This window comes from Mirounga leonina, unplaced genomic scaffold, assembly GCF_011800145.1.
Source record: "Mirounga leonina isolate KUSES-001 unplaced genomic scaffold, KU_Mleo_1.0 Mir_114, whole genome shotgun sequence".
NCBI classification, from domain to species: domain Eukaryota; kingdom Metazoa; phylum Chordata; class Mammalia; order Carnivora; family Phocidae; genus Mirounga; species Mirounga leonina.
In genome coordinates, this window is record NW_023270265.1 from 2,153,083 (window position 1) to 2,290,918 (window position 137,836).

Consider the following 137,836-nt stretch of genomic DNA (forward strand, 5'->3'; position numbering starts at 1 on the left):
TGTATGTTTTTTAAAAATCCTACAACTATTAGCTACAATATTGTTAGTCATTAAATGGGATAATAATTACTCCAGGAATTGTATTCTTTCAACAGGCTGGGGGCATTCTGAGTGCAGAGATCATCAGGCTCTGGCAGAGATCTGCATCTAAACGAAGCCACTGTATAAAAATGGTTAACTAATAACATCTGACATCTACTGAGTGATTGTTACGGTGCCAGGCAGTCTATGTGACTTGTCTAATTCCATCCTCTCAACAAGCTATTATTAGAAGGGTATTTAGTATTCTCTCCCATTTTACAGATGAAAGAAACTAAGGCAGAGATAGGTTCCCAAGCTGGTGAGCTGCAGAGCCAGAACTTGAACACATGAAGTCTGAAAGCAAAGTTAGTACCCTTTACTATAATAAGTTCCGTAATCTCATAACCAGCAAAAGTCATAGGTGAAAGCAACTTCGTCGACGGAAATCAATGGGGTCAGGGGTCAGCAGGAAGTGTCTACAGGACTCTAGCTCAGAGGTCACTAATGTGTCATAAGAGGATTGTGGGGGCGTTACTAAAGATAGTTTGACCTAGTCTTCTCGATCGCATCTCAGTTAGTGGGACCGTAAAGTGACCAGAACATCTGGGGGAAAATAAAAGGCGGAAATGCATAAGAATCTGCGGAGCCTCCCAGGGCTCAGCCATAATGGGAGGAAGCAGTGGCGCATGCGCGGCATCCGGGTTCTTGAAGTCACGTCTACGGCAGACGTGGCAGAAGGAGTGTCCCGCCCCGGAGCGTGGGGGAGGGACTTCCGGGGACGACACGCCGGCCCCCCTCGGAACCGGAAGTTGGGCCTGGGAGCCTTGACGTTAGGAACGAAGCCGAACCTGGATCTGGAGCCGGGTGAGGAGTGGCATCGGGAGGTTGGTGGGTAGGAAAGCAGGGGAGAGGCCGAGGTATCACTGGCCTGATCGGGGTCCGGTCTGAAAAGGAAGGGAGGAGCCTGGGGGCGGGGCACGGGGAGAGACCCTCACCTCACGCATCCACAGTCCTGAATCAGTTCTAGACCCTCCCTTCTCTCCTCCCGGCCCAGATTCCGGCTCCCGCTTCCTGCGCCAAGCCTGTTGAAGGGCGCAAGACGCTCGATCTCCATGCTTAATGGACCAGCCCTCTCGTCGTGGCTGGAGAAGCTAGTTTGGCTTCTTGGTCTTGATCCCCGGCGCTCCCAGCCTCCACAAGCTCGACTACTTTCAGAGTTCTAGGAAGCTTGCCCCGCCCCCTGGGTTGTCACCCTCGGCTGTCTACCCAGAATGGAGTCCAGACTTGAGCCTTACTCCAAACTCTTGGGTGTGAGATTATTTCCTGGCGAAGAAGCTCCTTTCCTCCGACCCCCGCCCCCACACTGACTTTAGGAAGATACAGGGGAAGGGTCATCTGTCAAGCTTAGTGTTGTGACCTGTGCAAGGTTTAGGATTTGGAAGAACAGTTCCTGGGATGGCTGTAAGATTAAAGAATTCTAGTCCAGAAGCAGTTCGGCTTTTCAAGATGACCCTCTCTAGCAAATGGGAGAGGCCCATTGTTCTACTGCAGCAGCTGTGAACTCTCCTGCTTCCTGTGCCCCATCTGTCTATAGAGTAGCTGGAATGATCGGGCTGTTTAGATGTGATTAGATAGTGTTGTTCTTGGAAGGACCCGGGAAAGGCCCTCTAATTCATTCCTCTGTTGCTGGTCAAGATTGTAATAACTTCAGTGGTGGCCTAGATTCATGACAGGCATATAAGGAAAGCAGAAACAGAATAGTTGGAGAAGTTCATGGGATTTGGAATACTCCTAGTTCCTCTGCTTGAAGGTTAGATGAATGATCTTTTTACATGAAACCTAACTTTGTCAATGATCCTTGGGCTGTTTTCCTAGGTTATTGTGAGAAGTTTTGGGGCCTGGCCTGCACTTGATAAAGTCTGGTACCTTGCTGGAGTTTTTGGGTGTCCTTTACATTTAATGATTTTAATGCTTCAGTTCTCAAATCCATACATTCTTTTGGTGGGAAGACTGGGAATGGAGTAACATTTGAATTATTGCAGTTCAGCCAAAGAATTTCATTTCTCTAATCGGTTACTCTAAAATTTGTCTTTTGACAAGGAAGGAATTTAGCTGATCTGTTTTATATGTGTAGCCTGAGTGATTAAAAATGACTAGCACATTAGAGAGTATTCAGTGTTTGTTGAATGAATCCATGCTAGAGTGAATGAATGGGAAGTGAAACATTGTTTCATTTACTTATAATATCACAGTAGTTCATCAGTGGCAGGACTCCTTGTGTGAGTAGACACTAGAAATCATTACCCCTGGGGAATGGAGGCTGTTTCCCCATTCCATTGGGCCTGTCTAAAGTTGAAATTTATACCCTCTTGGCAGTGACAAAACATGGGGTTCACAGTAACAAATTTTTACTTTGAAGAGGTAATCTGGCTACTGTCTGGGGCAGAAACTGCCTGATAAGGTCAGTCCTTTTTTATGTCTATTTCCTACCCTGTATAGTTTATCTGTCTTTAGAAAGTTGATTTTGATTAATTTCTCTCTTCTCTTTCATCTTTTAGGTGAGACCAAGTTGGGGATGCACTCATAATGAACGTCAACCAGTCAGCTCCACCTGTGCCGCCATTTGGGCAGCCCCAGCCTGTCTACACAGGGTATCATCAATCCAGCTATGGTGGGCAACCAGGGTCCACAGCCCCACCAACTCCCTATGGCGCCTACAATGGCCCAGTACCAGGCTATCAGCAAACACCTCTCCCAGGTATGTTTCCAAGTTTCCTTTGAGCTAAGGAGAGGAATCAGTAGTGTTCAGGTTGGGTGGTATTGCCCTACCTAAGCTGCCTAGAGAGTTGGAGTGGCTGGGATTGAGGAACATGACTCTGGCTCTCAGTCACTGAGAACTTTGTGGGCAGTCTGCCTTTCCCTGTTTTTACATAAGTTCTGCCTTAAGACATCTAGTGGAAGCACATCTTCCAGTTTCAGTGGCAGTTCATTTCTTGTGAATGTCACCCTATACAGCCTCAACTGCCTGCTTTGTTCACAGCTGGATGGAAAGGTTGTGGTCAAAGCTCCTCCAGAGCCTGTGACCAGGATTAAATATTTCCTATTGACCTAAAGTCTCCCTGAAATCACTTGTTCCTCATATATATTGCTAATACCTCTCATTGGATTAATGGTTCTATCTATAAATGACCCTGTGACAGGGAAATTAATTCATGGGTAAAAAGTGTGGTGTTTGTGTGCTTCTCCATTCTTTCTGCTCATATCATTCTTTGCCTTTGCTTGAGTTTCATCTGCTGCTTAGATGCTCTGTAGTATCGGGGCAATAAGAGAAGACTAATCTGGTGCTCCCTTAGGATCAGTGTTTGGCTTTTACATTACTTTTTCAAGAAGAGCAGCTGGTACTCTACAGCTTCTCTGTATGGCTTTTTGGAAAATGGCTAACAGTAGATCTTTGGTTAGGCTAGCTGAAGACTTAGGGTACGCCAAACATTTAATGCTTTTTAGGATAGTAAATTCTATACAGGGATATGGGGAAAACAGGGCACCAAGGAGGCATAAGTAAGATTTGGGAAATGAATGAAGTATTACCATTTTAATTATAATTTTGAGAAAAAAATTTGTAAAGTGGTGAGATTAGGTCTCAGGTCTTTGGAAGAGCCTTATTCTGGATTTGGACTTTGGCTGGACAGAGTCCACCTCTGATCTCTCAAGTCCTGGCTTATCAGGACGGAGTTTGGCATTGCCCCAAGAGGAAGCTTTGTTATTGAATGGAAAACGTATCTGGTTCTGTGATAGCTAGTGAGTAGGTTCAGATTAATTAACCTGTAGGCAGGTTCTAAATTGTCTGATCTCTACTGAGGAACAGAGCAAAAGAAAAACAACTGTTTGAACAGGGGTCAGCAACATTTCCAAAGTGATGTGCCAACTTACTAATTCCCTGCATTTCATGTGGAAAGGATGGTTGGGGATGGTATGCAGAAAGGATGGTTGGGGAGTTAGTAGAAATAGCTTTGATGCATCTCTGATGGGCAAAACGATGGAGTACAGCTTTTGTGAAGATAAAGGTGGCAGCACTAATGGGAGGGCAAATCAGTTGTCTTGACTGAACCACTGGGCAGAATCTCCAAACTGTGAGAACACTTTCCTGAGCCATGTGATATTGGGAGCATCAACACTTAGAAGTGGATAAAAAGAAGATGGTTAAGATAATTAGAATATATGAAAAAGAGGCTGACCGAATGGTCTCCCCAGGAGGAGCCTTTCTTTATAATCTAGTTTGTTGTATTACTTGATCATCTTCTGCATCAACTTTCTCATATGCTCTAAGTTTCTGAGTTCTGGAGTTGGATCTTTTCCTTAAAAGAGTTGGCTTTTTGGGGTGCCTGGCTGGCTAAGTTGGTGGAGCATGTGACTCTTGATCTTGGGGTTGTGAGTTTGAACCCCATGTTGGGTGTAGAGATTACTTAAAAATAAAATCTTTTTTTTTTTTAAGAGTTGACTTTTTGTCTAGGATAAGAATATTAGACTGACCTGGATTGAGTGGGAGTGTATGTTGATCACAGGAAGCCTCTACATTCTTGTAGCTCTGGTTACAGCTTCATCTGTAGTATATCTGTCTAGGAGAGTGGAGACACTCTGACTAGTCATCCATGTTTAGAATCTGTAACTAGAATTGCAGGTTCCTGGTATCCTTTTGATTGCAAAGCTGTAATATTGGGCCAGCGAAGGTCTGAGCTTATTTATCCTTGCTTTACATTCCTTGCTCAGGGTGGAGAAGAACGTTATTTCTCAATCATTTAGTTTCTGTCCTTTACCCTCAGGTGTGTCGAGAGCCCCACCTTCTTCAGAGGCACCTCCAGCCTCAACAGCACAGGCCCCTTGTGGCCAGGTTGCATATGGCCAGTTTGGCCAAGGAGATGTACAGAATGGGCCAAGCTCCACTGTTCAGATGCAGAGGTATGTACTTGGGTCAACCTAAAATTGGTCTGATGAAGCTAGAAGAATCAGGAATGGATGAGGGCGTGTTTCCTCTTCTTTTTTCTTTGCCTTTCCCTTAGATCCTCTTTTCTCTTTCCTCCACTTTTTAAATTTTGTTTGCATTTTTCCAGGTTACACGTGCTGCTGTTGTCCACTCTGTAGATCATTAACCCATTAAGTTCTTTTGTGTATTCTTTCTTTTTCTGTAAACTTGAGTTTTTTCTTGACTAGACATATATCTTCAATAATAGTTGCAATCCTACCGAATCTATCCTCAGGGGGAAACAGGAAAAAGGGATCTCAGATTTATGTCTCTTCTGACTTCTTCCTTTCCTCTCAATCAGCAGTTAGTAGGACTTCTTGGTTAAGTTTGGGTGTGACCAGTTCTGAAAGGAAAGATACTCAAAGAAAAACCACATAAATGATAAAAACTTTTGTGGTTCATGATCCAATAAACACCTGTCTTTGTATGGAAGTCCATTAAAGGAAGTCAGTCATCTCTGTTGGATGGTTGTTTATTTCTTGGTAAACAAAGAATAAAGTATAACTGTGAGTAGGTTGTGTGGTAATGGCATTTTTATTAAGTGTCCAGAATATACATATTTAGCATAGAACAATAGCCTGGAGAAAGAGCCTGGGAAGTGCTCCCTAACTTTGTATGTTGGTATAGGGAATTCATTCATTCATTCATCCACTCAAAAATATTTATTTTGTATTATTGTGTGTTGGCTCTTGTTCTAGTGGTTGGAGATAAAAGCAGTAAACAAAACAGACCAGATCTCTGCCCTGATGGAACTTATAATCTAGTGGAGTAGACAAATAGAGATAAGAAAACAGAGTAAGGATACACAGAATGCCTGGTGAGGAGGTAGGGAGCTGTTTTAAATGCATTGCTCAAGGAAAGCCTCTCTGAAGTGATATTTGAAACCTCAGTGAAATGATGAAGGGAGCTATCTGAAGAAGGGAGAAGAGTGTCTTGGGTAGAGGGAACAACAAGTGTAAAGGCCCTGATGGAGAAATTAATTTGGCAGATGTGAGGAAGAGCAAGAAGGCCAGTGTGGCTAGAGCAGACTGGAGAGTGGAGGAGATAAGATAGGAATATAGGCAAGAGCCATATCATGTAGTGCTTTGTAAGCCATAGTAAGAAGTGTAAATTTGGGTGCCTGGGTGGCTCAGTTGGTTAAGCGACTGCCTTTGGCTCAGGTCATGATTCTGGAGTCTGGGATTGAGTCCCGCGTCAGACTCCCTACTCAGTGGGGAGTCGGCTTCTTCCTCTGACCCTCCCCCCCTCTCCTGCTTTCCTCTCTCATTCTCTCTCTCTCAAGTAAATAAATAAAACCTTGAAAAAAAGAAGATTTAAGAAGTGTAAATTTGATTTTAGTTGCAGTGAGAAGCCTTTGGATTTATGTGTTCGTTCATTTATGCAACGATTCTTTTCATTGTAATATAAAACACACACAAAAACCATACAGAACAAATGTATGGCTTCATAAATTATCATAAAGGGAACCCCCTTGTAACTACAACCCAGATGAAGAAATAGAACTCTGCCACGCACCCCAAAAGAGGCCCCTTCTGCATGCCTCAATTCAGTCATAACTCTCTCCTTATCCCCTTAAGTAATGATTATCCTAACTTATAGTAACCACTTTCTTGTGTTTTTAAAAACAGTTTACACCCAGGGCGCCTGGGTGGCCCAGTTGGTTAAGCAACTGCCTTCGGCTCAGGTCATGATCCTGGAGTCCCAGGATCGAGTCCCAGGATCGAGTCCCGCATTGGGCTCCCTGTTCCGTGGGGAGTCTACTTTTCCCTCTGACCCTCCCCCCTCTCATGCTCTTTCTCTCTCTCATTCTCTCTCTCAAATAAATAAATAAAATCTTTAAAAGAAAAAAATATAGTTTACACCCAAATGTACATCCCTAGACACCACAGTTTAATTTTGCCTATTTAAAAAATAACAACAACAAGAACAACTTGACATGTCTTTTAAGTCTATAGGTTCCCTCTCTCTTTTTTTTTTCTGTTTATCTGTTGAAGAATTGAAGCCGATTGACCTGAAGAGTTCCCCACAGTCTGGAATCTCCTGGTTGCAAATTCATGTTACAGTTCAATATGTTCCTCTTTCTCTGTATTCTCTGCCACTTGGCAGCCAGATCCAGAGACTTGTTATCTTAATATCGTGTGGGGTTTTTGTGTGTGTGTGTGGGGGGGTGGGTAGTAGTTTTGTGTTAGCAGTTGTTTTTGCTTACTAATACATATATATATGAATTCCTTGGGTTTACAAAATGGGGGATACTTTTTAATTCTTTTTTCATTTATTTATTTGTTTGAATACCATTATTGACATTTCTCCTCATGTGTTATTTGGTTACCAATTGTGCAATTCATTTACCTTTGTTTACCAGATTATAAGGGAATGAATTGGTCCTCTCTTATCTACTGAAGATGACCAGTTCTCCCTTTTTTTTGTTAAAGATTTATTTATCTATTTCAGAGTGTGTGGGTGAGTGAGGGGGAGGGGCAGAGGTAGAGAATCCCCAAGCAGACCCCCTGCTGAGCACAGAGCCTGACACCTGGAAATCATGACCTGAGCCGAAACCAAGAGCCAGATACTCACCCGACTAAGCCACCCAGGCACCCCTGGCTCTTCTTTTCTTGAGGCCATGGGGATGATAGAATACTGAAATATGCCATAATTTCTCATTTATTTTATCTCTTATATACAACAGTGTCAGTATAATAGTACTAACACTATCACAAATGTGATTACTAAAAACAGTATCTTTTTAAAAATTTGTATATACTGCCTCATTCTCTAATAATTTTTAAAAAAATATTTATTTTTTAAAAAGAGGTGAGTGATGGATTTAAGAGTGGAAGTAGGGAATCCTATTAGGAGGTTGTTGTAGTAGTTCAGGTTTAGGATGGTAGTGGTAGAGGTGCTGAGAAAGAAATTTTGGATAGGTAGAGTCAATAGGATTGGATGTGAGATAAGAGAGGAAGAATAAGTCTGGATATTTTTTAACCTGCTGGCTTAAGCCAACTGGATAAATTGTAGTGCTGTTTACTGAGGTGAGGTATATTTGAGGAGCAGATTTTGGGGTGAATTGGAGGGTTTTATTTTGTACATTAGAAGTTTAAGAAGCTACTAGCTACCAAGTAGAGATATTGAATAGGTAGTTGTATATACAAATCTGCAGGTGAGGAATGATGCCAGGACTAGAGATAAAAATTTGGGAGTCTTCAGCATAGAGATGTTATTTAATGGCATAGGACTGATTAGATGAAATCATTTAGAAAGTGATCACTGGGGGCGCCTGGGTGGCCCAGTCGTTGGGCGTCTGCCTTCTGCTTGGGTCACGATCCCAGGGTCCTGGGATCGAGCCTCGCATTGGGCTCCCTGCTCAGTGGGAAGCCTGCTTCTCCCTCTCCCGCTCCCCTTGTTTATGTTCCCTCTCTCTTTCTGTCAAACAAATAAATAAAATATTAAAAAAAAAAAAGAAAGAAAGTGATCGCTGACAGTAAAGAACAGAATTGAGGGGACGCCTGGGTGGCTCAGTTGGTTGAGCATCTGCCTTCAGCTCAGGTCATGATCCCAGGGTCCTGGGATCGAGTCCTGCATCGGGCTCCTTGCTCAGCGGGGAGCCTGCTTCTCCCTCTGCCTGCCACTCCCCCTGCTTGTGTGCTCTCTCTCTCTGACAAGTAAATAAGTAAAATCTTAAAAAAAAAAAAAAAAGAGAGAGAATTGAGAACTGAGCCTTGGAGCTTACCAGCATTTTAAAAGGAGATCCGAGGAGGGGCCATCAAAAAACATTGAGAAAGAGCAGTAGTGAGATTGGAGATTAGCCAGGAGAGTGTGGCATCCTGAAACTAGGTGAAGAAAGTATTTCAGGAAGGCAAGAGAGTAGTAATCACCTGTGTTATTTGCTGCTGAAAGGTAAGATGAGGACTGAGAATTGGTCATTGTGTTGGGTGAGGTTCGGCATCATTAACAAATATGGTTTCAGTGAGATATCAAGACAGCCATCTAGTTGGAGTGAGTCAAACAGTTTCAATTGGGTAGTAGATTAATATAACCTGAAAACCCTTCTGCTACAAATATCTAGAAAGGAGAAGGGAAATAGAAGCAAAAAATGTTTTTCAAGCACATAATCAAGCTTAAAAAGAAAGAAAGTGAAATCCTCAAGTGCCAGAGACCAAGTGGGAACTGAAAATCAGAGTGGTAAGTAGACACCATGGCTGCCTTTGGAGAGGGTGGGAATGATCGTTTTGAGAACTTGGGGACTTCAGTTTAAGGAGGTACTGGGGATGGGGGGGATGAGTCTTTGGGCTTTTCTGAGCTGAGGTTTGGTCTGGAGACCTTATTTATGAAGTCTGGACCTGGGCTGCACCTTCAGTGAACAGGTAGACTAGGAAAAAAAATATGCACACTGGCACTGGGGGATATTAAGGAATCTTATTTCTTGTGGGTTGACTGTGGGTAAGTGGTGGGAAAAATGTCTTAGGACTGCAAATGGACACAAGGGATCTTGGGGAATGAAAATGTGCTAAAATTAGATTCTGGTGATGGTTGCAGAACTCTATAAATTTACTAAAAATCATTGAATTGTACACTTAAAAGGAATGGATCTAACGGTATGGAAATTGTATTTCAAAGCTTTTTAAAAAAATGTCATCTTGGGTGGCAATACCGTTGGAGTATCTTACAGAAGCAAATGTGAAACAACCACACTCCGTCAACTCAGGCTGTAAAGGATTCTCAGAGAGAAAAAAAAAACTGATTAGACTAACTAGAGACTATTAGAGGAGAGCAGATCGTGGACTAGTACCTGAAAGCATTAAGGGAATACAATTGTCAATGTAGAATTATGTACCTAGCTGAGAGAAAGCACAAATAAAGACATTTACAGACAGACTCAGAGTTTACCATGTATGTATAGACCTTGGTTGAGAAAATTATTAAGGGATAGACTAAAGAAAAAAAGGAAAATAAACCCAGAAAGAAGGATCTTTAAAAAGAAAGGGAAATAGGAACTAAAGACGTATTGGTAGAGCATAGACCATTCTTTTGTAATGTTTAGCTAAAGGAGGAGCAAAAGCTTGAGGGTGGTATGAGGTTTTAGGGCAGTTTTATTTGGCTGGATTTTTATTTATTTTTTTTAAAGATTTTATTTATTTATTTGAGAGAGCGTGTGAGAGAGAGAGCACAAGCAGGGGGGAGGGTTAGAGGGAGAAGCAGACTCCTTGCTGAGCAGGGAACCCAATGCGGGACTCAAACCCAGGACCCTGGGATCATGACCTGAGCTGAAGGCAGACGCTTCACCAATTGGGCCACCCAGATTCCCAGGCTGGATTTTTAGAAACAACTTAAATGAGATATAACTTACATCCCATTCAGTTCGCCCATTTAAAGTGTACAATTCAATGGTTTTTAGTATATTCACAGATATGTGCAACCATCACCACAGTTTGAGAACATTTTCATCACCTCAAGAAGAAACACCATATCCTTTAGCTCAGTAGCTACTATTATTTAGCTAGTCCTTCAATCCCCCTCAGCCCTAAGCAACCACTATAGTAATTTCCCTTTCCGCAATCCGTAAGCAGATGATCCTCCTTCTGATGTACTATCAGAGGGTCAGTAGTAACTTCCTCACAAAGCCTTCATCATTCACTCCCTTTGTCTCATCACGTAGGCATTTTATCATCTCATTATCAGGAGAAGAAGGGTGAGTATAGTACAATAAGATAGAACATATTAAAAAGCTATTCAACTTCATAAATAATGAGAAAAGTACAAGTCAAAAAGCATAACAAGGGGCGCCTGGGTGGCTCAATTGTTAAGTGTCTGCCTTTGGCTCAGGTCATGATCTTAGGGTCCTGGGATCGAGCCCCACATCGAGCTTCCTGCTCGGAAGGAAGCCTGCTTCTCCCTCTCCCACTCCCCCTGCTTGTGTTCCTGCTCTCGCTATCACTCTCTCTCTCTCTCTGTCAAATAAATAAATAAAATCTTTAAAAAAAAAATAACAAGATTCTACTATGTATCCATCAAAGTGGCAAAATTAAAAAGTCTGATAGTCCCAAGTATTGCTGAGGAAAAGGAGTAGTAGGAACTCTTATCCGCTGGTGGTCAGATGCAAATTAGAACAACTACTTCAGGGAAATAATTTGGAATTATCTGTTAAAATCAAAGGTATACATACCTTTTGATCTGGCAATTCACTCATAGATATATGCCTTAGAAAAATTCATGTATATATAAACAAGTATATGAGTGTTCATAGCAACGTCGTCTATAATATTAAAAAATTAGAAAAACTTAAATATCCATCTACATTAAAATACTTAAGTAAATTATAACATTTATTTAGTGGAATAACATTTAGTGATGAAAGGCAATGCAAGTATAGATGAATTTCATAATTGTGGTTGAACAAAAGAAGCCAAACCCAAGGAGTATGTATGATGTGATTCTATTTACAAAAGTTTAAAAAAGTGACAGAACTGAACTATGGTTTGTTGTTGTTGTTGTTTTAGAGAGGGAGGAGGGAGGGACAGAGGGAGAGAGAGAATCTCTCTGCCCTGAGCAGGGCCTGACCCTGGGGCTCCATCTCAAAACCCTAAGATCATGACCTGAGCAGAAATCAAGAGTCAGACGCTTAACCAAGTGAGCCACCCAGTTCAGCCGCCCCTGAACTATGTTGTTTTAAAGACAAGGAAATGATTATTAGGACGTTAAGAAAGTAGTTACCTCTGGGAGAAGAAAGAGGGCTGTGATGGAGGAGAGGCACACAAGGCCTTTGGGTGCTAGTGTGTTCTATTTCTTGACTTGGTTTTTAGTTACATTGGTGTTTGTATAATTATTGAATACATATCTGTTTTATGTATTATTTCTGTTTCCATTATATTTTACAATTAAAAAGTAAAGTACCTTGAACTAAGATCAAGTTTGGGCTCTAGTTCTAGCTTGGTTTTCTACTTACACTCTTCATGTCTTACTTTTCTATCTGCTCTGCCCTCATTTTGCTGTGAGGATTAAATTAAAGCACTTAGAGATGCTTTGTAAGCTGTAAGGCTATTTACAGACAATATTACTAGGGCATGTGGTGGAGTAACAGTGGGTAGTTGGTAGTATTATCCATATTAATGGAGTAGTAACCATGGAATATAATTATTCTGACAAGGGTTTGTGAGCATTGGCCATGGAGCTAATAGTATGTTAGGTGGTGTGGAGAACAAAAAATGCAAAGCCCAACAAAGAGCTTAGGGAGGTGTAAGGTTCACTAGCATAACACTCAGAAAATAGTAGTTGAATGAATGAATGAGTGAAAAGTGTTAAACTGCAACACTGATAGGAACTAACCAAATATAATAAAGTACAAGTTATTTAATAGAGACAAAATAAGCAGAAAGGATAAATCAGAATTTCAGTGTAACTGACTGTTGTGAAGATTTTGATTCATTCATGAAATCCCATGTGGAGCTTGTTATGTATAATAATCTATGTTGTAGATTTCTACAGTAATATCACCATAGAACACCAGTGCAGTTACTTGCTGTTATGTAATGATACTGGAATGATTTTGTATTTATATTTTAATGTGCCATCTAATACCATGGGAATGTCCAGTGTAGCTATCCAAGTAATGAGGCTTTTGCTAGATAAACCCAGCTAGAAGGCTATCTGGTTTATGTCCTATTTCTCTAGTCCCTTTCTGGTAGAGTTGGCATCATCTTTCTGACTAGTACAGAATGTCAAACTCAGCTGACCTACTCTGCTCTTAACACCTTTGCCAGGATAAAATAGTCAAGTACTTTGGTTTAAAAGTTAAACAATCAAACTACATTTGTTTGATCCCACATTTGTTAAGTGCCTGTTGTATTAATGCTTCTGCACGCTTTCCCTTTCAACTTCTTCAGGGCTTCTACTTAGAATACTGAGATGTTTTGTTTGTTTGTTTATTGAGGTGGTTTTTCAACAAAGGATTAAGTCAGAGGAGGTGATAATCTAGTACATATTTGAGGGTGCTTGGCATATGTTTGTGGAGTGAACTTAATGGAAAACAAGATTTGCCATGAATAATCATAGTGTAGATCATCAGGAACATAATATATCTACAAGTATACAAAAGTACAAAGCCATAAAAGAGCCCAGGCTGACAGTAAGATGCTGTAGAACAGTACAGTTTTTTTTTTTTTTTTAAAGATTTTATTTATTTATATGACAGAGAGAGACAGCGAGAACAGGAACACAAGCAGGGGGGTGGGAGAGGGAGAAGCAGGCTTCCCGCTGAGCAGAGAGCCCGATGTGGGGCTTGATCCCAGGACCCTGGGATCATGACCTGAGCTGAAGGCAGACGCTTAACGACTGAGCCACCCAGGCGCCCTAACAGTACAGTTTCTTGTATGATGTGGAGCTCCTGCCAGCTTTGAAGAGTGTCCCAGCCTGCTTGTCACCTCCACCTTCCTTGTCTTCACAGGTTTCCTGGGTCTCAGCCTTTTGGGTCAGTCCCACTGGCCCCTGTGGTCAGCCAGCCAACTGTGCTTCAGCCCTATGGCCCTCCCCCGACAAGTGCACAGGTGACTGCTCAGCTGGCCGGAATGCAGATCAGTGGTGCTGTGGCCCCAGCCCTTACGCCTGTGGGGCTGGGCTATGGTGAGTAGCTATGATCACAGGAATGTTACTATCCCCTTCTTTTTAGAAGCATCAGACTCTGGGGTATACCTGCATCCCTCTTATGTCTTGTGCTTCTGAGTGCCAGCAGATGGGACAATCATTCCTGCCCCTCGTGTGGAAAAGGAGTGATTTATTGAATAAGAAGGCAGAATGACTAGGGATCTGACTCTACCTCTTCTAATTCTCAGGCCCACCAACATCGCTGGCCTCAGCCTCAGGAAGTTTCCCCAACTCTGGTCTGTATGGCTCCTATCCTCAGGGCCAGACTCCCCCCCTTAGCCAGGCCCAGGGTCATCTTGGGACCCAGCCTCCCCAGCGATCAGCCCCACCACAGGCCTCCAGCTTCACATCTCCAGCATCAGGGGGTCCTCGGATGCCTTCGATGACTGGTCCACTCCTGCCTGGACAGGGTTTTGGGGGGCCCTCAGTGAGCCAGCCCAACCATGTGTCCTCACCTCCTCCTCAAGCTCTGCCTCCTGGTACCCAAATGACTGGGCCCCCAGGACCACCACCACCTATGCACTCCTCCCAGCAGCCAGGCTATCAGCTGCAACCAAATGGTGAGTTTTTCCCGAAGTCTGACTAGGAGCCAAAGGCTTCAGCTATTCAGGTGTTTTTGTTTGTTTGCTTGCTTTTAGTATTGCTTGCTAAGTGATGAACTAGATGGACAACTTTAGGGTATTATTACTAGGATGTAGGGTTTATAAGACATTCTTTTTTCTTTTAGTTCAGATAGTGTGGTCTTTCTCTGAATGGTTATTACCTCGTAATTCTACACTTACAGGAGTCTAGTCATTTTCCTGGGGCCTTAAGAGATAGGGAGGGGATTTTGAATTTATCAACCTTGTGCCCTTGTCTCTCAGGTTCCTTTGGACCAGCCCGGGGCCCTCAGCCCAATTATGGAAGTCCCTACCCAGGAGCACCCACCTTTGGCAGTCAGCCTGGGCCTCCTCAACCACTGCCTCCTAAGCGCCTGGATCCTGATGCCATCCCAAGCCCTGTAAGTAGATACTTATGTGGTCCTAGGGAAGGAGTTTGTGGCTGCCAGATAAGTGAGTTAACCTAGATGAGATGTTTGCCTAGCATTTTCTGATTATTTTCCCTTTTCATTCATCCTGTAGGTGTAGAACCTAGATGTAATTTTTGACGCTTTGAACTGGAACTTGAGGCCCCAGAAATCTTTTGGGGGCACTTTTACTCCATAGCTGGGCAGGGAAGGAAGGGAAGCCAAGAGTGTTCAGTAGTGTCGGTAGAGCTTGGGGTTGAGTGCTGTGTTCTGTCACTATTGGACATAGCATGGTAACCTCTGCCCTTGGAGTAGGAGCTGGGTCCAGGTCTTGTCCTCTTAGATTTGGTAGGATGGCAGTCTTTTTAATGGGTAGAGCTGGTGGGAATTCTCTGAGGGTAGGTGTTAAGAGAAGGAAAGTCTCACTGGTTTCTCTCTGCCCCTAGTTGGACAGTGTTTTGGGAGGAAACCTCCAGTACTTTGGTTGGCTAGAATCCTGCTGTGTAGATGAGGAAAAGTGATCTACAGTTTTTAGGGGCAATGTGGGGAAGCTGCTTTTCCCAGGAAGAGAGTGAATCTCAGCCTTGGGGCCATCATCAGAACCCTCAGGCCTTCCTTATCCTAGTTGGAATAGAAGTTGGGACTGTACTCCTAAGTGGGGGCTACTTTATAGTTCTGTCTACATTTGCTATGTCAGTTACCTCACCATGCTTAGCCATTGTCATATTCCATTCTGTTCTCTTCCCTCTTCCTTTGGGGAATTACCATGGTGAAGGACTCTGTTAGCTAAGAGGAACCCTAGAGGATTAAGCAGACTCTCCTTCAGGGAAAAGGAGAGTCTGGTCCGATGTGAAGAAAGGCTTCCTTAAGCATAAGCACAGTCCTTAGATGGGAGGTTTGGCCTTTTGGAGGGAACATCCCTCTTCCTCCTCCTTAAGATTTCTCCCATTCAGCCCCTCCCTGTAAAACTCCTGCTTGCTTCCTGTTTTCCCCCTTATCTTTCTACGTCATAGTCTGAGCCATTAAAGCCTCTGTGTTGGGCCAGAGAGACTTGGAATTTCTGACCTAGAGAGGGCCTGATTTCAGCAATATGAGCTGGGCTCCAGCTATTCATGTCTAACTCATCAGGGTCGAGAGAAGTAACATCTGCTTCTTGTTCTTTTGTCTCCCTCCCCGTATTCCCCTGCTGCCTTTATTATTAAAACACTAAAAGCAACTCAATGAGCTGCCTCCTCAGCAGAAAACCAGGCACAGAATAGACCCTGATGCCATTCCTAGTCCAGTAAGTGCAGGGGGTGGTGTGTGTATGCGTGTCTTCCCTGTGTTAATGCCACCCATGCATGCCTGTGACCTCATCTTCACCTCATCCACCATGTTCATCCCTCTCCATCCTCTTCCCTTAGTCCTTCTAGATCCTCGCTTTTACAAACCAGAAGGATGTGCATGTCTCAAGTCACCATGTAATGAAATGACAAGCTGTTAGCAGTGCCTTGAGTATGGGGTGGTAGATCAGGCTCTAAGGGTGGGGTCAGGTGGCATGTTAAGCTTTGGTTTTAGTCCTGCTGGGTCCTCCAGGAGTCTGCATGTGACATTTGATAGAACAGGACAAAGTGGAGTGGTAGGTTCTTCCCCTTTGGGATTGATTTGTCTATAGCTTGTGGAGAAACTTTGGGTAGGTGACTACTGATGTACAAGTTTGGGGTACTGGCATTTCTCACAGGGGAAGAGACTGCTGCTTTGGGAAAGTGTGAACCACTCTTTCATCAGGAGAGTCTGTTTGACTCTGATATATTTTAAGCTTCAACTCTTTCTACTATGGGATATGGAGTCTTATTCTCCCTTTACGTTTTCTGGTTTTACCAAACCATCTTAAAGTAACTGACCAAATGTCATCAGCCTACACAAAGATCTGATTACCAACTTTGCAAATTTTTTTTTTCTGCCTTTGCTGGGTCTGTCAGAATTGTGGGGGATTGAGGATTGGGCTTGTAAGGATCAGGTACTTAATCCTCTTCTCCCATATTGACACACTGATGCTTACCTGAAAATAAGGTAGCATCTGCTTCCTCACCTTACCTGGTCATTTCTGTTTAATCCTCTCCTCACCCTGTCCCTTCTACTTTCATTGAGTGTAGAGTCATTCCAGGTAGATTCATTTTTACATGGTTACTGTTGTCTGTTTACCTGCTCTCACTCAGAATGTGTCTTGGTGAGAGGACGGGGAGGGGAGGCTTGCTGGGGGAGGGAAGCGGAATCTGATCATGTTGGAAGGTTTGTGATGAGACCTGGAGCTTTCCTGGAGTGGGGGGAATAAGGGGTGGTCACCACAGATTGAGGGTCAGGGCAGTTCATAAAGAAGCCCATTCTCAGTGTTGCCTGTCCAGAGTTTTGCTGCTGACTATAGAGTGAAAGATTGGCATTGTAGCATCTTATGTGGTCTCCAGAAGGAGGGCAGACCTGGTGCATGAGGTATTCTTGGCAAATTACTAGTTTCCATGCTGTAGCTCTAGCCTTTCTTTCTCCAGGCTCTCTAGGACTTGGTACTTCCCTTTCTTCTGTCACCTCACTCATTTCACTTCTTCTCTACAGATTCAGGTTATTGAGGATGACAGGAACAACCGGGGTTCAGAGCCATTTGTTACTGGAGTACGGGGACAGGTGCCACCCTTAGTCACCACCAACTTCCTGGTGAAAGACCAAGGTAAGAAGAGTATTAATTCCTCCCTGGAGGGCTTTTTCTCCTTATGGATAAGCTTTTGTCAGTCTTTTTTTTTTAAGATTTATTTTATTTATTTGACAGAGAGAAGTGGGGGGAGTGCGCACAGGGGGAGGGGCAGAGGGAGAGGGAGAGAATCTCAAGCAGACTTCGCCCAACATGGAGCCCAACGTGGGGCTTGACTGTGAGATCATGACCTGCGCTGAAATCAAGAGTTGGATGCTTAACCAACTGAGCCACCCAGGCACCCTACTTTTGTCAGTCTTTAATTAGAGACCAGTCCCTCCTTGGTCTCTAGGGGAGAAGCCGCCATCAGCTCTAGTATTTGTTGGGGTGGTGGGGTGGATCAGCAATGGAGAGCTGGTGTCTGGAGGGATTCTTTGATCTGACTCCGGTTTTCTACCTCCTCTAGGGAATGCAAGTCCCCGATACATCCGATGCACATCCTATAATATCCCTTGCACATCTGACATGGCTAAGCAGGCTCAGGTGCCCCTGGCAGCTGTCATCAAACCACTGGCAAGGCTGCCTCCAGAGGAGGTAAGTCAGGAAGGGACTAGAGTATAATGAAAGGGAGGAAGAGAGAGGGAGTAAGACTTCTTCCTAGAAATGATTCTGGCAGTCCTAATGGAAGAAGTCTTGGTTGGGCGGGAAGGGAGAGTATCTTCAATAGCTTTCTACCCCAGGGCCCATGCCTGATGGGCATGGTTGGGATGAAGGGAAAAGCCCAAGAAATTGTTGGATGGGAGCAGGGTCCATATGGGAAACAAACTATGAAAAGAGGTAGGGCCAACTTATAGGGGAGGAGACGGCCGGATGCAGAAGCGTCTTGTAGCATGGTCATCTCCAGATGATTACAGATACATTATCCTGTTTTTCTTCTGTACTGTCTATCATCCCAGGTAAGTTAGGGAATGTTAGGACAGCATATAAGAAAAAAAGGTAGATTAGGGTCCAATAGTCCATCTCTTACCTGACTTGGGCCCTGATTTATCACCTCAATACCTGAAATCAGCATGCAAAGAGAGAGCGAGCTTGTCAGCTGCTCTTCCAGGCTTTGGCACGTTTATGCCTAGCTTACTGAATTTAGGGTGGATTTCTCTATAACTGGAAGCTCAAGACTCAGTTTACATCCTGCCTCTCTCTGTCTTGCTCTGTGTTTTTCTCTCTCTGGGTCTCAGTGGGGATGGTTAGACACTTGGCTTCTGATCTCTTATATGTAGGATGACATCTACTTGGGACATTGGTAGGTGTCACAGAAACCCAGGGATGGGGGAGGATCAGTGTTATAGATACTTGGCTGGGGAAGGAAGCAGAGTTAAGATCCCTAGGGTAAGATAAGAGTGAAGAGGATTGAAGATAGGGCCAGAAATGAGAATCCTAGGTAATCTTTGGCTTTCTCCTTTTATGTCTATGGCAGCCCCTGATTTGGTAGGGCCACTTACATCGTTCTTTTCTTTCGAAAAAGTGGAATTCTGGAGACAAGGAGTAAGGAGAGGGAACTATAGAATTTGGACTCTTAGGGACATTCCTGTGACCAGTACCCTCATCATTTATCTTCATTCCCCTTCACTGTCCTACCCCCTCTGGCAAAATATCTTAGCCATGCCCTCCTCCCTCCAGGTTGTTGCTCTTCATCTATTGCCACATGTCTCAACCCACTGTAGCTTTCCTCTGTCTGAGCCCCTCCCCTTTGCTCCTTAGGCTTCACCGTATGTTGTGGACCATGGGGAATCTGGCCCTTTGCGCTGCAATCGCTGCAAAGCATATATGTGTCCCTTCATGCAGTTCGTTGAGGGAGGGAGGCGCTTCCAGTGCTGCTTTTGCAGTTGTATCAATGATGGTATGTTCACTGTGGCTGGGATTGGGGGGATGTTCTTCTGTATTGCATCTTCATTGTTCTCTTTCTAGTGAGATAGGTGAGGTTCCCTTATTCAGGAACTGGGGAAGTAGGGCACAGATGGGGATGTGGGGCAGTAGAGTGAGCTCAGCCAGAGCCAGACTTACTAAGATTGAGAGTGGACGTTCGAGTAATACTCTGTCATGCTCCCCACAGTTCCCCCCCAGTATTTTCAACATCTGGATCATACTGGCAAACGTGTGGATGCCTATGACCGTCCGGAGTTATCCCTGGGCTCGTATGAATTCTTGGCCACTGTAGATTACTGCAAGGTAAGGGAAAGTAGCATGGGGAGGAGTGGTGGGTATCTTTTCATTGTCTCCTCTTTCACTGTCCCCTTTGATGTTGACTTCTCTCTAGTCATTTAGCCTGCTTACCAATACCCCTCTCTCCCCCAACGTTTCCTTCCTTTGCAGAACAATAAGTTCCCCAGCCCTCCTGCCTTCATCTTCATGATTGATGTCTCCTACAATGCCGTCAGGAGTGGTCTTGTTAGGCTCCTCTGTGAGGAGCTCAAGTCACTGTTAGACTTTCTACCTAGGTGAGACCTACGGAGACAAGGTGCTTCCCTTGGATAATCGCTGGGGTGGGGGTGGTTCTGGGTTGTTGACTCAATAGGTAGAGCTTGAGGTCATGAAGCTGGCTGGTGGAGAAGGGGGCAAGTATGGGTAATGATGTTACCTTCTACAGGGAGGGCGGAGCAGAAGAGTCAGCAATCCGAGTTGGCTTTGTCACCTATAATAAGGTGCTCCACTTCTACAATGTGAAGAGCTCCTTGGCCCAGCCACAGATGATGGTTGTATCTGATGTGGCCGACATGTTTGTGCCACTGCTGGATGGCTTCCTTGTCAATGTCAGTGAGTCTCGGGCAGTCATCACCAGGTAAGAGCCAGCCAGATTATAGAGGTAAAGTGGGAGTGGGGCAGAAACCATCACAGAAAGCCAGACAGTTGAGCAGAGGGGTCAGCAGATGGACAGGGACTGTGCCTCAGGAGTTTTCAATCTAGGGGGCCACATGATTCTTCGGAGAATTAAGGCCTGAGGAATCGAGTCTGGATAGCAGTTTTGATTGCTTCCCATCACCTGTCTCTTCAGCTTATTGGATCAGATTCCTGAAATGTTTGCAGACACGAGGGAGACAGAGACAGTATTTGCCCCAGTTATCCAGGCTGGGATGGAGGCTCTAAAGGTACGGCTAGAACCCTGACAACTTCCTCTGCCTCGCTTTCCTCTGACCGTCTTGTACCCTGGGATAGAACTCCTGTTTCTTTAGTGATTGAAGACTGTCCAGTGAGTCAGCATATCTGACATAACTGGCACTGAATAAATGACGAGGGAAGGGATGAATGAATAATAGCTGAATAAAGGAAAGAATGAACAAGTAGTCCTCTCTTTCCTAGGCTGCTGAGTGTGCAGGGAAGCTGTTTCTGTTCCATACCTCCCTGCCCATTGCAGAGGCCCCAGGGAAACTGAAGAACAGAGACGACAGGAAGTTGATCAACACAGACAAGGAGAAGGTGTGGGTTTGGGAGATGGGGGGAGGACTTTCCATGACAGAGGAAGGTGCTCATTCTTGCAATGCAATGCAATACTCTTAACTTGCTTGAAGAGGTACTGGAACTAGACACTCTGCTCTTTCACATGTCAAGTCCATGACTGCCAACTTTCTTCAGTGCTCCCACACATCTCTACCCCATTTCATCCCAAAGCCCAGGACAGATTTTTTTTTTTTTAGAGAATGTTCTACTACTGTTGGAAATACCTATGAAGTAGATCTGAAGTCTTACATATATTTGAATATCCCATATTAAATATATAGTTCTCGGGGTGCCTGGGTGGCTCAGTTGGTTAAGCGACTGCCTTCGGCTCAGGTCATGATCCTGGAGTCCCAGAATCAAGTCCCACATCGGGCTTCCTGCTCGGCAGGAAATCTGCTTCTCCCCCTGACCCTTTCCCCTCTCATGCTCCCTCTCACTCTCTCTCTCTCAAATGGATAAATAAAATCTTAAAAAAAATATATATATATATATATATATATAGTTCTCAAGTAGGGTGGAGCTGAGATATTTGAATGTTTTATTCTGTTCCTCCCCAGACTCTGTTCCAGCCTCAGACAGGTGCCTATCAGACTCTGGCCAAAGAGTGTGTGGCCCAAGGCTGCTGTGTAGATCTCTTCCTCTTCCCTAACCAGTATGTGGATGTGGCCACGCTCTCTGTTGTACCCCAGCTCACTGGTGGCTCTGTCTACAAATATGCTTGCTTTCAGGTAGGGCATGGGACTCTGGGTGGCAGGTGGAAGCAGGACTAGAATGTCTGCCTACATGCAGAGCAGCTCTTTAGCTGCTGACTCATTAATAGGAATCCTGGTGGGGGAGAAAACCCTATAAGATAAAGAAGAGAGCCATAAGTGTAGTGGTTAGGAGCATGGGGCTTGTAATCAGTTTTGGGTTGTTATTCTGGCCCTCCCAGAATACTAGCAGTATGACCTAGGAGAAATTAATTATTGCTTCTTTGTTTCTTCATCTGTAAAATGGGAATTTAATATTTCTTAAGTAAGATTTGTCATCAGGATCAAGTTGTTATATGTAAAGTACTTAATGTGGTACTTGGCACATAGTAAATGCTTAAAAACTATCATTGTCATTATCATCATTATTGTCATCTTCACTGTTATTGTTACTATGATTCAGCAGCTTGTAGAATGGAGGGGATGCAGGGAGATAGTCTCCAGGTTGTTATGTAGTCAGTGATGTGACTCTGGGCCTGGGGGGCTGCAGGTGGAGAATGACCAGGAACGGTTCCTGAGTGACCTGCGTCGGGATGTCCAGAAGGTTGTTGGCTTTGATGCTGTGATGCGTGTTCGGACAAGCACTGGTCAGTCCTGGTTGGAGAGGAGCAGGTTGGGGACTAAACCCGGGAGGGAGGCAAGTGGCACCTATAATATCTGTAGCCCTGACCTTATCTATGTGGCCTCAGGTATCCGTGCTGTCGATTTCTTCGGGGCTTTCTACATGAGCAACACAACAGATGTGGAGCTGGCTGGGCTGGATGGGGACAAGACAGTGACTGTGGAGTTCAAGCATGACGATCGGCTCAATGAAGAGAGTGGAGCCCTCCTGCAGGTAGCAGGCGGGAGGCAGGGGCTGGGGAGGAAGTGTCAAATATCATTGTACTGGATATAAATAGGCTGCAGGGAAGAGGGAGGGTAGGAGGTGGGTGGAGAGGACTGGAAGAGGCCAGGGAAGGGATGGCTCCTGTCTTTCTTCTAGCTTAATAATACAGCAAAGGAGCAGTTTTTCAGAGGGCTTTGGTGAGGGAGGGGTATGAGTTCTCCCTTGCTCCTTTCCCCTAGTGTGCCCTGCTCTACACCAGCTGTGCAGGGCAGCGACGGCTCCGTATCCACAATCTGGCCCTGAACTGCTGCACCCAGCTGGCTGATCTGTATCGAAACTGTGAGACTGACACGCTCATCAACTACATGGCCAAGTTTGGTGAGGGTAGAGGCAGGGAGGGCGAAGTGGGATTGGGGCTGAAAGGTGGTTGTCAGTGATTCCGCATTCCCAGGTAGGTGTGGTGGCAGCAAAGCAGGTGCAATGGGGTGGCCAGCCAGTGACTGTGCTATCTCCCTTTCCCATCCAGCATACCGGGGGGTGCTTAATAGCCCCGTGAAGACTGTCCGTGATACTCTCATCACTCAGTGTGCCCAGATCCTGGCCTGTTACAGAAAGAACTGTGCCAGCCCCTCCTCTGCGGGACAGGTGGGCAAACACTGGAGGAATTGTTGGGACACATGTTCGCATTTGGGAGAGATTGCCCATGATCATTCACTTTATTTTGGTAACCCCTGCAGTTGATCCTTCCTGAGTGCATGAAGCTACTCCCAGTTTACCTGAACTGTGTGTTGAAGAGTGACGTCCTGCAGCCTGGAGCTGAGGTTACTACTGATGACCGTGCCTATGTCCGACAGCTGGTTACTTCCATGGATGTGGCTGAGACCAATGTCTTCTTTTATCCTCGGCTTCTACCATTGGTGCGACTGAGGGCTGGATGAGACATTGTGTGCTGAGAAAAGGGTATCATAGGAGGAAGGGAAGGGTTAATATTATCTGTGTCTGACCCTAGTGAATTTGTTTTTAACCTGCATTATCTGATGTAATTTTCACACTGAAAAAGTTACTGAGAGATTGAGCTCTCTGAAATTTCGTTGGGGTGGGGGTGCAAATGTGTCTTACAGTCTTTGGTAAATAACCTTTGCCCCCTTCCTTTTGTCTAGACAAAGTCTCCCATTGAGAGTGCCACTGAACCACCAGCAGTTCGAGCATCTGAAGAACGTCTAAGCAATGGGGATATATATTTGCTGGAGAATGGGCTCAACCTTTTCCTGTGGGTGGGAGCAAGTGTCCAACAGGGTGTTGTCCAGAGCCTCTTCAGTGTCTCCTCCTTCAGTCAGATCACCAGTGGCTTGGTGAGGGCAGGGAGTCAAGGGGAATTTGGGTGTGGAAATGCATTTTGTGATATGAGTGGGAACCAGTAAAGTTTGTGTGCTAGTCCCCTTTAATAGCAGGGAACATTTGGAGAGGAGGGAGGGTGCTGTCATTATTCCCAGGCTTATTTCAGATGATGAATAAATCTGTGCTGGCCCATTTTTTTACTGGACTCAGAGTATCTTACCATAAGGATAAATGAATTTTGTGTTGCAGAGTGTTCTGCCAGTTCTGGATAATCCGCTGTCCAAGAAGGTGCGAGGCCTCATTGATAGCTTGAGGGCACAGAGATCACGGTATATGAAGGTAACACTGATCTAAACCCTGGATTTCTTACCTTGTCCTCTCCTGGAAAAGGGGGGTGAGAATAAGTGGATAATGGGATTTTAGGGCATGTTTAATTCCTTTTGGCCCTGCCTCATGACCCTGTTTTCTGGCTATAGCTTATCGTGGTGAAACAGGAGGACAAGCTGGAGATGCTGTTCAAACACTTCCTGGTGGAAGACAAGAGCTTGAGCGGGGGAGCATCCTATGTGGACTTTCTGTGTCACATGCACAAGGAAATCCGGCAGCTACTGAGCTAGAGCAAGTGGGTAAATGGCATAGGGTGCCAGGCCAGCTTCCAGAAAGTACCCCAGGATGGCAGAGAAATTGGAACAGTTCCATATCTAAGTCATATTAGCTGACCTCAGTCTCTTTGGGGGGAGGGGGAGGTATAAGGAGACACCTTTCTGGGATCAAGTATCCTACCACTCTGTCATGTCCTGCTGATGAAAGGTGCCCCTATCCCCTCACATTACCCTCCTTTTCCTGCTAATCCTGTCGTAATGAATGTAGTTTCTCAGTTCACTGTATATGATTCGGTGTTGGGGGATTTGAAGGCACCCAGACTCTGGCAATATTATGTGTCCCCTTGGACCAGCCTCCAAGAAGAGAGGGGCAGGCAGGAAGGAATGGGAATCCCAGGGTTACCATGGGGGGGAGGGGCTAATTCAGCTCAGTGTCATCAACAACTTCCTATATTAGGGATAAAACATACAGGTGCACAAGAGCTGGGGTATAGACCATAGATGGTGGAGAGAGAAGTGGTTAGTCAGTCCTTCTTGGGCCTGGAAGTCAGCAACCAAGTCAAAGTTAGGGAGAGTGGTTGATTAGCTTTTCTCTCTCTCCTGCAATGATCAGTGATCACTCAATGGATAGAGGCACATTATCAGAGATGAATGAGCCTGGGAAATGAGTTGCAAAGAATATTAAGACCTGGGAGAGGTACCAGCCTCTTTTCCAGCTGGAGAGGCTCCAACACTGGATGGTTCTGTAGGGAGCCTGATCATCAACTTGCAATACCTCACAGAGCCAGCCCCTATCCCACTCTGAGCTCCCACTGGAAACACTGCTTCTCCAAGGTGGGAGTTGTTGGGGAGAGAGGCAGAGGCGGCTGGAGCTCTGTTCTCTCCTGCTGGGACACCACTCGAGCTTTGGTATTGACAGAGTGGCTGACAGTTATCTTCCAACCTGAACTGGCTGGGGCAGGACAAGGGCTAGGCTTGATGGTGGCCAGGCTTGTCTGCTCCCAGCCTGGGATTCCCCTGCTCTGGACCTCTCATTTATCTTCATTGGTTTATTTTTCAATGCATCTTTAATTTGTAAAGAAATAAAATAAATTAAGATGTAACAATTAGCCTCATTTTTACTTGTGATTTACCGTTGTCCCCTGCATTCATTCCTGCTAGGCCTAGCACTTCCCAGGAAGGGGCCGGCTGAGCAGAACTGCGCATGCGTCACACGCACCGCGGGCGTAGGACCTCGTCCGTCCCGACTCACCGCAGGGCGGGGTCTGGTGCTGCCGGGAGGAGTTGGGGGCGGGGGGGAAGGGGGCAGCTGCCAGTGGACATGGCGGCGGGCCGCAGCAGGGCTGTGTTTGCCGTCTTTGGCGTGCTTAGTGTTTGTGCGGTCAGCGGCTCTGGGCCCGTGGCTGAGGGGGACACGGGCGGGGAGGCGGAGTGGACGGAGCCTTGGGATGGTGCGGTTTTCCGGCCGCCCTCAGCGCTGGGCGCGGTGGGGGTGGCGCGCAGTCCGGGGACCCCCCGGCCAGGGAGGGAGGAGGCGGTGGACTTGCCCGTGCTGCTGTGGTGGAGCCCAGGGCTATTTCCCCACTTCCCTGGCGACTCGGAGCGCATCGAGTGCGCGCGCGGTGCGTGCGTGGCGTCCCGGGACCGACGGGTGCGGGGGCACTCGCGGACGCGCGCGCTGCTCTTCTACGGCACTGACTTTCGCGCGTCGGAGGCGCCGCTGCCGCGCCTGGCACATCAGAGCTGGGCGCTCCTGCACGAGGAGTCGCCCCTCAACAACTTCGTGCTGAGTCACGGTCCGGGCATCCGCCTCTTCAATCTCACTGCCACCTTCAGCCGCCATTCTGACTACCCGCTGCCGCTGCAGTGGCTGCCCGGGACCGCCTACCTGCGCCGCGCCGCGCCTCCGCTACAGGAGCGCGCGGAGTGGCGCCGTCGCGGCTACGCGCCGCTGCTCTATCTGCAGTCCCACTGCGACGTGCCTGCGGACCGGGACCGCTACGTGCGCGAGCTGATGCGTTTCATCCCGGTGGGTGGGGCCGGGCCGGGGCTGGGGTGGGGGGGCGAGGGGGCGCGTGCGGCTGAGGCCAGGACTTCTGGCGTCCAGGCCGACATGCAGCACCCACTTGACGGCCGTACTCTACCCCGCTCAGGTGGACTCCTATGGGAAATGCCTGCAAAATCGGGAGCTGCCCACTCCGCGGTTACAGGACACAGCCACAGCTACCACCGAGGATCCAGAGCTCTTGGCCTTCTTGTCTCGCTACAAGTTCCACTTGGCCCTCGAAAATGCCATCTGTGATGACTACATGACAGAAAAACTGTGGCGCCCCATGCATCTCGGGGCTGTGCCTGTGTATCGCGGCTCTCCCTCTGTGAGGGACTGGATGCCCAACAATCACTCCATCATCCTCATTGATGACTTTGAGTCACCTCAGAAGTTGGCAGAATTTATTGACTTTCTGGACAAGAATGATGAGGAATACATGAAATACTTGGCATATAAGCAACCTGGGGGCATCACCAACCAGTTCCTTCTGGATAGTCTGAAGCATCGGGAGTGGGGAGTGAATGATCCTTTGCTGCCTAACTACCTCAATGGTTTTGAGTGTTTCGTCTGTGACCATGAACTGGCTCGGCTGGAGGCCGAGAAAGCCCACGCAGCCTCTCCTGGGGACATCCCTGGCCCTGAACCTCACATTGCCCAGCCCTCACACATGGACTGCCCGGTGCCCACACCTGGCTTTGGCAGTGTGGAAGAGATTCCTGAGAATGACAGGTAAGGATAGCCGGGGTCCCTGTGGCCATCAAATCAAATGATTGACTTGCTTGCTGTGGGCAGTGAACTAGTACTAGGTGCTGAAGGGATTGTGTATGAGGAAATGATGACATGGGCTTACCCTGCCTTAAGGTGTCAAGAGTCTAGTTGGGGAGATAAGACAAACTGAAAAAGCTCAGGAAAAGATGCAAAATATAATTCAAGGCAACAACATGAAGATCAGCTTATGTGAGCAGTGTTTGCAGTAGTGATTCAGAAAAGGCTTTAACCAGAGCAGAGGGGCCTGTTCAGAGGAAGTGATGAGAGACAAAGTTGGGCAGATAAACTGGGGCCAGGCTATACATAGCCTGAATACCAGGCTCAGGAGTTGGACTCTCCTGAAAATCAACTCAGGTGTTTTATTTAGCACCTTCTAAAGGGTGGGGTGGGGAAGAGCAATACAAAGATGGATATTTTGAGAGAGGTTTGTCTGCAGTAGGGTTTACATCTGTTAACTTGGCATAATTATTAATAGTACCTCCTTTCACTCTCAAAAGTACCCTGGTTTGGATGATAAATTATATACGTTCGCTTTAAACAAGATAGGACTGCTTTCAATAGATAATAGTGAACAATGGTGGGCAGTGTGAATTGGAAGAGAAGTGAGGAAGCTACTGCAGTAAGTGGCAAAAGGTGGTGCACTGGGAAACAAGGTCAGCATGGGAGGTGAGAAAATGTTGAAGACACTTGGCAGCAAACCACATCTTTTCAGGGAGAGGTGATAAAAAGATTATTAAGCTTAAGAAAGCAAAGACTGCTAGAATGGCCTGCAGAGACCGACTTGCACAGTGGATGGCAGCAGAGGGCTGTTTATATACACTGCTGACACAGTTTGGTTCTGGGAATGGAGTCCTCCATCAAGTAATTTGTATCTAGTTTATGCTGAACATAGTATTACGAATTAGTAGAAGAAAAGTGTAAAACATTAAAAAAAGAATATATGTTTTATCTAGACATAGGACAGCACTGCACCTTCATTTTGATTATTGAAATAGAGGTGCAACTTATAAGGTAACCATCTAAAGAGGCTCCCTGGCCTTTCTTTTTTTTTTTTTGAGATTTTATTTATTTATTTGACAGAGAAAGACACAACGAGAGAGGGAACACAAATGGGGAGTGGGAGAGGGAGAAGCAGACTCCCTGCCGAGCAGGGAGCCCGATGCGGGACTCGATCCTGGCACTCCAGGATCATGACCTGAGCCGAAGGCAGTCGCTTAACCAACTGAGCTACCCAGGCGCCCAGCTCCGTGGCTTTTCTTACAGACTTCTGGTTCCATAGTCTGGCCCTTGCCCTGCCTTCCTCTGAACTCCTTCCACATTTGGGAATCCGGAGTGGGCAAGACAGGAAGTGTAACTCATTGGGGGTGGGCTGTGTGATAGATACCATGTTTGCAGCTTACTGTCACTTGTACTACTACTAGATTTATTTCACATTTCCTTCCCTTCTAAGGAGAGCCCTGTCCCAGAGACTACTGTATCTGCTTAAGATTTCTTTGACCCCATTCAGAGAAGGCAGGACTCATAGCTGTGCAGAGGTTCCATAATCCAACTCCCATTTTGATGTTTCAGCTGGAAGGAGATGTGGCTGCAAGATTACTGGCAAGGTCTGGACCAGGGGGAAGCTCTCACTGCCATGATCCACAACAATGAGACAAAGCAGATGAAATTTTGGGATTACCTACATGAGATCTTCATGAAAAGGAACCAAAATCTCTAATTACCCTTGCAAGAGCCTTTAACTTGGTAGAGCTAAGGAGATGGAAGTCCTTATTCTACTATGGGACATGAGGGGCACCTGCTGCACAACCTTAATGAACACTGTCTTATCATGAGTTCAAGGAATTCCAGTTTCAGCCACTGATATTTTATTTTAATGATGTGTATCCAGTGTCTCAGCTTGTGGTAATAGGGCCTGTCCTCAAGGAGAGATGGAAGCCTCCAGTTCTTGGGATTAGTGGGAAGCAAAAGCCTGAAACACCCACTTGTTTCAAAGTGCTGATTGAACAGAATTTTAAAAGATCTGCATCTTTTTCTAGCCATTCCATCCTCTCAACTGTGATTGGAACAACTCCTTGGTACTTGTCTAAGAATGAGGTAAGATGGGTCAGGTTTACGGTCTTAAAACTTTGATGCTATTCCTTAAATTCTTCATTATTCAGTACCTTTCCTAATCTCTTTTCCTCATCTCCTGCTTTATAAACTGTTATGTTGGTGGTGAAGCAAAACTCCTGGTGGGTTGTATTCTGGTTCTTGGAGTTGTATTTTTTATATCATTTACTTGCCTTTGATGTCAAACTTTTTATTTTAAATGGATTTTTCTTTCCTGGTTGTCCACTGTATCTGATGAAGATGCAGTAGCCTTGCCACCATCCCCACATTCATTCTCCCCTGCATTAAACCGGCTATAGGTCTGACAGCTTTTTTTTACTGCTGGTTTGCTTTTTTTTTTTTTTTAAGAGCGTATCTGGAATTCCTTCTCATGAACAGAAAGACTCAATGGCTAATATATGCCATGTCAATTTAATGAATTGTCCTATTTTAGGTTAGAGATAGAGACTAAGGCTGGAAATGATGACAGAGTATATATATATCATTCATGTATATATATATATATATATATATATATATATATATATACATGAATGATATTTAAATGATTTTGAAATGTTAAAATAGACCAGTGCAAATCAAACTGCAGATTTTTATAGGTCTTTGGTCTTTTCTGTCTGCCTAATGAACTCTCTTTTATTATTTTTATATGCTACAATTTTAAATCTCATTTTCCCCAAAGAGACATGAAGATTATGTTGGAAAAAACAGCCCAGCAATATAGTTGTAGCAATTACCTCATATTATGTAGCATTTTTCACTTTATGTGGAATGAATATTCCAGCTTCATTCTATTACCAATATCCGTCTGTACAACTTTATAGTACTTACTGAGACTACATTTTGATGGAACCCACCTAAGGTCCTAACCTCAAGGGGAGGTGAGGCAAGAGATAGCCACAAGTGGCTGGCTAAATAAAAAGCTGTTAGGCAGATTTTGGGGTACAGCCAAACCCTTTTATTGCTGTGGTTTGAAAATAAAGCTTAATGGGCAGTGAGACCGTTAGCTTTTTCTGGGCCAGTGGAACAAAAAAGAATACTTTGGACCTTAGCGCTATTCTGGTTGTAATGTAGTATTAATGAATTATCACTAGAGAAGTTCCATAGCTTATCAGTTTATCTGTTTCTAAATTATGTACTTTTACATACATATACACACACTAATTTACAACCAGATGTATGTGTGTGTGTGTATGTGTATGTATGTATGTATGTTAGATGGGTCCCACCCTTAATACTGTGACATCTAAGGATGTGGCCAAGGAGAGCTGTAATTTGGGCTGGATTTTACTGCCAGCGTGGTTCTTTTTCCATTTTATTTCTTAGTAAAAAAATACCCTTCACACCAGCATGGAAAGTTTGCTTAGGGGTGCCTGGGTGGCTCAGTCGTTAAGCGTCTGCCTTCGGCTTAGGTCATGATCCCAGGGTCCTGGGATCGAGTACCGCCGCATCAGGCTTCCTGCTTGGGGGGGAAACCTGCTTCTCCCTCTCCCACTCCCCCTGCTTGTGTTCCCTCTCACTGTGTCTCTGTCAAATAAATAAAGTCTTAAAAAAAAAAAAAAGATGGGGTGCCTGGGTGGCTCATTCGTTAAGCGTCTGCCTTCGGCTCAGGTCATGATCCCAGGGTCCTGGGATCGAGCCCTACATCGGGCTCCCTGCTCCACAGGAAGCCCGCTTCTCCCTCTCCCGCTCCCCCTGCTTGTGTTCCCTCTCTCGCTGTCTCTCTCTCTGTCAAATAAATAAATAAAATCTTTAAAAAAAAAGATTATTTATTTATTTGACAGAGAGAGACACAGCGAGAGAGGGAACACAAGCAGGGGGAGCGGGAGAGGGAGAAGCAGGCTCCCACTAAGCAGGCAGCCCGATGCGGGGCTCGATCACAGGACGCTGGGATCATGACCTGAGCCGAAGGAAGACGCTTAACGACTGAGCCACCCAGGCGCCCCAAATAAATAAAATCTTAAAAAAAAAATAGCAACCCACAAAGGAAGTCAAATTCAGGACTCTGATTTCTGAACTTGCAATCTACTTAAATGCAGGTGCTGATTTATAGTGCAAAATACATATTACTCAAGTGCAAACTAAGGTTAGGAATCAAGTTTCATTATGTGCAATAAAAAGGGTAAGTGCAAAGTGTATAATCATCCTTACCTCTCCTAATTACAGCAGTTCACATTGGCATTCCTTTAGCACTTTTATGTACAAAGTGGGCCAGTTGTTTATGAATGATTGTGGCTGGAGACTCATGCCTGCTTTGTGGACAGTGCTTCCCAGACTTTCTCCTTTAATCCTATCACCATAAAAGTATTCACAAAAGAGTACAGTAAACCAGATGCTGAATTTCCACAAGAGAAAGCAGAACCAATATGAAGAGAAAGCAAACAATGTGAATTTCCTCTGGTTTGGGCCCACTTGCTCTGTAACAGCAACAGGCTCAAGATTATTGGGCAACAGGCTCAAGATTATTGGTGGTAGAAGTGTCTGATTAGGAATCAGTTTTATTTGTGCTGCTGGGGTGGCGGTGGAGCATGAGACTGATGCCTTTATTACTCCATGTGTTGCGATTTTCTATTTTCTCAGGTTTCATTTTGTATAATAAATAACTTCTTTTTAAAAAGTGTCTTCTGCTTGGTTATATTTCTGGGCTGAGTATGATACGCTTGGAGGCTTGGAAAAATATGTCAAAATATTTGCTTATTTAACAAGTATTTATTGTCACTATTCTAGGCACTGGGATTCAGTAAGACAGGGTCCCCTCTCTAATGGTGCTTACATTTTAAATGGATGTCGCTGGTAAGGAAGGCCGTAAATAAACAATAAAAATGAACAAGGTAATTCAGACTGTGATATATGCTATGAAAAAAATGTAACAGCTTGATGATGGGGGGATGGGGGACGTAAGGGAAGGCCTCTCTGACAGGAACTGAGACTCGACAGAAGAAAAAGAACCAGTCATGCAGAGATCCAATGGGAAGATTAAACATCTGTGATAAATGATTTTAATTTTAGCACACTAAATTTTACATAACCAAGTGAATATTGCTCCTCCAAAGTAGTCCTCTTATGAACTAAAAGCTGTTCAAGTTACGCTTCCATTACCAGAAACATTTCTTGAAGCTCATTTCTAAATGCCCTGAGAAATCCCTGGCACATTTTTGAGTTTTGTAAACAGCTAAAAGTCACTTAGAACCAAGTCTGATGAAGCTAGGCATCACAACTGAAGGGTCAAGTCTATTAATAAGAATGATACCACCAAGTATCTTCACAGGATTGGAGAGAAGATTAAATTAGACGATAAATGCCAAAGTGCTTAAAACTCACCCTACCCAATGAGATCATTACAAAGGAGAGCAAAGAATATATAGTAGAATATATAAGTAGTAGCAACTTTATTTTTACTTATTTATTTTTAAGTAGGCTCCACACCCATCGTGGAGCCCAATGCAGGGCTTGAACTCAAAACCCACAGTTCAAGACCTGAGCTGAGATCAAAAGTGGGACGCTTAACTGACTGAGCCACCAGGTGCCCCAGTAGTAGCAACTGTTTAAATGAGCCTAACTTGGGGCGCCTGGGTGGCTCAGTCGGTTAAGCATCTGCCTTCAGCTCAGGTCATGATCTCAGGGTCCTGGGATCAAGCCCCACATAGGGCTCCCTGCTCAGCGGGGAATCTGCTTCTCCCTCTGTGCTCTCCTTCTCTCTCTCTCTTTCTCAAATAAATAAATAAAAAATCTTAAAAAAAAAAAATAAACGAGCCTAACTTTTCTTTACGGTTTTGGGGTGGTTTTAAAGGTCGTAAGATCCAACAGTTCTTGAAAACTCGTCAAAATATAATAAGAATCTGTCCCAACCTAACATCTTAAAGTCTCATATTTTGATTCGCTCCCATACTCTGCCCTTGCCTATGTCAATCATCCTCTAGTTCAGCCGGCTACCACCATAAACGAGTGTCCTATTTATCGGGTCCTTTCCAGGATGTTCCCGGCCTAATACCGCCCGGAGCCCTCAGGGCCCGGTAGCCCACAAAAGAGCGGTCTCGGTCAGCGGACGAGCCCCAAAGACTCTCCTCCTAACCTGCACACAGGTCTTGAACAACCGATGTTGGATTCCCTCATCGGGTCTACAGGGCCAAAAGAGCAAGCTGGCCTCCCAGCTTCCCGCAGGTTGCGCGCCTAGACTCGTCGAGCTCGTAGGGGTCACGCAGGGTCACGCACGGCGACGCAGAGCCTGCCGGGAGTTCGGTGCGCAATGGCGACGCCCAGCCTGCGGGGTCGCCTACCGCGGCTGGGAAACCCCCGGAAGCCTATACTGAAGCCCAACAAGCCCCTCATCCTAGCTAACCGTGTTGGGGAACGACGCCGGGAGAAGGGCGGTGAGCAGTCGGAGCCAGGGAGGCTCCAGAGCGGAAGCCGGAGGGATGCACGGGGCGGCTGGGTGGGAGGGCTGAAGGTAAGGGTTTCCTTGTGACTGAGGGTTCTCGTTCTGCTCCTCCAGAGGCGACTTGTATTACAGAGATGTCGTTGATGATGGCGTGTTGGAAGCAGAATGAATTCCGCGACCAAGCGTGCAGAAAAGAGATCCAGGATTTCTTCGATTGTGCTTCGAGGGCTGAGGTGACAGAAGGCTCTTAGGGTGTCCTCTTCGGAGGAGAGTGGGGCGGGGATACCAGTAATTGTTCTCCTCGCCTCTTGCTAGGTGATAGGAAGTCCTTATTTTAAAAAGGCGAGGAAAGTTGTGGGAGCGATTTCACTCACGCCACAGTGGAAAAAGTCATGTTTTGAAGGCATTACGATCTTGAGCGATCTGTTTCACTGCTCTAAGCTTTAGCTATACCAGATGTAAAAGGAGGTTAATATTAATACCCACCTTACAGAATGTTGTGAGTGTTAAATGAAGGAATGAATGGGAAAATCATTTTATAAAAGTTAAAGTGCCGCTCAAATAGACATTATTGTCTGAAATAGAGCTAAAGATAGTGAAGGGCAGGTTATTTGGATTTTAGCCTAAAATTAATTGCTAGCTCGCATGGTAGCTTCAGGTCATCCAGTCATCTTTAGGTTCCACGTCCCTTTTGAAAGGGGACTGGGTAGATGACACAGATATTTCCAGGCTGGTTAATATATTAATGTGCTTTGTGGCATTGTGAGAACTATTGGCCTAGGTCAGGATAAACTGTAGAGCTGTCATTTTTGTTTTTGTTCTGTCTTTTCAGGGAGCCCGAAAGATGCAATCAATCCAGGGCACAGGAGAATCTGGGGATTTACCCCCCAAGAAACTGAATAAGTTGTTACAGAGATTTCCTAACAAATCTCATGTCAGTTGAAAATGGAGAAGCATTTTCTATGACTGGACTGTAGCTACTGAGAACTATGCAGAGGTGTTTTAGAGACGTTTACACTGCCATGCTCTATTTGAAAGGTGAAAGGAGGCAAGACACCTTTTTCACCCTTTGGAATCATTGTCAGGATGGAAGTTATGCTTTATCTTGAAATAAAATCCTCTAAAGAGAACTTGGCCTTTGTTGTAGATTAGGTTCTCCCTCCATCCTTGAACTCTGTATCCTCCATGAGACTGGAAGCTCTTTGCTCTCTGATTTGCCCCAGGAGCAGGACAGATTTATTCTTGTTCTGCATTTGAAGTCCTTACACCATTTAGTATCCTTGCCTTTGGATGCAATAAGGGAGTTGAAGTTTGCCTATATGCAGAGTTTTTTTGTCATCATTCGTAAGTATTTAGTGACTGCCTATTTTGTGCATAGCCCCTGCAAGATGCTCCCAGAATAATCAGAAGTTCACAAACTGGTGCACAAAGTTACTACAGATGTATTTTATTTAGCCAACACAATTAAAAATTTCTTTTTGAATTAGATGACCACCTTCAAAAATAGGAAAGATGTCATTAAAAATCCACTTTGGAGCTTTCCATTAAAAAAAAAAAAAAAGGATCTGGCAACACCAATTTCTTATTCCTGCATGGCAATAATCGTGTAGAACTGATTATCATTTGTCTCTATTCTCCATACCTGGAGAATACCTGGCATTGGCCTCTCTCAAATGGTGAAACTTAAACTTATTTGGCAGTTATCTTCTTTGTGTATCACCTGTTCATTCTCATTAAGTTATCCACCTAGTTGCTAAAGGTATTAACTTCTGTGACCCCTTGATATTAGAAAGAATTGTATAGTATTTTATGTATACTCTGCCCTTTCAGGCATAACTAACTTAACCTTTCCTATATACGTTAGAGCATTAAATAGACAAAGGGATCAGTGAGGTTTCTAAATCTCCATTGGGATAATTATTCAGATAAAGAAGGGGTCTTGCCTCCCTGACCCCCACAGCTACCTCTTCCTATAGTCCTCATTCCCCCTGGGTATGGCACTGGGCAGTTGCCTGGTTCCACAGCTGAGGCTTTTAGCGGTAGGAAGAAGCTCAGTGCTTAGGCACTTTGGACTGGACTTAGGAGTTCTTAACCTAGGGTCAGTAGATTCCCAGTAAGAGGTCTGTGGACATGAATGGGAAACAAATTTTATCTTTAGCCACAACTGAAATTTAGTATTTCAGTTAAGACTGAGGGAAACAAACCCAGTATCAGCAATATCTATGTGAAATCATATTTTCATATAGTAGGTTGCAGATACCTCAATATTGTACCCATCACTAGCTTCAAAATTATGGTAGTTATTACACTTGCTGCTGGATCTTACTTAATGTGTAAATAAAGAAGTATTACTATGTTACAAATTTGTTTTATTATTTTTAAAATTGTATTTCGACATAATTGGTTTCCTTTGTAATTTTTCTTTTTATTTTGTGCACTTACAATCTGAGAAGGGTGTCTATATAGAGACTTCACCAGGCTGCCAAAGGGTCCGTAGCACAAAAAAAAAGCTAAAACATCTGAACTCAAAGGACCCACTGACAAAACAGTACAACCATTCCTGAAATCAAGTGCATTCTTTTCGCGGTGCTTCCCTGGTGAGACCCTGTAACAACTCTGATGGAATGCAGGCTTCTGGACTACAACTCCCAGGAGGTGATGCGGCCCCAGGGCCTATCCGGAGTTAAAACAATAACTCCACCCAATAGTTCCTGTGTTATCGCTTGACAGCCTACGATTCCCGGCATTCATGGCGGCTGTTTATTCCTTGGGGACACTATGGACGCCGAGTTATTGCTGGGATCTGTAGTCATTTCATATACCTCTGGGGGTTGGCTTCCTCTTACGGTATCTGAGGCTGGGTTCGAGAAAAAAAGGCAGGAAATGCAGCAATTAAACAAACAGGTCCTCTACATCTGCCCGTACCGGGTCCGGTTCCCAAGCGCGTGAGGGCGGAAGTGGTGGTGGCCGGCGCGGCCGGAAGTTCAGATCAGCTGATGGGGGAGGCGGCGCCGCAGCCGCCTAGAGGCCCCGGCTGCCGAGCGCTTCGTCCGGGCCCTGAGTCTCGGATACTGGCCACGATCCCCGTTCGCACCTCGCAGTTGGGCGAGGCCCGGTTCCATATCCCTTCCAGGCTTGAGATCCTCGTCCGGCACGGCCGCCCTGAGCGCCCCGGCCACCCCCAGCCCCGGCTCGCCCCTCAGGCCCCGGGCCTCCCCTCAGCCCCCGGCCGGCGGCCCAGGCCCCGGATCCGCGGGGGGGGACCCGGCCCCGGGGGGTGCAGGCCCCATGGAGCTGATGTTCGCGGAATGGGAGGACGGAGAGCGCTTTTCATTCGAGGATTCGGACCGCTTTGAGGAGGATTCGCTCTGTTCCTTCATCTCCGAGGCCGAGAGCCTCTGCCAGAACTGGCGGGGATGGCGCAAACAGTCCGCGGGGCCCAATTCCCCCACTGGCGGCGGTGGCGGAGGTGGCAGTGGCGGTACCAGAATGCGAGGTGAGGGTGAGCGGAGGGGGAAGGGAGCGGGCTGGCTCTGCTCAGGCCTTGCTGGGGAGCTGTCCCTGCTCGGGAGCTGTCCCGGACCGCGAGCTGTCCCAAGCCCAGAACGGACTTCTGAATTCGCTTTTCCAGTCTTCCTGGGGTTGGCTTCTCCACACCAGCGTGTGTGTGTGTGTGTGTGTGTGTGTGTTGGAGTGATGGCTGGGAAATCCTGGGTTCGATAGGATTAGCGACAGAAAGTAGATCTTTTGTGGTTCATTTGCCTTAGAGATGGGGTAGGAGAAAAAACTCGTCTGACTTGGGAATACTCACCGAGTTCAGCGTGGCGAGCCAGAAAATAGAAGAGAAGGTGGGTAAGAGGTGGACTGTGAAGAAGGGACCACTTGAGGTGTGTCAGTTCCATTGTAAAGTGCATCGGGAGCTTCCTCTTAAGGGTGATGACCATCTCTGATCCTGGCTACACCAGGAAGGGATTCCATCCAGAGGAAAGTGGAGGTGAACTGGCCTGTGAGAAGAGATTCCACAGTTACATAGGTTCACATCAGAGGCTTGGTTCTGGGCCATATTGAACATCTGTCAGGAGCCGAGGCTGGGACCACTGGATTAGAGCCTTAGATTTCTATCATCTGGGGCCCGGGGAAGAGTGTAGGTAATTGGCTCTAGAGTCTCCATAAGAAACACTCTTCCTGCTTTTTTGCTGTAAGCTTCTTTCATCCTTGGGTCTTTCAGTGAATTAACTGATTAGTGCTGTGAAGACTTTTCCTTTTATTAAAGGGGATTGAGGGGAGAGTGATGATAAGTGACGCTCCATAGGCTCAAGACTCACCACATCCTTTCCCTGCCTTCCTCATGGCACAGTTTTTGTCCTGGTCCTCAGTGCAAGCTGACTTTTTTCAGCAGTTGGGGTTGTGATTCTACTCCGGCCATTCCAAGAGTCCTGTTTTCCAAACTGCCCTACAGAAATTTTTAGCACCCCTCTGGGACAGAGAGAAATGTACACATGTCACTTGTTAGGAGTGGTAGTGTTCAACTTCAGTTGGAGAGATGGCATATGTTCTGTGTACACAGACCCACAGGCCCACAAAGATCATAGGCAGTTTCACTGTGGGTCTTCTGTGGTCTCTTTGCTTCTTTCACATTTGCATGTGTGGGTAGTCTTGGGGTTTAGAGCTCCTTCACTTTGAGGGAAGTAACCAAAGTCATGTTGGTGAACATTCTCAGCATACCAATATCTTCCTGAATAGGTTAAGATCTAGGAAAGCCTGTCCTTCCCCAAGCCCCCTGCCATCCCGGGCTATCCTCAGTTGCTCACTTGTGAAATAAGGAGATTAACTTTTTTAAAAAAGGTTCTTTCAGCTCCATGATTTTCTGATCTTTCTTCTAATCTGACTAGCAATTTGTGGAGATATGTATGCAGTCTATTGTGTTTCACCACTTTTTTATTAAAACAGTGTAGGAGGGGCGCCTAGGGTGGCTCAGTTGGTTAAGCGACTGCCTTCGGTTCAGGTCATGATCCTGGAGTCCCGGGATCGAGTCCCACATCGGGCTTCCTGCTCAGCGGGGGGTCTGCTTCTCCCTCTGACCCTCTTCCCTCTCGTGCTCTCTGTCTCTCATTCTCTCTCTCAAATAAATAAATAAAAATAAAATCTTTAAAAACAGTGTAGGAAGGCTTGAGTGGCAATTCCATCCTGCTCCAGGTGATAACAGGTTCCCCTGGGATAACCCATCTTCCCCCCATCCCATCTTCCCAGGCTTCCATTGTAGGAAGCCAAGGTTCAGGTGTGCCAAAGGACATGCAGCCTCTCTTAACTCCTCTGGGCTCTGGCCCATCCTCACTCCTTGGGTAGAGGTTTAGAGTCATCTAGAGAAAAAGGGATAGTAAAAAAGCAATTAGAGAAGAGAATGTCAGAGGAGAGACATTAACAACGTAATATGAATCTAAAGTGCTAGGTATAAGGGAAATTAGATGCCGAGCCATGTGAGAGGGGTTACCTGCTAGGATCCTGGAACACACCTGTTTGGCCAGGAGTTTCTGGGATATCCCTGGTATCTTCTGTTCTAGACCTTAGGTAGCGGGCTGTGGGCTGCGGTTGATTAGCTCCCCACCCCCAGATGGGAGGCTTAAGGGTTAATGTATCCTAACAGGAGGGTCCCTTGGTTTTTTATCCAGCTCTCCCCTTCCTTTCATAGTGAAGTGGGGCCCAAGAAGTGAGGCACTGGCATTGGTGCCAAGTAATCGTGGCCCTTTTCATTTCCCCTTCTCTTTACCCTCACCCAAACATTTGTTTCCAAGATGGACTGGTGATCCCATTGGTGGAGCTATCAGCAAAGCAGGTGGCATTTCATATCCCATTTGAAGTGGTGGAGAAAGTTTATCCCCCGGTGCCTGAGCAGCTACAGCTCCGAATTGCTTTTTGGAGCTTCCCTGAGAATGAAGAGGATATCCGGTGAGGCTAAAGGACTGATGGTGGGGAGTGGGTCCTGATATTCCACACTGTGTACTGGGCTTCGTACAGAACAAAGGAGATACTGTACTGGGGGGCTGTGGTAAGAAGAAGACGAGGGGAGGAGAGTGCCTGGGATTTTCCCCCAGAGGGAGTGACACTGGGGAGAGAGTGCCCAGGGCGTGGGGGTCTCTGACGGGGTCTCTAGAAGGCTATTTGCTGAGTTGTGCCCGTGTCCTCCTCCTCACCCCCAGGCTGTATTCGTGCCTCGCCAACGGCAGTGCAGATGAGTTTCAGCGAGGGGATCAGCTGTTCCGCATGAGGGCTGTGAAGGACCCACTGCAGATAGGTAAGGGTGCCCTCGTGCCCTGTGCGGGCCCCGCCCCGCCCCCCCAACTCCTCCCATCCCCTGTGTTAGGAATGAAGGACCTACTGCAAGAAGCCAGAGCAGGTTGTCAGAATAACTGCAGGGCCAGGGGTGCGGGCGGAGAGTGATGTCTTGATGGCTCTCCCTGACCATACCCATGTTTCTCCCCAGGGTTCCACCTGAGTGCTACAGTGGTGCCACCTCAGATGGTCCCCCCCAAAGGGGCCTACAACGTGGCTGTGATGTTTGACCGCTGTCGGGTCACTTCCTGCAGCTGCACCTGTGGGGCTGGGGCCAAATGGTGCACTCACGTCGTGGCACTCTGTCTCTTCCGCATCCACAACGTGAGGCCCTCCCAATTTATCCCGGCCCTATCCTACGCTCCATCCCCCCCTTCTCTGCTGCATGCCTGGCCACAATGTGAGCCCCCTCGCCTCCCTTAATCTGCCTGTCTTTCCCCAGCTCCAGCGTCAGCAAGCCTTTTCTCAGCTTGTTCTCTTTCTCTCTGTGTCCCATTCAGGCTTCTGCAGTCTGCCTGCGTGCCCCAGTCTCAGAATCCCTGTCTCGGCTGCAGAGGGACCAGCTGCAGAAGTTTGCTCAGTACCTCATCAGTGAGCTCCCTCAGCAGGTGAGTGAGGATGGCCGTCCCTCCTCCAACTCCAAGCTCCGGGACCGCATATAAGTCTTCACGGTAGACCAGTGCCTCCTTGGGTCACCCGCGCCTTTGTCCCTTTCCCTGTCAGATCCTCCCCACAGCCCAGCGTCTTCTGGATGAACTCCTCTCTTCCCAGTCAACAGCCATCAATACGGTGTGTGGGGCCCCCGGTGAGTGTGGAGAGAAGGAAGGGCGGTAGGAAGGAAGAAAGCGGGTCGTGCAGAGCAGCACTTCCTCAAAACTTGCTGTTGTCAGGCGAATCCAGGTCCCTGTCTCTAGGTAACTGACTGCCTATCACCCCCAGACCCCACAGCAGGGCCCTCTGCCTCTGACCAGAGTACCTGGTATTTGGATGAATCGACACTCACTGACAACATCAAGAAGACACTGCACAAGTTCTGTGGACCCTCGCCTGTGGTCTTCAGGTAAATTGGATCTCTTGACGCCTGTGTCTGCGGCAGAAGGGAGCGTCCCTCAGGCTGTTGACAGATCCTCTGTTCTGTGAATACCCGTACTTCAAGAATTTTTGTCCTGGACATCCTTTCCCCCTACACCCTGTATTTTGGGTCGGGACCCCTTTTGTGTCAAAGCCCTGGTGCACTTTGACCCGTTGAAGGCGGCCCCATCTCAGGGTGAGCATTTTCCACTCCCCTGCCTTCACAGTGATGTGAACTCCATGTACCTGTCTTCCACGGAGCCTCCAGCTGCTGCTGAATGGGCATGTCTGCTGCGCCCTCTGAGGGGCCGCGAGCCAGAGGGTGTCTGGAACCTGCTTAGCATTGTGCGGGAGATGTTCAAACGGAGGGACAGCAATGCTGCCCCCTTGTTGGAAATCCTCACCGACCAGTGCCTCACCTATGAGCAGGTAACCCTCCAGAGTTGGCTAGGCCCATCGTGGCTCATTTCCTCCTTCCCTGGACCTCATTCCCCTCTTGCTGACAGGGGCGCTGCGGAGGGCCGCTCTATCTTTCTCTCTGTTTGCAGATAACAGGTTGGTGGTACAGCGTGCGCACGTCCGCCTCTCACAGCAGTGCCAGTGGGCACACGGGCCGTAGCAACGGGCAGTCCGAGGTGGCAGCCCACGCGTGTGCCAGCATGTGTGACGAGATGGTCACGCTGTGGAGGCTGGCTGTTTTGGACCCTGCACTCAGCCCCCAGCGGTGAGTCTCTCCCCGGGCTCGCCACAGCGCGGATGCTGGGCCCGCCCAGGACAGAGCCTGCGCTCATGTCCTGCGCACACGCAAATGTGCTGTTCTTCTAGCCCTGGGGAGATGGCAGGTGCTGAGCAGCAGGGTTACCAGTGACTTCGGAGTCCTTTCTCTGAGCGGCTTTCTCCCTTCCCTCCCCTAAGTAGCTCCCACTTTGCCAAGTACCCGAGTGTTGGAGTGATGTGTGTGGGCTGGCGCAAGAAGTGCTTCCCTCGGCCCTTCCGCGGGCCCCTCTTCTGGGGCTTACGCCTGCTCTGTCTCCCCCCATCCCTTCTCAGGGCGGAAAGCAGCCTCCCTGCAGCCTCCCCACCTTTGTTCCCACAGCCGCCGGGAACTGTGTGCGCAGCTACGCCAGTGGCAGCTAAAGGTGATTGAGAACGTGAAGCGGGGACAACACAAAAAGACCCTGGAGCGGCTCTTCCCCGGCTTCCGGCCGGCGGTGGAGGCCTGCTACTTCAACTGGGAAGAGGCCTACCCACTTCCCGGTGTCACCTACAGCGGCACTGACCGGAAGCTGGCGCTGTGCTGGGCCCGGGCCCTGCCGCCTCGGCCCGGCGCCTCCCGATCCGGGGGCCTGGAGGAATCCCGGGAGCGGCCCCGAGCTCTTCCTTCTGAGCCCGCTGTGCGGCCCAAGGAGCCTGGGGCCAAGCGCAAGGGATTGGGTGAGGGGGTCCCCTCGTCGCAGCGGGGGCCCCGCCGCCTCTCTGCTGAGGGGGGAGATAAGGCTCTGCATAAGATGGGTCCAGGTGGGGGCAAAGCCAAGGCCCTGGGTGGGGCTGGCAGTGGGGGCAAGGGCCCAGCAGGCGGTGGGAGCAAGCGGCGGCTGAGCAGTGAAGACAGCTCCCTGGAGCCAGACCTGGCCGAGATGAGCCTGGATGACAGCAGCCTGGCCCTGGGTGCAGAGGCCAGCACCTTTGGTGGATTCCCTGAGAGCCCGCCACCCTGCCCTCCTCCCGGTGGCTCCCGAGGTCCTTCCACCTTCCTTCCTGAACCCCCAGATACTTACGAAGAAGATGGTGGTGTGTACTTCTCAGAAGGGCCCGAGCCTCCCACAGCTTCTGCGGGCCCCCGTGGCCTATTGCCTGGGGAGGTCTGTACCCGGGACGACCTCCCTTCCACAGATGAGAGTGGCAATGGGCTCCCCAAAACCAAAGAGGCAGCCACTGCAGTCGGAGAGGAGGATGATGACTACCAGGCATATTATCTGAATGCCCAGGATGGGGCTGGGGGCGAGGAAGAGAAGGCCGAGGGCGGGGCCGGGGAGGAGCACGACCTGTTTGCTGGGCTGAAGCCGCTGGAACAGGAGAGCCGCATGGAGGTGAGGAGGAGGGGGCTTCTTAGCCACAGCTGGGAGCGGGGCCAGCTGGCTGTAGTTGGGGGTGTCAGGATGTAGCAAGGCCGTTAGAATCCGGTAGTGGGCTCCTAACTGGCCTCCCTGCCTGCAGTCTCTTCTCTTCACTGCTTCCATATTGATTTTCCTGAACTGTCTGATGGTGTGACTCGGATACTTAAAAGTCTCCAGCATTTCTCACTGCCCTCAGTTTAAAATTGAAGGTCCTTGGCATGACCTGTGAGGCTTCACTTGGTCTGATCTTTGCATGCTTCTCCAGACTCATCTAGCCATTCTGTCTTTTTACTGGCCAGCTGAACCATTCCTCTAGCTTGCCATGCTTTCTCTTGCATCCTTACATTTGCACAGATTGGCCTTTCTGCCTAGAATGTTCTTCCCTCACCTTACCTCCTGTTCCTTCTTCAGGTCTCAGATATCTTAGAGATCACTTCCTTGAGGAAGTTTTCCCTGAGATTGCTCCTCTGCCCCAGGCCCCAGTGAGCTATCTTACCCACCTGTTCCCCTCTTGACCTTTCCCAGGGGTAGCTGGCTTCACACTGGTTTGTGTGTTCGTGTGTTTGTTTCTGTGATCAGACTGTGAGTTCCCGTGGTCTACCCAAGACCAGTATAGGGCCTAGCATGTAGTAAGTACTCATGGGATGTTTGCCGCGTGAGTGAGTATGGTGTCCTGCCCCTGGAAGTTCGGGCTTCAACCTACGTGCTGCCCCTGTGCTCTCCAGGTACTGTTCGCCTGTGCTGAGGCCCTGCACGCGCACGGCTACAGCAGTGAGGCCTCCCGCCTCACCGTGGAGCTTGCCCAGGACCTGCTAGCCAACCCACCCGACCTCAAGGTAGAGCCGCCCCCTGCCAAGGTGAGAGACCCCCACCTACCTACCTCCTTCCCCACTTAGCCCTAACCCTCTTCTGTGCCGCACCCCAAGCGAGAGCCTCCTCCTCACTCCACCAAGATGAGTCAGATTCATCTGCCTGCCTCCTTGTACTTCCTCTTTAGGGCAAGAAGAACAAGGTATCTACGAGCCGTCAGACCTGGGTGGCTACCAACACCCTGACCAAGGCAGCCTTCCTGTTGACAGTGCTAAGTGAGCGTCCAGAGCACCACAACCTGGCCTTCCGAGTTGGCATGTTTGCCTTGGAGCTACAGCGGCCCCCAGCTTCTACCAAGGCCTTGGAGGTCAGAGGTTCTGTCTGAGCCTTGCACTGCCCTCTCCTCAGAGCCTTGCAGCTCGACCTCCATCGAAGTAGTAGAGGTCTGAGCCCCTTCCTCTACTGATAGGTGAAGCTGGCCTACCAGGAGTCTGAGGTGGCTGCCCTGCTCAAGAAGATTCCTCTGGGTCCGAGTGAGATGAGTACCATGCGGTGCCGGGCAGAGGAGCTTCGGGAGGGGACGCTCTGTGACTATCGGCCTGTTTTGCCTCTCATGTTGGCCAGTTTCATCTTTGACGTTCTCTGTGCTCCAGGTATGGCGCACGACTCTACAGCAAGTAGGAATCTTGGGGTGGGAGTAGTTTTCTCTAAGGAGAAACCGAGAGCCCCAAGGCTCTGAATTGCCTTTAGGACCCATCAGGCAGCTTCCTGAGAGGTCTGGAATGATAAGGGTCTTGGGTTCCCCACATTTTGTTCTTTCCCATCATGCTTCTGTCTGGCTGACTTACTCCAACTTTTATCTAGTGGTTTCTCCCACGGGTTCCCGGCCTCCGAGTCGAAACTGGAACAACGAGATGCCTGGGGACGAGGAGCTGGGCTTTGAGGCAGCGGTTGCCGCCTTAGGTGAGTCTAGCGATATCTTGAGCACATCTGTGAACTGAGCCTGGCCCAGGCCATGAAGGGCGTGAGACATGGCCCTGTTCTGAAGGGGCTGTAGGGCAGCGGGACAGTCAGAGTGACACGGATGAGCCAAGTGGTGCCTGTGAGACAGCCAAGAATTAGGAACAAAATGTTTGCTATGGCTGTGGGGGGTTAGAAGGGCCGCGAAACAAAAATCTAGGAAGAGGACTCAGGGAGGGTGTAGAATAGGAAATGTAGGTTCAAAGGTCAGCTAAGTTTTTGACAGGGGGTTCAAAACACCACGAATAAAGACAAAGGGGCAGTTCAGTCTTGATCAGAGTGAGGACTCCTGCTTCCCTGAAGGGATGGCTATGCTGTGAAGGCAGAGTGGGCCAGGTCACGAAGGTCTCAAAAAGCAGGTCAGAGCTAAGGCTGGATGTCGTAGGCGATGGGGACCTTCCACAGGGGCTGTGGGTTGGACCAGAACTCCTTAGGTCATACGCTGGTGGCTCGGCAGCCCTGGCCTGTTCACCTTTGCTGTCTTGGGAGTTACGGCCATTCTCAGTCCCTGTGAGACCCTTCTTCTTACAGGTATGAAGACAACAGTGAGTGAGGCAGAGCATCCCCTCCTGTGTGAAGGCACACGTCGGGAGAAGGGTGACCTGGCACTAGCACTAATGATCACTTACAAGGATGACCAAGCCAAGCTCAAAAAGGTAGGGACTGAGGAACTGGGATTTTGACAGGCGGGGAGCAAATTTTACCACCTTTCTCCAGAATTCCAGGACAACGAGGAAAGGGCTATTCTGCTCATAGGAGATTAATGGAGAATCTTAGGGACACTTCATAAATAATAAGACCAAATTAGGGGGAGGGGGCAGTGGGTGGCTCAGTGAGCTGAGCGTTCAACTCTTGATTTCGGCTCAGGTCCTAATCTCAGGGTCGTGAGACTGAACTCCGTGTCGGGGTCTGTGCTGGGTGTGGGGTCTGCTTGGGAGTCTCTCTCCTCCCTCTGCCCCTCCCTGCTGCGCTTGTTTGCACATTCTCCCTCTAAAATGAAAAACAAAACTAAAAAAACCACCGCTAAAAAAGAAGACTACGACCAATGGTTCTCATAGGAGCGCTTGGGCAGGGGGTGGAGGAAGAGAAGCAGAGAGCATAAAATCAGTTATACATTTATTTCAATATTTATTGAATATCAATATACTCAGTCCTGGGATTGTTAGGATATCAAGATATGTAAGCCAGCCCCTATCTTGGGGGGGGGGGGCGGTTTCCTATGGTTGTAACTGGGGAAGCCTTCCTGAAGAGGTGGTATTAAGCTGTTTCAAAGAGAGAGGAAGGTAATAGACATAGAAGTCAGGAGATAAAGGGCATCTTGTCACTGCTTCTGTTCTCCAGATCTTAGACAAACTGTTGGACCGAGAGAGCCAGACGCATAAGCCCCAGACACTGAGTTCGTTCTACTCCTCCAGCCGCCCAGCCACAGCCAGCCAGAGGTCTCCCTCAAAGCATGGGGGCCCATCTGCCCCAGGGGCCCTGCAACCGCTGACCTCGGGCTCTGCAGGGCCTGCTCAGCCAGGGAGTGTGGCAGGGGCTGGGCCAGGCCCCACTGAGGGCTTCACAGAGAAGAATGTGCCTGGTGAGGTGGGGGCACTGGGCAGGGGGGATGAATGGTATGGAACCACGTTGGGGTCCCCTTTCCTGAGCTTATCCCAATGTCCTGTTTTCCCCACCTAGAAAGTTCCCCACATTCTCCCTGTGAGGGTCTCCCATCTGAGGCAGCTTTGACCCCAAGGCCAGAAGGGAAGGTTCCCAGCCGCCTGGCACTCGGCAGTCGTGGCGGCTACAATGGACGGGGCTGGGGCTCCCCAGGGCGGCCTAAGAAGAAACACACAGGTATGACAGCCTGTGGGATGATATGGAGGGAAGGAAATTCCTGAAGTCTGAACTCTGGAACTTCTGGCTTCTGAAGACTGACTTGTCTTTGGTTAGGCATGGCCAGCATTGACAGCAGTGCCCCTGAAACCACGTCGGATAGCTCCCCCACCTTAAGCCGGAGGCCACTTCGAGGGGGCTGGGCCCCTACCTCCTGGGGCCGAGGACAGGACAGTGACAGCATTAGCAGCTCTTCCTCGGACTCTCTGGGCTCGTCGTCGTCCAGTGGAAGTCGCCGGGCCAGTGCCAGTGGAGGGGCCCGGGCGAAGACCGTTGAAGTTGGCAGGTCAGTGGAAGAAGTCCCCGTCTCCTCTCATCTGGCCCCACCCTCAGAGCCACCCGCCTAGTGTCATCTAGCTGTCATTCCCCCAGGGACCCCACTTGCCCTGGGCTCTCCCAACCCACCTGGATACCCATTTCAGAGAAACCCCAATCCCCGTCCCTACCCCATCGCCCCTTTAGGTACAAGGGCCGCCGTCCCGAGAGTCATGCCCCCCATGTACCCAATCAGCCATCAGAGGCAGCTGCACACTTCTACTTCGAGTTGGCGAAGACGGTGCTGATCAAGGCGGGGGGCAACAGCAGCACTTCCATTTTCACACATCCATCTTCCTCAGGGGGCCACCAGGGTCCTCACCGCAACCTGCATCTTTGCGCCTTCGAGATTGGGCTTTATGCCCTTGGCCTGCACAACTTTGTTTCTCCCAACTGGCTCTCACGTACTTATTCTTCCCACGTTTCCTGGATTACAGGTAAACCCAGTGTCTTGACTTGGCTTTGGGAGGGGGCGTTAACTGATAGAGTGGAGAGTCTTATCCTTGTGGAATTACCGATCGGATAGGAGACACCATTCCCGCTCCCCAGCAGTGCCCATACTAACCCCATGCTGATTTTTGCTCCTTTCCCTGAAGGCCAGGCAATGGAGATTGGCAGTGCAGCTCTGACTATACTGGTAGAATGCTGGGATGGACACCTGACACCCCCTGAGGTTGCATCCCTGGCTGACAGGGCGTCACGGGCACGAGACTCCAATATGGTGAGGGCAGCAGCGGAGCTAGCCCTAAGCTGCCTGCCTCATGCCCATGCGTTGAACCCCAATGAGATCCAGCGGGCCCTGGTGCAGTGCAAGGAGCAGGTATTTCTACAGGCAATCTGGGGACCTGCTTTGAGGCATCTGGGCAGGGGCATGGGGCATGGGGCAAACGAACGGTCCAGCTCTTGATTGCCGTATCCCGAAGTTCACAAATTACCTAGTTTGTCCTGAAATGGTGATACTTGACATATTAATGCACTTTCACATCCATTACTTCTTTTACTTTATAACTCCGAGATCAGGATTATTCCTGTATTATAGATAAGGAAATGAAGGCCTACACTTTAGGGACCAAGGTGATCACCAGGCTGAAATCCTTAGGGCAGGCTTTGGGGAGATAGTGGAAGTGGATGGGAGGGAGTGGCTAAGTTAGTCTGGAACTGGGACTATAACCTGGGTCTTCTGCTGGTCAGCAGGTGTTTGTTCAGTGTGTGTGTGAAGCATTCATTGCTCTGACACAGACTCTGAGCATTGGCCCTGACCTCTGATGCCTCCCCGGGACCCGGGACCCGGGACCCGGCCAATTCAGAGGGACACGCTGGAATGTCATTTAAAACCATGCCTGAGTACAGCCCCTCCCCCTTAACCCTCTGCCCCTCCCTTCCAGGATAACCTGATGCTGGAGAAGGCCTGCATGGCGGTGGAAGAGGCGGCTAAGGGTGGGGGTGTATACCCCGAAGTGTTGTTTGAGGTTGCTCACCAGTGGTTCTGGCTCTATGAGCAGACAGCAGGTGGCTCATCCACAGCCCGTGAAGCGGCTACAAGCTGTAGTGCCGGTGGGATCAGGGCAGCTGGGGAGGCTGGGCGGGGGCTGCCTGAGGGCAGGGGGGGCCCAGGGACTGAGCCGGTTACAGTGGCAGCGGCAGCAGTGACAGCAGCAGCCACAGTGGTGCCAGTCATCTCAGTGGGGTCCAGTTTATACCCAGGTCCAGGACTGGGGCATGGTCATTCCCCTGGCCTGCACCCCTACACTGCTCTACAGCCCCACCTGCCCTGCAGCCCTCAGTACCTCACCCACCCAGCTCACCCTGCCCACCCAATGCCTCATATGCCCCGGCCTGCCGTCTTCCCTGTGCCCAGCTCTGCATACCCACAGGTGAGACCAGTGTTCCGCTGGGGGGCAGGGGGCGGGGGCTGGGCATTGGGAGTTCATGTGGGGTTGGAGTGGGGTACCCTGGGAGAACAACAGGGCTGTCCTGGTGAGGTGGTGGAGGTCTGGGGGACCCAGGCTAACTAAGATAAGAAATGTAGGGACACCCAGTTGTGGGCCAAAGGGGGAGAGACGCATCTTAGTATCATTTCCTTCTCTTCTCCCTGTCTTTAGGGTGTGCATCCTGCCTTCTTGGGGGCTCAGTACCCTTACTCAGTGACTCCCCCCTCACTTGCTGCCACTGCTGTGTCTTTCCCCGTCCCTTCCATGGCACCCATCACAGTACATCCCTACCACACAGAGCCAGGGCTCCCACTGCCCACCAGTGTGGCCTGTGAGTTGTGGGGACAGGGAACAGGTGAATGGAGGGGAGGTACACTGGGCAGGGGAGATGGGGGAGGAACCCTCTCTGTCCCTTTGTGGGCTGTGAGTTGCTCATACGACTTTCGTTCCCCTCCCCGCCGCCGCCCCCACCCAGTGAGCAGTGTCCATCCAGCATCCACGTTTCCAGCCATCCAGGGTGCCTCGTTGCCGGCCCTGACTACACAGCCCAGCCCTCTGGTGAGCGGGGGGTTTCCACCACCCGAGGAGGAGACACACAGTCAGCCTGTCAACCCACACAGCCTACACCACCTGCACGCTGCCTACCGTGTTGGTGAGAGGAGGACCCCTTCTGTGCCCCCACCTGCAGTTGTGCCTCAGGCTCTTCGGTGACCCCTCGCTCCCCACAGCTCTTCATTTGTTTACTGTGGGGTCAGGTGTACCAGGTTGGGGTAGAGGAGGAAAAGGATGTACCCCCACCATGTGCCCACCCTTTTCTCCCAGGAATGCTGGCACTGGAGATGCTGGGTCGCCGAGCACACAATGATCACCCCAACAACTTCTCCCGCTCCCCCCCCTACACTGATGATGTCAAATGGTTGCTGGGGCTGGCAGCAAAGCTGGGTAACACCTCCCCTCCCCAGGACCATTGTCCGCCCCCCACCCGCTTCCCCCACCTTCCTATCCCAGACCTCCTTCCTAGCTCTTGCTCAGAGTTGAGGCCTTGGTCGGGTATGTGTGCGTGCGCGGGGGGCGGGGGGTTACCTCAGCTCCTGGGGTGGAGGGCGGCTCTCTGCCAGGCCAGAGCTGAGAGAGGAGAGTTGGGTCCCTAGGGCAGAGGTGGCCACCCCCGTCTCATGCCCCTCCCCCTGCCCCCCAGGAGTGAACTACGTGCACCAGTTCTGTGTGGGGGCAGCCAAGGGGGTGCTGAGCCCGTTTGTGCTGCAGGAGATCGTCATGGAGACGCTGCAGCGGCTGAGCCCTGCTCATGCCCACAACCACCTGCGTGCCCCGGCCTTCCACCAACTGGTGCAGCGCTGCCAGCAGGCATACATGCAGGTGACAACCTAGGACGCGTGGAGGAGGGGGGAGTCCCTCCTGGGCAGGCAGGGAACCAATTCCCCCGCTTGCGGGGGAGGACGGGCCTGGTGCTGTGCTTAGTGGCTTCATCCTGTTCCAGTACATCCACCACCGCTTGATTCACCTGACCCCTGCCGACTACGACGACTTTGTGAATGCGATCCGCAGTGCCCGCAGCGCCTTCTGCCTGACACCCATGGGCATGATGCAGTTCAACGACATCCTGCAGAACCTCAAGCGCAGCAAACAGACCAAGGAGCTGTGGCAGCGGGTCTCACTCGAGATGACCACCTTCTCCCCATGAGTCTGGCCCCTCTAGGGTCCTATACAGGGACACAGGCCTGTGGCTATGGGGGCCCCTCACACAGAGGGAGTGAATCTTGGCTGGACAGATCATCCCCACTCAGTTCTCTGGTAGCCCAGACTGGCAGCTGCTCTTGGGCCGTAGCTTGGGGCCAAGATGTCTCAGACCCTAGAAACCTAGGGTTGGGGGAGACAGCCCTGTCTGGGAGGGGGCATTGGGTGGCCTCTGGTATTTATTTGGCATTTATAAATATATAAACTCCTTTTTTACTCTAGTCTGCCTGGGCCTTCGCCTTCTTTCCCTCCATGTGCAGATGAGCTTTGAACCTGGGTGGGGGAAGAGACTGGTAACTTGCTTTAGTCTAAGTTTCTCCCACTCCAGTGAGGCAGACAAAACAGAAAAATAAGGATGTTTATTAAGGACATTTCTAGCCCACAGCTAGGGCTCATACTTAGCTCTATGAGCCACTGTCCAGCCTCATCCCCATTCAATGTGAATGACATTAGGGAGGCCGGGCCACAGGTAGATCCCACTGATCCCACAGTAGGGGGTCCCTCCCATAGTCAGGTATAGATATACTGCTGAGGATGAAGAGGGAAATCATTGGATTATGTTCCTCTACACCCTGCCTGGACCCTTTCATTCCTGCCCATCTTCCAAGAACATGGGTCAAAGGTGCCTAGTACCGTGATGTAGGGTATCAAGGAAAGCCCCTTTATAAGACCCCAGAGCTATAGGAAAGGCCTGCCCTTCCCTTCTCAGCCATCCCAGGCCTGGGGGCCACTGAGGTAGAAGGGGCAGGGGCTGGGCCACTCTTATCCCCCTTGTGGGCCCTGCTCTGGGCTTGCCCTTTAGCGAACTAGGGGGCTTTTGCTGGTACAGGAGGCCCGGACATCAGCCCAGACTGGAATGTTGTAGTTCTTCCCGAAGCCATGAGGGCACTGGCTGTCCAAGCCGGCTTAGCAGCTTCGACAGATCCAAATTGTGGTTCCGGAAAAAATCCGTAAGAAAAAGGCGGGACTAAGAGGAGAAAAATGGAGGCAGAAATGGTAAGGAGTGGGACAAGGATGAGATCTTAGAGGCAGAGAGGGTTACCTTGTCCCAGGCTTTACTCACCTCAGTGTCCATATCTGGATACCTTCGTCCTTTGCTCTTGCCTAGACAGCGAGTCTTACCACCTTCAAGTCCCTGGCACCAGAATCCCTTTTCTTCATCAAACCTGCTCAACAGGAAGAGGCCACTGGTTGGCAGGGAGAAAGGAAATTCAAAACCCATAAATGTACACTACCTCTCCCAACTCACAGGGACACATGTCTCTTCCAAACAGACATGGTCAACCTGCTTCCCCATTTCCCCCAGATTCCTCCTCCCCTGGGTCATACTCTCCCACCTGAGGGTCCGTGTGTAGTTCAGAAAGGGTGTGATACCCAGGAACTTCTGGATGCTCTCCATTGAGGCAGCTGGGTTGGTACGCAGCTCTTGCCCATCCACAATCAGCAACTAAAGGGACAGGGATGTGGTTCCCTCTGTATTCCTTAGAAGCCTCTAGGCTGAGCGGAAGAGGAGGGGAAGGGGGACCCCAACAAGGGCTATTGGGGGATCGTACCTGTCCAGAGGGGTAGTAAGTCAGCCAGCGCTGCAGATGGGTGGAATAGTAGCCAGGGACAAGACAGCGGTTCTGCAGGGAGCGAAGTGCCAGAGGGGCCTGAGAGGAGGCTGAAATCACCTGGTAGAAGGTATAATTCAGAGCAACTGGGTCTCCATGGGCTCGCTGGTGCTGAAGGACAAGGAACAGGAAGGGAAGGGATGGGTAATTTGACAGAATTACTCTGCCCTACTCTTGGTCTAGTGAATAAATAGCATAGGAATCCTTCCCCAAAGCAACTGGTTTAGTTTCCCTACCCTCTTGCTTTCTGTCTCTCTAGCAGTCACCACCTCCCTCACTTAAGCCCTAATGTATCCCTAGTTTCAGGCTCACCTGATACCAGGAGTAGGCCCTGTCAGCAGGGTTGGTGAGCACAGTTATGATCTTGGCTCGTGGCAAGAGAGCAGCCCCCCGACGTGGTACAACCTCTGAGTCAAAGTAGGTGGCACTTTTTTCAAACAGAAAGTCAGTGCTGGCATTGGAAGGGACAGGGAAGAAGTCCATGTACCTAGGAAGTAGTACAGATAAAAGGCAGAGAATTTGCAGAGTGAGCTGTGCTAGTGGAAGCTGGAATGGGGTATTTGGGGGGAAGGGAGTGTTCCTCTGAGAAGCATTCCAAGGGATCCCAGTCTCACCAATCAATGCCCTTGTGGTAATTAGGGCCGTTGAAGAACTGAATCTCCTCAAAGGTGCTGGGGCTAGGGAAGCTGCTAGTTACAGCTGGGTGCAGGCTCAGGAAGAAGTGAATAGCTGTGGTCCCTAAACGGGAGAGAGAGTCCAGACTATTGTGGGAAAGAAGCCAGATCAACAACATGAACTTTAAGGAGGTGAGACAATAACTACTCTGGGTAGTAATATCTCCTTTGGACAAACTATAGTGAGAGAAGGAAAGACTAAGAGAGGCCCAGGGAAGGATTAAAATAGTAGTTCTCAGCCTTGACTGCATCAGAATCACTTGCGGATCTTAAAAAACACACACACAGACACACACACACACTCTCTCTCTCTCTCTCTCTCTCCAGATGATCCTGATGCACCACCAGAATTAAGAATCACTGTCACAAGAGACTGGATTAAGGAGGGGTGGGTATGAGAAGGGAGTTCTTTGACCAAAGAATCCGTTGGATTTAAGGCAGGGGAAGAGAAGTTAGCTAGGGATGATTCACCTGTCTTCTGGGGTCCCACAATCAGGAACTTGGGGAGCCGATCACAGGTTTTCTCCTTGGACCAGATATCTTTGTGCCTCTTGTCATCACAGGGATTCTGAAGGTGAGGCAAAAAATCAGATGTCTAATCTTTTCTTCAACCCTTCCCACCCTCATCCTGTCTCTCTGGTCAGCCTGAGCTCCAACCATACCTGCCAAAGAGGGCTCCGCTCTTGAGGGAACAGTTCAAAGTACTTTTGTGCAAGAGGGACGGGAGGAAGAGTCTGTAGGCGCAGCCGTGTCCAGCACTGGAGGAAGCGCACCAGGCTCTCAAAGGTATACAGGCCCAGCCGATCATTTCCATAATTGGACAGATGGGTCATAAAAATGCTGATCTGCAAAGGGGTGCCTGCATGTCAGAAGCGGAGAGCCTATCCCACCTCAGAATCAGGCTTGGTGCTCAAAGGTCCCAGCCTATATACACTTTGGCTCTCTAGTCTTCTAGCCCTTCCTCTCAGCACCTTACCGGATTTAGCAGCACTGTCAGAAAGAGCTCTCCACCTCGGATGCTCCGGTCTAGTTCACGAGAGCCTCCAGGATATTCATTATAGAAGATTGTGTGAGTGAAGAGGCCACACGTCTGCCGTGGCAGTACCTAGAAGAAAGGGGTAAAAGAAAGAGACAGATGAGATTTGAAAGGCGAATGAAAAGTAGATAAGGGACAAAAGTCCTACAGCATTAGAATTCCCTGGGTTTGCAGAGGACTGTCTTGAGTTATACCAATAAAACTTACTATGTGCATGATGCCTTTTCACCCCTCTACCCCCTATTATGTGAACTTGGACTAGTAGTTGACAGGACACAGGTCAATGCAGGTTGGTGGCTATCTAAAATAGGAGTTTGATTCAAGTTTATATCGGGGGTCCCTCACCATAATGCCATTGTGAATGAAGCCACGGCGGTAGCGGGCAGGGCGGAGATGGGGATACTCCTCAGTGCTGGTCACCTGGATGCCCCACACAGATTTCCAGGCCTCATAGAGCTGCGTGTGGATGGGGTATACACCCGAGTGGTGGGGGGCCACAGCATACCCCAGATCCGTGGGAATCCCATGCTCCTGGGAATGGCATAGACTCTCACCAGGACCTGGTGAGTTTCAGGGAGTAGAGGGTAAAGAGGGTGGGGATGCCTCCACAGAAAGAAAAATAGGGTAGGGAAAGGGCACCCCATTAGGGAAAGGTTGAAAAGGAACCATTATCTCTGAGAAAAGTAAGGGGAAGAGATCCAAGGGTCTCACCAGAGCAAACTGTTTGTTGAGCCTCATCTGGTCAGCCAGCACGGAGCGGTTGTGGAACAGGTGTGGCTGCATGTGGCTCCACATGTGGGGGAACCACCAGAACTCTCTGCGGTGCTTCAGCAACATGTCGTCCCCCGCATCCTCCTCCTCCGTCCCTATGATCACACACTGACCGCTGACCACAGCCAGTCGGGCCATGTGCCCTCCTCTGTTCTGTAACAACACTGACCACCTTCCATTCTCGGGACAAGATTGCTGACCTCTGCCTACCTAAGCCTATTTGCCCCCCTGCTAACCTAAATTCATATCCACCGCTAGCTCCTCACAGCATTTTGACCCCACGCCCTGACCGTTGTCTCCAACTTGTTTGCCCAGGAAGATGAACAGTGAAGGGACAGATCAAACTAAGCTTGATATTCTCAGGGAGCAGGAGAATACACTCACCAGTATGATAGAACTTGCCCGAGAAGCCCAAGTTGAAGGTGAAGTTGGGCACTAAGGTCCTGAGTTTGTTCTGGGTGGTCAACAGAGCCTGGGAAGGGTAGCAGGAACATGAGAAATCATGAGAGCAGACTGAGCAGGAGAAAAATGAAAAGTAATATTCTCCCAGACTGAAAAGGGCAGGGATTAATACCTATGACAAGCTCAGAGTCAAGGGAGTCTGATAGGACAGAGCTTGAAACAGCTTCTGAGGAAAGAAATCTGAGTCAGGAAAAAGACTGACCTCAACATCAGCCACCTTCATGCGGGTACCTTCCTTGCCCACAAAGATGTCATCGATGTCTACCAAGATGTAGCGGTCAAGGTCGAGGCAGAGGCGCTTGCCGGTGAGGTACGCAACAGCATCAACAAAAACAAGTTTGTGGAGCCAGAAGGAAAGGCCATGGCCAAAGAGCACCCGCTGGATGCCATCATGAAGGCCCAGGTCCTGTATGACAGTGGGAAGCCGGGTCCGGCGAGGCACTGGTGCTGGCATAGGGGGCTCAGCTGGCCGAAGGCTGGCAAGAAGCACTGGTTCATATGTGCTATGATTGGATTGGAAGATGGTCCAGTCATCACCCGGCAGTGGCCCAGGTTCCAGGCGGCTGGGGCGTGTGAGATGCAGTAGGGGGGCAGAAGGATTCACTTGGTAGTCCCGGAGCCCCAGATTTGAGTGTAGGAAGAGGGGAAAGCCCTTGAGCTGGGCACTCAGTAGGCTATGTTCATGGGCTCGGAAAAAGCCAATGATGCCCACACCATACTCCACACAGTACCGGTCTAGCAGTTCCCGACTCCAGGCATCCAGGTTGACATACTTGAGCAGGTTTTCATAAATGACCAAGACATAGCGGCCATGGGTATGATCGGTCAGTGTGGGCATGTCCCCTCGGCCAGGTGCTAGCTCAGTGCTGTAACGAAAACGACTAGACTCCAAGATGGCCACAATCTCCTGCCCCAGCTGTGAGTATGCACTCTCCACAAACACAAGGACCACAGGTTCAGTTCGCACTGTCTCTGGTGGCCTGGGGGGCCGTGGTGGGACTGGAGGACGTACAGGGCCAGGGCCAGCTGCCCCACCACTGCTGCAGTCTCCCAAGGGCAGGGGCAAGGGTTCCTTGGCCTTGGGGCTGGTGGACACGTAGTAAGCCAGGAAGCCCATGGAGCCCAGACTGAAAGCAATCAGCAGCAGTATGAGGCGGTGCAGTTCCAGCTGCCGAGCTGGGCGTACCACCTTCCACAGCTTGAGCATGGCGGGGAAGGGGAGGCAGGGAAGGGGAAGCAGGGATGGGGACTACCTCAGGGGATGGGAGGTAGGAGTTCTATAGGCTGGGGCTCTCTCAGGAGGGTAGAAGGATAGAAAAACGAGGGAAAAGGATTTCCTCAGGGTCAGTTCCCTGAAAAGTTGGAGTCAAGTCCCCTTATTTTAGGGTAGGGGAGTTAGAAGGGGCAATAAGGGGCAACTGGACAGAGTCCATTGGTCTCAGGTCACCATGGCCCCCTGGTCCATGGCTTCAGGATGCAGATCTAGCCAGGCTCCACTCTCGGTCCTGCTGAGCTCCTCACATCAGAGGTCAACAAAGTTCATAATCTCTGCTCTCACTATTTGTAAGACAGAGAAATCAAGGGTTACTTCTCCACCTCAAAGTGTATCATTAATCCATTCCCCTCTTCACCCATCTCTCTTACCTCCTGCTCACAGGATGACTTGTTCTCCAAAAAAAAAAGCTCCTGTAGAAGAACACCACAATCTGAGTCTCATACCTTCACTTCACAGCTTGTTCCCTTTCTTGGAATACTGTCTAAAGTCTCCTTCCTGAGCTAAGTTCTGAGCTAGAGCAGTATATTCAAGGGTTGGAAGGGAACAAATCTCCCAAGAGCAAGAGACCAAACAGCCCAGGAGGCTGAAAATGAACCTGCTCTGAAAGAAGTTCCCAGCCCACGACTGAGCAGTTGGTCAGCCAGCAGGAGCTCTGGTCAGCCTGGGAGGAAGGGACGGAAAGCCCCACAAGTCCCGTGCTCCAACGAAATATCAGATAAGAGGAAACTCATGAGTCTGTTAATCTTCCTCATCAATCAAACCCACCATCACAAGCTAAAAGCACTAACGAACTTGTGGTCAGGAGGACACTAAGGTGGGGGGAGCTGAAGAGGCAAGAGAAATGCTGCTAGCTAATCATTCAAGTCACTTCCAAATCCAGAACCTGGGGACTCTCTTTTCCATGGCTTGTGAAAAATTACTCAACCCTTGCCCTTCACCTCACCTGCACCAGTGTGGGAGAGAGGATAAAAATGTAGCCCCAGGGCAGGCCACATCACTGGGGTCTGAGATAAGCCGGAGAACTGAGTCCAGAGTCTCTCTCCCTATCACTTTAGTCTTCCTTCCTAACTTAGCCTCGGTGATACTATATCCCATCACTGAACAGCTCAGAAAGGTCCTGAGCTAGCCTGTGGAGACATGAGGGACTGAATCCCATTACAAAAACAGAGCAAACTGAATGGGGCTGGATGAGAGCAACAGGAGCTTAAGTCATATCCAACCAATAAGAGAGGGGTAAGGACAGTGTGATCAGAAAACAGTTTCAGGGAGACCTAATTCTGGAGACTGCTTCCTTCAATAGATAGACCGCTTCTAGAAGCTTTATTGTTGCTCTCTCCAGCTTAGCCATTCTTAGGAAGGCCAGTGACTGGCAATCCCTCTCTACTACCCCCTCCCAGACACACACATCTCAGGGGTGATTAGGCAGAGACAGGGTTCCTCAGAATTGGGAGAGACAATTTAAGAACAGTTCAGCTTTGGCCTGGGTCAAATGAACTGATGTGAAAAGAAAGCTGGGAGAGGATCAAAATGGTGATGGGAAGGGGTGAATCCTAAGAGTTAAAGGAAACTCTTGAGGGGAAACACAGTAGTGAGAAGTCATCACTGAGGTGAAGTGGACACTCAGGGTGTCTCACCCCTTAATGTTAAGAATAATGTAAATAATTACTGAGAGCTTACTCTTTGTCAGACACCCTTCTAAGAGCTTTCCATATATTTAATGCTCACATCAGCCCTGGGAGGTAGGTAAGAGGTAGAGTCTATTTTTATCCCCATTTTACATATGAGTAATCTGGCGTCCAGAGAAGCTTAATAACTTGCCCAGGATCACACAGCTCAGTCAGTGGAGGAACTGGGATTCAAAGTCAGGCCTGTCACGCTCCACAGCTGGTGCTCTTTAACCACTGCATGTTGGCTTCACACCTAGAAGAAGCAGCAGTATTCAGGGAAGGGGTGCGGAGGGAGCTGTCGGGGGAGAGAGCGGGGTGGGAGAGCAACACGGCATAGGGGGTGCTGGGCGCGTGGGCAGCAGCGGGAGGTTTCTGCGGCGGAAAGCAAAGGGGTCCCCCAGGCTCGGGCTGGGCGACAGCACCAGTGACAGAGACCGGGGAAGGTGGGGCTGGGGGCCCCGCGCGGGGAGACGAGCGGTGCAGACGCCGTGGGAGGAGGGGGTACCGAGCCGCGACACGGGAATGCGGGGCGGAGGGGGGGCTGTCACGGATGGAGGGTCCCTGCTGAGGGGGGACATGGGGTCACAGGTGGATACGAAGGGAGCGCCGGATGGGGACCGGGCAAGGGACGCGCTGAGGAGAGCCTGGGGTGACATCGAGGCAGGCGTTGGGCTGGGAGAGCCCGGAGGGGGGGGAGCCCCGTCCTGAGGGCAGTGAGGCCACTACAAGGGAGGCTAGTGGGAGGGACGCAGGACAGGGGCGCTCTGGGCCGCACTGGGGGCCGCCCAGGACAACCCCGCGGTGGTTATGGTGGCAACACTGAGGGGAAGTCTGTGAGGGGAGGAACTGCAGGCGACCGTGGGTGGGGGCCACACTCTGAGTGGGGGTGGTTACCCTCAAGGGCGGCTCACCCGGCGGACTAGGCGGCGTCCCCGCTGGCCCCGGGCTCCGCCGCGTCCCGGGGCTGCCCGGCTTCCCAGCTCTCGGGGCCTCGGGCCGCGTCGCGGCGGCTCCGCCATCTCCGAGCGAACACTCTGCCGCAGCCGGGCCCAACCACCGCTCCCACCCGGGGGGGAGGCGGCGCGCTGCCGCTCGCGGCGCCCGCTCAGGTCCCCGCGGAGTCCGGGCCTCGCAGCCCACCGCCGAGGTGCCGGGCAGCCGAACGGTTCTCCGCAGCGCTCTGTCAAGCCTCGGCCTCGGAGACGCCGGGCTGCGCGCCCCGCCCGCAGAGGCGCACCCCCCCCCGGTCCCGCCCGGTGGCACAGTCTGGCGAGCGTCGGGCGCCGCGACTCCCGGGGCAGGGGCGGGCCCAGGCTGCGGGCTGGTCCACTTAAGCCCGGCGGAGGGGGAGGCCGAGTCGGCCCACTGAGGGGCCAGGGGGGCGGGGCAGCCCTTGACGCGGGCGGGGCTCGGGGGCGGGGCGAGACCCCGGGCCCACCAGCGAAGGGCCGGCAGCTTTCCTCCCCACCCCGAACTCGCCTCTGCAGCCCGGTGGGCTGGTTGGAGGCTGATGAGTTTATGAGGAAGTTTTCTTCTAAATGAGCCCCAAGGGAGTGGGAGAAGCTGCATCTCTCCATCTGAAGCTTTAACTCAGGAGGCTAAACTCTTAAGCCTTTGGCCATCAGCCTCCAACAGCAGTAACACAATGGACTGTTTAAAGGTTATTTTATTAAATATCTTCAGTTCAAGGTTTCATTGTAACAAAGCTAGGAAGGGTCTACCAACATTCAGAACAAACACTAACTATTTTTAAATTATTTCTATGTCATCATGCAAAAATTCTGCATCAAATGCCTTCCATTTCCTGTTTAAAAGGTGATTTTTTTTTTTTTAATAGTCTATTGTCTATAGATGCTGACATTAGCCCCAGAACAGGAGTAAGAATGCTAAGAAGTGGGGCTGGAGCAGCCATATGAAGCTATGGGTCTTAATGAACTCTAAGACCATTTGTCTTCAAGCCAGCAAAACCAAACCCGGTGGTGAAGGCGTCTGCGTGCTGGTACTGCAGGCTGCAGGGCAAGAAAGGGCTAGGCCCAGGGGCTGAGGCATGCATGAGGTGCTCAGAGGAGCCTGGCTGAACCCAAGCACCAGCACCTGTGTGTCTGCTCTCTTCTCAGCTGGCTCCAAGGTAAACCTGTAGCTTTGCCTCTTCTCCCAGCTCTTGTGCCTCCTGAAGGTAGTCCAGGAAGCTGGGGTTTACCCACCTTTCCCCCAATAGTGCAGATATTTGTGCAGGTAAGTCTGCACAGTTGTTTTGGGGAAACCAAGGCCATGACCAATTGCTCCTCCATTATCTTCCCTGCTATCTGCTTACAGTATAGATCTTTCCCTCCTGGAATGGAACTCCTTGAGCACAGAGAGGGACAATGAATGTAGGAGCCTTGGCTCTGGACACCTCTTTTGGGTACATGCAGGTGGTGTGTGGGGGGGTGATGCCCATGCAGATTGTCCAGCAGTAAGTCATATACTTCAGTTGGTCAGTAGAGAGGCCTCTTTAAAGAGAACACCTCTTCTTGCCAGAGCAGTCAGGTCAATCTCAAAGACAGGAAAAGAGATGGACGTGCAGCAAGGGAAGAGTAAGAAGGGAGGCAGTCCTGAGGGCAGCCTGAATGCATAGAAACAACCATCAGCTCAATCCTGCTGCCTCACTCCTCCCATCCCACAGGGGCACTTGGCAGAGGGCCCAGGCCCAGATGGGGGTCAGCACGGGGACCACCACCATGAAAAGGCAAGACGAAGATGGTCCAAATCAGCACAGAAACAGAACTGCCAAAGGCAGCAAGGGGAGCCCTAATCCGGGCCTGGCTCTCTCCTTGCTAAGTTATAAGAAAACAAACACAAAGCAAAGCAGCAACCCCTCCCTCTTCCCAGCTGCAGGTATTGGGCCTCAGTATCAGGGCCCACGTGCATTGTGCATCCTATAGAAATGGATGAGTGAGTACATGTCAGACTAACACGAGGTTTCTCATCAGCTTTGTAGCGGACACACTTCTGCAGCACCAATTCTCTTCCCTTCTACGCTAAATGGAACAGTACAGCAACGTCCAGGCCCTCAGTCCCGAGGCCACTGCTTCTCAGCTGCCTCCACAGCAGGCTGGGAGCTCTGTGTTCTCTTCCAAGTAGGTCTGATGGCCACGATGTTCTCATCAGCCTCATTCTAGGCGCTATGCAAGTTCAGAAGAAGTCCATTCCTAGACCTGGGGCAGGCAGGCCACCTGAGGGGCTGCAATCACATCACAGCCCCCAAAGCTCCGTCAAGAGTTCTTGCCTGGTCCCCTGAGTCCACGGAGGCCAGAGGCCGAGCTCACCTCTTCAGGGCTGGGTGGGTGAGCCGGCTGCTCACGCCAGGATGGGTGTCACACAAACTCCTGCCTTCTTCCCAGCCCAAGGGCTATCGGTGGTTTTAAAACGCATCATGGTATGGATTCCATTTTTTTTTTAAACAATCTTTTTTCTTTTTTTTCTTAAATGTAAAAAACACCTCGGTACAGCAGAGACAGACACGAAGGGCGGGCGGGAGGGCTGCATGCAGGGGCGTGCATTGGCTGCTGCCGCTTTGTAATTTAATTGTTTAAACCTCAAACGAACAGGACTGCCGCTGTCACTCAGGCCCTCCAGAGCCTCTGGCTGCGAAGGTTTGACCTCCGGCTGGGATCTCCTAATGCCCCTGTCAAAGAGGACAGACGTGGTAACAGAACAAAGGACAATAAGCACACAGATGAGTTCCAGGGACTTCAACACACGATACACGTGGCCAAGTCTGCCTGAGAAGGTGGAGGATGGGGGAGAAGCTAGCATTTAAATATAACATCGGGGGCGCCTGGGTGGCTCAGTCGTTAAGCGTCTGCTTCGGCTCGGGTCATGATCCCGGGGACCTGGGATCGAGCCCCACCATCGGGCTCCCTGCTCAGTGGGAAGCCTGCTTCTCCCTCTCCCACTCCCCCTGCTTGTGTTCCCTCTCTCACTGTGTCTCTCTCTGTCAAATAAATAAATAAAATTTAAAAATAAATAAATATAACATCGCTTCACATTTGCTGAGCAAATGCTTCACTTACAAGTATCTTATTTAATCCTCAACTCAGTGAAGTAGGTACCCCTCTCTCTCTCTCTTTTGACAGCTAAGGAAACTGAGGCTTAGGATAGGGAAGTAACCTGTCCAAAGTCGCTCAGCTTGGGAGTCCTGGGGCCAGACGAAGTCTGTCTGACGGCTTCTGCCACTCCTCTGGGATGGTCCACGTCTCCTCCCCCAGTGCCACTTTTCAACCTCCTCTTCCTCCTCTGATCCCATCTGTCCCCTTCCTCACCCCCCCTACCAGGTGCACCTGTGGCTGAGCTCACTGCAGCGGTGCAGCAGGGGCTCCTGAGCAGTGATAGTGGACATTGAGCCACTTGCCATCCCGGCGGTGCCAGACCCGGGTCTCCTCCGACTGGCTGGTGCGAGGCCGACCCTGCCCATCGATGTACTGGGTGAGGCGGATGTAGGCGATGCAAGCTGCGTCCTCCCCGATCACGTGGACGTGCGGGTTCAGGATGGTGGTGTGGATGGGCTTGCTGTTCTTGGACAGAACTGCAGGGGGCAAGGCAGAGTGCGGGAGGTAGGAGGGCGTCAGGCCTGAGCACGGATTTCCCTCCCCGCCTGCACTTCAGGTCTCACCCTCTCTCCAGCAGCCATTCAGGGAGTCTCTAAGTCCCCCACACACCAGAGGCCAGGAAATCCCAGAACATTAGTCTCAGTTATCCAAAAGGAAGAAAGAGGTGGAGAACAATGATAATAGCCACTGCTACTTTAATCAGACATTGTGCTGGGGGTTTTTACATACATAAGCTATATTTCTTGGTCAATATGATTATCTTTATTGTAAGATGATGAAACAGGTTCAAGGACGTTAAGTAATTTGCTCAAATCACACAACATTTGAACTCAAGACCATATGACTCTTCACTAAAGCCTAAGATCTTTCCACTCTTCCAGGCTGATGTTTAGATTTCCTAAGGGTTGGCTTGTCCCTAACTGGCTGCAGAGCAAAATCAAGAGCTTAAGATTTCAAAGTGCATTTGTGATTTAGAAAGAAAAAACCAAAAACGTCCAAAGTTAAAATAGAATCACCAAAGCACCAAGCTCAGGAGATCCCCAGGGTTCTCAGGTTTCTCTGGGGGAAAGGTAAAAGAAGTTGTGTTACCATTATCATGAGCACGGCAGATTGTGTGGCTTTTAATGAGATTCACATTTTAATTCATTTCAAATGTGGGACAGGGGCTACCTGAGACCCTCCCTAGGGCTTCTATAAACTCTGAAGCTGCTTCTGGCTAATAGAATTACTTAGATAGCCAAGGGCTTACATTTGCAGCTGAGACATGATGAGGTTGGTAGTTAGTAGAGAAAACAGTGACAAAATAAAACAGAACTTGGGGCAGGATGGGGAAGGCCTAGGATAATGTAGGAAAGAAAAGAAAAAAAAAAAATAGGGAGGAGGAGGGTGCTAGAGAGTGGAGAGAAAGATAGGAGGAGGTGGTGATTCATCTTCTTATCCCCTGGGACTTCCACGAACTGTCCAGAGTACACAGCGCCTCAGCCAGGACTGTCTCCCTCCATATTCAGGAGGGACCCAAGCCACAGCTTCTGATCTCACAAATCACCTACAGTGCCCTGCTACTTGCTTGTGCATTCTTATCCTGGTTTTACTTTCCTCTACTGTGAAACCTGTAAAGAGCTTCATTATTACTTGCTGACATCTCAACCTGATCTCAGTGGTTTCCAGTCTTTGCGGAGAGAGGTGAGGCTGAATGGAATAGTGACCCTGATTGTGAAACCAGTTCTGCCACAAAGCTGCTGCAGAATGAAGGGGCACGTAGGGGCTCTGGAGCAGGTCCTTCCAAGGTGTCAGTTTAAGACCATCCTCGGGGTACAAGGAGGCAAACACATAGACCAGGGTGCAGCCAAGCAGGTCAAACAAGGGAAAAGCGGGCAACTGGGAAGAGGAGAAGGGGAGCAGGGACAGAGGCAAAGGGGGTGAAGGGGCAGGCAGGAGTATATCAGCAGCACGAACCCACTCACGATTCTCAAAGTAAAACTTATGGAAATCCATCCCCTCCACGAGGTTACCAAGGGCCTCAGGCTCAAAGGAAGTGAGGCCTGGATCGCAAATCTTCCTGCAGAAAGAAAAGCAGCCTGTCAGTCTCCTACAGGGGTGACTTGTCTTGTTTTCTTGTCAGTGGCATCTGTCCTGCAGCAGGTTAGCTGTGGGCTAGGCCTGACAAGATGGCTAGGATCTTCGGAGGTGCGGGGTACTATCACAGGGTATCTACCTGGGAGAGATCCCAGCCCAAGGGCCTGGTGTTTAATTCAGGCACTATGCCCAAGGCCCAGCTTTCCCTTTTCCCAGGGTCCAAGTTGATTTTGGGGAGGATGGAAGGCCTCAAGAGATGACTTGGGTCACAAGGAAATGGGTCTCTACTCACGTGTAGGCTTCAAAGTCCCCATTGTTGATGGCCTCAATCAGTTGTTCTGTGATCTTAATGATCTCCTGTTTTCGCACTGTGGGGGGAAAAACCCAGCAATTTACCTGCATGGAACTGGGGAGCTCCCAAGTGACAGAGCCCTCCCCAATCCTTCAGAGAATCCCCTGTGATCTCTGTGACAAAGATAACCCTCTTCCCTGTCTTGAACATTAAGGCCCTCTGCAGGAAAAGTGAGCCCACTTTTCTCTTCATTCCTTCTCTGTTGTCCTATAGAGCTAACGGCCCCCTCCTCCCAAAGTCCACCCATTAGGTATGGTTCTCTGGCCTTTGTCTCCCTCTCCATCAACAACCAGGATGCAGAAAACACTCTTGTCTTTTACAGTTGAGGAGCCTGGCCATCATTAATACTCTGCCCAGACTCCGTGCATCCCATCTGCAGCATGTTCAGCCTCTCTAAGAAGCATCTCCTGATATGGCTATCTCCACCACCTGCTTACTTCTCTCACCTGAAGGGGCTCAGTCAGGTCTCAATTACTACCACCACCACACCACCCCTAGCCCTCACTCAGTGGTCCAGAACCTAGCCCTGGGCAACAGCCAGCCTGAGAGCAGAACCTAGCCAGGGATGAGGGCTCTGAAAGGATGAACGGAGCCCTGGGATGGATGCATAATTCTTTTCACCCTGCTCATCTCCTCCACAGGGCTTTTCTGGGGATAAAGGATCTTGGAACTACAAACCTTCTTTTTAAGCGGAGCTTCTCACCAGAGAGATGGCTCCATTTACCCTGGACGAGCCTTGGGAAAGCTCTAAATCTCACACCAGCTCTCATGCCAGGATGTGTCCCTCAAGGAAACCAAGACAAGGCTCAGAATGACAGGCAGGCAGAATTGGTGCCCTCAGAGCCCCCCACCCCTACCCCATCCAAAGCCAAGGGACTGCTGCTGGTGGTATCCTGACGGGGAGCACCACTATGAGCAGGGGCACCGCTAGGGTAAGAGAGGGCTCAGACTGTGCTCAGGCGAACCCTGACCAGAGCCCCGGGCTGGCCCAGGCTCTCCTCACAGGAGTGGGAGGCTGCGAGACAAATGGGCGCATTAGAACAGCGCAGCCAAGGGGCACAGCTGGGAGAGGGCAGCACAGCCAAAGACATGGCCAGGGGGGGGCCCCACAGCCACCAGCCCTGTCGTGGAGGCAGCTCCAGGTGAGTAAGCAGCACGTTAGGGGAACAAACGAGCTCTATCCACGTCCCAGAGGTAAGCAGGTAGGTCACGTGCACACACACACACACACACACACACACACACACACCCTCCCCAACCCCACCAAACCCATGTGCAGGACCTGACTGGGGCCCTATGGGTGAAGACGATTGTGTTTATAAACTCTAAAAGGATAGAGGGTAGAAGGAAAAGAAGCAGACAAAGGCATTCTCTACACAGACACAACTTAAAATATAAATATGAGCTACCATTAACCCAGCAAGGCATCGTATCAAGACATTCTACTCTCTCATTTATTTTTCACGGCAGTGCTCTGAGGTAGGTGCTGTTTTATTCCCACTTTATAGAGAAGGAGGCTGAGGCTCTGGGAGGTGTAAGCTGCTTCACACATTTCTGGAGGTAGTGTAGCTGGGATTTAAACTCGGGTCTGTTTCACCCCAAGCCTCATGCTCTTAATATGATATGCTGAGCCTCAGGCAACACCACATCCCAATATGGCTCTTGGCTACAGCAATTTCATCATCAGCCCCGCTCCCACCACATTTGACCTGATTTCGGACTCGGCCCTTCTTTCTTCTCATTGCTGCCGTGAGGCCCACTGAATGTCCCCGGGGCTTTCTGTTCCTTCCCACCATGCCAAGTTCTTCTACCCACTCTCCTTTATGTCTTTGGGCCCTGGTCCCAGGGGCCCCTGCCTGGCATTAACAGCACCTCCAATCAGCTCCCCCAACCAGCAGAGGCCGAGCTCCCCAAGCTTACTAAGACAGACAGCTGGGTTGGGCTGACAGCTCTGGGGGAGCGGTGGGGGGAGATCCCTGAAGGGCTTCAGGATGAGCCAGGGAGACAGAAGCCAGATTGTGCCTCCCTCACACTTACTGGCTGAGGAGCAGAGAGAAGGCTGGGGCTGCATGCCTGCAGAGGGGGCTGTTCTGTCCCGGGAGCTCCGTCCTTCAGGCCCCGAGCTGCCATTCCCAGTGCGGAGCGGGGCAGCTAGCCAGCCAGGGCAGGGCAGGGCAAGGCAGAGCAGCCAAAACAAACAGAACAAGGCAGGTGAGCGAGCAAGCCAGACAGGACCCAAGCCCGTGGCACTGCAGAGCCGGGGCAAGGCAACGCCTCGGGCTGCTGGGGACACCTGGACCACATCCCACGCTGCCGCCTCTGCCAGAGAGGCCTCCCAGCTGACAGCCCCAGGAAGGTGCAGACTTGGGCTTGTGGCTTCCAGAGGAGCCTTCAAATAGCCTGTATAAGGACCCCTGCTCCCAGGGAAGATGTTGTAGGGGGCCAGGCTACAAGGTCAAGAGCCGTGAAGGAGCCACTCCACGGCATCACCAGAACTGAACTGCTCTGGCCTGAATCCCAGCAGCCCTAGAGGTACAGTTCTTTACTACCTTATATGTTTATGCTTTCTATTTTTTGGTTCCCAAAGGTTTACTGCCCCTTTACTGCCCCTGGGTGTGCTCTCTCAGCTCTGTCCTTCAGCATTTCTCCATCTGTTCTGCGAGCCTGGCCTCAGGTCACTTACTGATGGCAAAGGGAGCAATTCCAGGAGGCCAAACCGAAGAACAGGACAGAGATTCCCGGTGGTCTGGTCTGCCATGCCCTCCCACACCTCCTCAAGGGACCACCAGGACATGGCCAAATGTGGTCCTGATTCCATCATTCATGACAAGACTTTGTGACAAGAGTCACTGATCCCAATGTGCCCAGGACGGTTCCAGTTTTAAAACTGAAAGTTCCACATCCTGGGAATCGCCTCAACCCTAGGGGAATCAGGACAATGGGTCACCCTCCTAATGACTCACTGTATTTGTGGGCTACTTCTGCAGGGACTCAGGACGTTCCTTTACTGGGATGTTACATCATTATCAGCAATAGGAATGGTTCTCTGAGCCCTGGCCCTGGAAAGCCTCAGGAAAAGCTCTGGTTTAGCTATTCCAGACTTGGGGTCAAAGAAGAGAAGCCTCTTGCCCAGCCCAGCCAGGCCAGGCAGGGACCTCACATCTTAGCCCATGAAAAGGAGCTTTTTATGCCAAGCCCTCTCCTAGAGTATAAGGAGTCATCATTCTCAATTCTGGGGACAAACAAGAGCCAATGTACCTGGGACACTGCTAGGGTCCCTTCCCCACCAAGGGTCAGCACCTACCTTTGAGGTCTTCATCTTCTGTGGTGGTGTTGCAGCTCTCTGTGGAGCCCTGTAGGCCAAAAAGAACATGTTTCTATACACTCAGGCCCTTGGACACTAAAGGAACCGAGCAGAACAAAAGCAGAGTATGTGCTCCTGCAGGAGGTGTAAGGAAGAATCATGAAAGGTTTGATTTTCACCCTTGCCATCTGACTTTTTTTTACAGAACCCTGGATTCCCAAACGCAGTCCTCCCCAACCCCCTACTCTTCCCCAACTCGGTAAATGACACTATCTATCCTGTTGTTAAAACCTGGAGTCCTCTTCTAGGTTTGATTCTAGGTTGAATCTTAGCTTTCTCTCTTTCCCTTATATTTTATTTATCCAACCTAAATTCAAATCTATCAGTCCTACCTCCAAAGTAAATCCTGTCTCCTACCTCTTCTCTTCATTTTTTTTTAAAAAAAGATTTTATGGGGGCGCCTGGGTGGCTCAGACAGTTAAGTGTCTGCCTTCGGCTCAGGTCATGATCCCAGAGGCCTGGGATCGAGCCCCACATCAGGCTCCTGGCTCAGAGGGGAGCCTGCTTCTCCCTCTCCCTCTGCCTCTCTCCCTGCTCATGCTCTCTCTCTCTCTTTCTGTATCTCTGTGTCTCAAGTGAATAAATAAAACCTTAAAAAAAAAGAAAAAAAGATTTTATGTTGAAGTAATCTCTACACCCAACGTGGGGCTCGAACTCACAATCCCGAGATCAAGAGTTGCATGCTCTATCAACCGAGCCAGCCAGACACCCCTACCTCTTCTCTTCAAACGCACAGCTACGCTCTGAGTCCAAGTGACCAGTATCTGGCGCCTAGACTACAATAGCTTCCCAGTCCCCCTGCATCCATGCTTGCCTCCTCCCTAAAGTTCTTGCCCCTAACATGGCCAGAGGGGCTTTTCAAAGTGTCAATGAGACTACATTACTCCCCCGCTAAGAACCTCCAATAGCTTCTCCTTGGTGCTGGAAGAAGATGCATACTGCTATGAAGTCCTATGTAGCAGGCCTCCTGCTTCTCCAGTGCCATCCCCCTCCTGCCGCTTTCCCCAGGCCTCACACTCTTGGCTCTGTCTGCTTCATTTCCTCTGTTCTGTATGTTGGCTAAGCCCCTGCACTTGCAGGTCTCCTGTCGAGGGCACTCTGCCCCAGAGTCTGCCTGGCTGTTTCCTTCCCACTGTTTAGTTTTTAGCTCAAAGACTCAGCTCCCGAGGGAGGTCCTTCCCTGGCCACTTAAAGAAAAGCCCTGTTCACCCCCTCTCTTTCCTTTGTGTCATTTTCTTCATAGCATTTACCACTATTGGATTTTATCTTACTCATATGGATTTTGGTTTATTATCTGCTTCCCCTACACCCGTGGAGAGAGATTTTTGTCTTGTCACCTCTGTAGACCAGAGCCATGGATGGTTTGGGGCTCGGTAAATATTTACTAATGGGGGTGCCAATAAGACGACAAAGTTATTGACAGCATAATGGGGTGAGGCAATGGAGGATGCTCTAGGGTCTGATTATACTCTTGTCTCTTTTTCTAGCTGTTTGCTGTCATTTAAGCCTCACAAGTCATGGAGGGAGATGCCATTATTATTATCCTTCATTCACAGATAAGGAAATTGAGGTGCAGAGTACTACAGTGACTTACTCAGTGGCCCAGGATTCAAACCCAGGCCTGTCTGACTATAGGGCATGAAGCATAATGGCCTTTCAGGGACTGGAGCGACAAACAGGTACACATTATCCCCAGCCTAGACTCTGCCCACATCTGGCCTCAAGGCGCGGCCTGCAGGCTGCCATCTGCAGGCCCCACAGACACCACAGGACCCAGCCCACCTGTTTCTTGCTGATCCCTAAAGCAGGAGACCAGCTCAGGAGCCACTCACCTTGATCCCATCTGTAGCGTTGTGTACCACGGTGGTTTGTGGCTCCTGTGAGAGAAGATGAAAATTATCCTCCTGACCTGGGGACAGAACTACGGCTCTTCACTGAGGGACCCCATCCTTTAGCCCAGTCCCTCTTAGACCCTACGATGACCACAGAGGCCTGCCCACCAGCCATTCCCGCAAGACAAAATATCCTGGCTCACCTGGGTCCCAGGTAGCTGGGAAGCCCCAGATTTAGGGGAGAGTACTGGCTGAGTAAGAAGGACAGGCCTGGCACTTAACAAGAGCAGGTACCAGAGAAGCTGAGAGGACAAGGGCCTCTGTCCCCAATTCCTGCTGGATCTAAGGGTTCTTTCCCCACGGGACAAATATGCTGGAGGAGCCGTGGGTCTGAGGGCCCAGGCCAGGCCCTGCCAACAGCGTTCACCAAGGGGTGTGTAGGAGGCAGGGACATAGAGAGACCAGACTAAAGTCTCCCAGAAAGACCCAGGATTCCCCCTCAGCAAACTGAGCCCAGGGAGCTGCCTGCTTTACCACCTGTGCCTGCGTCAGAGTTCCTGGCCCTATTGTGCCATGAGGCAGCATGAGGGTCCCAGGCTGCAGGCAGGAGCAGCAGGCCCATCACCCCTCCCAGGCATCCCCCCTGCGAACTCTCTAGTTAGTCACTACCAGCGAAAGAGCTCTGGGAGCACACGGTGCCCCCAACATGGGGCTCTCCAGGACCTCAGAGGCCTCGACACCATGCAAAGGTGGGGGACCCCAGCCCGCCTTCCTGTTTGTAGCTTTGCAAAGGAGAGGCTGAGGCTGATTTTACAAGGAGGCCTCCAAGAACTGAATGACAGGTCCCAAGAAAGCTCCTACCCTCTTTTATAAGCCACTCACCTTCCCGGCCCCCAGAGCAGACCCATGGGGCCCCCGCCTGGGGCTAAGAGGGTTAGCTGAGAGCCCTGACCACTCTTCCCCACCCCCAACAGCAGAAGGAGCAGGAGCGGAAGTTGTGCGGTGCAGGAAGGAGCATGGCCACATGGGAAAATGAGGGGGAAGGGGCCCACAGGGCAGGACACAAAGCAGCCTGCTCTACAGGGATGAGAAGGAAAGGGCCAAGGAGGCCTGGGAGGGAGGGCAAGAAGAGGAAAGGAGAAGGAGAGGAAGGCAGCCAGGGGCAGGGGTGGAGAAGCCGGAGTCAGGAGGTACCATGGCCGTCTGCAAGGGCGCGGGCTCTTGGGCTGGGCTTACGAGACTGTTTTTGTTGTTGCTCTGTGGCTGAGACAAGAAAACAGATGGTTTAGTTCCTCTGGAGTCACCAAAGCCGCTCAGGTTCGACTCCCAGACCTCCCTTGCCCCCCGGCCTGGCCCGGAGGAGCTAGGCCTGAGGTGGCCTCTGTAATACTGTGTGGATGGGAATAATGGTCGGAGAGATGATCGACTGGAGGAGGGGAGTATGTGGAGGGGCCCAGAGACCTAACGCTGGAGGCACTCTTAAGGTGGGCCCGGGCCAAAGGCTTGTTTCAAAGCATCTCTCCAGAAATCTCTGCTTATGCCAGATGCCATGTCATCGCACAGTCACATTTTACCCAAAGAAAGTCAGGATCTTCTCACTTCACAGGAAAAAAAAGGGGGGTTTATAAGAAAGCAGAACAAAATGCAGAAACTCTGGGTCCCCTATCTGTGGGCAGTTTCCTGCTGCCCTTTCAACCTGCCACCTGCATTTCCTTTCCCTTAAGACACCAGCCTGAAGCCTGACCTGAAAAGAGGAGGAGCACGAAGAGAAAGAAAACCTCGCCTAGAAGATGGTGTCCAGAGAGGAAACAGGGGGGATGTGACTTTGGATACAGAATGCACCCACTGCCCCCAGGGAGCAGAGACAAGGCTGTGCTGTTGGCCTTTCTGCCTGGTAAGTCGTGGACTTGCTCAACTAGGAGTGAGGGCAGAGCTCCAAGGAGGGGCAGGTGAATCTGGGGGTGGGAGGTGGCTGTAGCCTGAGAACCCCGCCCCTGGGAGAGTAGGCTGCCCACCAGGCCAACATTCCTAACAGCCGCAGGCCACCGGGGTATCTTGGGACATCTCCTTGCCTTTTGAAACGTTACACCGAGTGGCACAGCAAGGGAGGGTTTGGGGAGATGACGAGGAAGGAAGGAGGCTGCTCTCCAGGGCCGAGAGCCTCTTACGATGCCCTCACCGATGTACTCAGTCTCACCGGGAGTCCCGATGGAGCCAGTGGCCACCGAGGAACAGCCTGATGCCTGCAAGTTCTTCAAAAGACAGACAAACTTGTAGCTACCATCTCTGAGCAGGGCACAAACGAGGAGACCCTGGCAGGTAGGATGTGCTTCTTCTCTCCTAGGATACACACGGAAAGCTATCCAGACTGTCCTATTTCTTCCTGCCTGGAGGCTTCTTTTATGGCCCCTTGGACCAGACCTGAAGGCATCCAACCCTAGGTTGCTGTCAATGGCTGAGATGTCCCCAAACCCAGGGCTAGGCATGGAACCTTAAGCCAGGCACCAAGTGCTACCAGAACCCATTGAACCCTTCAGGCTGGAGAAGAGGGGTCCCAGGAAGAGTCAGGATGTGGGTCAAAACTCATGTGAACTCTGCTCTCTACCACTCCCCTGAGAAGGAGCAGAGCTGTCATCACTCAGCTACTAAGTCCGACCTGTTTGGGGCTGACCAGATAAGGCTGTCCTGCCTGCAAAGCCCAGCTGAGACAGACACCCTGGCAGGAGGCAAAGACTCCAGGGCTCCCTTAAACCCGCCCTATGTGCAGAGGGCTGGGATGTCACCCACGTGGCCCCACCTCTGGCTTTAATGGATGGTTTCATAACAATTCAGGCCTGCTATGCTCCCTTGGTGGCCTGGGTCCCACGAGAAAGAAGATGCATTCTCTCTAGTCTTTCAGCTGTCCCCACTGAGGGCTGGGTGGGAAGGATGAACCGTTGGCACGGCCTGTTCACAGGCACTCGCCCAGGGGCACAGGCCCAGAGAGCGAGGCTCGGGGCTGTGAGCCTACTGCAGACCAGCTCTCTGCCCACCGCACACATGCCCACCGGCTGCCAGTAAGTGCCCGGAGAGCAGGGCCTCTCCTTCTGAGCAACGGCATGTGAGGGTCTCTCCCTGGGACTCCCCCCAGTCCCTGCTAGCTTCACGTCCTGCCCTGGGCTGCTGGAGGCAGTCCAAGCTCTGCAGGGGGGGGCGGGGCACACCGTACACTCCGATGCCCACCGGTCAGGCCACCGGGAGACCTTGGGCCGCGGCCCCCGCCTGGCAGGACAGGCCGCGCGTGCCCATACAGCACAGACATGCAGTGAGGATGAGTGAAGTACACGCACATGGCAGAATGGGGTTGCGTGGCTGGCAGGCGGGTGCAGGCAGCATGGAGTAGGCAGATGGGTGGGCAGGCAAGGCTCACCATTAGGTGCACGCTGGAACTCGACTTCCTTTTCTGGACACACCACAGCGAAAGGGAAAGAGAAGGGGAAAGAGGAGGTAAGAAGAGAAGCACAGAGATGCTGCAGGTTAGTGCACCAGCGTGGGCTCTGCCTCAGGAGAAAAGAGCGGAAGAAGGGGACCTGGAGCCCAGCACCCGAAGGATTCACACAGCACCTAGCCCACCAGGCACACACATGCCTCTGGGCCCTTCGCTGTCAGGTTCACAAACACGGATTTAGTGTATTCTAAGATTCTCAGCCTTGCTCACAGGAAGCTTTGTGAAGAGGTTAAGTCACAAGTTTATAAAGGTAACATCTGGCTGCAAATTTGTAGGTTTGGGCTTCTAAGCCTGGCTCACTGTAAGGCTATTTATTTTCTCTCGTTACTAGGTCTGCCTGAAATTTGGCTGAGCAGCTACCAGGTATAGCAAAAGCCATTCGAGGCTGTCCTCAGCTTTGGAAACACTAGACTCCTGAACTGAGACTTTTTTGCTGCATCCCTACACTGCTTTTCAGAATAAAGATGGTGAGCTTTGGAAAATCATCTGATAAACGGTGAGTTGGCGTCATCCCCTTCTTTGTCAGTATGGCCGTGCTCATCCAGAAGATTTCAGCATCTCACTGCATTTTGCAATTAGTGGGACATGGGAGAACAGGAGTGCTGGTGACTAAAAGTGGAGTGATCACAAAGATGTCAAGATGGAAACCAAGGGGGATGCTGCAAGCATGATTCCTCAGGCTCGGCCAGATGCTCACGGACGTTATGTTCAGATGTGAAAGAGGAGCATAAAAATAAAGACCACATGGAACACTGAAAATACATCTCAGGAGACTGTATCAGAGGTGAAAGGCACTTAAGAAGTTTATAATTAGCTTCCTGGGAGACAGAACACCCCTCGGAACCTGTCTACCTGTTGTCTGACTACTGTTCTAGGTACAGTGAATGTGTCAGGTAAATGTTCCTTCCCTCCAGAGGCTGACATCCTACTTTAGAGGACATTTTCAGGACAATATTAAATTCAAAAGGAGGGGACTACAAGTATTTAAAAGAATTTAAAATTATACCTAAAGAAAAAAAACCTATAAATAATTGGGCTTCTTCTTTTTTTTAGGTAAATTCTGTGCCCAACGTGGGGCTCAAACCCATGACCCTGAGATCAAGAGTTGCATGCTCTACTGACTGAGCCAGCCAGGCGCCCCCAAATTGGGCTTCTTTTGCATTAGCCTGTTGTTTATGCCCCAAATGTGGGATTTTATTTCCAAAATTATTCCTCAAAAAGAGGACGTTGCTTTACATTCATACTTATCCTTTTATCCAACCAGAGTGTTTACAATGTGAGGGAAGGTCCATCTCTGTCATCTCCTCTGTGCCTAGCAAAATCCCTGAAAGGTTGCATACGATCAACAAACTTTTGCTGAGTTGAACTGGGTTTGCTGACTCTGGTTTTCCCTCAGGCTAAAGCAGAGCACAGGTCTCTAACTTGCCCAGGATCACTGGAGTGAAAACTCTGGGAGCACTGACCGGGCCCACCCTTGGTTCTGGTGATGTCCTTTCTTGCTGTGAAAGGCCGGAGCAGGCAGCTTTCACCTGGACCTTGCCTTAGGCCGAGCACTTTTAATTGTCTGCTTCACCTAATGGGGAGGAAATTCCCAACCGCAGCTGGATCTCTTTTTCCTCAACTGTCTGGCATGAACACCCAAGACATTCCTTTTTCTACTCAAGGGTTGGTTTCTACTGGATTAGTAGAGCTCTGTCAGTTCCTCCCTCCTTTCAGGGCTTTGCCCTCAGCCATGCACAGCCGAGCTCCTCTCAACCAGCCCACTACAGCACTGTTTAAATACCAGATCATTTTTAAAGAACCACATCTCACTTTTATTTACAAATTAAATATTTATTTAAAATTGAAATCCAGAAAAGGATTCAAACCTACTTTCCATACTTAAACAAATATTCAAACAGTACTTAAGGAAATGGCTATATCCCTTTTTCTTTTTTTTCTTTTGTTCCTTTATTTTTTTTTAAAGACTGGATGGCCACTCTGGCCTGGGATGAGCAACATGCACTAACTGTCCTCAACTGGGGGCCTCTCGGGATCTGAGCATTTGTGGCCCCTCCAGTCTTGTCCTCGCAAATGGCTGTCATTCTTCTACAGACCCTGGGTCCCTGTATCCACTCTCAGAGAAACTGAATCAGAACCTGGGGTCCCTACACTCAAGAGCACAAAGTGAACTCAATGCTCAAACCCATGCAATAATAATATTCCAGCATCTTGTGAAAGCTTCTGGAGAGTGAGGAGGAAACCTTCCGATAGACCTTAAGCACCAGGAACTGGGAAGTGAGAAGCTGGGAAAGCAAGGTGGGGTCTGTAAGAGACCCAGGCTGCTCACAGGTCAGCATCTTCTGAGCAACCTCACAGGCCTCCCTCATACACATGGGTCGTCACCTTGACCTTCAAGAGAGTCCAGAAAAGTCGAACCCCACACATCTTGCTTTGCCTTCCCCTCTGCCTTTCGCAGCACTTACGTCCAACCATGCCATTCATTGTTATATACACGTTCCAAATTCTAAAAGGTCTGCAGCCACGTTAGGAACAACTTGGAAAACAAAGAAGGGAAAAAAAAAACCCACCCATAATCCTATCTCTCTTGCTAGTCTTTTTTCTCATGTAATTTAGAAACATCATTATAAGCTACATCCGAGTTGATGCCTTACTTTTGAAAACAAATAGTATTTTGATTTTAATTCTGATTTTCAAAGGATTGCATGGTCTAGGTAAAAAATGTAGAAAATACAGAAAAATATATAAAATGAAAGTTTCCCAAATTCCCATCACCCAGTGAAGTTACTATTAACACTTCATGGGGTTTCCTCCAGTTCCTCTTCCATCCACTTAATATATACTGAATATAATCGACAAACACATCGTTTTTTTAAACAAAATTTATATGACAGTGTATGTATACTGTTTTGTATCCCACTTTTCCCACTTAATATAAAACATATCATTATATAGTCCTGAAAAATTAATAACTCTGTAAAGGTCTAGTAAATTGGTTTCCTGTAATTATTTAGTCATTATCTTATTGACTTTTGAAATCGTCGCCAATTTTTTCAGTTAGAATGTCATGTTGAACATCCTTCTGCTTTCAGTTTTTCCATACTTTGAATTATTTCTCTTTACTCCTAAAGTTTGTTTATTTTAGTATTCTCTACATCCAGTGTGGGGCTTGAACTCACGACCCCAAGATCAAGAGTCGCATGCCCTTCCAACTGAGCCAGCCAGGTGCCCCTTGAATTACTTCTTTAGGAGAAATTCCCGAAGTAAAATTAAAGGGTAAAATCAGCAGGGACAATTTTTATGGTGTTTGACATGCTGTCTGTTTCCAAAAGGGCCATTGCTATTTACGTTACTATCCCAAACTTAAAGAGTCAAAATATGGCACCTCATTTCAACTTGCATTTTGCTGATACTAGTGAGGCTAAACCTCCACATTTGTTAACCAGTTCTACCTCCTCTTTTCTGGGTTTTCAGTGCAACCTCTCTGACCATTTATCTACTGGGTTTTGGGGGGGGACTCTTATTTGCTAGGGAGAGGTTTTTTTTTTTTTTTTTTAAGATTTTATTTATTTATTTGACAGAGAGACACAGCGAGAGAGGGAACACAAGCAGGGAGAGTGGGAGAGGGAGAAGCAGGCTTCCCGCTGAGCAGGGCGCCTGATGCGGGGCTCGATCCCAGGACCCTGAGATCATGACCTAAGCCGAAGGCAGACGCTTAACGACTGAGCCACCCAGGTGCCCCTACGGAGGCTTTTTTGTATAAAAATAATATTAACCCTTCATATCACACCTGCTGTGAATATTTTCCTCAACTTGTTGCTGGCCTTTTAATTTTGGTTGGTCATTCCCTTCTTAAACATTTGCATCTTTGCCTTTGTTCCCACCACTATATTCAAAGTCTTTTCTCATGCACAGAACTTGCTGGGCACATAGCAGGGTCGGACACTAGCTTCCCCACGTATGTTCTCATTAGAAGCAATTTATTTAACCGTCTGCTTGCCATGCCCTCATCCTTCTCAGTGCTCTGTAAGGTCCGACATTGTTGCACACTTCTGTTCTTCCCCCACCTCTTCTGCCTTTTGATGATTCCTCTTCTTCTTCCAGCCTCTCAATGACAGATGGCCCTGAAATTTTGTCTTTACTGAACTCTTAAACCTTCATGTGCTTAGGTTCATATGGGAGAAGGGGAATATTATTAAAATTCAGATTCTGCCTCCCACCCAAGGCTTCCTGAATCTGAATTCCAGGCTGGACCCTGTAAGCGGTATCTTTTTAATTAGTTCCTTCCACTAATATTACATAGTTGCGCCTGACACTCATCCCTGGGGTCAGCCATCTAGAAAGTTCCATTAGAAACCTATCCTTCAATGGCTTCATTATCCATCTTTTTACCACCATCTTGGCTGAAACTGCTTTATTTCAGGTCCTGTTTTGTGCAATCATTCTTTCCTTCAGCCTTTCGGAGCTACTGAAGTTCCCAGAATCATCACACTGTTTCAAATCTATATATCTTATGCTATTCCCTCTGCCTGGAATATCCCCCTCCCTGTCCTGCTCACTTCGACCTAGCAAGATCCTTCAGCCCAGTTCATGGGTCATCTCCTTCAGAAGATTTCCTGTTTTGGCTTAGATGCTGGTCTCTGCTCCCCCAGGGCCCACCCTGAGCACACCTCCTTCGACAGACCTGCCCAGAGCACCCAGGACTGCTGGTTTCCCTGATTCTCCCCAACTCTGAACACCTTAAAGGGTGGATTACATCGCTATCTTCCCAGCTCCTGAAGGACGGAACTGGCCGAGTGAGTGAACGCATGGGATTCACTCACATGAGTCCCCATCTCCATGTGTAGTGCTGACCTCTTCCCTGGGCCACATCAGGTACTCCCAGCACCTTAAAAGCCCTCCCCCCCCCCCAGATCACCTGTCTCTCCATCTCAGTGGGGTCCAAATAAAACTCTTGCTATCAAAATGGGTATTCCTTCACAACTACTCCCATTTCTAGCAGAGGTACCACCAATTCTTCCAACATTCAAGGAACTTTGACATCATCTTTGATGGGTCCTTTCTAACACATCCAGTATGAACTTCCTTGGACACACCTCTAAACAGAGCTAACAGCTAATCAGAGCCTCACAATCCTGGTGACAGCTGGACCAATTCTCCGTAGGTAGTGCCTATTCTCGTTGGTTGGTGCCTGGGTTCTTCTGGGGGTGAAGTATTTTCAATAGTAGTCCTTTCTAATCACCTTTTCTTCACCCTATGCCCAGATTATAACAAATCCTAACTGATACCTCTGTGTCTAGTTCCCACCCTCTTCTAGTCATCCTTACACACTCAGCAAAATCTTTTAAAAACACTGCTCTCACGCGTAGCTTCCCTGCTCAGTGGCCTACATTTCCTGTGGTCTGACACACAAACCTCCAATCCCACTGCCCAACCAGACCAATCCAGCTGTAGTTTCGACATCCTTCTAGCACAAACCCCGTGTTCCAGTTGGGCAGAGAAACAACATCAATATATAGGATAGAATCCATAAAAATATTTTGTTGTTTTTAAGTTATAACAGGAACACCTTCTCATTTTAAAGAAAACACGTGTACAAAGTGAAAAATAAAAGGTGTGTCTTTCCACCCTGTCCTCACCTCCAATCCCATTCTCTAGAGGCAATCGCTGACTGGGTTCCAATCTTCCTACATCCTTTAAGCTTTCTCCAGTAAGTTTTTGCCCAGTAGCTTCTTGGACTGAACCATGTAATGTAGGGTCCAGTACCATAGACCATTCAGTGCTTAGCTGATTCCAGGTGTGTCCAATTTCCTCTTCAATTAACCTTGCAACTTCTCAAAGCTAGATGAAAACCACATCACCTCTTCTACCTTTTGTGGGCCCCTAGAACTGAGTGCAGCACTGGGCCTCTGATAGGTACTTATTAAATACTTTGTAAAGAATAACTGATTCTAGCTTCTTTCCTGGATAGAAATATGCAAAATCTCTCTCCAGCTAAGCCTGCCACCTTTTCCTAACTTGGTTCCCCCATTCCAGTTCATGTCCCTATAACTGGGGGGCTGCTGGTCACACCCCCAGATCCACGTCAGTTGGTGTGTGTGGAGCCCAAGCTCCCCTCCTTGGTGCAGAAGCACACAGAAGCAGGCATGCAGAGGATGAGGGAAAGAGGGAGGGGAGCGGGGAGGGGAATGGGGCACGCGTGTATATCTCAGCTGGGGACAAAAGACCCTGGGGAAAGGCCCCATTTCAACTTCGGTTGGGATGTAAAGGTTTGGATAATCTCATCGTTTGAAATACCCTATGGTGTCAATTGGTAGGCTTCAAGATAGTATGAGCGCCTATCCGATGCCCCAGCCCCAGGACCCGTTCTGCCCCCAAAGCATTTACAGAACCCTCTGGGCCCTGTGAGGAGGACCCCCAGCCACCTCTCCTTCCCCTTCACCAAGCAGCCACTCCCACTAAGGCTTTCCGCTGGTCCCTGTGCGCCCCTGTTCGCGCCTCTTGCTGTGATCCCACGGGAAAAGCTCCCTCATCAAATGGGAGCATCTGTGATACACCACATCCCTCGCCTATTTCTGAGGAGCCTATGACTCTAGAAAGTTGAAGACGCTTTTCACTGAGTGGCATCTGAGCTGGGTTCTGGAAGTGCTTTGGAGATAAGACAAAAAACTAGAAGGACAGGGGCTTCAGGTTCCAAGCCCTGCACCCTGGGTCAACCAGGCCAACTTTGCTTTCATTTGATAAAAAGGGTTTGTGCTCCAAAAAGAAAAAGGAAAAAAGAAGATTACCCAAATGACCTCAAAAACCCCGAGAGTCAAGCCGTGGAGGTGAGGCATGCGTCTGCAGTCAGCTTCAGGACTGAGCCCTAGGAAACCATAATTTAGATCACTTCCCCCGAGTCTTTATGTTCCAGCTAGGGTCAAAAGAGACACATTTTTCTTCTGCCCTCCCAGGCCAATGGAACCTGCTGTTCTGAGCACAGAGGTTTCTGGGTTTGAAGCAGAAAAGCAAGGATAGGAAGGTTCCTGGGGAAAGGAGGAACAAAGCCAAGAACCCCTCTTGGGCTAGAGGGGCGGAGACACCTACCTTGACCCCGCCGTCCGACTTCTTGTTCAGTAGGCTTTTGGCAGCTGTGAAAACAAAAAGGAAAATCAAGCCTCTTGCACTGTCCCCTCTCCCTAGCCTAAGTCCGGCAGCCGGATCCGCAAGAGTCTGTTGTGTCTGACAAGGGGGCCAGGAGTCTCCTGAAGCCCCTGGAAGAGGCCCTTCCTGGGAGCCCCAAAGCAAGAAGGGCTTCTCAAGCTGCGTCAGACCCTCAGGGTGGCGCCCCAGGATCTCTCCTGCCCCGGAAGAGGGCTCAGCGGAAACAGGGACACACTGCACATGGGAGGAGAAACCACATTCAGTACAGGAGCTGCCTGGGGTACTGGGAACTCTGCCTTCAACAGCTTCCACCCAGGTCTGGAAGCAGAGTGCCAGGGTGAAAGGTGAGGGCTCCGTCCCTAGATGCCATGGAGTTCCTCAGAACGGCCAAGCTGGAAGGATGCAAGACATCTCCTGAGAGCTCTTAAGAAACAAGAGTGTCACAGTTCACGAAGGAGACCTCAGACGTGAGGACAGACAGACACAGACACAGAGACCAGGACCACCTACAGGAGGGTTTTGCCAGGGAGGTTGAAGCCTTGACTGGGCAGGTCCTCACCAGGCTTATGGGGTCCTATCTGCCCCTCTTTCCTCAGTCTACTCTCTGGAACCACTGAGCAGGAAGGACTGGGCAGAATAGCGAGGTAGTAAACGGATTCCAGCCAGGCACGGATGAGGCTCAAGGCTGACGAGCTTTGTGTAGGAAGGCTGGTGACACCTGCTGGTCACCAAGGCCACAGGAACGTAGCACAGTGGGCTGGGAGAGTCTGGGAGCCACAGGGGGATGGAGTCAGCCCAACTGTCTGATCCACCTGGACTTCACTGGATCTACCAGTTGGTACCTGTATGACACTGAGTGAGTTACTTTCTCTCTCTGAACCTCAGTTTCTTTATAAAATGGGATAAAATAGGGCCTAGGTCACAGGACAGGCGTGGGGACCTAAGGGGACCATGCATGGAAAGCACTAGGTGGAGTGCTTGGCACGTAGCAAGTATTCACTAAGTGTAAACCATTGTCACTATTACTGCTGCCATTCTTCCCTTCAGGGGCCATTCCTACCCAAGCCGGGTCCCATCTCTCTCCAGTGAGAATAGGGATCCCTCCCTCACAAGAATTCTGACCTCCCAAAATGGCCTATGAGCCTATCTCCAGTCATGCTGGGGTGATGTGAAACTTATTTTTTTACATGCTGGGGGGATCTGAAACTTATTTTTTTAATGTGTTTACTACGATGCCTGACCACCTGCTATGTTAAGTGCTTTATATACATCAGAGTTCTGAACTCTGGCTGCCCTTTAGAATCACTTTTGGAGAGCTCAACAAAAATCATTATGCCTATCCCATGCCCTAGGGATTCTGATTTTATTTGTCTGGGGTGGGGGTGTCGGCATCAGGATGTCTGACAGACTGTCCTCTACAGGCAGGGTTGAGAGCCTTCGACGTACATGATCTTAATCATCGCCATATTATTTAAAAATTAGCGCCACCGGAGAAAGGAGGAAACTGAGGCTGGGAAGGCTGACGAGACTCGCTCGGGGTGTGGCAGGGCTAGGATCCAAACCCAGGGACGGCTCTCCCCACAGCTTCTACACTCTAGAGCCTTTCAGACTTGGAGGCCTGCAAATGCCAGACTTCACGATTTTGAGGGGGATGGTGGCTTCCTCTGTGGGGTCTCCCAGCAGTGCTGACGAAGCCTAGTCCTAGCACTGGGCAGCTCCGGCCACGCCCAGGACTGTCTCTTGGGGGGCTGCCGCCGGCCGCAGCCCTCAGGCAGGCCAGGCTCTCGGCCGTCTGGAGGAAAGCCTCCTGCTGCCCAGCTCCACGTCCCCAGGCTATTGCCTCCTGAGAGTTGGCAAGCGCCCAGCATGCATGGCTGGTTAGGGGGCTCTGTGACACCAATGCGCTCGCAGATGCCAAGTTAGGTGGTCCGTCCGGCATGCCCATCTCAGCCCGCAAGCATGGGACTCGCCTCCCTGGTGAGTGGGCCTGGCATGCTGGCCCTCCTGGTGGGGTGGCAGGGAGCCGAGGCAGGCGGTCAGGGGACTCATGCCACATACCTTGCCCGGCCAGGCCGGCGGCGCTCGCGGCAGGCGAGGCGGGGGCGGAGCTCTGCCTGCCAACTGAGGGGATACAATCTCTCAGTGCACAGAGCTGCCGCAAAGCCACAGGGGCCCGTCAGCAGCGAGCATGCCCCAGCATGAGGCGCGGGAACCGCTGGCCGCCCACGCACAGCAGGGCCCAGGCGGCGTGGCCAAGCCAGCCGAGCTGGGGGAGCGAAGGCGCCAGGGGCAGGCTGATGAGCAGGTGCAGCCAGCCCTGCAGCAGTCTGGGGACCTGAGAGGACTGGGTTCGGTCAGGGTGTGGGGATCACCACAGCTCTGGCACCTGTCCCATGAGCACCTCAGGCCAGGGTCTCCAGGTAAAAGCCTGAATCGGTGAGAGGCGGTGTCCTTTCTGAGGCAGCTGAGCCCTAGCTTGAGGCTGTGAGGAAACGGAGCCTCACCTTCACACCTTCCCTCCCTAGGGGACCTAAATGAGGACATTATCAGAGAGCCCTGTCCTCTGGCCATATTCCAAACAGGAGGGACTCTGGCATTTGAGGCCCATGGAGGGTGCATGGCCCTTGTTCAGCTAAGTTTGCTGATGGGCCCCAGCTCCCTATCCCTCTCTCTTTTTTTTTTTTTTAGTAGTATTTTCTTTTTTTTTTTTTTTTAATATTTTATTTATTTATTCATGAGAGACAGAGAGAAACAGAGGGAGAAGCAGGCTCCCAAGGAGCGGGAAGCCCGATGCGGGACTCGATCCCAGGACCCTGGGATCATGACCTGAGCCGAAGGCAGATGCTTAACCATCTGAGCCACCCAGGCGCCCTCCCTATCCCTCTCTTAATCCTCTAGTTCCTCAGAGACACGGGTTGCTTTCCTTCTTCCAGGCAGGTAGCCAGAACAGACCGTTTTTCTCAGCCTGTATTTCAGTATTCCGAGGGTGAAGATGCCCAAGAAATGAGCCCCCGGAAAGAAAACAAAGGCTGCTGAAGCAATACATTCTAGAACCCCTGATTCCACTATTAGCGAACCTGCTAGAGTCCAGGTCGCACCCCCTGTTTGGGGTAAACTCAGCAAACAGCCTAGTTCACGCCTAAAAAAAAAAAACCACACAGGCGCTCTTCCTTCTTGATATACTTGGTGACACCTCTTTCTAGAGAAGCTTCTAGAGACAGGCTCTGTCCCTACCTGTTCCAGAGTCAGGGCAGCAGAGGTCATCCTAGAATGCTTGTAGCACTTTTTTGGTCTCCTCTGACCCAGGGCAAAGTGAGCTCAATGGCTGACAAGGTCTGGGCAACAAGGACAGGAGGAGGCTCTTTAAGAATGAGTGAAAATGCTTTGTCCTCACAGAGAGCCCAGTCTCCTGAAACCAGGATACCAATTTCCTGAAATGGATGGGGGGGGGGGGGTTGAAATGGAGGATTTCCCAGGCTAGAAGGGAAGTAGTAGCCTGTCGTCACATTTCTTCTACTCGGAGAGACAACAGATCACCATTCTAGTTTGGCACAGAAATGCCCTCGAGTGTCCTCCGAAAGGCTCTCACACTTCTGAGAAAGTAGAAGCTTCCAGTAATTCTGAGGACAAGAAGTCTGATATGGAACTACAGCTCCATCTCTACTCTCATTTGTGAGAGTAGAATCCACAACCACGTCTTCCCCTCATGGATACCCACATAAGAATGAGCCCCAAACCAGGAGCACAGGGGATGGGCCTGAGGTGGGACACTTCCCTGGCTCACTCTCCAGTCCTGCCCCTCCGGCGCCCGGTAGCCCTTGCTATGGCATCCTCAGACCCGGGGCCCTTAGGTTACCCTGAACCAGCACAGACAAGCCCCTCAAGCTCAAGGGAGCAACCTTAGCCTAAAGTGGCGGCCGAACAACCCTGTCTCCATGTCAGTGTAGAAGGAAAGCAAGGGAAGGAATCTCGCTATGAAAATGAGAAAAGGGAGTCTTCAACCAAAACAGTGTGACTGGGGGGTTGCAGGGCTGGGAAGGCCAGGTGGGGGGTGGTGTGCAAGGTGGGAAGAGACCTTCTGCCTTCAGTTAAGTTTTGACATTAACCTTTTCCTCAAAGAAAGCCACTGTGCTTCTCCACTGAGGGCAAACAAGATGGGGGTGGGGGTGGGGTGGGTGGGGTGGGGTGGGGTGGGGTGGAGTGTCTTGCATCTTAAAAAGAAATATCAAGTGATTTACAAATTACTGGTCCCAACTATCCCAATTTTTCCGTCAAATTTAAGCAAGTTGCTTTCCCTCCATCCTGCTGCTCTCTCTTTCTTCCCTTTTACAGCTAGTATTGCAAAGCATATTATAAGCACAGTCTCTGGAAAATGATTAAACATCTGGAAAAATTTCTATTAGTCATTGCTATTTAGACACAATGAAGTAGAGACCGTCCCAGTAGACAAATTAATGGTGGTGGTTGAGAAGATTCACTACACCTCATCTCTTTCTTTCTTTTCCCCAGCCCATTGTCCAATACCCTATCAACTGGCTAAAATCCTAAAGCGCTGAGAGTCTTTAGAGAATTAAATAGGAATCCCCAGGGACAAGGTAAATGGGAGGCTGGGCAGGTTACTCCTCGGGAGGGTCTAAGGAATAGAATTCATAAATGTGAACCCAAGAGAAGTCCCCCAGAATCTCATGTTATAGGACCCAGCAGCAGCAGCCCCCTCAAAACAGGGTCTTCTTCATCTTGGTCAAGGTGTTGCCTAAGACACCCAGCACCGGGATGGCAACACCCCATTCTGACCCACTCACCTCAGCAGAATTAAAGCGCACAGCTGGGGAAACATACCTGAAAAGTTTCTGGAGACAAGCATGGTCGTGAGGATGGCACCCTGGGGGAAAGAAGAGGGGCCTGTGAATTCAGCTGGACTCTAGAAAAGCATAGCCTGGTGTTAGGCAGAGGGCAGCCACTGGCCAGAACTTCAAGACCTCAGATCTTTGGGGCCCCCCAACATGTATAACCTTCATAGCTCAGCTCCAGCCACAAAGGGGGCTTCCTCTTGTGATGGGGCAGGGGGTGGACTGTCAACAGCCGTGATTTCAGGATGCTGGCAGCCTGGAAAGGCAAGACTCACCTTCAGTTTTCTCCGAGCGTTGAATTTGCGCAAGCACTCCACAGTCTCTTGACGATGCATCATGGATGCCACTGTGGATCGTTGCTGGAAGCCAAACAGACAGGCCTGTGAGCCCTCCAGCTGGGCCCTCTGCCCCTCACCCTAGTCCCGGGACTGACGGCTGTGTGCTCAGCCGCCCCAGAGTTGATCCAAAGCTAAAATGAAGTCATAGATGTGAAAATGCTTTTAGAATAAAAGCACTACCCCAAACTCAAGGTTATGTAAGGACAATAATCTGAACACAAAAACACCACTGATAATTGATGCTAGATTAGGAGGGTGCGTGAGACAGCACTCTCCCCTTCCTTGGGAAATGGAAGCTATGGAACAGAAGAGAGTATCCTGTGTGTTGTGATCCCCATGCAGTCACTCCTTCAGCAACTGTTTACTTAGCACCTACCACATTCCTGAGCAGTGAGAGAACAGGCAGGGTTCCTGCTCTCTACAGAGAAGGTTCATTCCTTCCAAGAGCCCCTCTCAACACACCCCCACAAGGACCTGAATAAAGCTGTGATCTGAGAAGCTAAGGGTCTTCACCTTGAAGTGAAGGGTTTTCACTTTTCACTTTTCATCATTTTGGATGGTAATTTTTCTGCAATGTAACTTCCTTCTTCCTTAAAGAGTCCACTGGAAATGATTTACGATTTCCTTGATGACTCAGTATCAATTGTTACATAATATCATAATATAGTGACATCCTCAGGGGCTACTGAGTTATGTAAGTTGGTGGAGGGTGGGGACTCCAAAAATGACTCCCAGAACATAGTATATCCCTAGTCTTTGAGTACCCGTTTTAAGTTGCTCACCCCTTCCCTTAGCTGTTGCTGTCCTTGCTAGCCTGCTAGGAAGATAAATCCTACAACATGCAGCTTGGTGCCCATAACCCCATTGGGCTGCCCCACAATCCTGTTCCTCACCCATGGCCCACTCCTTTTCCTGGTTTCCAAAGCAAGTCTCCCAACCTCCTCTACTTTTTCTGAGTCTTATAATTTTACCTCTTCCTCCAAAGTATAAATTTCTCCACAAAGAGAAATCAGAGATCCTCATGCAAGAACTCCTTCGACTTCAGACCCCCGTCCACAAAGTGATTTTCATTTGCTTTCAACCTCTTTTTACTATCCCAATCTTTGCTTCCTCAGTGAGTCAATATTTTAAACCCCTTATTCTAGACTATATTCGTCTCTGCAGTCTAAACACTATATTCAAGACTCTCCTTAAACAAAAACTTAAAAACTCTCCTGACTCATCATCTTCTCTCTATAGTACCAGTTCTTTCTCTCTTCCTCCTCACTGAAGAAAGGTTTCGGTCTCTCCCTCCACTGCCTCTGTCAGTGAAATAATGAAACTGGCTTTTAATTGGTCAGAGTCCATGGATTCTTTCCCATCTTTATCAGGGACTCTCTGTGGCATCTGATTACAGACGCTCCTTTACTGAGACCTCCTGTTTCTTAGGGTCCTGCTCCTGAACCTCCTTCTGCCACAGAAGTTCTCATTCCCAGCCTCCTTTGCTGGCCCCTCTAACTCAGCCTGTCTTTCCATGCTGGTGTTCAGTGGCCATCCCTTCTCTTACTGAAGCAAATACAAACCCACAGTGGGAATTCCATCAGCATAAAAACAATCCCATTTATTTCAACACCACCCACACAGAAATGACCGCAACCTACGTTTCCAATTTTGACTTCTTTTCTAATCTCTGGAACCACATTTCTGACTACCCATCTGATATCTCCAGCTAGAGGTCCTCAGACACCACACTCAATCAAACTAAGATCATCATCCTTTCTCACAAACTGGCTCTTCCTCTGGGTTTCCTCTGAGTCAGTGAATGGCACAACTCCGTGCTTCTTACCAGCTCAAAATCTGGCAGTCCCCACAAGTCCCTTGCTCTCTTTCACTCTCTAAATTCAACTGGTCACTAAATCCTTTTAAGCCTATCTACCAAGTATCTCTCAAATTTGTCTACTCCTTGCCATGCCACCCAGGCTCCTAACACTACCCTTAGCTGAGACCTCATTCGGTCTTGCTCGGGCAATTACAACAGCTTCCTGAACTCTCTGCCCCAGCCTCCTTTCCTTTCAGTTCCATTTTGTACACAGCTTCCAAAGTGACCTTTCTTAACTGGATATTTCATTCCCTCTTTGTTTTTAATTCATTTTTTAAAAAGATTTTATTTTTGGGGCACCTGGGTCTCTCAGTCAGTTAAGCGTCTGCCTTTGGCTCAAGTCATGATCTCCAGGGTCCTGGGACTGAGTCCTGCATTGGGCTAGGGAGCTCATCAGGGAGCCTGCTTCTCCCTCTCCCACTCCCACTCTCCCCTGCTTGTGCGCTCTCTCTGTCAAATAAGTTAATAAAACCTTAAAAAAAAAAAAAGATTTTATTTTTTTTTCTAAGCCATCTCTACATCCAACATGGGTCTCGAACTTAGAACCCCGAGATCAAGAGTTGCATGCTCCACCGCCAGAGCCAGCCAGGCGCCCCTTTGTTCCCTCTTTAAACCCCTTAAATGGTTCCCTTTGCTTCCCGAATAAAATCCAAACTCATTAGGCAGAAACTTGTATGTCATGGAATCTTTTTGGCTTCATTCTCTTGCATTTTTGTAGGCGTATCTTCATCTACAACTAAACTACTTAACATTCCTTCAACTTGCCACAATTTCCCATGGCCTTTCACCCCGGCTCATGCTAACCTCTGCCTGCAGGTTATCATCCTGAGGAACTCCCAGCCATTTGCCAAGAACCAGGATAGGGGTCACCTCCTCCATGCAGCCTTCAGTAATCTCACTGCTCACCAGATGGCAAGAGTTCCTGTGCACTCATTAGATCCTTTTATGTACTTGCCACATTGCAGAATGGTTGCCTGTTTGAGTGCCTAGCTCCCCAGATAATTTTTAAGATCTTTGAGGGGAGGGACCACGCCTCGCTCATCTTGGTATCGCCAGGACCCATGCAGCGACTGGCACTGAAGAGGCGTTCAGTAAACGTGGGAAAGGACAAATACATAAATGCATCGTGGCTGTCAGGAGGCCTAACTGTAGCAGACCCTGTTCTTAGTTTGAAAACAGACATTTCACTTTATAGAATTCTGCAGAAGTGTTTATGAAAACAGAGTATGTTGATCCACACTGACAGCCTGATCGGGGCGGGGCGGGGGGGCGGTTCGTCTAGGGTGAGTTTTTTTTTTTTCCAGTCACGAACTTCAAGATGCTCTTTTTAACTGCCCAGAGGCCCCTTTTGTTTATTTGTTGGATCTTGGTCACATTTCCATTACAGCTGTGACAGCTGAGATCTGAATATGCACCTGAAGCTTGGCAGTTCACTTTAGGTTCTGCGAGCTGCTTTCCCTCATCAGCTACCTAGAGTCTCAAGGGTTAGCCAAAGCCCTCATTCAGAACTAAGTCACATCTGACAAGTAAGTGGGGGAGAGATAGGTTGAAGCCAACGAGGCCACCTGCTTCCTTGAATCCCTCCCTCTCTGCTGGGTCCTTGCTCAGGGCCCAGAACAATCATTCTCTGCTCATAAACAGGAGTGTGAAGAGAGTACTGAGGGCACACTGAGGGCTGACATCCTGAGCTCCTCCACCCTGGGTGAAGACACTTACACAGACCCATGGATGCTTGAGAGCCTGGTCAGCTGTGATGCGCTTTGCAGGGTTTATGGTCAGCATCTGGTTGATCAAGTTCTTGGCTTCAGGAGTCACTGTGTCCCACTCTGGCGATGGGAACTAAGCAGGAAGAGGGAAAGGAGGCATATGAAATCTGTGAGCCTCACACCCTGAAACGGAGGCTCTGTCTTTGTCCCAACTCCTATAAGCAGGATACCCTGTGTTATCTAAACCTGCCCGGCAGAGAGCTGGGGAAGCCCTGGGGCATCCCAGTACCTGTGCCTACTTAAAGACCAGGCGAGGAAGACAGAATCACGGTTAGAACGCCAGAATATCCGGTCAGAGCAGGGACTCCAACATATTCTGGTTCAACCCCATCTCCTTACTAGAAGGAAACAGTGGCTCCACAACGTGCCCAAGGCCCCACGGCAGTGGGAGAAGCCACGCCACTTCTTGTCCCTATGTTACGTGGCACACCACACTTCTCATGCCATTCTCTGCAAATAATGGATCAAAGAGCTTCGGTGGGCTCCTCGATTTTACAGCTACCAAGAAAGGCTGTGCAAAAAAAGTTGCTCCTGGGATACGGCGTGGCAAGCATCGAGACCTGTATGCCCATCCTTGGGTCCTCAAAGTCCCTTGACACTCCCTGTATCCCATGACACACTAAACATGCCCCCTCCTGTGGATACAGCCCAAGGGTCAAGAACAAACCAGTCCTTACATCATAGGCCCCAGCCTTGATTTGTTGATACAACTTGTGCTGATCCTCATCCCAGAAGGGAGGGTATCCCACCAGGAGGATATACAGGATGACCCCTACGAGACAGAACACAGGTCATTGGGGTCAGTCACCGACTTCACTGAGGAACCAAGAAAAGCCACACAGGACTCAGCCACCCAGAAAGTCAAGGTTATACCAGAGGTTGAAGTGGCCATCAGCTGATAATGCTGTGCTTCACTCCCCAAGTCACGGAGCCCCATCGGGGACCTCTTTAGACGTAACCCATCCTCTAAGGCGTGGGTCAATCCCTCTTTAGGAAGGATGCAGTATAACCCAGGAAACACTTGGGGCAGAGCGTGTGATGAGAACAGCCATCCCCGGGACACTAGAGCAAACACCGTGATTTCACACACGCCCCACACTTGTAGGGCCCACAAGGAATAGCGATGCTTCTTTCTCACCATCGCTGGAAGTTGAGGGCCCTTAACACCAAAAAGCTGAGAGTGTGGAATGGGCTTACCGCAGGCCCAGATATCCACAGGCTTTCCATAGGGATCTTTCCTCAGGACCTCAGGGGACAAGTAACCTGGGGTGCCAGCAAAACCTGCAGCAGAAGAAAGGGCAGAGGCACACTGAACCCACTTTCTCTGTCGTTAAAACCACATCAGCAATTTCCCCCCAAGCCCCTTCTCGTTCCTGCTGTTTTTGCTATATAAGCTCTCAGCACATGGGCAGCGAGAGATGACAGGCTGGGTTTCTTGTAGTGCCCAGAATAAAATCAGAGGGCAAGTCCGTGTGCCTACCAGGAACTCCCATTTCTCCCCAGGGGCAGCAAGAATGCGGTGCTGACAACAGCTAGACTCACTGCACTGAGTCGCCTAGGGCCAGGGGCCGCTCTGTACCCTCCACCCCCTTCTCCAGTCTCTGAGGAGACGGGGACCGTGAAGGGTCTGGCTTCTAGTTCTGAAAGAGGAAAGCAGATCAGGAAGAGGAGGAAGGGCGGGGGCCACATTCCAGGAAGACAGGGTCACTCTTACCAAACCAAGCCTGCTGCTCTCCCTGTACTTCGATGGCTAGGCCAAAATCGGCCAGCTTGACGGCGGCACCCTTGCATTTACTCGCCAGCAGCAGGTTCTCAGGCTGTATGAGGAAGAGAAGACCTCGTGAGGCACCCACCCACCCTCTGGCCCTGGGGAAGCCTAGTTTGGGTCCCCGCAGTCCCACCACCTGGCACCAGGTGGCGCCTATGCTTCACAAGCAGGAGGCAAAGGGGGAGCCTGGGTAGTACCTTCAGGTCCCTGTGGACGATGTCATGCTGGTGGATGTGGTTAACACTCTCCAGAATCTGATGTATACAGTGGCTGCAAAAGCACAAGGAGAAGGAATGTCAGCCACTCATCCAGGACCACACACTACAGATGAAAGCATGGAACTCTGGGTTGCGGAGTCACAAGGAAATCACCGAACAACAGCTAAAATCTTGGGACTCTGGACATCATCTAGTTCAACCTATTTTACAGAAGAATAAACTGAGGGCCAGGCATATTAAGTGGTTTGTCCAGGGTCTCCCACTAGATAAAGGCTAGATAGAGAACACCAGATAGACACGAGATAGAGGACAGACTAGCACAGAGTTCACCATGCCTCCTTAGACGGTAAAGGGCCAATACCACCAGTCCATTTCCAAGAGACTGGGGACACTCCTGAGCAATAGAGACCATCCAACCCCTTCCTTCTTTTCTTCCCCCTATAGTAACTCTGTTCTTGGAGAAGAGGTTTGTGGTGGCATCTTAGGAAGAATAGTACAACTGTACCTCAGTTGTTTTGCTGGGGGGGGCACACTCATTCATTTATTTAAACATTGACTGACTATCTCCAGGCACTGTGCTTGGTACCACACAGACTATAAAGATGAGTAAGACCTAGTGCCTGCCTTGAAGTTTATCATCTAGTAGGGGAGATAAAAGCCAGTACACAGACCCCTTTAAGAAAAGATGTCCTTAAGAAGGTTCCAAACAGGGCAACCAAAGAGAATTTCTGGTAATGATTTTGCATAGGAAAAAAAAAAAAAAAAAAACTAACCCAGGGTCACCTTCAGCTGCGATTTCTTTTCTTTCTTTTTTTCTTAGATAGGCTCCACACCCAGTGCGGGGTTTGAACTCAATATGGGGCTTGAACTCACGACCTTGAGATCAAGAGTCGCATGCTCCACCAACTGAGCCAGCCAGGCACCCCCACTGCCATCCTGAATCAGGCTGCCCACCTTCCAAAACATCCTGCCACACTTGCAGTCAAACTCCTGGCAGGGAGCATTGGCGATCTAGAGCAATGGTGAAAACTGGGGGACATCTGGTAATGCCTGGAGACATTGCTGGTTGTCACAGTTAAGGTGGAGATGCTACCGGCATCCAGTGGGTAGAGGCCAGGGATACTTCTAAAACTCTACAGTGCACAGGAGTGGCCCTCACAACAAGAAATTATCTGGCCCCAAATGTTAGTGGTGTTGAGGTTGAGGATCACGGGCCTAGAGAATGAGGCCCTCGTCAGCAGGTCCCGGCAGGTACGTGCAGCAGGCTTGCAGAGAGGCGCTCGGCTGGTGACCTGGACTTCTGACTCCTTCTCTAAAATCTGATTCTGGGGCTTCCACAAGAGCCAACGGGTCTTACGAGGCTCCTGGAGGCTGAGGCTCAGGCCTCCCTTCAGAACACAGCCCATGAGTAGGCCAAAGAGACTTTAAGACTGAGCTGAAGAGGCGAGTCTCCACAGAAATGTATAATTAGAACAGAGCCAGGCTAGCAGAGAGAGCCTTCTGGCCAAAAATGGCAAAAGTGCGAAGTGTCCCAGCAGAGCCAGGCCAAGCCCACTGGCACAGTCACATACCACCCCTCCCCTCCCCCTGGCCAGCCCTCCCTCCTCCCCGCCAGGCTCCCAGGGCGGTCACCGCCTCCTCCTGCCCCAGGGTCTGGTCCTCCCCTGCCGGCACTGGAATTCATCTCCCCACTTGAGAAGTTTTCCTGAGGCTGAAGCATCTGAAGTTGATCAGCAAACACTGGCCTCTCAGGGTTGAGAAATTTGTGAGGAAGCTGCACTCCCCCACTCTCTAGAGGCAGCCAGAGCTGCCACATATGCCAGATAAGCTGCAGGCAGGATGATCAAAACCAGGTTGCATGGACATCACCCTCGGAGAAAACTCGGGGCCTGGGGGAGGAGCCGAGGCGGGAAGGACAGGCCACACAAACACCCGAGAGCTGCAGTGTGGGCAGAATTCTGCCAGGGCTGCCACGGGGGGCTGAGGGTTGAGGGATGTGGCCAAGGAACGGTCCTCCCGCCTGAGGTGCCCCACACCAGGGCTGGTCGTGGTGGTCAAGAGACTAAGGGATCCAGGCTGGAATCTCTTTTGAGAAGGTTCCTGGTTGATTAGCTCAGATGCTTACACTCCTTCAGAACACAAACCACGTTTTCTCCATCTCTGGATCATCCCCAGAGTGCCTTGCACACAGTAAAATTTGTCAAAGGAAAGAAGCAGGGGTAGGGAGGGCCCTTGGGCAGGCTTGCAAGTACACAGTAGTGCAAAGAAAAGGTATTTCTGGGGTGAAAGGGTAAAGGAGACTTGCAAGTGCTTCCCCTCTGCCAAAAAAATGACGGCTCTAACTTTTAAAATGCAGCCCAGGTCCAGCTCTATGGAATCTTTGTCCAGACAGAAGATCTTCTGATCTATATCCAAAGACTCTTCAAACAGGCACAAAGCCTGTCCCCCTGAAGTGGCCAAGACTCACCCGGAACTCTAGGGTCCTTGTCTCACCTGGCATCAGCTTCACTGTAGTACTCTCTGGCCACGATGTCTTCAAACAGCTCCCCGCCGGTAACACTGCAACCAACAGACAGAGAGGGTCAGAGGAAGCAGGTCAGCTGGCCAATCCCAGCATCCAACAGGCAACAGGTCACACCACGGAACAGCTTTTAAAGAAATCCCAACTCCACATGCATTCCATCTGAGAGCCCAAACATGTTCCATCCTTCAATGACGTGGGGCTTCTCCCTGGGGTAACGTGGGCCCTCCCTTCCTCCTGCACATTTCTGTGTCTATAATCTACAGATTAGCTAATACTCAGGCAAAGATGAATATACAGGGATCTAAGAGAAAATTATCAACCTACTCAGAAAGTCATAGTTTTATTTGAGACCAATATCAATACTGAGATACACAGCTGCCCAAGAAGGACAGACCTACTCCTAAAGTTGAAGAATAGTGAGATCAAGGACACAGAGACCCAATCCTGAAAATACCAGAGAGGCATTTCCAGGAGGTGAAGAGCTACTTTTGAGATATTTAACCACAACCAAAGTGGAGGAGAGACCAAGTGGAGTCCAGTTTATGACTAATAAAAGCCACCTTTAAATTCCCAGAATTTTTAAGGTGATGCGAAGAGCTGTAGTCTATTTCTCCACTAAGGACAACACAACAAGAAACAAGAAAAAAAAAAAAAAAAGCATCTGCACAAGGTATGCTGCTGAACAGAAATGCGAGAGTAATGCCATCTGGGGGTTTGGAGCCCTGGGGAGACCGTGAGTGAGCAACGAGGTCCCCTCCGCAACCTGCCCATTACCAGAGGAAGGTCAAAATCAAATCCTTTCCCTCAGGCAAAGGAGAGGGGCCCTCGGCAGAGGCTGAAGACCCACTTTAGGTCTTTCTCCAAGCCTTCATGGTGAGCCAGCTGAAGGGAAAGGCCCCCACACCCTCAGAAAGTGGCACTTACAGGTCAAACACGAGGTAGTGAAACCCTTCTTCAGAAATACTGTCATGGAGGCGCACTGCAAGAGAGGAGATGGGGACAGAGATTAACAGAGAGAAACCTTGGAAACCTACTCCTCTCCTCAGCAACCCCACCCCTGCCCCAGCCTGCCAGCCTCCCTGGACGATCTCCTGAAGGAGTGGCAGCGAGAAGCGGCGACATGCCTGTCACCCCCACCCCCAAGACGAGGTGACACGGCTGCAGAGCAGAGAAACAACCAGACCCCGGGTCCAGTGCTCCGGCTGCCGCCTCAGACCGCCTCAGACGTAGGCAAGAGAGAGATGCTTTGTGGCTAAGAAGACAAGACAGAGAGAAGCAGGAACCTTCCCAGAGGGGCTAGTCCCAAAGAAGGAGGTCCTGGGATCTGCTGCATGACGGTGTAACGCAGGGCAAGAGCAAGGGGCGCCGAGGGAGGTTGACCGCAGAGGGACAGAGGATGACAAGACCAAAGGGCCTGAGAGCCCTTTCACAGGAGTAGATGGGAAACAGGGAATTAAAGGGTGGGGAAGAAGCTGGAAAGGTAACACCCAGCGGCAAGTCACAGGGAGTGAGGCTAACGGATGGTGAGCATGGGAGGCAACATGCAGACTCAAGCAAGGACAACAATCACTGTTTATTCGGCGCTTCTTATATGCCAGGCCTGGGGTTAGGCTCTTTGCAGACATGACTTACTCTACAAGGATTTACTGAGTGCCTGCTACGTGTGGGACTCCATGCTAGATGGAAGGACAAAGTGGCTGTCCCTGAGGAGTTGATTCTTCCGGACGACCACCCCGAGAGGAGGATTCCTCCCATCCCACAGATGAGGACGCTGGGGGCTCAGAGACATCGTATCTTACCGAAGGCCAAAGAAGCAATAGGTCAAGATGTAAAGCCAGCTCTTTCTGCCTCCACAGACGGGTCTACCCCACCGCTTCCTCTAAGAAATGTGGTGTAGCCCACACAGCCAGGCACCAGAGCAATGGGGCCTGTGAGAGAGACTACCCACGAGCGTGCCTACAGCAGCAACACGGACTGGTCTGGGAGGCCAGGGCACCGAGCAGAGCGGGGCAGCTCACCAGCTGCCGGCAAAGGCTTGCAGGCAGAATCCATTCCCACTTCCCGCCTCCAGAGCTCCTGGGCAAAAAAACAGCCTAATGTCTTCTGAGGTCTCCTCCTCAAGCTTCTGCCCACAAAGCCACCTCGGGCTTAAATGCCAACCCCTGAGTACCATTCTCATGCAAACACAAGGCGATGCTTTGGCAGGCTGTCGAGGCTGTCCCTGTCCCTTCCCTCACCTGAACCCTCCTGATGCGGAACCTCTGTCTGACCTTCACGCCAGCCCCGGGCAGTTTCAGGAGCACCTCACAGAGCACTTTTAGGAAGGGCCTGACACCAAGCTGGCCGGTGAAGTTCTCGGATACACAGGAGCCACCATGTCTCTTCCTTGGCGGGACCCAGCCTGCCTACTGCCCCACACGACAGGTCCCATTTCCGGTGTCAGACTGTTTCCTCAGGGCTGCGGCGCTTCCCTACAGCCTTTCCCACCACAGCAAGATCATAAATTACAGGCACTTGGCCATTCCTACAGCTCCGTGGTTCTCCTCAGCTGACAAAAATGAGGACTCAGGCCTGCCAGGGCTAGATGGAGGGCCTACTGACTGTTGACACTTCCTGCTGCCTGCTTTATTTGATCTGATCTGGTTACCCCAAATTCCACCCCCAACTGTGATTTACCATTGGGATCAAAGGCAGGAGGTACTTCAAAAATCCCTCCTCCTCCAACTGCCGTCTCCCGTACTTGGGCGAGCAAGCTCATACTTCACTAGGCCCCCAGATGACAGAAGGAAGGAGCTACAGCCAGACCCATTCCTCCCTCCCACCCAATCAACCTGGGCATGCTCAAGTGAGCTCCCCCAAAGCCCTGCCAGCCCTCTCCCCACGTGCGCTTCTCTGGTCTGAGTCGGTGCTGCGCACAGAGTCCTGCTGTAGCTGCGTTCCCTCGTGTCCAAAAGGACTTTCCATTTAATTAAAAATTTGCTATTAAAAAGCATTAAAGTGTGTAATACAAATAATCCCCTGGAAATCAGCTGTCCCAGAAGCTAAAGACCAGCCTCATTAGGGAGGGGACTAACAGTAGAGCAGGTAGGATGCTAACAACCACTCCCAGGGGAGTCCTGCCCCCTGGCCCTGCCTCTGCCGGCCCCCCACCCCTGGGCCTGCCCCCTCGTCCCACACAGCGGGGCTGAGAGTGCTGCACAAAGTCCAGGTGCCCAGGCCTATGCCGAGGCGGGGAGGCACGGGCACTTGCCCTTCTCCAGGAAGGCCACACACAGAGCCCGGGTGGGAGGAAGCAGGGCAGGGGAATCAGAAGAGAAGAGCCGCAGTGGAAGATTAATCCTTCCAGGCCACTCAGCTCAGAGAATGGCTTTGATGTGTGCCCCAGAGCAAGGTACCACTGAGACAAGAAGGGACAGGTGCAAAAGGCCTCATAGCTGAACAAGATGCTATCTTTTTTTTTTTCCATTTGTAAAGAAAATTAAGAGAACTGAGAACAAGAGGAAAAACTTGACTGTGCCACCCTAAGTGCCTATCCAGCAGAATCTTGATAATAATGACCCAAGTGAGCACCACTACTTAGTTGTTTCTATGTGCTAGACATTGTGCTAAGTGCTTTACATACGTTATTTTATTGAGCTCTCACGTTACCTCTGTTACCCCCATCTCACAGGAGAGAAGACCGAGGCCCCGAAAGGAACTCATCCAAGGTCATCCTAAGTGGCCGAACTGAGACTTGAACCCAAAACAAACTGACAGCAAGATCCTTGATACTGTGGAATTGCCTGCGAGGAGTCCCCTTCTCTGTCCTCTTAGGCAAAGGAACTCCAACCTGTCCCCACTAGCTCTGGCCACTCTGTTCCGCCCAACAGTGTCCACGAGGCGCCTTTCCAGAAGCAGGCGTGGCCACAGAGCTTCCGGGTCAACGGGGAAGACGGGCTTTAAACCGGCACTTACACAAATATGTCACTACGCACTACTGCGGAAAGGGCTACGAAGTAGAAGTGAAGGATGCTATGGATGTGTGGGGAAAAAAATAACCTGACGCTCAGTCCATCCCACAGTATATGGCCTGAAGGCCAAGGAGGGCCAGACCAAGTCCACAGACAGAAAGACCTGGAAAAGAATGATAAAGCATCTGCTGCATTTCAGCGATAAAACTAGTTACTTTTTCTTTAAAAACTGTGGAGGGAAAAACGGCCCAAACACCTAAATACCCTCACTTGACGTTTCATACCTTCAAGGACTAACAACGCCATAACCCAAATGCGGTGGCTATTTCCGGTTCTTTAGAAACCACCCAACAATATGCCACATTTTAACTAGCAAATCTTGGCTCAAAAAGCTCTGAGAAAGTGTCACCGTTAAAAGTGTCTGCAGCAATAGCATGATGGAAAGGAGGTCCTGCTTCCTGGGGGCCAGTGGGGGACTGAGGCTGCCCCCCCAGGAGCAGGTGGGCAGGACTGCCCGAGGCAGAGATTTAGGAGCTGCTTGGTCAGGATTCAAGGTGTTCTTCTTTTTCTTTGCCCCTGTTTCTGCTCCATTTAGCGTTAGCTGAATGGGGCCTGGGTCCAAGAAAAATGGCAGCCTGGCTTAAATACCCTGCAAACTGAGCTGCGGCTGAGGATTTAGGGAAGGTCACTTCTGGTAGCTGGGGATCCTGTTTTCATGGCCTCCATTCTTTCCAAGCCGAGGCCTCCTTTACCCACTGAACCCTCTCACAGCTCCACGAAGAGGCTAAATATTCTGCTGGAGGTTGCAGCTCCAGGCCAGCAAATCCCACACGCAAACCTGGACGACACGATCGCCAAGCCACACACCCTGCTCCCCCGCACACAGCCCGCAGACCGGCAGTGTGAGCCTCCCCTGGAGACCACACTCCCGAGGAAGCTCAGGTCCACCCCAGACCTTCTGAATCAGACCCGAGTTTCATGCGATCCCTTGGTGATTCCTGAGCACATAAAAGTTTCAGCAGTACTGCTCTAAACCATCATGCCAGACTGTGATTGAACCTGCTGGGGCAGCTCAGCACGAAGGAAGACAGAGTCTATTCATTAGAGGAATTTAGAGCAGGGAGCAAGCAGATCACAGGTAGAACATGCTCCATTCAGGCTGGAGACAGGACGACTACCGGCCCCTCCTCTTCACTCCACACCTCTGGCCATTCTCCCAAAGCTGTTTCAGGTTCTGCAGAATGCCTCATAACCAACAGGCTTTTTTTTTTTTTTCACCAATAAACTTTATTTTTTTGAGTTTAGGGTTCATAGCAAAACTGAGTAGGAAGTCCAGAAAGCATCCACATACCACCTGCGCCCACACACATGGCCTCCCCTACCATCAGCATGCCCTACCAGCCCGGCACATTTGTTACAATCGATGAACCTACACTGACACATCGCTGTCACCCAGACTCTGCAGTTTACATGAGTATTCGTTCTTCCAGCAGGCTTTTTAACTCCTGGGATAGAATATCTATTAGGGAAGAAAACTGGGGATGCCTGGCTCCTTGCACCAAAAATTCTTCTGAGTTCAAGTACAGCAGCCAGAGAGGGACCATGTACTCTCTGTTCTCAGCTTCCTCAACTCTGAGCCACTCTTGGGCTGGTCCACTTGTATCCCCGTGGGATGGAGTTAAAGAGGCTGGAGCCAAAGGGGCCACAACTCTGAAGGACGGGGCAGCGAAGAGAGGGGAAGAATAGTGAATTAGGGCACAAAACGGCCTCCTCTCTGCCACAAGCCAGATCAGGATCCATGGCAACCTCAGCCTCCTGGATCTACCGCCCCACCACGTCTCCAGGAGCCCGGTTCCCACCGGAAGCCAGAGAGCCTGGCCAGCCAGCTCTCCCAGGACATAGTCCTGACTCACCCTTCCCTCTCGCTGCTCTTGATCCCGGAATAAGGCCCCAGAAAAACATCCCTCAGGATCTGGGAGCAGTTGTGAAATGAAGCACAGTTCTAGGCAATCAGATGCTGATGAAGTGAGTGTGCCTGGCCTGGCCTGGCTTGGATCTCACGGGGCCCCTAACAGGGCAGATGATTAGGGTAGGCGGTCCCCCAACTGCCAGGACCCCAGGTCGAGCTGGGGGCAGGTGATTAAAAAGGAAAGAGCTACCAAACCAAGTGAGGTCTAAAAGGTCAAAAGTATATATTTAATTTCTAGAAAGGCATAAAAAGAAGGGTACGACTGTTTTCAGCTAGAATCCCATTTTTGTCTTTCCTGGTCATTTCTCAACTGTCTTCATCTTACCCCAACCCTTCCAGGGTCGATCAAGTCTGTGCTACAGACAATGCAGATGTGGTTCTGCCTCCTGCATCGCCCACCCCACCTTTTATGCTCCTCCTGGCATGAGAACAACTCTACGAGTTGGTCACGAGTAGCATAAGGGAAGGAAGTTGCCGTCCTCAGATCCTGAGACCTGGGACTGGAACATTAAAATGCTCCCGTGCTTGTGGATGACTCTAGTTACCCACATGCTTTTTCTTTCTGTTCTGGAACTTCTAGGTTAGAGGTCACAAGCTCAAAAGCCTCCAGGGACCAGGTAGGTAGTGCAAACATAAGGTTAACAAGGGAGTCAGCAAAGGACGGTTGACCAGTAGACTTTGGGGGGCAGCCACTGCCCAGCCCTAGCTGATTCTGGCCGCATACAACTGAGGGCTCAGCAGAGCCCCAATGTCTGATTCGCAAAACTGGGAAACAGAATTTTTGTTCCCCCAAATGCAAAATCTTGTTTTTAAATACTGGCAAATAATAAAATATTTTTAGACCACTGAGCTGGCCAAACAAAACACGCCCGAATTTGCGACTGCTGCTTGGCGCTCCTCTCATTGTCTCTCCTACCCAAGGTGACACGTTGGTCCCCACTGTGCTGTTTGCAGGTGAGCGTCTGACTTTGGAGCTCACGCAGGGAGCTCCAGGAGTTCTAAGCCTGGGACCCATTAGCTGAGAGGTGTTGGCTCAGTGGGACACACCGCACCAGCAGAGCTGAGCATTGGCTATGTCAATCCGCTCCGGGTGTAATCCAAGCTGCTGATTGCGATCTGTAAAGCCCTGCATGGTTGGAGTTCTGGTTAGCTCAGAGCTACTCCTCTCCCCTTGGGCTGGAGTACGACCTCAGCTCTCCCACGTTAAGAGCTCACGTTAAGCTTTCCAGCCGAAGGTCTGGCAGACCAGAGGCTGGGTAGCTCCAGAGGAAGCATCAGGCTTCAGCAAGTCACCTCCCAGCCCTGGCCGCCAACAGAGCAGAGCAGGCAGCCTCCGGGGCACTGTGGGAGCCCTGATATTTAGGCCATGCCTGAGGAGCAAGGAACACGTGTTTTTCTTTGTGATGACTCAGGGCTTTCAGGGAAAAACCTAGGAGATGCTCCCTGCTCTGCCTCAAGTCAAGACTGGGGTTTCTGCTCAGATACTGCAGCCAGCCCTGTTTCTATCCCCTCTGCGAGAAGTACCAAATCAGGGCCAACGCTTCTGGCAAAGACTATTTCAGCTGAACAATGTAAAACTGAGCTGGAGTGGGTTGTGGCAGGCAAACCTCCTCAGGCTTTAGGACAACCAACAATGTGCTTTTGTCCCCCAAGTCAGGGTGGGAGCAGGGAGAATCCTCTTAATTTTTTCTCCTTCCCCATGAGAGTGGCTCCTGCCTTCCCTTCTCCAGAGAAGCCAGGTGGGTGGGCAGCTCGCTTTCCTGGCTCTGGGGAATACAAACAGGAGCACCATGGAAACCCCCAGAGTGCGCACGACACCGTAACAGGAACAAAACTCTTTCAAGTCCAGAAACAAAATCCGGACCCTTTTATGACGGCTGTGGAAGGCCCCTGGTGAGGGATGCTGGCAGGCTACTAGCCCGCAGCCTCACACGCTGCAGGCCCTGGACCTCAGCCCAAAGACGGAAGGAGAAGGGGAAGAAAGGGAGTCTGAAACCTGTTCTAGGACCTCCTATCCTGGCCCTGAAATGGCAATGTGGGGATGGAGACCCGCAGGTCTCTAGAGCAGAAGGCCCCAGCGTTCTGAGCAAGACACACCTGCTATCCCACTTGGACAAAAAAAAAAAAAAAAAAAAAAAAATTACACCAGGCAAAGATCCAGGGACAGAACTGGTTTCAGACACAAAAGCAGTGGATCTCTGTTCTCCCTACCTTCTACCAGATGCCCAAGAATTACCCCGAGCGAAGGTGCTTACCAATGTTTGGATGTTTCAAAAGTCGGCATATCCGGGCCTCACGTTCTAGTTTCTGGTGATCTAAAAGCAGAAGAGAGAAAACAAAAACCATCAGCCATCCGTTCTATTTGTGGCCACCTGGCTATTCATAGTCCTTCAATTATTAGGCACCAACTATGCACTTTTTACTAATTTGCTGAATTAATGCAGCAAGTCACGGCAATCCTAGAGACAGGTATTACGACTTTTTTCAAATGAGGAAATGCCCTAGGAAAGTCCCTCAAGTTAGGGAGGCAGAGTCAGGACTTGAATCCAGGTCTTCGACTACAACTCTGGTACCCTTTTCACTACAGCAGGGATTTCACTGGGCCAGGGCGTCCAGAATCTCTTCCTTGATAGAGATAACTAAGTTTTATTGAACACCCACTATAGGACCAGGTACTGTGCTAGGAATTTTGCAAATATTCTCTGATTTAGTCTTCACAGTATCCCTGAAACATAATGATGCTGACAACCAAGATGATGATGAAGATGATAATGATCTGACAAAATGATAAGCAGAGCTAACATTTCTCGAGAGCTTACTTCTACACCAGGTACAAACATCTTTTAATTTATTCTCATAACCACTCTATGAGGCTGGCACTATTATGATGCCCACTTTGCAGTAATTTTGCTTCTCCCCAGGATCCTCCTGGCCACACCCTGCTGTGAGCGCTCACCTCTTGGCACTCAGGCACTGGGGTTACTCTGTTTTGGTGAAAGGACCCAAATCCAGGAGTCCCCAGGTACAAGCAAGCTGCATTGGTCGGTTCCTTCCACAGGAAGGCAGAGCTCCAGGAAGTAGAAAGAGAGGATGCTACCACTCAAAGCAAGGCACTAGCAGCCCTCCCCCCTCTACCTGCTGCAACAGTCCCCTCCTTCACAAAGTCTTCCCTGTTCTTCCTGGCAGATGTGACTTCTCCTCTCTCTGAGCATCCCCCCATCTTCTGCTGCACTTCTTAGAATTTTCACATCGTAGATTATGTCCAGTATCTTTTGGTCCCAAGCTCTTCAAAGGGTGGGACCTCTCTGAGTGATGCTTCCTATCCTAGAGTTCCTGCCTTGATGGGGCTTTGTATTGGTTTATCAATAACACCAATGGTAGTAACAACCATTATTTACTGAGGAGTCACTATATGCCAGGCAGAGGCGTGGGTTATCTTCCTTCACCCTCACCGAGACCCTGTGAAGTAAAGGATCTAATGAACTCCTTGCCATTTGTCCAGTTCATTTGAACTCCAGTTCATTTGAACTCTAGTTCATTTGAACTTCATTTGTCATGAACACTACATGACAAATGAGGAAACTGAGGCTTGAAAAGTTGAAGTAACCCACCCAAGGTCCCAGGCAGTGGATGCAGGCAGTCTGGGCCTAGAGCCCTTTCTCCATCACTATGCAATGATGACAGGATAAAGTGAGGACAGCTAGTAAAGACTCCGGGCTTTGGGAGGCATTTCTCCAGGTCTGGGCAGGTGCCTTCACATCCACACCTGCCAAGCAATTCCTGCCTCCCTTGGTAGGGGCTTCTGTCCACCCCACCTCTAGCTCAACAGCAAAGAGCCTCTGTAGAGCTCCCTATGACCCCCACAACCATCCTACCAGGGAGGTGCTATCACTGTCACCTCTTCACAGATAATGAAACTGAAGCCCAGAGAAGTTAAATAACTCGCCCGAGATCCTGCAGCAGGAAAGGGAAAGAACTGGGATTCCAACCCAGGCCTGCCAAAATAATGTAGTCTGAGATAACACAGGGATTATGGACTAAAACGATTCACATTTGTTGTTTCACCAATCACCCCCCGTTTTGTCCTAAACTTTCCCTTTAGCAACAGCTCTGCTTTGTGCAAGAAGGAGGTGGGGACAGACAGAGATTAGTTCCTGCTGCCCAGCTAATCCATCCCAGCTGCCCAAAGATCTGGGTCAGGTCCTTCTTTCCATCCTCAGTTTGGCGTTAGCACTGACCAGGATGCAGCCAGAGAACCACAGGTGACCCCACAGTCCCACATCACCTGGGATCCGTCGGTCCCAGGGACCTGCAGACCCTGGAGGTAGTTGAGGAAGTAGTGCTAGCCCTGCTCAGTGGCAGGGGGGCTTGCTTCTTCCAGATCTGGCCGGGAAGATGCCAGGGCTACCCCGCCTTCCTCCCAGCTCCTGGAACTGGGCTGGAAGTACCAAGCTAGCCAGCCCCAAAGATTCCGCCCTCTGACCACTCACCTCGCCACCCTCTGACCCACAACCCTTGGGCTTGGCTGCCCAGGCAGGTGCAGGAGAACAGCATCTTGCAATGTGGAGGTGGCTGCTGAGGGAAGGCCTGGAAGATTAATGTTTATCTCCTCCCTTAAGTCTCTTACTGGCTAATGGTTATAGTCCCACAAGAGTAGCAGCACTAAAAATAAGGGTGCTCTGGCTTCACCAGTGACTCAGAACAGGGAGAGGAGAGACACAGATTCAGACTTCCAGCTCCTCGAAGGAGCTGCCCAGCGTCCAGAGGGTCCTTGTTAGCCACTTAATTCAACCCTGTCTCCAAGGAGCCAAGTCCCCATGTCTTCTCTGAATCCCAGGCTGCTCCTTAGTCTTTGTGCTGATCCTTAGCGTGTACTCCATCCATGAACACAACAGTTTTGGAGTCAGACAGCCCTGGGTTGAGTCCGAGCACGGCTATGGCAGGTGAGTTATTAAATCCATCTGCGCCTCATTCATTCATTCAAAAGCACTGTTCTGAACGCTACGGCTACAGCAGTGAACAAAACAAGACAAAAATCCCTGCCTTCGTGGAGGTGATATTCTAGTTGGGCTGGGAGGGGGGGAGGGACAGACAAGAAGAAGGGGATGGCACAGGAAATGTCATGGCAAGTGCAAAATGTGGGAAAATAAAGCAGGGAAAAGGCACAGTACACATTTAAATAGGACGGTCATGGAAGAGCCTCAGCAAGGAAGTGACGTTTGATTGGGACCCGAAGGAGGTGACAAAAGGAGCCAGGCACATATCCCGGGGAAAAGTTTCCTCACTGGGAAAACGGAGGCAGGGCTCTCTGCAGATTAAATGCGGTAACTGGGTAAATGCTCAGTACAGCGCCTGGCACACAGGGAGAACCTGATCCAAAGACACTGAGCGAGTCGGACCCAGAGTCCGGCCAGAGTCCACAGCACACCAGCAGAGCCCTCTGACTTGGCCACAGCCCTCCTGAGGGGGAGGTATCCCCTCTGGGCTGGAAGCACCAAAGCTGCTGCTTTGGGTGGGGCCCGCCCTGGGGAAAGGAGAGCAACCGGGGCTTCTCAGAGACAGGACAGCCTAGCCGCGCCACTGCCTACGGGGTCCCCCCTCTTCCTCGGCCTCACCCTTGGAGGCGGTGGCGTCCTGCCATCCAGAAGCTCTGCTCAATGAGCCATGGGGTTTCTGCCTACCATACTCTCCCTGCGTCCTTACACCGTGCACCGTGGGCCAGCGCCCCAGGCTCCCTGCTGTTGTCTCCTGCCCCCGTCCCCCCCACACCTCCCGTCCTGGAGTCCCCTCCGGGACCGGGCCCTGTCTGGGCAAAAAAGCAGAGGGCTCCATGCCAGCAGCAGCAGTGGCATTTCAGGAACAAATATGGCTTGTGGAGTACCTTGCCCAACGGCAAGGGCTGTCCCGGCTAAAGCACAGCATCACGACCCCAAAAGGGGTGAAGCCACTGAACTGACTCAGTCCACGGGAGCCGCCTGGGCATCCGGAGGTGGTAACACACCAGCTGGTGCTTTTGTCCCAAAGATGGCCTTCTCCCTCGAGACACCCCTCCTTCCATGGACCCCTGGGCTCGCTGTTCCGAGGCCTTCAGAGGCTGACCCTCTTCCCACCCACCTTCCAACTGGGCTACTTCCCGCCCCCTCCCGTGGCCCAGCCCCCCCTTCCTGTTTGACGACAGCCACTTCCCGCTTCTGCACCGGGCCACTTCCTGCCTGCCTGCGTACTGCTGCCATGGACAGACCCGCCCCGGCCGACCTTCAGCCCAGCTCTGACCACATCTCTCTGCGAGGTTCTCCCCCACAGCAGCAGAGGTAGCAACAGGAGCAGAAAGCAGAAGTGGCCGTTATCAGGGACCTGCTCGGGCCTTCCCTAACAGCCCACCCGGCGTAGAGCCAGGCCCGAGAAACAAGCATCCGTGGGGGCCTTGCCTCTCCTGCCTCCGGCCCAAGCACTTCGAGCCTCGGTCCAGGCCAAGTACCCATCACAGGAAGAGCGGCAAGGAGTGACCAGGTAGTCAGTGCCAAGGGAGGCAGAAAAGAGGAAGCAATGAGGAGACAGCACGTGGCAAAGGGGAGGCAGGGTCCTAGAACCACCTCTCCCCTCAAACCAAACGAGAAGCCTACTCCAAATGCACTTGCCTTCCCCCCCACAGGACCAGGGGCCAGGGAAGGCTGGCCACTGATCCTCCACGGCCTTGTAGGGACATGACTGACTTAGTGACATTTCCCTAAAACCACAAATGCCAGTACTAGCTTCACATAAGATTCTACTGCCACCTGAATACACCACCCTCTGTGATGGGAAAGAACACACACGGCCCTACTCCGCCTATGAGGACCCTCCCCACGTTCCAATCCCAATGACACCTTGGACTTTCCAAAGGGTATTTCAAGGTGCCTGTGGTCCTGACATGAATGACGAGAAGATTCCTACAGCCCAATTTCAGATGCTCCAAGTGGAGCGTCTCCTCTTGCTGCCCTCCTGAGTGCCCTCCTCGTCCTTCCCAAGCGGCAGAGGCCTCCGTCTGGCCCCCGGGGCCTCACTCTGAGGAGAAAGAACAAGGGCACCATAGGGATTTGGTGTCATAATCCACATTTCCAGCTGCTTATAAACAGCCCCTGGGCTTGGGCACTGACCAGTGGGAATCCCAGGCCACAATCCCATTGACCTCATCCTGACACTGCGATGCCACATCCCTTCCTCTTTGAATCTCACTCCAAAGGTGCAAAGAATCTCCAATTAAGAGCAAAGTCCATCCACCATGCCTGCGCAGGGGTCTCGGCTTGGAATTCCTTCACACTCACACACCCGGGACCAGCCGCGTGCTGTGAGTACAGTGGGATGGGGCCCGAAACGTGCTCACGTCAACCCCCCAGGCTCTGTCCGAATCTGGCACCCTCCTTTTCTCTTCAGTCCTCACTCAAGCAGCTCTCACCAGATGACACAAAGACCCAAGCCCCACTGTGGCCTCTGTGTCCTAAGAGAAGCTTTAACTAAGGAGGGAGAGGAGAGAGGCACTAACAAGTGCCCCATAACCAAAGTCTCCCAAACCAGCTTAGATGGAGAAAATCCCCATGGGGTCACTTGCAAGTTCCAAGAAGGCAGGGCTCAGCCTCTGGACACTCTGGATTCTCTCTGGGCCAGAACCGGGTCAGCCGCTGAGTTCTCCATGCCCCCGGCAGGGATCTGGGTGCCTACAGCCTTTGCCCACTGTTTTGGTGACATTTCCTTCATGGTAACCAGCCCCAAGTAAAACATCCCAGGAAGCAGCCCCTAAAAATAGCTCCTCCCAGGGCAGCAGCAAGCTGGGGGGAGGGGAAAGAGAGAGAGGAGAAAAGAGGGGAGCAGATGGGAAGCTGCTGCTGATAGGACCCAGGAAGTAGAGACGGTGCTGGGTGGGGGGGTGGCTGGAAATATCCCCACCACAGAGGGGTCTGTACCCAGAGAGGTGGTACAGATGAGAGCGAGGCTTCGGCCAGCAAAACAGAGGGATTTGCTCCACCAGGCTTAGAGCTCTGGGCCTAGATGGAGGTGTGGATATCAGCACGTATCACAGGAACAAAATGCCCAGAATCTGTGTTTTCAAGGGAGGAGCCACAGGGTAGATGAAGACCATACTGCTTGAGGATGCTGGGGTCTGAGCACTGGCAAAATCACTGGCATACCTACAGCTCAAAAATAAACCAACCAACCTTTTGTGCCTTGGTTTCCCCACTGGCCCTGGGGCAGATCTTTCTGGCCATGGGCAGATAACAAAAGGCCTCTGCCAAGAGGCACTCAAGAGGTGCAAAGTGCCCATCCCTTCCTGTCATCACCCTTTTGGCACCCATGGGATCAGGCCCCTGTCGGCCTGCCAAGGCTGTCCAGAGAGCAAGCACAGAGCTGGGGGCAGGAGCCTGTCATACCCACTCCTCCCCTTGCCTGTCTCTAGCCTCAGCAGAGAACGGGGTCAGCCACTCTCCTCTAGGCTCTCAGCATAGCCCTGAAGCTTGGAGCACAACTTCTGACAAGAGACCAGGGCAAGCAGCAGGGAGAGAGCAAGGATGGGGCCACCTTCCAAACTCCATCCCCACCCCATGAGGCCAGAACCCAAAGTCAATCTGGGAAGGTGAGTGGGATGGCAGGGTGACGGGCCAGTGTTGTACGAACTAAGTCACATAGCTCACAGCGTGACTGTATGACAAGACAGGCCCAGCATAAGCCTTTGGCACAGAGAAGGGACCTCCAGGCTGCTTTCTCATCCACTTAGGGGAACAGGTCAGTGGAAGCTCAGTCATTTATATACAGGATGCCCATTTCTCTGTCAACAGAAACTGACTGGCCTGTTATCCTCAGGAGGAAAGCACAGTTTTGTATACGACCTCCTTAAATGCTTCCTCAAGTAGCAGAGTCCCGGCGTTCCAGCGCCGCATAGATCGCTCTTCCTCCCCTCCACCCACCCCCCCGTACCCCCAGCCCCAGCCCTGCACTGCTGCTTCACCCTCCCCTCCCTGCCCCACCGTGCTTCACCCAGATCCTTAACAGGAAAGTCTTACTTGGAGATACCATAGGGTACACAAATGTCATGGGGGCCACTCAGGCCAACACTAAGGGGGTGGGGACTTACAGCTGGCACCGCCCAGGGGGATCTGATTTCAGTCCCCAGGGCCAGCTGGACCCAGAAAGGGACAGCCTTTGCCCTTCTGGTGGCCAACATGCCACAACCTCAGGCACTCAGCTCCGCCACAGCCTTGGACACAGGCCGACACCCCAGTCTGGGGGGTCAGAGGAGGCCCCTAATCACAGAAAAGCCCATGGGTACAGATGGCCACATACCAGCAGAGATGCCACCTGGAGAAGGCTGGGCCAAGGTTTGTCTGGGAAATCTCAGAGAACATGACAAGAGCTACCGCTGGTGCGTTTGCTGATTTTAGATGGCGTTTCTTAAACCGTGGCTGGGGGACCACCTGCATGAAATCCACTAGGGCCCATAAATTCACTATACTTGTTTAAAGTATAGATTCTGGGGCCCAATGCCAGACCTCCTGTGGATAAAGCCCAGGAATCTGTGTTTTTTAACCATACTCAGGTGATCCTTATGCACACTAAAATTGAAAATCGCTGCTGAGAGGAAGTCCCAACATTGCCCTATAAGGGAAGAAAGAATCATAAGCTACACTGTGTTCCTACATCTCCCACCTGCTATATATGCCCCAAGCACAGGTCTTTAACCTCATGTGTCCTCTCCAACAGCCATGTCAGGCCTGCAGCCTGGCTCCATGGATCAGAAAGGGGGAACCCAAGCCAGCACCAGGGTATGAGGGTTCCTACAACTCGGCTCTGAGTTTCCTGAGAGCCAAAGCCAGGAAGCAACCATGACTGGTTATGTAGTCCTCTGAATCCATTTGTTCGACATGTATAGGCTAGGTACGTGTCAGGCACTTTGCTGGGCCCTGCCCACACAGAGGTAAAGAAATAGATATAGTCCCTACCCTTTACCTCCCAGGTCCTCAGGAAGAGGAAAGCTTTTGCTTACATTTAGCCTCAACAGAAACTTCTTCACATGGGGTACACAGATTAATAAATAAATAGCAAGTGCTGTAACAGATTTCAAAATATTGTTTCTGGTAGCATCTCTTAGTAAGGCCAAGTGTCCATGTAGTAAAAGCAATTGGAATCCAGATAAATGGGCCAAATACAGAGGTTCCTTATGAGGCCAACTGTTCCAAGGATAAATCCTAAACTACGGAAGAATAAAGGACCATTTGCCCTTCAACTATAGCAATATGGGGAAACGCTTTGGATGTAAGCAAGAGAGCAGGATATAAAATGTTATGCTCCACGAGGTGAAAATCTATATGCATATGAATAAAGATAAGAAGGGAATCTGAAGATTTAAAAATAAAAAAAGACATAAGGGCTCAGGCTCCTTGGGGGGGTGCTCTTAAATCTTAAAATAACGACTTATCATTGCCATCACCTGGCCCACTAGCTCCTGCATCCAAGCCTATTTTAAATGCCTCCTTCAGCCTAGTGGAGGCTAAGCTTGGAACCATGGGCTCCCTTAAGAGCCCCAACTCCACACCTATGACTGTTCCAAGCAGAGGGAGTGACGTTATATGACTTTCAGTGACTTTATGTAGACAGGCCTGCAGACAAAGACGGTGCTCAACGCACAGCCACACGAACTCCCTACCTTTAACACAGCTACGAACGTGGGCCTCTGAGGCCACAATGACAAGAAACAACAGAGCAAAAGGATTCCCACCCAGATTCAATCCCCCCGTAAGACCAGGTGATCTCTCCCCATGCCTCCTGAGCACTTCACTGCAGATGCCCGGGAGAAGCAGCTTGATACTCTTTTCTTTCCTTTTGATTCGCAGCACAGAAAATCACAAACAAGAAAGAACACAGGCAGAGAGACTCAGCAAACAAGGCAAGCCCCTTCAGACCCTCATGGATGACTCTGGTGGGCCCACCACATTCCTGGACACAGAAATCCAACACCTGCGGAGCCCTAGACAGACAGACAGCGAAGAGTGAAACCCAGCCCCAGCTGCTGCACCTTTATAAAATATACAGCGTAAACTGAGAGGCTGCAGGGTAGCCACGGGCCTTCACTCCCTAACCCCATGGGCACCAGCCTAGTGGGTACCCTGGCCCAACTCTCCAGGAGCTCACATCCCCTGTGCCCACACCTACGGCACAGCCCCCAGCTTGGTCCCTCCATCTCCAAGACAACACCCTCCCACTCTCCCACCTCCGAACCATACTGGCACTGACAGATTCCTGACCCCTCTGTTGGCATCTTTGCCCATCAGCCAGGACCAAGCCTCTGTCCCTAAGTTAACCTGGTATGCAAGCCACACAACAGAGCCCCAGTCTTGGCATAACCATCTCGAAAGAGGGGGAGTTGATGTCTGAAGCATATGATCTTACACAAGAATCCTTTCCTTGAGGGACAAAAAAAAAAAAAAAAAAAATCAAAGAGAAATCAAACCTCATCCAATTTGGGCAGGGAAAGAAAGATGTCAGTTGGAAAAGACAAGGCAAGGTTTAAAGGAGGTGAGGAAGGGGATAGGACATAATGACAAAGGTCAGGGAAGTTCAGGTGGGTAGGGAAGGAGGAGAGAATGACAGCCGAAGGCAGGCAGCTTCACAAAGTCACCACGACAGCAATCCTCACATCTCAGAGTGTGGCTCCCAGCGTCCCTCCCTCCCTCACCCCTGGGTCAGAGGACACTGGTGAGATGAGGAACACGAAGCATTGCATCATTAACTGGAGACACCAGACACCAGCCCCATTCCTGATGCACCAGGGCTCTGCTGTGTGGGCACAGGGAGGTATCCACTCTTGAGCTGCCGTCCCTGCCTGAGCCCTGCACCCTTGGCCACAGGATGTCTGCCAAAGAGCCCAGCCCACTGTGTCATCCCCCTACCCCAGGGGAGGAGGGCATCTGACTGCCCACATATCTCTATGGCAACCGTCGCCTCCGACTCAAGGTACCCAGAGAGAAAGAAAACAAACAAATAAGTCAACTTTATAGCCAACGTAGAGGAACCGCAAAAGATGGAGGCTGGGAGGGAGACAGAAAGACAAGCCCTATTTGTGGGGATGAAGAGAAGCCCTCCCAGCCAGGAGGCAGACACAGCCTTGCTAAATAGGTCCCAGAACAACTGGACACATGACAGGAGCCCACTGTCATCTCCGTGGAATTTAATAGCTTCTCTGATGCTTAGGGACATCAACTATAGCTCTCACCTGGCGTCGCCTGGGTCGCTATTAGCCACAGCCCTCACCTTCCCCAGGGCATCAGTCCTGGCTCCTAATATATGTGTGGGCATCCTATTGCCCCATACTAACTCCTTTCTCTGGGTCTAAAAACCTTTGTCCCCTGCTGCACCCCACAGCCCTCAATGACGACCCATCCCCATACCTCTGTACTCACCAGACCTATTCACAGAGCACTGCACACACTGCTGGGTCTATACCTATCAGATGAGGTGAGTTTGGCAAGCACCCAATACAAGGTTCAGGGAGTGTAGGTTCAAGGTGTGAAAGACAAAGACAGGGCCTCACCCTCCTGGCCCCAGGTACTTGGGAGGATCTCACAAATCAGGCTCCAAGGCCTGGGCCTTCTCAATCCTCGGACCTGGAGGCAATACTGCTCCCACCCAGACCAGGCCACTGAGATTTCCAGACCATGAGGCATCACCCTCCACCCAGGACAGGCTGCATCTGCTGCTGCACCACCAACTTTGTAATTTGATCAAAAAAGCAATCAAGTTCATCTGGCAGGATCTGTTCCCGAGAAGCCCTCGCCAGCAGCAGCCTCCCCTGATGTTTACAGATTCCCTTCCCTTGGGAGTCTGTTCTGCCGCCTGGTGGGCAGGGGGAGGCTGGATTTGTCAGAGCTGTTCACTTACTGCATTTCCATCCTAAGTCACCACTGGGGCACAGGGACCAAGACAGGCCTGGAGCGGCTGCCCACTGCCCGCAACACAGAGACTCCAAATTAAGAGCTCTCCGTTCCATGCCCCCATCACTCCCCATGTCGCTGCCTCCCTTAAAAACCAAACTCCCTTGAGCCTTCAGGCACCACTCCTCCCTGTAGCTACCTACATGTCTTACATCTTTTTCATTCTTTTCTACCTGAGCACTTCTGGTTCCCCATGCAACTCCTTGCCTGGCTTCCAAGTCAACCAACCCTGAAATTCCAATTCTTCTGCAGGGGCTAAAATACACAACTCTCAATTCCTGGAGCATCTTCAGAAGCTATAGCCCTTGGAGGCAGCCTAGGGAGAGGCCAAGATGGGGAACACTCACCCCGGGCAGATAACTTCTTGGTGTTGATGATTTTTGCTGCGTACTCTTGCGTGGAGGTTTTCTTCACACACCTGCGGACCACAGAGAAAGCACCCCTGGAGGGAGAAGGGGGAAAGAACTGGGACACGGAGCAGAGCAGTGACACAGACATGCTTCAGGTCTGAGAACAGCGATGCTCCCGTCACCAGCCCTTTAGTCAAAATCATACACACCAGCGTAGTGACTATCACCTTCTAACCTGGGGCAGAAGGATGTGGCCACTGCATGACACTGAACGGATGTGGGTGGAGGACCACCCCATCCCACCCCCCACATCTACTTTGCTGGACAAAGTAACAGCCCCAACCTCAGGCTGTACATCAAGAGCTGGTGGGCAATGCTTAAAACACACACCTGCTGCATCTCCCGGACAGCCCCGCAGTCGGCCAAGAGAACCAGGAGAAGGGACAGAGACCCTGCCCTTCTCTCAGCAGAAATAGTTGAGAGCAGGGGAAGAAGAGATTAGGAAGACGGTATGACTCCGAGAGGGAGATCTCCCTCAATCACCGGGGTAGGTGAGGAAAGTGAGGCTCAAACCCCCCACGACCGGCTTCATCCCACTGCATCCCTGGCTCAACTGACAGCAGGGAAACAGAGGATCCAGTTGTAGGTCTCAGACACCAACAGCTCCCCTACCCCATGATTTTTTCCACTACTTTCCCCCCAAATGGGAGCTCGCACTCTCTAGCTCTGGAAACGTCTAGGGGGGCGGGCAGGGCGGGGGCTGCAGTGGCCGGGCTCGGCGCCGCGGGTGGGGGTGGGGGGGCCGGGGCTGCTGCAGCGGCCAGCTCAGTGCAGAGGGGAGGGGGATGCTGCGGCTGCGGCGCGCGGCTCCCGGGACCACTGCAGGGATAGGGGGAGGGGACAAGGGGGTGCTGCAGCACTGCCCAGCAGCGGGGCTGGGATCCTGAAAGCATCACTAGCGGGGGGCGGGGCCGGGCACCAAACATCCCCCCACACTCGGGCACCGCAGCGGGGTTGGAGCTGCAGGGCCAGGGAGGGTCCAGAGTGCCAGGAGCGTGGGACATGGGACAGAGTGCTGAGTGAGCTCCCGAGCAGGGTGAGGAGGGGGCGCGGCGAGCAGGCGGGGTCAGAATGGGGGGCGCCTGAAGGGTGAGGGAGGGGCGGGGCTGGAGGGCGCCCAGGAGCGGTCCGGGGGCTGCAGTCCCCGCGGCAGCGCGGTGTGCAGCAGCCCGGGCAGCTGCTGCAGGGCACGGAGGGGGCTGCGGGGCACTGAGCTGGGGGCGAGGGGGCCCCGGAGGCGGCGGGCGGGAAAGGCTGGGGGTGGGGCGGGCCGAGGGGGCGCTGCAGCGGCCGGTGCAGGGCCGGGGGGGCGGGGCGAGGAGCCGCATAGCGCCCGGGCGGCGGGGACAGGGTGGGGGGCCGCGGCGGGAGGCGGGCGGGTCGTACTTGCCGAGCTCCTCGAAGAGCTGATAGTCGTCGGTGAAGCGGGTGCAGGTGGCTGTGGTGGCCATGCTGGCGGGCGGGCGGACGCGGCGGTGCAGCCCGCGCCGACGTCGGTGCACAGTCACCGCCGCCCGGCCGAGGGAGCAAGAGGAGGAGACGGGGCTGAGCCCGGCAGCACCGCGAGACTTTACCGGGGAGAGCGAGGGAGGGAGGGACACCCCCGCGCCCGCCCGCCTGCCCCGCCCCCAGCCCCGCCGGCCCCCCGCCCGGCCCCCGGACCGCCCCCGGGGAGGGGCCTTCTGCTGTCGGCCCCGCCCCGCCCCGGGAGCCGCCCGGGCTGGGCCGCGCGCTCGGGGTAGCAGGGGGCGGGGGTGGGGTCCCAGCCTCCGGCCACCAGAAGGGAGCTGAAAGCCTCAAGATCTGTGGGTTTGTCCCAGGGTGGACCCTGCAAGGGCTCGGAATGTGCGTGCTATGTGTGTGTGTTGGGAGTGTGTTGGGGTCTGCACCACCGAGTTTTCTAGTCGTCCTTAGCCCCCGGCTCACACGATGTGGAGAGAGGGCCAAGGTCAAAAAGTCCGCTGTCAGACTGCACACGCGGGAGGCGCCCCCAGCCTGTGCAGAGCCAGTTCTCTCAACAGCCTTCCCTCTGGAAGCGGACAGTCTAGACTTGTGTAAGCATCAGGGCCATTATTAGATAAAACCCTTCAGGCATGGTTTGTTCAGGGAGACCAGGCCAGGGCCAAGGATGCAGGTGGAACTCTGCCTTCCTGCACTCCAACCCTGGCGATAAGAGAATGTTCTCTCTCAGGCCAGGAACGAAAGGGATGATGAGGTGGGAACGATTAGAAAGGTTTTGTGCGGTTGTGGGCTAGGAGAGCAAGTGGAAGGAAGGAGAAAAAATATCCCCATTTTTCTTGCAGGGCACCCTGTATTTTTATTTTATAGCACTCATCACATTTTGTCATGATATATTCAGTTTACTGCTACGAGAGGCAGAAGAGCTAGAATGTGGTTGTCTAAAGAGTGAATTCTGATGTCAGACTGCCTGCTTGGATTTCTGGGCAACTCACTGACCAGCTGTGTGATGTTGGGCAAGTCACTTAATCTTTTTCTGTGCTTCAATAGTTTATCTGAAAACTGAGAAGAATAATAGTATCTACCTCACAGGGTTGTGAGTATTAAATGGGCGAAATCGCTTAAAGCACTTTGAATAGCTCCAGGCACCTAATTAGAACAGAGGTAGCTATTATTATTCGTTTAATATTTGCCTTCCCACTAAGTTGTAGGCTCCAGTAGCGCAGGGCCTCTGCCTCCTCTGTTCACCATTGTATGCTTAGCCCCAGTCCCTCAGTAAACATTTGTGGAATGAAGGGACTACTTGGGGCCCCCGCAGGGGGAGTTACCATCCCTTCCCCTGTAGCCACTGTCAGAGGGCAGTAGAACTGAGGCACACAACTGTCTCCGTGGAGGAGAAACAAGCTGGGCAGGTTCCCAACCTTCCCTGTCCAGGCAGCTGTACCCCAAGTCAGGGGCCAGCCCCAACTGGGCAGGACAGGGTTGGGCCAACTGCTGCAGCTCAGTCTGGATTACAGCAGGACACCCACTGGGCGTCAGGCCTCCATTGTCAGCAGGCTGGCTCACCGAGAAGGCAGCTGAGAGGCGTCCCAGCCTCCCAGGCTGCCTCCCTGAGGGGGTGGGTGGAGCAAAGCTCCCAAGGAAGGCTCCCTTACTTTCCTCACCCAACAGCCCTGGGAGCTGGGGAAAACCAGACTGCCCGGTGGGGGCGATTAAGGGAATGGGAGAAGAAAAGCTTTAAGAGATTGCCTGGGAGGAGGGCAGCAAGGACCAGAGGAAAGGGCTGAGGTGACAGAACACCATGCCCCACCCCTCCCCAGGGCAACAGGAAGTAGGCGCTGGGGAGTAAGGCCACTTCCTATCTCAAAGCACTGGGGTGAGAGCCCCGTTCTGAGTCCCAGCGTGGGGCAAGGCAATGAGATTATACGTGGGGATGACAGTGAGTCCCGAGTTCCTGTCATCCACCTTAAAGGCAGAAGTGATGGCTAGTCTGCACTCCAGAAATAGGGGCTGCATATTAATCATCAACGTGCCCTTCCCAAGCCCTCAGGACAACTGGGTTCCCGACCTCCTCATGCTGAAACTTGATATTCATTAATGTAAGGTGGCTTGAAGAAGATGGAAGGAGATCAGAACAAGCTAGGGCTGCTGTGAAGTCCCCAGGAGGGGTATCCCAGGAAAAAATGTAAAATCAGGACTACAGCTCCCAGGTACCCACTGCGAGAGGGGCTATCTTCCCCACTGAGGGTGAGCGTTCTATGCTGGGTTTTGGAGGGTACCCATATAAAGCACTTTGCACGGAGTCTCTGGGTAAAAGGAAGAGTGATGAGAAAAATAGTGGGGGGAAGCCTGGGGGATGACTCACACTGCTGGGTAAGTGGGACTAACTGCCTTTCAACAAATGTTTATCGCCTCCCTACTATGTGCTGGGCACTGCCTCTCATTTTGAGAAAGGTCCAAATAAAGTGGAAAATTAGACATCACAATGAAAACAAAACTCAAATCAATCTCTCCTTTTTCCTTTCTTTCTTTCTTTTTTTTTTTTTTTAAGATTTTATTTATTTATTTGACAGAGAGAGACACAGCGAGAGAGGGAACACAAGCAGGGGGAGTGGGCGAGAGAGAAGCAGGCTTCCTGCCCAGCAGGGAGCCCGATGTGAGACTTGATCCCAGGACCCTGGGATCATGATCTGAGCCGAAGGCAGACGCTTAACCAACTGAGCCACCCAGGCACCCCATTCTTTTTCCTTTCTAGGTCTACCTCGCTTCTCCCTCTCTCACTACTTCTGTCAACAGATCAGACTCTGACGTGGCCAGAGTGGCAATTTGGAGGCTATAGACCCCTTTGTGTGCACACACAAATACACACCCTCGTACACACCCTCCTGATCCCCACTGCTGTAGCACCCACACAACCTCCAGCTGCCCCACAGCAATTAGAGGGAAGATACATATAAATAATAACGAGTTCACCAGCTCCCTGCACATCAGTATCTATGGCAACTTCCTGGGGTCCTCGAGCTGCACTGTTCCGGTTGCAGCCAGTCCCCTGGGTAGCACCAGCACTCAGGCCCTGCCCACAGCACGGGGAGCAGGGGATTACACAGGAAATCGATGCCCCAGTAATCACCAGAGGTGCTCCACTGGGTGGGACCCTCTGTCATTCTTCCGATCTTTCTCTTCGAAGTCTCCAAAAATTACACCATGGGACTTGCCCCCCTGAATGCGAGAAGCTTCCCCTCCTAATTTTGGAATGCAGTTTTAGAGTGTAAAGGTACTTATTCTTCAGACTTGAGGAAAATGGGGCAATTGAAAGTGGGGTGTTCAAATGCAAGGGGGATGATGCTCTTGGAGACAAAGAATAGTTAATCTGCTTGTTGGGGGATGTTGTAAAATAAATTTGGAGACAATTTAGTCTTGTGCCCATAAGGGGTTTTCGATCCATATTCCACAGAAACCTACAGGTTACATGGTCATGCCTCGGCAGCTGCTCAACATATATATTGGGGTTCTGCTTAAGATTTTGTTGAAGAAGAATCCTTGGCTAAAAAAAGTCCCCGAAAGAAGTTTGAAACTTAAATCTTAAAAAAGAAAAAAAAAAAAAAAAAGGGACGTCTGGGTGGCTCAGTCGGTTAAGCGGCTGCCTTCGGCCTGGTTCATGATCCCAGGGTCCTGGGATGAGTCCCACGTCGGGCTCCTTGCTCAGCAGGGAGCCTGCTTCTCCCTCTCTCTCCCTCTGCTTGTGCTCTGTCAAATAAATAAAATCTTAAAAAAAAAAAAAAAGTTTGAAACTCCCTGGACCAGTGACTTCTGAAATCCCCTCCAACTCTAAGATTCTCTGGCTAATTTTGGAGAATTAGTGGTGATGAGGTCATGGCCTCTCTCCAAGGACTCTGAGCAAATTATTAGTGATGAGGTATTTGAAACTAGTGACAAGATATGATAATGGGGATAAGAAAGAGTGAGAAAGGGACGCCTGGGTGGCTCAGTAGGTTGAGCATCTGCCTTGGGCTCAGGTCATGATTTCAGGGTCCTGGGATCGAGCCCCTTGTCAGGCTCTCTGCTCAGTGGGAAGTCTGCTTCTCCCTCTCCCTCTGCCCATGCTGCATCTCTTTCTCTCTCTCAAATAAATAAATAAAATCTTAAAAAAAAAAAAAAGAGTGAGAAAGACAAATGAAAACACTTAAGTTTCTTTCTGAAGTTTTATTTGTTTAAGTAATTGCTACACCCATTGTGAAGCTCGAACTCATGACCCTGAGATCAAGAGTCGCATGCTCTTCCAACGGAGCCAGGCAGACACATTTAAATGAAAACATTTAAATAAACAATTTCTAAACTAGGGGGTCTGGTGAGGGGTGCCTCTCTCTCCCCTGGAAAACACATCAGATCACAACCATGCACGGAATAGTTGATATGCCCATCCTCAGTAACTACTCCCAACAGTCATTGTCCTTAGCAGGAGTGTTTTCCCATCCCTGCCGTGTCTAAGAGCTGAAAAAAGGATTAGGAACCACAGATTTAACCAGTATTTCTTAAAAGAGGAGCTGAGGAATTTAAAGTGAGGGATTGAGCTCTGAAGGATTGGGCATTGGGGATGAGATTTTGGAGTGAGAGGCTGAGGACATTCAGGGCGAGGGCTGAAAACTTTGGTGTGAAGAGCTGAAGTGTTTGGAACAGGGTCTGAGGTGGTGCTGGGGATGAGCTGAGTTCAGAATTTCAGATGAGTTGTGGGAGTAGATAATGTGAGGAGCTGTGGTATTTGGAGGGAGGGGCTGAGGGACTGGCGGGGAGAAACTCTTCCATTTTCTAGCTAGAGGTCTGATTCCAAAGGGCAGTCTGATTTCCGCCTTCCCACCCCCGAGTCCAGTCTCTCTGCCTCTCCACCCCTCACCATCCTCCTAGAGAGACTGCACTCCTTGAAGACAGAGGGTACCTGATCTTTCTCCTTGTATCCTTAACACATAGCACAAAGCCTGGCGTATAGTAGGTGCTCAATAATTATTTGTAGAATGAATGGAGTACTGCAGGCATGAAACGGAGATATTAGGACGAAGAGGGAGCACCTGAGGAGAGGTGACAAAACTGTCAGGAGAGAAGGAGGGAGATACTGGGGTAAGGGGCCGGCCGCCTGCACCAGCGGGGACAGTCAGGGCAGGAAGAGAGGCATGTGGGGCCCCCTGGTGGGCAGACCTGAGGCGCACAGGGTGCTAGAGAGGGGCTGGAGAGCAAGAGGAATGTGAATGAGAGAGGTGTGGTGAAGATAACAAAACCTCAGTTGTAGCTAACCTTTAGGGAGCACCTGCTACAGGAAAGGCAGAGGCACTAAGTACTCTAGCTTACACTTTTCCATTTAACCCTCACCACCGCACTCTGTGTGTAGGAGCCATCAGCCCCATTTTACAGAAAAGGAAACTGGAGTTTAGAAAAAGCAAAATTGGGGCACCTGGCTGGCTCAGTCGGTAGAGCATCTGACTCTTGATCTCATCGTCGTGAGTTCGAGCACCATGTTGGGTGTAGAGATTACTTAAAAAAAAAAAAAAGGAAAGGAAAGTAGCTTGCCTAAGAGCAAACAACTAATATGTTGTAGGGGAGGATGTGACTGAAGAGGACTGAATAGAAATGGGTATTGAGGTGGGGGAGTAGTAAATGGCATGGGGGATTCAATTCAGATGTGCTCATACCAGCTTTGGGACCTAGACTGGAATCTTAAACCCAACGTGGGTTTATCCCAATCGAATCCTCGTCCTGAATCCAGGCACTTACTCAGTAGGGCACTCAGTCATTCATTTCTTAAATTCTTTGATCACCTCTCCGTTTCAGTCACATGGAAACCTAAGAGAACAATTTGACAAAATTCTTGCCCCCATGGAACTTGCATTGGAATTGGGTCTGTATTGCAGCAGGCAATGAACCTGGGAAGCGGTCCTTTTCGCCTGGAGTAAGTTCTACAGAGAACATAAAATAAAGCAATGGGACAGAGTGGGGAGGAAGAGAGAATTCCTTTAACTGAGGTACTCAGACATGGCTGCCCTTGGAAAGGGACTTTTAAGGGAGACCTAAATGACGATAAGAAGGTAGTCCTTGGAGGTGTGGGACAAGAGCATTCCTGGTGGAAGGAACTGCAGCAAAGTCCTGTTTATTTGAGGGGTGGAAAGAAGGCCTGTGTGGCAGGAACAGAGTGGGCAAGAGGGAAGCGGTAAGCTGACAGGACCTGGAGGCCCCAGTAAACCCCACTGTCCTGGTACAATCCCCCTGGTGCTCCTTCCAAACTGTGGGTCACAGGCTGCCTCCATGCTCTCAAAGGCCGGACACCTGAAACCCCAGCTTAATGCCAGAAGATACCTTCATCAAGGGCGGACATAAAAATGGGCCTGAAGCTGGAAGTGACGCTGGTCCCTTGTTTACCACAAAGGAGGGTGCTGGAGGTGGGCTCAGGGTGACCCCTTAGCGCTCTTGGGGCTCTGGGGGTGTTGTGCTGAGGGGTTCTGCAGAGGGAGCCAATGTCCCCTCCGTCCATTTAGACAACAGTCTCACTGCCCTGGGTAAACATCAGTCCTAACTCTTATAGGGGATAAAAAGATGGGCCAGAAATAGGCCCTGCCTAAAGGAGCTTTACTCACTGGAGGAAAGAAGATAAGCACGATAATAAAACAATGATACAACAAAAGATTAGTACCAGAGTACAAATGGCTGCCTGAATCACATTTCCGTCCCCTTGCCTAAGCTCAGTTCTCTGTTCAGGTGTCACTTTCTCCGAGTAGCTTTTCCTGGCCTCTCAACCAGATCAGGTCCCTGAATCACAGCCTCCCAAAGTTCCATCCACCACCTCTTCAAAGCACTTATCCCAAGTGTAATCTTACATGTGTTTGTGTGATTACAGACTTCACGAGGGTAGGGTCTGTGTCTGTTTATGTTTGTCCTGGTATCCTCTCAAGTGCCCAGGGTATAGTAGGTACTCAGTAAATGCACGGAGGGTAAAAGCAAAATACTATGGGACTTTTAATGGGGGAGCAAGCAGATCATGTTGGAACAATTGGAAAAACTGGAGGAGATGAAAGGAGGGGAAGGATGTTGGCAGATGGAGTTGTAGGTGAGGGGTCATTGCTGGTAGAGAAGAGAGTGTGAGTCAGGCCCTGAGATCCTGAGGACTTGGCAGGTGTATGGGAAACTGGGTGGTCAGGTGAGCTGGAGGGGAGGGTGGAGGGGAGGAAAAGGACATAAGTCTGGGGACCAGCCAGATATTAATAGTATTTGGCTCTGGGCTGGGCAGGGATAGGCTTTGGGAAGGACAAACGTCCAACTTTCTGACCAGACCAGGTCCAGAGGCTCTTAGATCCCAGACCTTGGCTAGAGATGATTACTTACTTACCAGATGGTCCCACTTGAATGTCCTGCTATCCCCCCCAATCCAACATGATCCAAATCCAAATTAATTGGATTGAGAGGCAGTATAACATGGTGGTTAAGAACAATGAAGCCAACTCCTGGCCTCTTACTAACTATGGGAGTCTGCACATTTTATGACTTCTCTGTGCCTCAGTTTTCTCATCTATAAAATAGGGATAATAATAGCACTCACCTCATAGGGGTTTATGAGGAGTACATGATTAGTACATGAGAAAAGTAAAACAGTGCCTTGCATATCAAGGGCTCAATAAATATTAACTATTATAATTGCTTCTCTTGCTTTGTCCAGTTTTTTTTTCCAGTTCCTTTGGCTCTGACAGTGACATGACTCTCCTGCCAATGAACCTATGTTCAGAATCTCTAAGTCAACTTTGACTCATCCCTTATCTCACTTAAAGGACAGAGCTGGGTTTCAATTCTGCCACTCCCTAGTTGTGTGACCTTGGGCAAGTTACTTGAACTCCCTGAGCTTCATGTTCCTCATTGGTAAAAGAAAGATGTCTTAATGTTCACTATAGGGTTGTTATAATAATTTACTGATAATATTTGTAGGTTAATGGCTCACTTCCTGATGCTAAATAAATGGTAGTTATTATTATTACCATCCTGTGTGTCATCAGGAACCAACACCATCATATTTTCCTCTTTAAATGTCTTTGTGCCCATTCCTTCTTCTGCATTTTCCTCCCACCACCTTAGACTTGTCCTACCTCACCCTCCAGAGTTATGCAGTAACTCTCCTACCTTTGCCAACTCTATTTTATACTTCACTTTTCTTTCTCGTGCTTTCTTTTTAGAAATATTGGTTGAACACCTACTTTTTTCAGGCACTATCTCAGTGCTGGGGGTAGAGCAGTGGACAGAATAGATGCTGTCCTTGCCCTCAGGAAGCCTACCTGCTAGTGAGAGGGACAAACTATGAACAAATAAATATTGAATACATCAGGTGGTGATAAACGCTGTGAAGGAAATCAAAGTGAGGTAAGTGGATAGAGGTATTTAATATAGGATAATCAGGGAAGGTCCTCTGCTAAGATGAACATATATGTAGAGATCTGCAGGAAATAATGTTGCTTTCAGTAGGTCACGCCTTTGCTGAAATGCTGTTTCCTTCAGAATTAAATACGAATGCTCATGTATAACTTTCTAGATCCTCTGTAATCCTAGTTGGTTTTGTGATTTCATGCCACTCCCAGAATGTCCCTGCTTCTACAGACATGCTTAACACATGAAGACTGTACGTCGTTAGATTAATAGTACTTATCTCTGATTGTGGTATCAGTGTGAACTTTTTCCTCTTCCTTAAGTGTGCTTTCTAAATTTTTTTATGATGAACATAGATTACTTGAGTAACAGCAAGAAACATAATGCCACATTCCCTCTTCATCATCTTATTATAATCTTCATACAACTCTGCAAGGTAAATTTTATATCCCCGTTTTACAGATGAGAAAACTGAGGCACAGAGAAGTTAAACTAATCCTCTGAACTCAGCTCTTGAAATGTTTGGCACCTGATTACAGGCTCGCTGTTTGCTTATTTTAATTTTAGTTTTGCCTTATCAGTTAGAACATAGGTTTCTTCAGGGCTGAATCCTTGCCTATTCCCATATCTCCCTCTTCCCCCTCCTCATGCTTTTATTAGACTACTATGTACTGGACATAATGGGTGCTTTTTAATGGATTGGTCTGTTCCATGTCTGATCTATTGTTATGATATGGTTCATTATCTTGCTGGTGGTGCCATCGTGTATGCTCTTGACCCTGGGCCCACAGGTGGAGAACCTGAAGATCCTGGGGGCAAAGAGGTGAGGGAGCTGGACCTCCACCCCCCCCCCAAAAGGGCAGTGATTCAGCTTGTCCACTAGAGGCCGCAGTAGGCCCGGGTTTAGAGAGACATCAGGGCTGTGGATTCCTCAGCAGACCCCACCCCAGGAGTCATTTCCAACCCCAAGTCTGTCCCAGAGCCCAGGGCCCCAGAGACAGCCTATCAGTGTACCTGGCTCCAGTTCCTCCCAATAGATCATCAGATTCCCGGACCTGGAATGAGTTAGCTCTAGAATAAAAGCTGCTGATGGCCCTTTGATAGCAGGAGTATGCTGGCAGGCTCCAGATGCCCCTCAATTAGCCAAATCAACAAACATGCATGGAGCACCCTACTGAGCGCCGGCTGTGTACCACATAGCGTGCTAGACTCTGGGACTAGCTTGGTGAACAAGACAGACTCTGTTCCTGCCCTCCCAGCTCTTATGATCTAAGGAGGTACGCAGACAAGCCTAAAAATACTGTATTGTGTGATAAGCTGCTAACATAATTTCTGTTCCAGGGTTAGTTCTCCTTGGGTCTCATTTTGGTGTGGATTATCCCATGGGATATCTACCTGCTTTAGAGAAATAAAATAAATAAAGGTGAGAGGCAGAGAAAAGAACCTTTGTCTACATTTGGAGAATCACTGTGGAGCCCCCTCCTCTCTCAAGGTTGAAGGGTTCCCAGTGGCCCTTGGCAGATCTGAGGGTGTTTGGGGTTGGGGTGGGTGCTGGGGGCAAGGAAGTGCCAGGCCACCTCTCCAGAGCTTTTCTTCTCTCCTTTTTCCAAGTGGCCTGGGGGCTTTGCTTGGGAAGGAAAGGAGAGTCCCCAGATTTGGGGGTGTGACCCAGACTGCTGGTTTTCTCACTGATTTTTCATTGCTTCCTTCTTTTCTTTGATCCCTTTTCTCAGATTATCTGTCAATCAATGTTTTTATCAAATGAAGGTTATGTTTAGATTATCCGTTTTTACCCAGAAGCTTGAAGTCAACACGTTGACTTCATGTTGGAACATGAAGTTGCAATAGTTAGGGAGATCAGATAATTAAAAAGAGGGGGAACACAGACACCCACGCAAGGCAGCAGTTTGACAAGCACAAATTGGTAGCTGCAGACACTCATCACTGGGGTCGATCCCTTGGGCTGATGTGGTCTGGGGAGGCTTCCTTCCTGGACAAGGAGGCCAGGGCCTTCCAGGATGAGTCCTCAATCTAACCTGGTAGGGTTTCTCTGGGAGAGATATCCTCAGAGAACAGAGGGGAGAATAAAACATCCCCCACGCCCCAGCTGTTCATTCCACTGTGCCTGGACAAGGGGCTCAGAGGCCCATGTGCTCAACATTCCTGAGAAGCAGCTTCTGAGTCAGAGCCCTAGAAACAGCTGAGGCAGCTTCAGGCTAGAGTCTTGGCTCTCTTTTCCCCTTTTCTGTCCAAAAGCAACTCCCTCCCTTGCTATTTGGATGTGACCAGAAACCCAAGCAGGGCTCTGGGGTAGCAGCCTGGCTCAGCCAGTCTATAAAATGTATTTGGTCCCTGCATCCCCTCCTAGGTTGCAGCCCTTAGGTAAAGGCGTGTGCCCAATGCCACCTATGCCAGGAAGTCCAAGGGATGAGGAAGACGTAGCCCGTGCCTACAAGTCAAAGCTCCCAATGCAGCCATTGTTGAGCTGCCTCTGGGAAGGGGTCTTAACTAGGACTTGGCTGGAGTTAAGACAGCAGCATTCCCCAGGCAATCGGCCAGCACCTCCTCACTGCCTGGGCGTGGGGCCCAGGACGTGCCAGGGCAATGCCAGAGAGCTGACTCAGGGGGCGGCATGAGGGGAACAGAAAAACCCTTCTTACCCACCAGCTAAGAGAGGAGATGAAGCTGCCCTGAGGCCTGCTGTGATTGCCCTGTAGTGCAGACCACCAACAGGCTCTGTGGGTGGGTCCACTCCTCAGCCACTGATCCATGAAGCACCACATTTCCTGGGGCCACCAGCAGAAGGCCAGGGCTCCCCCTGTCTCCTGGAGTCTCCCTTTTCCTTCAAAGACCTCTAGATGTGCAAATCTAGGTTCCCCGCCCCCCCCCCCCCCCCCCCCCGCTGAGATTGATTCAGGCCCTGCCATTGTCACTTTCCTAAGACTGTGACCTTGAGCAAGTCACTTTGACTTTGGTGAGCTTTTAGATTCCTTATATTTAAGGTGAGACGGGTAATACCTGCTTGCCCCATAGGACTGCAGTAAGGATCAAATAAGATCACCTCTATGAAGAGAACTTCAATACTTTACAGGATGTTTATAATAAGGTATTATTGTCGTGGTTATTCCTAAGACGGGAATTCCAGCTGCTGGCCCTTGAACCTCAAAGTCCTCCTCTTTGCCTCTTTTGTCTGACAAGTTGCTCTAAAGCCAGTGCTGAAATCCTAACCCAGTCCTGAGCCTCAGAAGCAGCGACACAGGCTTTTCTGCCGGGTGCTATGGTGCCAACTTAGGGAAGCAGCCTCCACCAGCCCAGCTCTGTTAAACTGGTTCTTTCCCTTCTAATCAGACTCCTCCAGTCCAGTTTGCCTGCAGTGATGACAAAGGAACCTAAAATAGCCCAGGCTCTGCAAACACCGCTGGAGACAGCTTGGGGCACAAGGTGTTGCCTGTCACCCGTGGGCCGGTCTGGGCATCCTGGCCAGGTGCAGCCCTCAACCTTCCAGAGCCTGGTGTGTCTTCCTCTCTGCAACAGAGGATGACAGTGCCTCCTGTCAGCACTTTAGATGGCTGAGTTGGATGACTACCTAGAAAGTTGGCTTGGCTAGAGGTGCCAGGGGTGGGGGCTCACGGCTCCCCCCAGCTGGCTCCTCACATACACACACTCTTGGGGCCTCTCCCTGCACTGAGAGGCAAGCTGGGCTAAGATCATGCAGAAAGGCAAGCTGTCTTGTGGTCCCGGGAAGGGCTCCTGACTGGGAACCGGGAGTGGCAGATTCTGAGGACCCTGCAGCCAGCAGGCCCTGGCTTGCCCCTCTTCTGCAGAACCAGTTTGGTATAGGCAGCTGCCGGGCCTGCCTCTGCTCTCCGACTTTGCCTGGGGCCTTGGTGTATTCAAAGGAGGAGGCATGCAGGGAGCCATGGGCAGGAGCTGAGAACTCCCTGATTCCCCATATTTGAAGCAATCATTTTCATGCAGCCCTGAGTCTCACCCTTAGAACTTTCTCGTCCAACTCAGTCCGAAGCACTTTACTCTAGCCAACGTATTCCTTTCCTGGGTGATTGTTGAAAGAAAGATGAAGTCTTAGTTTATGTCAGGAATCCCAAACTGATGGTCTGTTGGCTAAATCTAGCCCTTCAACCTGCTTTTGTTGACTTGCCCAACTTCAATTGGGAAGTTTTAACACAAAACGATCCAGATTTCAGGGCGCCTGGGTGGCTCAGTCGGCTAAGCATCCGACTCTTGGTTTCGGCTCAGGTCATGATCTCAGGGTCATGAGAATGAGCCCTGCGTGAGGCTCTGTGCTCAGCAAGGAGTCTGCCTGGTATTCTTTCTCCCTCTCCCTCTGCCCTCCTGCTCATGCTCTCTCTCTCTCTAAAATAAATAAATAAATCTTTTAAAAAAAATCCAGATTTCAAATATTTCTTAACCTTTTGTGTCCTAGGTTGGTTTCTTCCAGAACAAGTCTTCAGTTGCAAGTAGTTTATTGGGAAGGTGATCCTAGGAAACTCCAGTTAGGGAGTGGGACAGGGAAGGTAAGAGATAAGCGTAAGGTGACCAAGGAAATTACCATCTGGACATCTGGAGCTTAATTCTCCTGGGGAACTCCGAGAAACAGTGTAGGACACATGTCTCAAAGTTATCTCCTCCAAGAGGCAAAGGCATTAACATATTTATTCACCAAACCCTGCAGTCACTGGCTGGGAGCTGCTACAGAGTGGGGGGTGGGGTGGGGAGGGGCAATGGTGGTGTTAATTCATAAGGAGCATCCAGCTTGTGGTACAGTAGAGAAGAGTGGGTTCCAAAGGCCAGAAGAAGCTGGAACTGACGGCATCTGCTACAATATGGAAGATTGAGCAAAAACTGGTCCTCAGTTCTTACTTGGAAACAATTAGCAGGAGCTGAATGGCAGGTACCCCTTTAAACAAGACAAGAGCTCTTGGTCTGCATTAGCCCTCACACTCCCTCCCCCACATTGTCCGACATTCCACCCGCTTTACTCTTTACATTACTTACTTCGCCTCTGGGGTGTTTGCATTTGTGACCCCTGGTTTGTGTCTATGTATACGCTCTTTCAGAGCTATAGCTATGAATCCCACTGTCCCTGTTTCCAATAACTTGTTTCTTATTTTTCTTTGCATCTCACAGGGCAGCTCACCCAGTGATTCCAAAAGATGTTGACTGATGACTTTGTTTCTCTAGACCTGTACTCTGAATTATTTAATTTTCTGAGTCTCAGACCACCTTACCTCCGTGCTGTTATATACACTGCATCAGAGCATGTAGAATAGGTCCTCACTTTGGGGGCTGACTTGGGGAAGCCCTTTGTTATCTCTTCAACATCAACCTAATTGGCTTTCAGTTCCTAAGATGCACTGAGCTCCTTTCTGCCTCAGGTCAATACCCCTGCCTGGAAAGTTCTTTCTTTCCCTTTATGACATGCTAACTCATATTCACCCTTTGGGACTCAGCTTAAATGTCACCTCCTCAGTGAAGCCTTCCATATCATTCACTCATCTACCCCTTACTAGGCTACATCCCTCCACTGTACATATTCACAGTGTACCTTATTCCTCCTCTACATATTTATAATAATTACATACATATTGGTGTAATTTGTATTTACACTGGAGTCCCATCATTAATGAAGTTAACTTATGCAAACCCAACTATCCACACTCAGCTGAAAGAGCAAGAAACAAAGAAATTCCTTCATTTAAAAGCACACTCCACCATTAAAGCCAGATCTTGACATTTACTATCTCAGGGTGACACCCAAGGTGCAAAGAGAAAGAGAAATAGATGTTATTTCTTGGCTTTCGTGCTTCTAAATGCCAAGGTCCTGGCAATGTAAGGTATTTTCAAGAATAATTTTGCAATCTTTGCCTCATGTACTGATTTTAGAATCTGCCACCACCCACTAATGCACACAAATGTAGAAGGTGGAAATCAGCTGCATTATCTCTCTCTCCCTCTAGACTGAAGCTCCATGAGGACAGACAACATGCTTGCCTCCATCCATTACTGGATCCCCAGGGTCCGGCAAAGTGCTGGCCACATAGGAAGTATTCAATAAATCTTTGTTGAATGGATGATGATGGGTAGGTGGTGGATGATGGAAGATGGGTAATGGGGGAGGGATGATCAGAGCTGGAAATGGGATGATACTTAATATGACTTACCTACTTACCAGGTTGCAGGGAGAAGGATGAAGGAGATGAGGTCGCTGAACTACTACAATTGGACTATCTGCCTAAAGGCCTACTCTTCTGTAAGTCTCTCAGGATTTGTTAAGTCCTGTACTCTACTTTCCCCCAAACCAAATTCTCTGGATTAGAGCCTTATCCCAGGGAGTGCAGCCGCCTCTGAGTCACCGCACAGAACTGCTGTATCGCTCAGGGCTCAGACAGTGTGCACCATCTGGCGTGGATTCCTAGGCCAAACTAAAAACTCCACCCAACCCCCTACTGTGATCCTGCTCATGACTCCCTCCCTATTTTAGCCCAAAAGTTTGTTTTGACCCCAGTGCCAGCACTGATCTCTATCATAGTTGTTTTTATAGCTCTTGTGCTGATCCCAACCTTGATTCCCACCTTGACCTTAACCTTGGCCCAGACATAGCTTGCTTCTGATCCTGAGTATAGTATACATCCTTTTGGTTTTTTGGTGGTGGTTGTTATTTATGAAGCCTTTACCTGTAGTATTTAATTTGAAATTAACAACTCTATGTAACCCCATTTTACAAACAAGGAAACCAAGAGGGTGGAAAATGCCCAAGGTCACACAGTTAGTAAACTGGGGATCCCAGATCAGATTCAGGTCTTCCTGCTCTAAATCCAGGGCTATAGGAGTCTGGGTTACTGACTCTCCAGATATAGTCTTCATTGCCTTTGTGGCAAAGCAATCCTAGATAATCAAAGACCTCGGGGTACTAATAGTAGTCATAATAATAATAACCTTAACTTACTGGGCAATTTCTTTGTGACAAGCAAAGTGCTGAGAAGCTCTTCATACATTATCTCATCTAATCCCCATCACAAGGCTGCAGAGCTCCTTAGCTCCATTTTACAAGTGACAAAACCATGGCTTTCAGAGGTTAAGTAATTTGCTCAAGGTCACATAGCTAGTTAGAAGCAAGCCAGAATTTGGACTCAAGTCTCTCTGATTTTAAATGTATTTCACTTCCGGGGTGCCTGGCTGGCTCAGTTGGCGGAGCATGCGACTCTTGATCTTAGGGTTGTAAGTTCAAGCCCCATGTTGGGAGGAGAAATTACTTAAAAATAATAAAATCTTTAAATGTAGTTCACTTCAACCTTTACAAAGAAATGGTTTGGCAACAGGGGGCAGCTAGGAACCTGGTCTTGCAACCATGTACCCCCCATACCTTTTGAGCCATAGTGCCAAATTCCAGGATTTTGTGTTTGATCACCAAAACTGGGTCAAAAATGAGTCAAGTCTTGGTAGAACTGACTCACTGTGGTGTCTGTCAGCTCTACAAGGAGACAGGAAGCCTCAGAGGGTAACAGCCAGATGACCACTGCAGAGTGGATGAAGGTCCCGGAAGCATCCACCACAAGCCCTGCAGTGGTTAAACATGGAAATCCACGTGCCTGCCAAAGAAAAGACCCAGACTTCAGACTCATTTAAAAAATTAGACCTGCCAATCCCCATTTCTTCCACCATACTCAGCCCTATTCCCTAACAGGGCTCCATTTTGGTCAACTTCTCTTCTTTCATCTCTGACTCTTACACTTTATCCTTTTCCTTTATGGGCAGGCTCTTTGTTTCCATCCCAGTCTCAGCTCCTAACTCTGAATATCATTGCAGCCACCTTCCCATGTCCTCTTTCTCTGAATCTTATTCTTAGTGCCCGGTAGATCCCTGTGTCCCCCTCTTTTTTGGCAATCTTTTTTTAGTAAAATATACATAACGTAAAATTGACCATTTTAGCCATTTAAAAATATTAATTACTTAATTTTTATTATAGTGAAATATACACAATACTTAACTTTTTAAGCACTTTGTCATACAACCACCATCACCACTCATTTTTAGAACTTTTTCAACCTTCCAAATAGAAACTCTGTACCCGTTAAACAATAACTCTCCATTCCTTCTCCCCTCAACTCTGTTAACCTCTACTCTACTTTCTGTCTATGTGAAATTTCCTATTTTAAGTACCTCCCAGAAGTGGAATCATATGATATGTGGCCTCTGTGTCTGGCTTATTTCACTAAATACAATGTTTTCTTTTTTTAAGATTTTATTTATTTATTTGACAGAGAGATAGAGAGAGAGCACAAGTAGGCATAGAGGCAGGTAGAGGGAGAGGAAGAAGCAGGCTCCCGGCCGAGTGGGGAGCCCGATGCGGGGCTTGATCCCAGGACCCCGGGATCATGACCTGAGCCGAAGGCAGCCGCTTAACCGACTGAGCCACCCAGGAGCCCCTAAATACGTTTTCAAGTTTCATTCATGTTGTAGGATGTATCAGAATTCCATTCCTTTTTAAGGCTGAATAATACTCCCTTCTATGTATATGCCATACTTTGTTTACCCATTCATCTGTCGGTGGACAGTTGGGTTGCTTCACCTTTTGGCTTCACCTATTGTAAATAATGCTGCTGTGACCATGGTGTACAAATATCTGTTTGAGGCCCTGCTTTCAATTCTTTTGGGTATATACCTGGGAGTGGAATGGCTCAATCATATGGTAATTCTATGTTTAACATTTTGAGGACCTGCCAAACTGTTTTTCATAGTGGCCGCACCATTTTACATTCCTACCAGCAACACACAAGGGTTTTAATTTCTCTACATCCTTGCCAACACTTGTTATTTTCTACTTTTTTGGGGTAACAGCCGTCCTAATGGGTACAAAGTGGTATGTGAAATCCCTTTTGAACACAGTGTTTCAAGTATTCCAGATTTCCAAGGTCCACTCCTCCCCCTGGGCTCCCCTTGAACCTTCCCTGGCTGTGAGGATTAGCATTTCCCTGTAGCAGAGAGACCACCATTGCTAATGAGCAGCCAACATGCATTTTTCTCCATGTACCCTCTGGTCTTTCTTCTGGACTCTGACAAGCTGCTGCCCATCTCTCCGCCTTTTGCTTATGGAGAGTTGGACTGTGAAATAATATAGGCTTTGGGAGGAATACAAATTCGCTATCTTTAGGCCCACAGTGTTCTGAATTCTTTTATTCATGTAGTCTTCCAGGCCAGAGACCATAGGACTCCACGGGGACTGACTTTATGGCTTTGACCTGCCACTGACCTCAGAACTATAATAGCATCCAGATCTTTGGGCAAAATTGTTTCTTGGTCTCATTTGGACCCAAGGGAATGGCTTATATTCTAGTTACAACCCCCAAGCTATTTGAATTGAGTCCTTTCCTTTGCTGGGGCTCATATTCGGTGGTTTAGGTCTCCAAGACAGATCCTGGGTGTGGTGATTCACCTCCTGCATAAGCTCATGACTCCTTGAGGGGAACTTGGAGACCTGGAATTTTGGTTGGGATTCCCAGTTCATGTTCCCAGAACCCAGACTCTCTGGGGCAACATTTGTTTGTATTGTTTAATACTTACGTCTTCTCTGTGGACTTCTGATGTCAAGAGCAGAGCACATCAAACCTGCCCCCCCCCCCCCCCGCCCCGGTGGATGTACATCCCGAGCTTTCCTAGAGCCCAGGCCTTACCTCTTTGCTCAAATTAGTTGCCTGATGTACATTTCTTTTTCTTTTGGTCTTTTCTGTCTTCTGTGAAAGCAGGTGGAAAAAACACAGACCTATGGAGGGAAGTGATTCACCCCAGTGAATAGATGGAGTCAGCAACCAAGCTGGGAATGGGACACCATTCTCTGACTCTGAAACCACAGCCCTCACCATGGGCAGTCACCCTCTTCCTCAAGATAAAGCTCTCAGCTAATGCTCCAAGATAGGGCCTTTGTACTTGGCAGGTGCCACTGGGATTGGGCGCTGGGGCTCTCTACCCTCATTCTTCCCACTCTAACCCATGAGACTATTGTATTGACCATCAAATATGGATTTCATGGTACAGCTCTTGAAAGGAACTTTCTAAGGCTCTTTCTAAAACAAAACAGATGACTTTGCAAGTTTGGAAAAACAAAAGCTCCTGAAGACCAAGAATGAGGAGGCAGCTGTAGCTTTCCTCTCTTCCCTTGCATTGTTACTTCCCCTCTGCTGTCCTTTCATTTCAATTCTCCCTCCCGTTCTGGCACCCAGCCCTGGGGGGGTTATCTTTCCCCCATTCCCTCCAGCCCAAGCCCAGATATAATCCAAATCACTCTCTTTTGCTTCTTTTATTTCAGTTGAGACCGGTAGGAATTTTCAGCTTTACTAGAAACCTTATACACATCCTTGTTTAAGAACCTATAGTGCCTTGGGCGCCTGGGTGGCTCAGTTGGTTAAGCGTCCAACTCTTGGTTTCGGCTCAGGTCATCATCTCAGGGTCATGACCTAAGGGTCGTGAGATTGAGCCCCACTTGGGCTTGGAGTGTGCTTGGGATTCTCTCCCTCTGCCCCTCCCCACCTCACACTCTCTCTCTTTCTCTCAAAAAAGAAAAAAGAAAAGAACCAAGAGTGCCTTCCTGGAGTCTATGGTATCAAGTCCAGACTTCCACCTGGCTTTTAAGACCTCTTACAATCAGACCTCATCCTTCCTAGCTCTACTTCGTTCTCACTACTCTTCAGTGTAAACTCTTCCTAATTGCGCCAGATTTCTCACTGATTGTATCCATGTGTACATATGTACACACACACACACACCCCTGCAGTTAAGAACATATAAAATTTACTCTCCAGAATTTATACAATGTTTATTCCAGCTTCTGTCATCTTCCAGGACCCTTGTTTGGAACTTCTTTTTTCCTCCCCGCGCTCTACCAATCCAACATGACACATCCTTTAGGATTTGTTCAGGCCTAGGAAATCTCTAACTTCGGTGTGTCTGTTCTCTGTTTTTACTGCAATTTTGGTCAGTGGTCAGAGTGTTTAATGTAATTTATTTTATTTTGTTTTTTATTTTTATTTAAATTTATTTTGTAATTTTTAAAAGATTTTATTTATTTATTTTTTTTAAAGATTTTTATTTATTTCTTTGACAGGGAGAGAGACAGCAAGAGACGGAACACAAGCAGGGGAGGGGGAGAGGGAGAAGCAGGCTTCCCGCTGATCAGGGAGCCCCATGCGGGGCTGGATCCCAGGAGCCTGGGATCATGACCCGAGCTGAAGGCAGACGCTTAACGACTGAGCCACCAAGCACCCCTAAAAGATTTTATTTATTTTTTGCGAGATAGAAAGCGAGCAAGAGAGAGAGCGTGCGCACGCGCAGGCACGAGCGGGGGGTGGGGTGGGTGGGGGAGCAGGGGCAGAGGGAGAAGCAGACTCACCCCTGAGCAGGAAGCCAGATGCAGGGACTCGATCCCAGGACCGCAGGATCATGACCTGAGCTAAAGGCAGATGCTTAACTGAATGAGCCACCCAGGCACCCTGTAATTTTTTTTTTTTTAATTATGATAAAAACACACATAAAACTTACCATCTTAATTTTTAAGTGTATTATAGTTCAATGGTCTTAAGTATATTCTCCTTGTGGTGCAACTGATTTCCAGAACTTCATCTTGCAAAACTGAAGCTTTATACCCATTAAACAACAACTTCCCATTTCCCCCTCCTCCTATCCCCTGGTAACTCCCATTCTCCGTTTCGATGTAGGAATCTGACTACTTTGGAAACCTCTATATCTAAAGATATGTAGAATCATGTAGTATTTGTTTTTGTTTTTGTTTTTAAAGATTTATTTATTTATTTATTTGAGAGAGAGAGAATGAGAGACAGAGAGCATGAGAGGGAGGAGGGTTAGAGGGAGAAGCAGACTCCCTGCCCAGCAGGGAGCCTGATGCGGGACTCGATCCAGGGACTCCAGGACCTAGACCTGAGCCGAAGGCAGTCGCTTAACCAACTGAGCCACCCAGGCACCCCTTTGTTTTTGTTTTTTTGACTGGCTTATTTCACTTACTATAATGTTCTCAAGGTTCATCCATGCTGTAGCATGTGATAAGACTTCCCTCCTTTTTAAGACTGAGTAGTATTCCATTATGTGTATAGACCACATTTTGCTTATCCATTCATCTGTCCACGGACACTAGGGTTGCTTCTCCCTCTTGGCTATCGTGAACAGTACTGCTATGACATGAGTGTGCAAATATCTCTCTGAAACCCTGCTTTCAATTCTTTTGGATATATACCCAGAGTTGGGATTGCTGGATCATATGATAATTCTGTGTTTAACTTTTTGAGGAACCTCCATGCCGTTTCCCACGGTGGCTGCACCGTTTTACAATCTCACCAACAGTGCCAAAGGGTTCCAATTTCTCCACAACTTGCCAACACTGTTCTTTTCTTTTTTCTAAATAGTACCCATCTTGCTTAATGGCGTTTTAATTGTTTCAGGTATGTTCATTTTGTCTTCCTTACCAGTTTTTAAATTTCCTCAGGGTATGGACCACATAGGTTCTTCTGCGCGCCCTCAGGGTCCAGCCCAGCACCAGGTGCCACCCTAGGTATTTGAAAGTAATTTTTGGTTGATTGAATGAAATTAACAGCTTGAGTCGAGCTTAATTTTTTTATTTTTGAACTTTGGGTAGAATTTTCTCTTTTGTTTTTTTAAGATTTTATTTATTTATTTGAGAGAGAGGGAGACAGAGATAGCGCACGAGCAGGGAGGAGAGGGAGAAGCAGGCTTCCAGTTGAGCAGGGAACCTGAAACAGGGCTCGATCCTAGGACCCTGGGATCATGACCCGAATCGAAGGCAGACGCTTAACCAACTGATCCACCCAGAGCCCCCTAGAATTTTCTTTACAAATAGCACAAGCTCACTGCCATGATAGACTGAATAAATCCTTAGGCTACTGTGCCATGGAGCAGAGGGTCTGCTCAGGGAGAATGTCACTGTTGCTTCCTTCTTGACGATAAATGCAAACATCGTGGTCATCCCACAAGCTGCTGGGCCCATTGTTGCTGAGGATAGTTCCCACCCTCCCTGCAAAGGGACAATACTCTGGAAACCCAGTTTTACTCAGGTGGAACCAGGAGATCCCAGGGAGGAAAAAAAAAATTGAGAAGCTCAGAAGGATGCCAACACAAGAACCGTCAGGAACTATCACAGAAAGTAAGGACAGCTATTCTCAATTCTGCTTTGTTCTCACCTCTACCCAGTTTCTCCCAATTTTCCTGAGGTCCTCGGGCACTAATTTCTCAACTACTGTCGTGAGTTTGAGGGTTGCTCTTATTTCCCAAACTCTTTCAATCTCTATATGGAAAAGTCCCTCCATTAGCCATCCATTTGGCATTTTAAAAATGAAATTATCACTAGGATCTAAAAAAAGAACAAGTACAAAAGTGCCGAAGCAATTAACTTTTTGAGAATAGATTCTTTAGAAAAGTAGCCTCAGGGTGGCTGGGTTTGCACAGAACTGTCAGGTGTAAATTCCCTTCTTGATTCATCCTTGTCTGAGAAATTCTGCCCAGAAGTTGGCCTTCCAGCCCTGGATCTTCCCCACCTCTATACAGGCCCTCATTTCAAAGGATAGGATTGGAGTAGAAGCCCCAGTAGATAGAAAGTCTGTGATTTAATTGGGCATTTCCCAGGTAAAAGTCAACCAACACTCCCTAGATATGCATTGACTAACATTTTCTCCAAACTTGTTTGGTGGTAAGATTTTTTTTTTTTTTAAACTGTAGGTGCTCATTTATGTATAATAATAATAAAAGTTATGCAAACCGTTAAAACAAAAAAATACCTTTTCTTGGGGGAGGGGGCCCCAGCCCGCCACCAGCAGGCCAGGTTAGCACCTTCGGGGTGCAGCCCGCGTTCGGGCGTGAGGTCCGTGCGTCCGGTTGGGGGGGTCGGGGGACCCGTGCAGCCTGGTCTGGCTGGGGTGGCTCAGCGGCGGGCGACGCGCTGATGGCCGCGGGAAGGGGCTCGGTGGCCCGGTGGTAAAAATCTTTTTTTTTTTTTTTAAAGATTTTATTTATTTATTTGACAGAGAGACACAGCGAGAGAGGGGACACAAGCAGGGGGAGTGGGAGAGGGAGAAGCAGGCTCCCCGTGGAGCAGGGAGCCTGACGCGGGACTGGACCCCAGGACCCTGAGATCATGACCTGAGCCAAAGGCAGACGCTTAAGACTGAGCCACTCAGGCGCCCCAGTGGTGAAAATCTTCTGAGATGCATATTAAGAATCAGATTCCTAGGCCCCATCCTGGACCTAAGGAATCAGAATTTCCAAGGAAGTAACCTAACATTCTATATTTTTTAAACCTTCAAGCCAGGTGATTCTTTTTTTTTTTTTTTAATTTAAAAAATTTATTTGAGAGAATGAGTGAGTGAGAGAGAGGGGGGGCGTCTGGGTGGCTCAGTCAGTTAAGCATCTGCCTTCAGCTCAGGTCATGATCCCAGGGGCCTGGAATCGAGTCCTACATCGGGCTCCCTGCTCAGCGGGGAGTCTGCTTCTCCCTCTCCCTCCGCTCCTCCCCACCCCTCGTGCTCTCTCTCTCTTTTTTAATTTATTTATTTGACAGAGAGAGAGCTCAAGCAGGGGGAGCAGCGGAGGGAGAGGGAGAAGCAGACTCCCCG

General features: G+C 49.9%; 6 protein-coding genes and 2 long non-coding RNA genes across 45 annotated transcripts; 6 read left to right on the forward strand and 2 right to left on the reverse strand.

The window, feature by feature from the left end:
- The first annotated feature begins 395 nt into the window (after positions 1-395).
- Positions 396-25,456, forward strand: SEC24C (SEC24 homolog C, COPII coat complex component). Of its 3 annotated transcripts, none has more exons than XM_035021767.1 (24): positions 788-885; positions 2,580-2,779; positions 4,842-4,977; positions 13,479-13,654; positions 13,864-14,235; positions 14,539-14,675; positions 15,895-15,963; positions 17,271-17,382; positions 17,810-17,937; positions 19,102-19,240; positions 19,454-19,569; positions 19,714-19,838; positions 19,988-20,179; positions 20,393-20,486; positions 20,698-20,814; positions 21,393-21,563; positions 22,075-22,171; positions 22,274-22,419; positions 22,650-22,788; positions 22,937-23,055; positions 23,148-23,327; positions 23,571-23,762; positions 23,998-24,087; positions 24,225-25,456. In XM_035021767.1, exons 2-24 carry the CDS (start codon positions 2,608-2,610, stop codon positions 24,363-24,365), a joined length of 3,360 nt encoding a protein of 1,119 aa, XP_034877658.1. In that variant the 5' UTR covers positions 788-885; positions 2,580-2,607; the 3' UTR covers positions 24,366-25,456. The 3 variants fall into 3 exon arrangements, with proteins under 3 accessions (XP_034877678.1, XP_034877658.1, XP_034877668.1); XM_035021777.1 differs by lacking the exon at positions 788-885 and adding an exon at positions 1,136-2,482; XM_035021787.1 differs by lacking the exon at positions 15,895-15,963 and having other exon boundaries at positions 396-885.
- A 200-nt stretch (positions 25,457-25,656) lies between these two features.
- Positions 25,657-30,296, forward strand: FUT11 (fucosyltransferase 11). Its single transcript, XM_035021801.1, has 3 exons — positions 25,657-26,379; positions 26,504-27,129; positions 28,738-30,296. Exons 1-3 carry the CDS (start codon positions 25,672-25,674, stop codon positions 28,883-28,885), a joined length of 1,482 nt encoding a protein of 493 aa, XP_034877692.1. The 5' UTR covers positions 25,657-25,671; the 3' UTR covers positions 28,886-30,296.
- A 3,181-nt stretch (positions 30,297-33,477) lies between these two features.
- On the forward strand, positions 33,478-34,785 carry CHCHD1 (coiled-coil-helix-coiled-coil-helix domain containing 1). The gene is made up of 3 exons (XM_035021813.1): positions 33,478-33,647; positions 33,770-33,888; positions 34,488-34,785. The coding sequence occupies exons 1-3, from the start codon at positions 33,524-33,526 to the stop codon at positions 34,596-34,598; spliced, it is 354 nt and encodes a 117-aa protein (XP_034877704.1). The 5' UTR covers positions 33,478-33,523; the 3' UTR covers positions 34,599-34,785.
- A 1,826-nt stretch (positions 34,786-36,611) lies between these two features.
- On the forward strand, positions 36,612-51,103 carry ZSWIM8 (zinc finger SWIM-type containing 8). Of its 3 annotated transcripts, none has more exons than XM_035021827.1 (26): positions 36,612-37,151; positions 39,448-39,601; positions 39,853-39,947; positions 40,137-40,309; positions 40,486-40,593; positions 40,709-40,790; positions 40,925-41,045; positions 41,284-41,485; positions 41,605-41,780; positions 42,153-43,146; positions 43,899-44,030; positions 44,171-44,350; positions 44,453-44,636; positions 44,848-44,946; positions 45,535-45,659; positions 46,345-46,585; positions 46,684-46,842; positions 46,939-47,167; positions 47,344-47,633; positions 47,793-48,016; positions 48,582-49,070; positions 49,299-49,482; positions 49,603-49,779; positions 49,950-50,069; positions 50,326-50,504; positions 50,626-51,103. In XM_035021827.1, the coding sequence occupies exons 1-26, from the start codon at positions 36,944-36,946 to the stop codon at positions 50,827-50,829; spliced, it is 5,529 nt and encodes a 1,842-aa protein (XP_034877718.1). In that variant the 5' UTR covers positions 36,612-36,943; the 3' UTR covers positions 50,830-51,103. The 3 variants fall into 3 exon arrangements, with proteins under 3 accessions (XP_034877718.1, XP_034877727.1, XP_034877737.1); XM_035021836.1 differs by having other exon boundaries at positions 49,299-49,458; XM_035021846.1 differs by having other exon boundaries at positions 49,299-49,458; positions 50,394-50,504.
- A 123-nt stretch (positions 51,104-51,226) lies between these two features.
- NDST2 (N-deacetylase and N-sulfotransferase 2) lies at positions 51,227-59,585 on the reverse strand. Of its 5 annotated transcripts, none has more exons than XM_035021886.1 (15): positions 59,293-59,585; positions 57,083-58,634; positions 55,641-56,995; positions 55,361-55,448; positions 54,917-55,140; positions 54,551-54,736; positions 54,146-54,274; positions 53,832-54,014; positions 53,641-53,737; positions 53,110-53,233; positions 52,808-52,982; positions 52,436-52,606; positions 52,257-52,329; positions 51,946-52,048; positions 51,227-51,849 (listed from the first exon to the last, which is right to left on the reverse strand). In XM_035021886.1, exons 3-14 carry the CDS (start codon positions 56,643-56,645, stop codon positions 51,987-51,989), a joined length of 2,517 nt encoding a protein of 838 aa, XP_034877777.1. In that variant the 5' UTR covers positions 56,646-56,995; positions 57,083-58,634; positions 59,293-59,585; the 3' UTR covers positions 51,227-51,849; positions 51,946-51,986. The 5 variants fall into 5 exon arrangements, with proteins under 5 accessions (XP_034877777.1, XP_034877759.1, XP_034877786.1 ...); XM_035021868.1 differs by having other exon boundaries at positions 52,220-52,329; positions 57,083-57,124; positions 59,293-59,584; XM_035021895.1 differs by having other exon boundaries at positions 54,917-55,071; positions 59,293-59,584.
- Positions 59,586-60,029: 444 nt separating this feature from the next.
- Positions 60,030-114,886, reverse strand: CAMK2G (calcium/calmodulin dependent protein kinase II gamma). Of its 29 annotated transcripts, none has more exons than XR_004682262.1 (23): positions 114,723-114,886; positions 113,274-113,368; positions 102,223-102,282; positions 94,973-95,027; positions 94,018-94,083; positions 91,504-91,576; positions 91,253-91,355; positions 90,736-90,819; positions 90,216-90,310; positions 89,489-89,611; positions 85,852-85,935; positions 85,566-85,608; positions 82,785-82,847; positions 80,670-80,713; positions 73,506-73,538; positions 71,291-71,359; positions 70,097-70,141; positions 68,205-68,253; positions 66,938-67,051; positions 64,841-64,916; positions 64,429-64,531; positions 62,704-62,948; positions 60,030-62,048 (listed from the first exon to the last, which is right to left on the reverse strand). XR_004682262.1 is itself a non-coding variant. In XM_035021908.1 (23 exons), exons 1-22 carry the CDS (start codon positions 114,785-114,787, stop codon positions 62,716-62,718), a joined length of 1,767 nt encoding a protein of 588 aa, XP_034877799.1. In that variant the 5' UTR covers positions 114,788-114,886; the 3' UTR covers positions 60,030-62,048; positions 62,704-62,715. The 29 variants fall into 29 exon arrangements, 27 of the variants coding, with proteins under 27 accessions (XP_034877799.1, XP_034877809.1, XP_034877828.1 ...); XM_035021908.1 differs by having other exon boundaries at positions 64,437-64,531; XM_035021918.1 differs by having other exon boundaries at positions 64,437-64,531; positions 113,274-113,344; positions 114,723-114,867.
- On the forward strand, positions 67,054-74,342 carry LOC118021787. Of its 2 annotated transcripts, XR_004682275.1 has the most exons (5): positions 67,054-67,432; positions 69,821-69,943; positions 71,821-71,990; positions 72,288-72,415; positions 73,915-74,342. It is a non-coding gene; the product is annotated as an uncharacterized LOC118021787 (long non-coding RNA). The 2 variants fall into 2 exon arrangements; XR_004682276.1 differs by lacking the exon at positions 69,821-69,943.
- Positions 114,887-127,643: 12,757 nt separating the features above from the next.
- On the forward strand, positions 127,644-129,805 carry LOC118020407. Its single transcript, XR_004681853.1, has 3 exons — positions 127,644-128,097; positions 129,164-129,286; positions 129,379-129,805. It is a non-coding gene; the product is annotated as an uncharacterized LOC118020407 (long non-coding RNA).
- Positions 129,806-137,836: the final 8,031 nt, after the last annotated feature.

What these genes read in the sequence shown, in the direction of transcription:
- SEC24C (XM_035021767.1), top strand. Translation starts at nt 2,608, where the DNA reads ATGAACGTCAACCAGTCAGCTCCACCTGTGCCGCCATTTGGGCAGCCC. An exon ending in TCAACACAGACAAGGAGAAG is followed by an intron (nt 20,815 to 21,392) that starts GTGTGGGTTTGG and finishes GTTCCTCCCCAG; the next exon opens with ACTCTGTTCCAGCCTCAGAC. An exon ending in ATCCTCGGCTTCTACCATTG is followed by an intron (nt 23,328 to 23,570) that starts GTGCGACTGAGG and finishes CCTTTTGTCTAG; the next exon opens with ACAAAGTCTCCCATTGAGAG.
- NDST2 (XM_035021868.1), bottom strand. Translation starts at nt 56,645, where the DNA reads ATGCTCAAGCTGTGGAAGGTGGTACGCCCAGCTCGGCAGCTGGAACTG. An exon ending in TGAAGGTGGCTGATGTTGAG is followed by an intron (nt 55,449 to 55,640) that starts GTCAGTCTTTTT and finishes TACCCTTCCCAG; the next exon opens with GCTCTGTTGACCACCCAGAA. An exon ending in AGCGGAGCCCTCTTTGGCAG is followed by an intron (nt 53,738 to 53,831) that starts GTATGGTTGGAG and finishes CCTCACCTTCAG; the next exon opens with AATCCCTGTGATGACAAGAG.
- ZSWIM8 (XM_035021846.1), top strand. Translation starts at nt 36,944, where the DNA reads ATGGAGCTGATGTTCGCGGAATGGGAGGACGGAGAGCGCTTTTCATTC. An exon ending in ACCAAGCCAAGCTCAAAAAG is followed by an intron (nt 45,660 to 46,344) that starts GTAGGGACTGAG and finishes TCTGTTCTCCAG; the next exon opens with ATCTTAGACAAACTGTTGGA. An exon ending in GCCTAAGAAGAAACACACAG is followed by an intron (nt 46,843 to 46,938) that starts GTATGACAGCCT and finishes GTCTTTGGTTAG; the next exon opens with GCATGGCCAGCATTGACAGC.
- FUT11 (XM_035021801.1), top strand. Translation starts at nt 25,672, where the DNA reads ATGGCGGCGGGCCGCAGCAGGGCTGTGTTTGCCGTCTTTGGCGTGCTT. An exon ending in AGCTGATGCGTTTCATCCCG is followed by an intron (nt 26,380 to 26,503) that starts GTGGGTGGGGCC and finishes TACCCCGCTCAG; the next exon opens with GTGGACTCCTATGGGAAATG. An exon ending in GAGATTCCTGAGAATGACAG is followed by an intron (nt 27,130 to 28,737) that starts GTAAGGATAGCC and finishes TTGATGTTTCAG; the next exon opens with CTGGAAGGAGATGTGGCTGC.
- CAMK2G (XM_035021908.1), bottom strand. Translation starts at nt 114,787, where the DNA reads ATGGCCACCACAGCCACCTGCACCCGCTTCACCGACGACTATCAGCTC. An exon ending in CTCTTCGAGGAGCTCGGCAA is followed by an intron (nt 113,369 to 114,722) that starts GTACGACCCGCC and finishes TTCTCCCTCCAG; the next exon opens with GGGTGCTTTCTCTGTGGTCC. An exon ending in CGCCCTTGCAGACGGCCATG is followed by an intron (nt 70,142 to 71,290) that starts GTACCTCCTGAC and finishes CTTCTCTCACAG; the next exon opens with GAGCCACAAACCACCGTGGT.
- CHCHD1 (XM_035021813.1), top strand. Translation starts at nt 33,524, where the DNA reads ATGGCGACGCCCAGCCTGCGGGGTCGCCTACCGCGGCTGGGAAACCCC. An exon ending in ACGACGCCGGGAGAAGGGCG is followed by an intron (nt 33,648 to 33,769) that starts GTGAGCAGTCGG and finishes CTGCTCCTCCAG; the next exon opens with AGGCGACTTGTATTACAGAG. An exon ending in ATTGTGCTTCGAGGGCTGAG is followed by an intron (nt 33,889 to 34,487) that starts GTGACAGAAGGC and finishes CTGTCTTTTCAG; the next exon opens with GGAGCCCGAAAGATGCAATC.